This window comes from Homo sapiens, chromosome 1 (genome assembly GCF_000001405.40).
Source record: "Homo sapiens chromosome 1, GRCh38.p14 Primary Assembly".
Lineage (NCBI taxonomy): Eukaryota > Metazoa > Chordata > Mammalia > Primates > Hominidae > Homo > Homo sapiens.
This window is the reverse complement of record NC_000001.11, coordinates 148247559-148383929: the sequence shown is the minus strand read 5'-3', so window position 1 is coordinate 148383929 and position 136371 is coordinate 148247559. Positions and strand designations below refer to the sequence as shown.

Below are 136371 nucleotides of genomic sequence, written 5' to 3'. Positions count from 1 at the left end.
GGACTCAGAGAGATGCAGAAACCAAGACAGGGTTCCTCTTTCAAGGAAGGAGACTTTTGAGGAAGACCCCAGGGCTCTGAACCAAAATTCAGATTTTTGCCCATCTGCAGCTTAATTCCACCTTATCTGGTGCAGCTTCATCCTTCCCCTATGCTCAGGACAAAAAAACAGTTCTTCTATAGGCTTGTCATTCTCTGATCCTATACATCCTATTGGTCAGAAAATTGTTTTTTCTTTGGTTAACTTCAGACTTTGGTCTGCACAATCTTTTTCTTTCTTGATCTGAAAACCACCCAACAGTCCCACATGTAGCTTTTTTGGATAAACCTAGAAATGGACCCTTCTGGTCTTAAAGCTTGAAACTTAATATTTGTTTTATCTGAGTTCCTTCCTCAGGAAATGACTTTCAGGACTGTCAAAAAAGCTATCAAAGAACTGAAATTCATCCAGACAGTGAGATGCTGGGACCCCTCGTTCATCATGATTGCTTCCTTGCTGCTCCCTAGTTCCTGTTTTCTTACACATTGTTCATTTCTTTCCTGCCATCTAAACCTCTGGTTTTGGCTGGTCAGGGAGATAGATTTGAGACTTGAGTTCTCATCTCCCCCACTGCAGCACCCTATTAAAGTGCCTTCCTTGGCAATAATCATCTTGGTGATTGGCTTTCTGTGCGGCAACCAGCAGGAATCCCAGATCTCAGAATTTTGGCAAAGGAGTCTCCTGATAAAGGTGGGATGGATTCTACTGACCAACATCAAAACAATCAGACATTTGAAAGCTGTAATCTCAGGGTCGGGGGTTGGGTTGCCATTGAGACTTTTCCTTCGGCCTACCCATTAAAATCAGCCTAGCCAGGCCTGTCTTCAAGGTATAGGGGTACAGTGAGGTCCCCCGATGCTTCCTGATGCTTCTCTTGCTGGGTCAGCAGCCACCCTCCCCTTCCCTGTGACCTGCAGAAAAGCTTCAGGGGGCGTTTATTCAATTTGCTCAGATCCCACGAGGCACAGGTACATGGTGACGCTGTGGTTCTACTGCACCCACTGCCCTCCTTGGTCCTCTCACTGTCTCTGGCAGGCAATAACATTCTGGGTGAGCTTGGGTGCTGAAGACACCCAGGCAGGGAGGGTAGGGAAGGGCACCAGCCCCTTAGGTCCTGTGCAGTAGGGATCCAAAAAAGACCTTGAAGAAACAGAAAGGGAGTATTGGGAGTAGATCAAAGGGAAAGAAAGAAATCCTAGGAGATTTCCTGTCTGAAGGCACCATGAAGAGAAAGTCGGCCTCCTCTGGGCTGCGTCCTCCCGTCACAGGGGAACCGAGTTCTGGTCTCCATTGGAAACCAAGGCAGTTAACTTTGCCCTGACTCCTAGTGAGGAAGCCACACTTTGTCCTCCCCTGTTTAGCGCTTGATCCTGTAGCACTTGATTGTCTCCCCGGGCTTTCTATAGATTCCAGGGATGCAACTGAGAAGTTTGTTTTTAATGCACTTTTACTTGAAGTAAGAGTATTTTAGGCCAGGTATGGTGGCTCACGCCTGTAATCCCAACACTTTGGGAGGCTGAGGTGGGCACACTACTTGAGGTACAGAGTTTGAGACCAGCCTGGCCAACATGATGTAATTCCATCTCTACTAAAAATACAAAAATTAGCTGGGTGTGTTGGCACAGGCCTGCAGTCCCAGCTACTCATGAGGCTGAGGCAGGAGAATCCTGTGAACGTGGGAAGTGGAAGTTGCAGTGAGCTGATCTCAAAAAAAAAAAGTATTTTAGAATCTTTTGGCAAAGGAAATTATTTCTGACAAGTTTTGCACTTAAGACATTCAGGTGTGAGGAAAACATGAAAACCACTATGCTAGGGAAAGCAAATGCTGTTGAGAATGTCTCACAAACACAAACTGCACGTCAGCAGGTAGGTTTGACCCTCAGGTTGGGCACATTTTACTTTAAGTGTACTGTTGGTGGAACTTAAGATGAATCTAGGACATTCACGATTTATGTATGTGTGTGTGTGTGTGTATGTGTATATGTGTGTATATATATATATATATACATGAGACAGAGAACAGGGTCTTGCTATCTTGCCCACACTGGTCTCCAACTCTGAGCCTCAAGCGATCCTCCTGCCTCCCCCTCTCAAAGTACTGGGACTATAGGCGTGCACCACCTCTTCCAGCCGTTTTTTTTTTTTTTTTTTTTTGAGACAGAGTCTTGCTCTGTCGCCCAGGCTGGAGTGCAGTGGTGCAATCTCCACTCACTGCAAGCTCCGCCTCCCGGGTTCACACCATTCTCCTGCCTCAGCCTCCGGAGTAGCTGGGACTATAGGCGCCAGCCACCACGCCCGGCTAAGTTTTTTGTATTTTTAGTAGAGACTGGGTTTCACTGTGTTAGCAGGATGGTCTCAATCTCCTGGCCTCGTGATCCGCCCACCTTGGCCTCCCAAAGTGCTGGGATTACAGGCGTGATGCACTGCGCCCAGCAGTCCACCCCATTTTATGTTATTAATTTAAATACACATTCCAAAAATTATATAACAAGTACAAGAAGCCCACTTTATGCCAGTTTTGCAAAAACAAAGTGGCAACATCCTAAAGTGTTGAAAGAAATAAAGTTTTCCTAGAATTCTATGCCAAAATGAAAATTCTTTCAAGAATGTGACTAAAATGAGGACATTTAAATACATAGAAAAAAAATGAAAGAATTCTAGCTGGGCGCAGTGGCTCATGCCTGTAATCCCAGCACTGTGGGAGGCTGAGGCAGGCGGATCATGAGGTCAGCAGTTCGAGACCAGCCTGGCCAACCCAGCCTGGCCAACATGGTGCAACCCCGTCTCTACCAGAGATACAAAAATTGGCCGGGTGTGGTGGGGTGTGTCTGTAATTCCAGCTACTCAGGAGGCTGAGGCAGGAGAATCACTTGAAATCGGGAGGTAGAGGTTGCAGTGAGCCGAGATTGCACCATTGCACTCCAATCTGGGTGACAGGGTGAGACTCCATCTCAAAACAAAACAAAAAAAAAGAATTCAGCAACCCACACTACAAGAAATGCAAAAGGATTCCTCCAGGCCTAAGGATAAGGATACCATACAGAAATCTGGATCTACAAAAAGAAATGGAGACTAGTGGCAATTGGTATGTACATAGTTAAATATATATGTTCTTATTATTTAAATCTTTTAAAATAATTTGACCAATTAAACAAAAGAAATAATAATGGATTCTGGGGTTTATAACATGTCTAAAATCAAATTACATAACAACACTAACATAACAGCCAGAAGGGGAGGTAGAATGTCACTAGACGGCACTGATAAAGATGTATTCTGAAAACCCTAAAGCCATCACTGAAAAAGCAAGAGCAGGAAAAGAAGTCGGGGAGCGGTGGACAAGAAGAAAAAAAGAGTTACAGCTAATAAGCCAAAAAAGGAAAGAAAATGGAATGATATAAAAAATATGTAAACACTATGCTGGAGCAACTGCTCTCCAAGCCTCTACCCTGTAGAAACACACCAGTGGCCAATGAGAAGTGTACAAGAATGATGACTGCAGCATTATTTGTAATCTTAAAATAATAGAGCCAATATACTTTCAAAGATATATGAAAAGGGTTTTATTTATTTAACAAACACAAACAATTGCACAAACAAGGGAAGCAAGTCCTTTTGCCAAAAGGAACACAGAGGGTCATGATGATGCTACTCCTCCAGGGATTTCAGGGTTCCCAGATGCCTAGTTTTCTGTCTAGTGTCCCTGGAAGATGTTATTCTTGGGGAGTTATAGGTCCTCGCGTTTGAAGCTCTTCTATGTTGTCTCTGAATTTTCCCCTCAGTTCCTCCCCATTCTGCTTCAACAACAACAACAACAACAACAACAACAACAACAAAACAATTCTCACCTCCAGATCCAGCCTGTGCCTCTGCACCAGCCTTTCAGGAGGTCCGGATGTGTGTTCCACCGCTCCCCGGCTTCTTTCCTTGCTTTTGCTTTTCCCTTCCCCCGCTCCTGCCCTCCCTCCCCACGATCCCTACTACTGCCCAACTGAGCCCCCGCGGCTCCACCGCGCAGAAGGTGCACTGGAGGCCCTGCCCGTTGCCCTCCCTGGGGGATGCCTAGAAATCAACTTGAATAGACGCTTTGAAAAAAGAACTTCCCCATGGAAAAATCTCATGATTTCTATTCTTGGGGTTCTCAAGGGACTAAAAGCTAAAGGCGACGACGGCCCCGGGAGGTCGAGGCTGCAGTGAGCCGTGTTTGCACCACTGCACTCCAGCCTGGGCGACCAAGCGAGACCCTGTCTCAAAAACAAACAAAACAAACAAACAAACAACAAAAAGCAAATCAAAAGTTCCCCATGGTAAAATATTTCATGATTTCCATTTTCAGGGCTCTTCAAAGGCCTAAAAGCTAAAGGCGAGGATGGATTAATTCAACAAGTCCTAGTCGTGCGCGCTGGTGAGTGCCAGACCCTGCTCCCCGCGAGGGGACCCAGGAGCCACCCTCACCACGATCCCTGCCCTGGTGGAGCCCCCGTGCGGGACACAGGATCCGAAGATGGCAGCGGAAGTTCCTCAGCGGCCTCAAAAGTGACTGGGCAGAGTGGGCACAGGCTCCCTCACTGGGTGAAGGAGGCGCAAAGAACGGGAAGAGCCATCCCGGGAGCCCACCGGCCTTTCAGTTTCCCTTGGGCCCCCAGGCGGTTCAGGTCTGTGTCGGGGCCGGGGCGTTTCCGGCAGCTTTTGATGAAGGCGAGGGGCAAGGTCGTCCTGGTTCCAGAATCTCCCAACCTGCGGGTCTCCAATGAGACTAACACGATTCACCACTCTAATCTCTTCAGTTTTCCAAAGCCTTGCACAGTTGTACTGTCTGGTGGGCTCTGAGGTTGGGACGGTTGGGGGAGTGTTTGGTGAGTGCACCCTTCCTATAGTGCCCAGAAGAAGGTACAATACCTGTCTCTGTGGCACAATCGGTTAGCGCGTTCGGCTGTTAATCTAGAGGTTGGTGGTTAGAGCCCACTGAGGGATGCCTCCTCCAGATTTTTTTTTTTTTTTTTCTGAGACAGAGTCTTGCTCTGTCGCCAGGCTGGAGTGCAGTGGCGCGATCTCGGCTCACTGCAACATCCGCCTCCCTGGTTCAAGCGATTCCCCTGCCTCAGCCTCCCGAGTAGCTGAGAATACAGGCGAGCGCCACCCCGCCCGGCTAATGTTTTGTATTTTAGTAGAGACAGAGGTTTCACCTTATTGGCCAGGATGGTCTCGATCAGCTGACCTCGTGATCCACCCGCCTTGGCCTCCCAAAGTGCTGGGATTACAGGTGTAAGCAACCGCGCCCTGCCCGGCTGCCTGCTTCAGCTTTTAAAGCGTTCATGCATTATCAATCACTAGATAAACGGCGGAGATTATATCTTCCCAGAGTCCTAAGCCACTAGGGTTGTGTCTCTGTGGCACAATCAGTTGTCGCATCCAAAAGGCCTAGCTAACTTTTGTATTTTTTGTAGAGAAAGGGTTTCATTATGTTGCCCATGCTGGTCCCCAAACTCCTGAGCTCGGGCACCTCCGAGGTCTCCCAAAGTGCTAGGATTACAGGCATGAGCCACTGCACAGGGCCTTATACAATGCTTCTAATTTCAGCACATTTAGCAAACTTATCTTCTGCGGGAGAGGTACCAAATCACATTCCAGTTTATTTCTCAACTCTAATAATGTCCCTTTCTTCATTTACTTGCTGACACAACAAATTTTCTCCCCTCCCGTACTTTTTGTTTTGAGACTAGGTGTCACTCTATCACCCAAGATGGAGTGCAGTGGCATGATCTCATGTCACTGCAAACTCACCGCCCCTGCAACCATGGCACTAGTGATCCTCCAGAAGAGCTGGAACTACAGGTGTGCACCATCAAATCCAACTTTTTTTTTTTATTTTTAGAGATAGGGTCTTGATATGTTGCCCAGGTTGGCCCCAGGAACTCCAACTTCTGGGCTGAAGAGATTCATCTGCCTCGTCCTCCCAAAGTGCTGGGATTTCAGGTGTGAACCACTGCGCCCAGCCTAACAAACTTTCTATACATGTGCCCATGATATTCTTTTCTTCCCCCCCCCCTTTTTTTTTTTGAGACAAAGTCTTGCTCTGTCACCCAGGCTGGAGTGCAGTGGCGTGATCTCAGCTTACAAGCCTGCACCACCACGCCCGGCTAATTTTTGTAATTTTAGTAGAGACAAGGTTTCATCATGTTGGCCAGGCTGGTCTCAAACTCCTGACCAGCCTCCCAACATGCTGGTATTACAGTCATGAGCCACCACCCCCAGCCATGTGCCAATGATATTCTAATAAGGGGACAAATGCCTTTCTGGCTTAAGTAAGGGGGAGGTTAAACAGAAGGACATGGTGGACATTACACACAGATATTCAGTTGCATAGGATGGACAGCTAAACTTCTAAGACATTTTATTTTATTTTTTGAGATAGGGTCTTGTTCTGTTGCCCAGGTTGCAGTGCAATGGCACGATCATAGTTCACTGTAGCCTCAGCCTCCTGGGCTCAAGTGATCCTCCTGCCTCAGTCTCCCAAAGTGCTGGGATTACCAGCCTGAACCACTGCACCTGGCTGAGATATTTTAAAGTCCTCCAACGTCTGTAATTGTTTCTTTTTTATTTTATATATTTAATAAATATATACATATTATTAAGATAATAAATACATACAATTATATATTATGTATAATAAAATATGGTATATATTTTATTGTATATATTTATTAAGAAATATGTATTTTTTAGAGATGAGTTCTCACTATGTTGCCTAGGCTGGTATTGAACTCCTGAGCTCAAGTGATACTCTCATCTTGGCCTCCCAGAGTGCTGGGATTATATGTGTGAGCCACCATGCCTGGCCCTGTTTCTTTTTCAAATTTAATTTATTTATTTAGAGACATGGTTTTACTCCGTCATCCAGGCTGGAGTGCAGTGGTTTAATCATGGTTCACAGCAGCTTCAACCTCCCCAGGCTCAGGTGATCCTCCCACCTCAGACTCCTGAGTAGCTGGGACTACTAGCATACACCACCATGCCTGGCTAAATTTTGTATTTTTTGTACAGACAGAGTTTCATCATGTTGCCCAGGCTGCTCTCCAACTTGTGAGCTCAAGAGATCCACCCACCTCAGCCTCCCAAAGTGTTGATATTACAGGCATGAGCCACTGTGCCCAGCCTGTAATTGTTTCCTGTGATGACCAAGTCACATTGGTCCAGAGAAGACAGGTCACAGTGACCTCTTTGATAGCTTTCTGCCAAGTTGCTTATCCAAAGGGAGCAAAATCACAATGGTCCCAGTCATTTTTTTTCTCCTCCCCTTTCCTCTTCTCTTTATAAATCTTGATTTTACTTTTATTTGATGAAAACAATCTAATGCCAGTTTCCTTCTATATTAATGGAGAATGAGCATGCAGACAAGTGTCTCCGTATTATTAGCCTCGACGGATTTCTTTCAGAGGCTATGTCCATAAAAATTAATCCATCTGACACCCATCATTGGAGCCAACAGAATCCTGCACCTAACAGGCCCCTGGTGCAGACCTGGATCCTTAGAGATATTGGCTCTTGTTCCCTTGGTTCTTGTTTTCATGAGCAGAAGTTGAGCTGTTTTGCTTTTTATATACTAAGTATGGTCATTGAGCAAGTCCTTCCTTTCTCTATCTCCCTCTCTCTCTTTCTTCCATCACTGTTTTCTGCCATCAGTGGCATCAGTGTGGGTTTCTGGTTTTGATGTTATGAAGTGAATTTCTGGGGACAATCTCTGTTAGGTGGTGTTTGACAAGGATCCAGTCCCTGTTTGGTGATATATGAGAGCTGATCTGGTCTGTGAGTCTCTTTTGATGGTCTGTTCATTGTCCTGAGGATAATGGTATTTCCTGATATTTGAGACTGCAGCAATGAGAAGTTGCTCATATCTTGTCTTTCCAATGTTTGGTAACAATTTTTTGGGCTCAATAGCTGTCAATATTTGCAAGAGTGGCATCTCTATTATAAAGATGATCTTACTACTCAATGCCCCCCGTAACCCGCCACTGAACTTCATTCCATAGGAGCTCTTGGCTTTAACAGATTACTATACCTAAAAGAAATCTTAGTACAGAAATAAAACTAAGTCTGTAGCATGAAAGGAGCAGTTTTCTTTGATTCATACACTCAGTTTTCTACCAGCTAAAAAACTCTAACCAGCTGAAATATATGTCCTTTAAGGATTACGTTTAAATCACACTACAGAAAGGAGAAAAGAGATTTATATGATCACAAATAAGCAATGGAGTCAGCAACATAAGCACTTCTCTAAACTCTACAAATCAAAATTTTTTTTGCTTAAGACAGAGTCATGCTCTGTCACCAAGGCTGGAGTGCAGTGGCACGATCTTGGCTCACTGCAGCCTTGGCCTCCCGGGTTCAAGCGATTCTTGTGCATCAGCCTCCTGAGTAGCTGGGATTACAGGGATGCAACACCATGCCTGGCTAATTTTTGTATTTTTAGTAGAGATGGGGTTTCGCCACGTTGGCCAGGCTGGCCTTGAACTCCTGAACTCAAGTGATCTGCCCACCTTGGCCTCCCAAAGTGCTAGGATTACATGCGTAAGCCACTGCTCCTGGCCACAAATCAAATTTAATAATCTCCAGAAAATTAAGGAAGTTCAGCTCTTAATGAAAATGGATTAAAAAAAATGATTTACTCACTTTTATATGCTCCGGAAAGAGAATGCCCTGCCAGACTCAAAAGGGTATCCCAGAATCACTCAGATTTTCAGCAATGAGGGTTTTCCAAGGATCTAATGATGTTCATTTTTTCAGTTTGTTTCCCTTACTGATAAGCATTAATAGATACCACTGCATCTGTTTTCACCTTAAATGATGTTACTTAACGCAATTATTTGCTTTTGAATGCCCCCTAGATTGGTGGAAAGAAATTTTCTAATTTATAAATTTTTTTCTTATGAAACCAATTGTCATACTCTTCCAGTGGAGTGAATAGATAAATTAAGTCCCTAAAGCTTTAAAGAGATTACTGCCCCAATTATCTTAAAGACAGTAATAATTACATATATAAAATTAAAATATGGAAATTAAGCAGGGTGTGGTGGCTCACACCTGTAATCTTAGCATTTTAGGCAGCTGAGGAGAGAAGAAGGATTGAAGCCAGGAGTTTGATACCAGCCTGGGAAACATGGTGAGACCCCTGTCTCTACAAATTTTAAAAAATGAACTAATTTAAAAAAACTAGCCAGCACAGTGGCTCATGTCTGTAGTCTCAGCTGCTTGGGAGGCTGAGGCAGGAGGATCGCTTGAGCCCAGGAGATCCAGGCTGCAGTGAACTATGATTGTAACACCACACTCCAGCCTGGGTGACAGAGTAAGACCTCAACTCAAAATAAAATAAAATAAAGAATAATTTATGGGCTTTTTTTTTCCTGCAATGCCAGGCTGGTTGACTCACACCTGTAATCCCAGAAAATCAGGAGGCTGAGGTGGGAGGAATGCTTTAGGCAAGGAGTTGGAGACCAGCCTGGGCAACAGGGCAAGATGCCGTCTCTAAAAAATTAGAAGGCGGGCTGAGCTGGGAGGACTGCCTGAGCCCAGAGTTCTAGGCTGGTCAGCTGTGGTTACATCAGTGCACTCTCACCTGGATGACACAGCAAGGCACTATTACATTTTTTTTCTACTTAGCTTTAAATGTGATGTTTCATTAGGGAAAATTTTTCTTGTTGAATTTGTAACATGAAAAACGAATAGATTTAGCTATAGATTAAATTAATGGTCTTGGCTGGGCATGGTGGCTCACACCTGTAATCCTAGCACTTTGTGATGCTGAGGCGGGTGGATCATCTGAGGTCAGGAGTTCGAGACCAGCCTGGCCAACATGGTGAAACCCCATCTCTACTAAAATTCAAAAATTAGCCAGGCATGGTGCCTAGCGCCTGTAATCCCAGCTACTCGGGAGGCTGAGGCATGAGAATTGCTTGATCCCTGGAGGTGGAGGTTGCAGTGAGCAGAGATCATGCCACTTCACTTTAGCATGGGTGGCACAGTGAGAGTGTGTCTCCAAAAAAAAAAAAAAAAAAAGAAAGAAAGAAAAGAAAAGAATTTTTCATGTGAGGAAAATGAGTGCTTTCAATTTAGCATGCCTAAAGCTAGGCATTAAAATGAGAGAGCAACCACATCCTACTTCCTGCTTTCTAAATTTTTTTAAGTTAAAAAATATTTTTTTTATTGTATTGAGATGGAGTCTCACTCTGTTGCCCAGGTTGGAGTTCAGTGGCAGGATCTTGGCCCACTGCAACCTCCTCCAGCCAGGTTCAAGCAATTCTCCTGCCACAGCCTCCCGAGTTGCTGGGACTAACGTCGCGAACCACCACGCCTGCCTTTTTTTTTTTTAGTAGAGATGGGATTTCCTCATGTTGGCCAGGCTGGTCTCAAACTCCTAACCTCAGGTGATCCGCCAACCTCGGCCTCCCAAAGTGTTGGAATTACAGGCATGAGCCACCACCACCGGCCACTTCCCCACTTTTGAGCTATGTATGCATCCACTGAAACTGCTTGCTATTGCCACAGTTAGCTATAAAGTAACCTAAACATGCTGCTCTGGACACCATCTCTCACTCCCTGTAGCTGAACAATGTATAGCTAATCAATGTTATTTCTGTAAACCACTGGGAGTTCCTGACAAGCAACTTTTTACCAGCCAACTCCCTGACTCCCTTTTTGGTCTTTACAAACCTGCTTGTAACAAAGGCCAAATAGAACCGATATCCAATATTGTTTGGGTCTGAGCCTTCCGGGCAACTACATTCACATTGGCTCAAACAAACTCTTTAAATCATATTTTGTGCTTAAGCGCCTTCCTTCTATGTCAATGTTTTTGGCCCTGGGAGCAGGATTCAGACTGACTCATCTCTGACCATCTGACTGTCCTCTCAAAGTCCTCCAGGGTGGCTAAATAGTAGTAAGAATTTTATTGGTGATATAAGTTTGCAGTCCAGGAAGTGACAGTCTCCGGTGTGTGTCTTTGAAGAGGCACTTTCTCTTCAGAGACAGAGAGAGAGGGCAGGTTGGTTTTTGTGCCTCACAGGGTGTGTATCACACAATAGAGTCATACATATTCAGTAGGTTTGGGGAAACACCATTTCTGAGGAGTATTGAGCTCATGTGCAATGGGTAAACATATATGTAACATGCACCCCATCTTCACAGATGGGGAAGGGATTTTAGCATAAAATAAGGCAGAAATTGGCTCTTTATATCAAAAGGTGAACTACTGGACACGAAGTTGGTTTGTGTGCAGTCCCTGTAACATGGCTGAAACTGGCTTGATATCTGCAGTTGCTTATTAGGAAAGAATGGAAGGCCACTCCTCTGTCCCATCAGAGCTCTAGTGATCTGGCTTGTAAATCCAGTTGAGAAGGGCTGGGAAGATTTTGACAATTTGCTTGCTAGCTCCTATTGTTAAGGAGTTTAGCAAGAGTGTGGTTTTTCCTGTAGCCATAGGAATTCAGGAAGTTGCCATGCCAGATGAGCCCTGAACCCTGGACAAGTAGCTAACTTTTGTTTCCTTAACCTTACAGTCTGTCTTAGTCTATAAGGGGGCATGTATTTTCATCTCTCAGATCACACCACATTCCTCCTGGACTGGGTGCCTGGCCAGCTCTGAAGCCTTCGAGTACTGACTCTGAGAGAAACACTGGTTGATTGAAGTCTTGGAGTTTGCTTGAGTGTCCTTTTCAGCTCTCCCTTTCTAGAACAGAGGTTTTCTGTCTTTACCCTGTGGGTAAGAGATTTGTGTTTCAGGGGGAAATAACTGCCTTTTCCACCTCTGCATCAGGACAGAAGGTTTGGGTCACAGTCAGGCAAAGAGCTCCCCAGAGAGCTTCTGCCTTTTCTGCCTCTATTCCTCAGCAGGAAGTTCTGGGTCAAGGTATTGGCAGGTAGGCCCTGGTGGTTTTGTTTTATGTAGCATGTTGTTTTGAACATTTGGACTTAGGTTTTCATTTGTGACTAATTCCTGTTAGTTCTTAACTGGAAAGTGCATGGAGGTGTGTTCCCCTGCCCTGAAGAAAAGAAGTGATCTGCTCCCGCTGATCCATTCAGGTGCTCCAAGTGATCGGGGATGTTGCAGAGGTGTTGGGGTCATTAGTCACCATGTGAAGGTGGCCTTATAGGACACTTCCCATCAGAAGAACACTTTTATCAACCCCCTTTCCTGCTCTTCTGGGAGGATATATGTGGGACTCTGTGGCCACCTGGTGGTTAGAAACAGTGGAACCACTGAGACAGTGACACACAACTCCGGTGTTATCTGTAGGAGTGACTTCATAAGCACCACACTGTGACCCAAAACACATCGCAGGCCTTGGTCATCTGAAAAGCTCCTGAATTATGGGAAATCAAGCTTCAAAATTCAGCACACTGTGAAGAAACAACCACCTTTAGAAACACCAGCTGGGTTTATGTATAACACTTATGAAGCATCCTCTTGTAAATATCCAAGAAACTGGACCCACCTAACCATTTCCTGGTCATTTCCTAAGTCATAAGCAGAATGAAGAAAATTGGGATCTTTTGAAATGCTTAAAATAATTTATTAGTGTGCACAATTGGAAAATTTTTGTTTTTGTTTTTTTGTTTTTTGTTTTTTTGATGGAGTCTTGCTGTGTCACCCAGGCTGGAAGGCAGCGGCATGATCTCGGCTCACTGCAACCTCCGCCTCCCAGGTTCAAGCGATTCTCCTGCCTCAGCCTCCCAAACAGCTGGGACTAAAGGGACACGCCAGCATGCCCAGCTAATTTTTGTATTTTTAGTAGAGGCAGGGTTTCACCATGTTGGCCAAGATGGTCTCCATCTCATGACCTCGTGATCCACCCACCTCAGCCTCCCAAAGTGCTGGAATTACAGGCATGAGCCACCGCGCCTGGCCAAAAAATTTGGTTTTAGAACCAAATTAAATGGGAGACATACTTCCAATGATACCTAGAAATTTCTAAAAGAACTGAGAAAATTGCCTCCAGTGAGGAAGTAAGCTGAAGGAAGTCATCTGACACGTTTTCTGAATTGAGAAATATTGAGGAGGCTTTGTCTCTTTCGCCTCCAACTGCTGCTTCTCCTCCTGCCCCTGCACCTGCATAGTCTCCCTTACCTGAGCCCTCTGGTCCTGCCTTGCCTCTTCTTCCATCACCATCACCTGAGGAAAGTCCCCAGGGCTCTGGCCCCTTCCCTGAAACTTCTGTTCTGACAGCCCCTTTCAAGGTAAAACCCACAGGAAGAGGGGAGCCTACCATTCTGTATACTGCTTCACCAAAATGTGAATTAAGAATATTATAAAAAGACTTCCCTGGGCTGGGCGCAGTGGCTCTTGCGTGTAATCCCAGCACATTGGGAGGACTAGGCAGGCAGATCATGAGGTCAGGAGTTTGAGAGCAGCCTGGACAACATGGTGAAACCCCATCTATACTAAAAATACAAAAATTAGCCAGTCATGGTGGCACATGACTGCAATCCCAGCTACTCGGGAGGCTGAGGCAGGAGAATCTCTTGAACTTGGGAAGTGGAGGTTGCAGTGAGCCAAGACTATGCCATTGCACTCAGCCTGGGTGACACAGCAAGACTCTGTATCAAAAAAAAAAAAAAAAAAAAAAAAAAGACTTCCCTGATGAAAATTTACATGAATTTTCCCCTTCTTTCTTTCTTTCTTTTTTTTTTTCTCTGCTCAGTGCAACCTCCGCCTCCCGGGTTCAAGCAATTCTCTGCCTCAGCCTCCCAAGTGGCTGGGATTACAGGTGCCCACCACCATGCCTGGCTAATTTTTTTGTATTTTTAGTAGAGAGGGGGTTTCACCATCTTGGCCAGACTGGTCTTGAACTCCTGACCTTGTGATCCACCCGCCTTGGCCTCCCAAAGTGCTGGGATGACAGGCGTGAGCCACTGCACCCAGCTGAATTTTCCCTTTCTAATTCAAAAGCAACCTCCAAGATCCTATAGGGTTTAGGAGAAAATTTGACTTAATTGTCCAAACTTTTGAGCCTGGATATTCTGATCTTTATCAATTAATTCACATGTTGGTGTAAGAAGGCAGGGCCACTAAATGGTTGGAAAGGGTGAATTGGAATAATCCTTTAGAGGGTTTTTAAAAACAGACAGAAGCAGACAATGAAAGGGTCTGCATTTTTGCCAAATACCTCCATGTTGCCATTACCCAGGTTGTTCCCCAATATGTAGATTGGAGAATTCAGCAATGCACTTAAAAGGCCAAACAAATCTGTCATTGATATTTTAAATGGTTAAGATTTATTTATTGATTTATTGAGACAGGGTCTCACTCTGTCACCCAGGCTGGAATGCAGTGGCTCCATCATGGCCCACCACATCCTCAACCTCTCAGCTCTAGCAATACTCCCACCTCAGCCTCCCGAGTAGCTGGGACCACAGGTGCATGCCACAATGCCCAGCTAATTCTTTGATTTTTTTTTTTTTTTTTTTGTAGAGAGGACATCTTGCTGTGTTTTCCAGGCTGGACCTGAATGAACTCCTGGGCTCAATCAATCCTTCCACCTCAGCCTAACATTTACACTGGGAGCAGAGATGCATTTGGAGTAGGTGATGATTTTGGAATGCTTTAGAAGCAACATAGGTATCTGATTTCATCAGGTCAAGCCATCAAAAATGACCAATAAATCTCTGATCTCTTAGAAGCAATTTGAAAACCCTTATCTTTGGCCATCATCAAAATTCCTGGTCATTCAAAACTAGATATTCCGGAGAGCAAGGACAATCATTTTGCTGATGCTGCAGCTAAGAATGCAGTTCTGAAGGTGGCATCAGACACAGAACTTCTCGAAATGACCTTGCTGACTTATGACCCATTGAAGACTTCATTAGAAGTAAAAGTGGGCTGGACATGGTGGCTCATGCCTGTAATCCCAGCACTTTGGGCGGCCCAGGCTGGTGGATCACTTGAGGTGAGGAGTTTGAGACCAGCCTGGCCAACATGATGAAACCCTGTTTCTACTAAAAATACAAAAATTAGCTGGTGTGGTGACACATGCCTACAATTCCTGCTACTTGAGAGGCAGAGGCACGAGAATTGCTTGAACCTGGGAGGCAGAGTTTGCAGTGAGCCGAGATTGCTCCACTGCACTCCAGCCTGGGTAACACAGCTAGACTCTAGCAAAAAAAAAAAGAAGCGTAAGTGGGAGCTCCTAAGCAGGAGAGGGATCTCTGGAAGGATAAAGGGAACAAGTTTCTTCCAGAAACAGGCTTATGGTATGGGCCCAATGATACACTGATCCACCCCTTAGGCTTCAATTACCCTGAATACAGTACTTCATAAGCTGCCTCATTGGAAATCAGATAAAATGTTAGCATGGGGAAAGCAATGGTATTGAAAATCATTGCCTATGATTGCAGAAAAGGTTTATTCTTGTGGTACTGTTTGTCCCAAACATCACCCTGGAAAGCCCCTTCATGGGTCACAAGGACATTTTAACTTTAGGACCCTTCGAGACATGGCAGTTAGACTTTATCCAGCTGTCTCCATCTCAGGGTCACAGATACTTTCTGGTGTTAATTTGTACGTGCTCACTGGGGTGAGCATTTCCATGCCAATGAGCCACAGCCCAAGTAGTAGGTAGATTGTGATTAGAAAAGGTAATTCCTGGCTGGGCGTAGTGGCTCACCCCTGTAATCCCAGCACTTTGGGAGGCCAAGGTGGGCAGATCACGAGGTCAAGAGATCGAGACCATCCTGGCCAACATGGTGAAACCCCGTCTCTACTAAAAATACAAAAATTAGCCAGGCGTGGTGGTGCACACCTGTAGTCCCAGCTACTCAGGAGGCTGAGGCAGGAGAATTGCTTGAATCTGGGAGGCGGAAGTTGCAGTGAGCTGAGATCGTGCCACTGCACTCCAGCCTTCCAATAGAGCTAGTCTCCATCTCAAAAAAAAAAAGAAAAGAAAAGGTAATTCCTCATGGGGAGTGCCATCTGAATGCCATAGCAACTGAGGAACACACTTCATTGGTCAGGTAATTGGATCCATTTGTAATGTTTTGCCTATGTCCCAACATTTCCATTGTGCCTGTCACCCATAATCCTCTGGGCCGATGGAATGTACTAATGACACAATAAAAACTCAGTTGGCAAAGCTAACAGAAGTTTTTAACCTTTCTTGGCCAAGGATCTCCCACTGGTTCTGGAAAATGTCCACACTCCCTCTCTTTGAAATAATAACGGAAGACCCATGCAGTGGTTAGATGAAGGCGCTTATGAATCTGCACTTCTTAAAGGTGACTTTCTCCATTACTGCTAAGATCTCTCAAAACTTACTAAGAACTCCACATTAATAAAGGATTCCTTTCATAATGCACTCCTGGGAGATGAAAATACTAAAAATCACGGCCTATAACCTGGAGATGTTGTTTACTAGAAACAACACCAAATAAAATATTCCCCCCAAGACTGTTGGAAGGGACCACATCAGGTATTATTATTATTTTATACATTTTTTTGAGATGGGATCCCATTCTATTCCCCAAGCCAGAATGCAGTGGCACAATCATGACTCAATGTAGCCTTGAACTCCTGGGTTCAAGCCATCCTTCTGCTTCAACCTTCCAAATAGTTGGGACCACAGGCATGGGCCACTGCACCTGACTCACAACAGGTATTACTGACCAATCTGTGCCATTAAACTTACGTGCGTTGACACACGGATTCATGTTTCTCTTGTAAAAGGCAACCCTGCCAGAGTGAACATCTGTCAGGAGATTTTCACTTAAAGGTAACTCAATCTTCCTGACAGAGATGGCAAGTAGCTGACATCTGTGGTAGTCCGCTTTCACCCAAGATACTGGCCTGTATAATCAGTTACAATTCCAGTGCTCACTGCACCTGAAAGAGTTAGTCTCTTTTTTGTTGACTGGAATACACACACCATTAGGGCTCCTTTAAGTTGTAGGGGTTGTCTCTTGGTGGTTTTGGTAAAATCACCCTATATGCATATTCTCTTAAGATATGCCACACTAGTCCTATTGTGTGTATGTGTATATACATATACATACATACATAGCAAAATACTTATGATCAGATTTCTGTTTTACTGTCCCTAACTAATTTGATTACAGCAGGGAGGGATAATTCTCTGATCAGAATCTCACAAACCATTACCTCTGTGGGAAATTTGACAAGGTTCCAGGTTTGCCACTCAGAACCACAAACCACTTTTGACCGTAATGACCCATTGGTACATCCTGTGCTAAATTTCACCTGTATTCCTCCTGATTGCACTCACGATGCAACTCAGGGTCATATCAAGCAAAACCTGTTTATCTAATCTGTCTGAGTCACCCTAACCTTCCTGGCACACGTCTCAGTTTAACCATCATAATCGTATTGTCAAAATAACTGCCTGTAATCCCAGCACTTTGGGAGGCCAAGGCAGGAGGGTTACTTGAGCCCAGGAGTTTGAGACTAGCCTGGGCAAAATGGTGAAACACTGACTTTGTAAAATATATACAAATTAGCTGGGTGTGGTGGTGTCCACCTGTAGTCCAGCTACTCAGGAGCATGAGGTAAGAGGATGACTTGAGCTCAGGAGTTCGAGCCTGCAGTGAACCCTGATGATGTCACTGCACTCCAGCCTGGATAACAGAGTGAGACCCTGTCTCAAAAAATAAATAAGCTGGGTGTGGTGATGTGTGCCTGTAGTCCCAGCTGCTTGGGAGGCTGAGCCATTGAGCCTTGGAGGTCTAGAGGTCAAGGCTGCACTGAGCTGTGACCTTGCCACTGCACTCCAGCCTGGGAGACAGAGTCCTTGACTTAAAAAGTAATTATAATAAAAATAAAAAGTACAAAACCAACCAAACAACAAAATTGTCACTTCACTCTGAAATAACAGTGGTAAACACCATGATGCTACTGGAAAGTTAAAAGAAAAACACTCGGACAGTCGCGGTGGCTCAAGCCTGTAATCCCAGCACTTTGGGAGGCAGAGGCGGGCAGATCACAAGGTCAGGAGATCGCGACCACCCTGGCTAACACGGTGAAACCCCGTCTCTACTAAAAATACAAAAAATTAGCCGGGCATGGTGGCAGGCGCCTGTAGTCCCAGCTACTAGGGAATCTCAGTGTGGCGTCAACCTGGGAGGCGGAGCTTGCAGTGAGCCGAGATTGTGCCACTGCACTCCAGCATGGGCGACAGAGTGAGATTCCGTCTCAAAACACACACACACACACACACACACACACACTCTCCTGCTATCAGGATCCAGCCTGCCCTCTTGCTCTAAATTTCTGACCCACGATTTTAATGCCCAAAAGCTGATGTACTCAAATTATAGTGCACTTACCTGTTCTGCACCCGCGTTTATTTTTGTCTCTTGAAAAGATCACCATCCATGGCCCTATAAATGTCTTAGGAAATGGAATGATGAAGTGCAATGTCATTATTGTTATGTATTTCTCATCGTTTTACTTCTGAGAAAACTAATTTCATGGTATTCTGAAGACTAGAGATGATTCAACAAGTGACAGAAGCTGCAGACTTAACTGAGGCCTCTCTGTCTCTCTTTTTTTTTTTTTTTTTTTTTTGAGACCGAGTCTCACTCTGTCACCTGGGCTGGAGTGCAGTGGTGTGATCTTAGCTCAGTGCAGCCTTGAACTCCCAGGCTCAAGCAATCCTCCTACATCAGCCTCCTGAGTAGCTGGGACTAAGGTGTGTGCCACTACACCTGGCTATTTTTTGTGTTTTTTGTAGAGATGGGGTTTTGCCATGTTGCCTAGGCTGGTCTCGAACTCCTGGACTCAAGCAATCCACCCATCTTGGCCTCCTGAAGTGCTGGGATTACAGATGTGAGCCACCGTGCCTGGTTGTAATGCCCTTTCAATTGGACTTTTGGGCATTCTTAAAAATTCCTCAGTGAGGTGGCTTCTTTCCTCCCCTGTCCCCTGCCTGGGACAGGACTATCCAGGAATAAGCCTTTCTGGCAAAGAGGGACACCTTGAATGAGCTTTTGATCATCAATGCTTTCAAGAAGAAAGTTTTTTAAAAATGTTTTATCTGAGGAATGTGAGCCCTCTCAGATGATCAGGCCCAGAGAGAGGTTAAATCGAGACAGCAACCACTTTCTGCTCCTTCCTTTTGAGCTGCACTGAGCTATGTATTCATCTGTTGAAACTGCTTGCTATTGCCTCAAGTAGCTGTAAATTAACCTAATAATGCCACACCAATCCCTGTACCCCCATACCCTATAACTTAACAACATATAGCCAATCACCAATCAATGTTATTTCTGTAAACCAATGAGAACTCCTGACAGGCACCTTTCTGTCAGCCCACTGTCTGTCCCTGCTTTTGACCTTTAAATACCTGCTTGTGACAAAGATCAAAGGGAGCTCAGATCCAAGGTTCCTTGAGTGTGAGTCTTCCAGGCAGCTCTCTTCATGTTGGCTCAGGTAAACTCTAAATTATATTTTGTGCTTCAGCCTCTTTCTTTTAGGTCAACATGCTCAACAATAGCAGAAGAAATAAATAAGTTAGTGTATATTCCTACAAAGGAATACACATAGAAACAAATAACCATATGAATAACATGAAAAATTCATAGACATAAGACTGAGTGAAAGAAGTCAAACCTATGCCTCTGCTTCTGAAACCGCCTTTGCAAAAGTTACAACTGGGACAATTATCACAGTGAAAGAGATCTGACCTAACTGATTCCATCTTGTTTCTAACGTCCAAGCTGTCCTTGTTGATTGCTGGGCACAGGCCGAAATAACTTTGGGAGGAAATTAGTTTATGGTTTAGCTGTGAAACAAAGATGATAATATCATTTTCCCAAAGCAAACCCCCTTCCTGCCTGGGGACTAGACTGCCTTTGCAGGACTAACAAAGTAGCCCTGAGATTAGAAATTATGGTTTAGGAGTCATGTAGCCTCTGGCTGCAAGATTCTAAACCTCCCCAAATTGTTCCTGGAGATCACATCGTTATTGGAAAACCTAAGATCAGTGCTTGAGATATTTTGCCGACCCTGCACTCAGTGGATCAGCTGGCACCAGCTAGACTGATAACCTGGCTCATCTGGTCTTGTGGCCCCCACGCAGGAACTGACCCAGCAGAAGACCACAGCTTCAGCTCCCTGTGACTTCATCTCCGACCTGACCAATCACAACTCTCAACTCACTGGCCCCCAACCACCAAATAAAAAGTGCAGGTCTTTATTGCAATTCCCCTGTGTCGAAAAATTGGCTCTGTCTAGGCAGCAGGCAAGGTGAACATGTTGGGCAGTAACACTCCCCACAAAACCCACTACACACTGTATGACTCAGCTTATATGAAAGTGAAGGGCAGGAAAAACTTGCCTGATAGATTTGCAGAGAGGGGGGTGGAAACCATTAATAAGTCTGTGGAGTATTGTCAGAGTTTGGTGTTGTAGTCTACATATTAAAAGTAATCAGTTAAACACCTGAAATAAAATTTCCCCCAAATATTTTTGCCAAATTTGGATGACTTTGTTTCTGTCTTTGCAGCATATAAACTGTTAACATGAGGTAAGCGCCAAGGTCTAGAGAAGGCAGTGGAAGAGATGGCAAACTCCGGCACCATGTCTGCGTGTCCAGTGTGCTCTGCTGGAGCAGCACATTTTTGTACATTGCTGTATTTGAAAAAACCCTGCAAGAATCATGAAACTGGACGACCATCTTTATAACACTCCCAGTGATAAAACAAGTAAGAATGGCTGGTTTGTAGTCATCTGAGCAGCCTCTCTAGTTTCGTAGATATGGTTTCTCTCTGATATCGAACGACTTCCAATGTCAAGCGGAATGCTACATCACAAGGATAACCGTATGTGAAAAGAACCAGTTTTCTTTGTAATCCTGAACTTTCTAGTTTGCGCATTAAAAGACATTATTTGAAGAAGAGCGCACAGGCTCCAGCTGGCCGCCAAAGGGGTCCTTGGCATCACAGACTAAGAACCTACTTCTCTGGGAGAGACCAGGGGCGTGGATGGGAGGGAAAAGAGGGAGAGGCAGGCGTCACTTCCTCCGCCGGCTCCCGCAGCGGGTTCATCGGCTGAGGTGGCAGAGGGTGGGGCAGAAGAGCAGAGCCGGACCGGGAAAGGTGCTGTCGGTGACATCACGGATAGGGCGATTCCTGTGTAGATGAGGCATCTCAGGGGCTGCTGCTTCGCCACGGAGGATTTCTCCTGCTGTGGGAGCAAGTCCAGGACCGCCGGTTGGACGTGATAGTCCCAGCTGTGTGTCAGGGCTAGGAGGGCTGGGGGTGGGGGTGGGGGGCGGTGGGGGGTTGCGCGTGGGAAGTGACCGTGCGTGTAAGGGGTGAGGCGTATGGAGCTGTGGCAGGGCGGAGGCGTATGATCTCATACTTACCTGGCAGGGGAGATACGATGATCACGAAGGTGGTTTTCCCAGGGAGAGGCTTATCCATTGCACTCCGGATGTGCTGACCCCTGCCGTTTCCCCAAATGTGGGAAACTCGACTGCATAATTTGTGGTAGTGGGGGACTGCGTTCGCGCTGTCCTCTGAATTTTGTGCTGGAAAACGCAGATTGTATGTGAAGGGATACTTTTAGTAGTGCATAATATGGGTGGTGTCATGTTATTTTTACAGTTGGATGGCTGGGGAACAGAAGTGGCATGTCGTTGTCCTCGCTGGAGAAGGAACAAGCGTCAGCCGTTGTGAGCCTGTTTATCACAAGTTAACTAGCGCGAAGGCTGCATAGCTTTTCCCTTTGAACATAAGGCTGCTTATTGCAAAAATTGATCCATGGTCTCCAGTCTCTTGGGGTCTCACGCTCTGTGAAAATCTTCGTGTTTTCCCCTAGGCCCCTGTCACCTTTTACACAGCCTCTGTTTCAGGATTTCTGTGCTAGCGAGGAATCAGTTCTCACCTCATAGAGCCAGGTGGAAACTACGCAGACAGGCACTCTTCTTTGGGATGAAAGCAGGGCCTTTGGGGCTCTTAGTGTCCCCGTTCGGTTGTAGACATAACACGCTTGCTTTGTGTAGGAGAACGGCTCTGCCAGCGCCCAGGTGTCCTAACGCAATTCATCGAGGCCCGCAGGTCAGAACCGCAGTCTCACTTGTCTTGGCGGAAATGCGCTGCGATCCTCCCTGCACTACATGAACACGAGAATTCCACTACAGAAGAAAACCCCAGTCCTAGTGATGGCGGTTCTGGGCATTTTGCCAGCCTCTCCCAGGGTGTGTTTTCTGACCCCACCCACTTCTGATCTGTAATGTCCTGGTCAATAGAAACTACCTGGCCCAAACGGAAAAGGCAAGGAGGAACACAGCGGGAAAGCCTATGGCGTTCCCTGGTGGCTACCCCGGGGACTGCACTCATAGATCCGCGTGTTCCGAGAAGCCTCTGCCATCCCGACTAGGGTGCGGTGCAGAAACCCGCGGCTCCAAAGAAAACCGGCTAGAACGCACAGGAAGCCCAGCCAGTGTTCAGGACACTGCGAGTGGAAGCCATACGTCCTACGGACTGATCTAGTTTGATGAAGACGAGCCATTTACTTCTAACCCCAGCAGCGGACATTGCCTTGCTCAAATATAAAATATATGAACCAAGACGAAAGCAACTTTCATTGCGTTACTAATGAGCAAACGGGTTTTTAGAATGGTTAAGAAATGTCCCTTGTTTTGGGACCGTCATCACTAACGTATGCTTGGGATTCCTGATCGAGGAGTTTCTGAGCAAAGCAGCCCACCAATCCAGTGGCTGAGAACGGCTTGGATATTGGCTTCCAGGCGCATCAGAAATACCGAGGTTCTGACAAAGACGTGAGCTTCTGTCTGCCTTTGGGAAGGCCTTCTTCCAGTACTGGCGCTGCCGCTTGCCTTCTGTTTGACCTGGGGCCAGGTCCTTCAATTTGCTAGGCTTCAAGTTGGAAAGTGTTACAGGAAAATAATAAGACGAAGTACTTCTTAGAGTTATTGCACAGATTACAGAAGATAGTCTAATAGTACAGCTAGCATCCTGTATGGCTTACATTAAGGATTTGCTGATAGGAAACAACATCCCAGATAAAGTTTTTTCCCCCTTAATTATGAAATATAACAAAGGAAATTGTGTAGGCTTCTGCTTCAGGCCTCTGTAAAATTTGAATGAATTTTGCACTTATGAAGATTACGTCCTTTTACAAAATAAGTTAATACTAAAGAATGACAAACGGAATTTACAAAACAAATATTAACAAAAAGAACTTGTTCTTAGCAGCTTTGTTTACAATAGTCCCCAAACTGGAAACAGTTCATATGTATCAAGAGGTTAATGGACCTTTTGTGATATATTCATCCAATGGAATACCACCCTCAGTAAGATGGGACAAATTATGGAAACATGAGATAACATGGGTGAATCTCAAAAGAGTGCATTCTGTGTGGTGCCATCAAGGTGAATTTCTGGAACAGGTGAAACTAACCTGTATAGTGGCAGAAAATACATCATTAATTGCTGGGGTCAGGGAGTCGAGGGGACTGACTGCAAAGGGCACAAGAGGACCTTCTGGAGTAGTAGACATGTCATCAAACTTGAAATGGATGTATTGTACCATATTCAACCAATGCCTTAATCAATTTGATTGTAAAAAGTAGTAAGAAAACCACTGCAGGCCAGACGTGGTGGCTCACGCCTGTAATCCTTGCACTTTGGGAGGCTGAGGCAGGCGGATCACCTGAGGTCAGGAGTTTGAAACCAGCCTGGCCAACATGGAGAAACCCCATCTCTACTAAAAATACAAAAAAAATTAGCTGGGTGTGATGTAGACGCCTGTAATCCCAGCTACTCAGGAGGCTGAGGCAGGAGAATCTCTTGAACCTGGGAGTGGAGGTTGTAGCATGTGGAGATCGCGCCACTACACTCCAGCCTGGGTGACAGAGCAAGTGATGCTGCTCTAAAAAAAAAAAAAAAAGAAAAAGAAAAAGAAAACAAAAGAAAAAGAAAAAGGCCGGGCACAGTGCTTCATGCCTGTAATCCTAGCACTTTGGAAGGCTGAGGCAGGCAGATCACAAGGTCAAGAGATCGAGTCCATCCTGGCCAACATAGTGAAACCCCATCTCTACTAAAAATACAAAAATTAGCTGGGTATGGTGGCACACGCCTGTAATCCCAGCTACTTGGGAGGCTGAGGCAGGAGAATTGCTTGAACCTGGGAGGCGGAGGTTGCAGTGAGCTGAGATCGAGCCACTGCACTCCAGCCTGGGCAACAGAGAAAAACAAAACAAAACAAAACAAGAACTCCATCTCAAAAACAAACAAACAAACACTGCAAATCATAATGCATTCTACTTAATTTAACTTATGTTTAGCTTTAGAGGATTCCTTTAGAAAAGCGTCTCTCTAAATGTGATTGAGAGTTCAGGAATTCCTTCGTTTCTGTTTCTGTCTCTTTGTCTTCAGTTAAATTCATGCACCATTAAATGGAATATTTGTTTTTTGTTTTTTGTTTTTTGTTTTTTCGTTTTTGTTTTTTGTTTTTTCGTTTTTGCTTTTGTTTTTTTTTTTTTTTTTTTTTTTGAGACGGAGTCTCGCTCTGTTGCCCAGGCTGGAGTGCAGCGGCGCCATCTCGGCTTACTGCAAGCTCCGCCTCCCGGGTTCACGCCATTCTCTCGCCTCAGCCTTCTGAGTAGCTGGAACAACAGGCGCACGCCACCGCGCCCGGCTAATTTTTTGTATTTTTAGTAGAGATGAGGTTTCACTGTGTTACCCAGGATGGTCTCGATCTCCTGACCTCGTGATCCACCCGCCTTGGCTTCCCGAAGTGCTGGGATTACATGCGTGAGCCACCGCGCCGGACCCAAATGGAATATTTGTAAAATAAAAATAGAGTCTAAGCTCAATATTAGAAAAGCATATATATATATATACATATATATATGTATATATATATATGTATATGTATATATATAATATTTAGCTCCTATATATATGTATATATATAATAGATAGCTCCTATATATGTATCTATATAATAGCTCCTATATATATGTATATATATAATATATAGCTCATATATATATATATATATTTATTGTTCTGTTTTTTCTTTTGCAGGGGCGTTGGGGGGACAGTCTAGCTAAAATATACATTCTTCTCTCTGTAGATATACCAGAAGAACATGATTCAATCAGTGTTGCCCTAATGTTAACAAAAGTTATTTTGAACTTATGGTGATCAGAAATTTTACATATCTGTACTTTTTCTGTATTAGTGTTATGGTTTATGCTAAGCATGTATAATTTAAAAAAAATGAGAGTAACTTTAAAATGATTTGGAAGAAAAATATGTACATATGTGAACAGTACTTAATTCCAGGTGGTGGGAATATGGATGACTGGTTATCTTCTTCTTTCTGTATCTTTCATATTTTTAAATGGAAAAACTCAATGACCTGGAAGTGAAAGAACAGATTTGGAAGGGGTGTGGGGCAAGTGAGAGGAAAATGCAAGAGAAGGACAAACCTAGTTCTGGCAGGATTGTGTTTAAGTTGGAGGTTTCTAGGGAGCAGTTGTTGGGATAAGAAGGATATGGGGAGGCAGGAGAATCATGAAAATATTTAGGACAGTGTGTTGCCTGTCATATTATTCCTCCTCCTTTCCTGTTTCTTCAAAAGAAATATACAGACTTACACTTCTTTTCAAGCATATGTACTATTTGTGTTTCTCTTTTATTAATGTAACTGGTGAGTTTATCTTGCTGGTTGCCCAGAAAAGCCAATGGAGCTGAGAAAAGCAGGCTTCCTGCAATAGAGAAAGAATCTAATAAATGCAGAGACAGCTAAGTGACCAGGACAGAGGTTTATTATTACTCAAATCTGTCTCCCCCCAAATTCAGAGGACACTTTTTTTTTTTTTTTTTTTTAGGATAGTTTGGCAGGCAAGGGGCTAGGGAATGGGGAAAGCTGATTGGTTGGGTTGGGGATAAAAATCACAGGGAGTCAGAGCTTGTCTTCCTGCACTGAGTCAGTCCCTGAGTGGGGGCCACAGGACCAGATGAGCCAGTTTACCGGTCTGGGTGTGCCAGCTAGTCCATCATAAGGCAGGGTCTGAAAAATACCTTGAACACCAATCTTAGGTTTGACACTAATGATGTTATCTATAGGCACAATTGGGGAGCTTAGGAATCTTGTGGCTTCTGGCTTCATAGCTCCTGAGCCATAATTTCCAATCTCGTGCCTAATTTGTTAACTTTGCTAAGGAGGTCTGATCCCCAAGAAAGGAAGAGGTTTGTCTCGGGAAAGGGCTATCATCTTTGTTTCACACTTAGACTTGGAACTAAACTCCTCTCATATTTAGCCTGGCTTATGTCCAGGAATGGACAAGGGAAGCTTGGAGGTTGGAAGCAAGATGCAGTGCTCAGGGTCACTTAGCCAGGGAAGGAGGATGTGAAAGCAAGAATTTGAAGTGAAGGCAGCCTAGCTCCAGAAGACATTCTCAGAACCACTGTGTTTATATTGCTCCTAATGAAAGTGCCCTGGAAAAAATTATGACAGTGAGAAAAACTTGACATAGAAAAAGTATGACAGTGAAAGAAATCTGACCAGAGTGACCCTGGGCAGGTAACTTAACATCTCTGCATCTCAGTTGTCTCATATGGAAGATAAAGATGATGGTGTGACCTTGGCCTGTGGTAAAGACTAAATAAGTAATTATGCACACTCATTGTCTGTGCCTGACATGTGGCACTTGGCATGTCAGGCACAGTTGATGAGTGTTCATATGTTACTTATTTGCATGTTAGCTCTTGTATTATGCCTGCAACACTGCACAAAGAGCAGATGTGACCAGGTGCAAGGGCTCATGCCTATAATCCCAGCACTTTGGGAGGTCGAGTGGGCAGAGCACCTGAGGACAGCAGTTCGAGACTAGCCTGGCCCTCATGGAGAAACTCCATCTCTACTAAAAATACAAAAATTAGCCTGGCATGGCAGTGCACCTGTAATCCCAATTGCTTGGGAGGCTGAGGCAGAAGAATCACTTGAACCCAGGAGGCAGAGGTTGCAGTGAGCTGCGATTGTGCCACTGCAGTCTAGCCCGGGTGATAGAGTGAGACTCCATCTCCAAAAAAATAAATAAACCAAAAGAGCAGATATGATGACAATTTGTTGTATTGAAGTTACAGCAGTGATACTTTCCAGTGGCTGTGCACCCTCCCAGGGAAACTGCAGCAATCTTCTCACCAGCAGTAATCTCCTGGGCTGGGAGGTCCCAGGAAGGCCCCTCAATCTCCAGCAGGTTTGACCCTCAAGGAGATTCAGGGAATGAGCTAGAGAAGTATTTCTATCTGGGAGGAACTGGGGGTTTGTTAGCTCATCTGTTCAGTTCATCCAAAGGGGAATAATGATTCAATTTCTTGCTTCAAACCTGCCTCAATAAAATTTTTACAGTTTTACAGTGGAAGACATTTTGTACATGTAAGGGAGGAAATATGACTCTTCCTCACCCAGCCTAGGTTCACTGCTGAGAACCTTATAGCAAAAGACAGACTAACAAGAGAAGAGCATATCTAGTTATTTAATGTAAGTTTTACATGATAGAAGAAGAGCCTTCCTAAAGAAATGAAGACCTGAAGAAACAGCTAAACTTCAAGTTGTTTTTTTTTAACGGTATGTTTGATGACTAGTGGATAGTCATAGAGAAGTGAGATATGATGAAAGGAGTATGATCTAATGGTAATAAACTGGGGGAAATGTAGCCAGGCCTGTGTGCTCAGACTCTGTGTCGCTGTGTCTTCAGACACAGCAATGCATCTTTCCTCTGGGTACAGAGAGAGCACCTCTCACATGAGAGCCTTATGATCTGCTTTGGGGAAGAAGGGCAGGGGGAGGGTGACAGTGACCTTCCTGCTTTTGTTGTTTTCTCAAATTCCTTTAGCATAAAATATTCAATACCCCAAGGTGTTATATTTTGGAGTAGTGTGTCCTGAACCTCACCATATACATGCTACAAAACTCAGAATCTTTGAAGAGTGATACTTATGACTATAAAATATTTAAATTCAAAATACAAATGATGGCTGGGCATGGAGGCCAGCACGTAATCCCAGCAATTTGGGAGGCCCAGGCAGGCAGATCACTTGAGTCCAGGAGTTCGAGACCAGCCTGGCCAACATGGCAAAACCCCTGTCTCTACAAAATTAGCTAGGCACCGTGTTGTACACCTGTGGTCCCAGCTACTTGAGGAGGACGGGCTGAGGATCAATTTAAACAATATCATATGTAAAAACAATTTTTTTTCCTTTAAGTTTAGTCAAGTGAAGCAGTGGGAGTGGAGAAGGAACAAAGAAATCTGTAGCTAGTTGTGATAATTGGTTGTAAACAGGAAGGATTTTTGATGCACTGTACAGTTACCAGTTACATATGCTCTAAAGCTGGTGGTGAACAGCAACAACAGCAGTGTTCTGGTCCCCCCTACACTTTTTTCTAGGGATAACAATTTTGTTTTCTTCCTTCCTTCCTTCTTCCTTCCTTCCTTTTTTCCTTCTTTCTTTTCTTTTCTTTTTTTTTTTGCGACGGAGTCTTGTTCTGTCGCCAGGCTGGAGTGCAGTGGCGCCATCTCAGCTTCAGCTCACTGCAACCTCCGCCTCCCAGGTTCAAACGATTGCCTTGTCTCAGCCTCCCGAGTAGCTGGGATTACAGGCACGCGCCAAGACGCCCGGCTAATTTTTGTATTTTAGTAGAGACGGGGTTTCACCATGTTGGCCAAGATGATCATCTCCCGACCTCGTGATCCGACTGCCTCGGCCTCCCAAAATGCGGGATTACAGGTGTGAGGGATAACAATTTTCAATGCATGCAGTCAACCTCTACATATTGTTGCTCTTTGACTGCCCAGTTTTCCATCCTAGGCCCTGCAGTCCAGCCTGCAAGGGGAAATGGAATTTGTGTGTTTTCCTTCCTATCAGTCCACTCCAAGGAGCCAACAAGGCACCTCTCTCCCGTCTCCCACCCCACACCTCCGCACGCCCTCCAAACTGAGCCCCTCAAAGACTGCGGTGTTTTTCAGTCCTTCGTAACCGCTGAAAATTTTCATATTTGCAAAATATGAAAATCAGAGCGATGGTCCTGAGCGTCTGGCGGGACATCTTAGCTTGCTCTCAAGACCCACCATAAGCCGCATCCAAAGTGTTCCGCCAAGCAGAAGAAAAGATTTTTCATCTGTCGCGTCCTAAGGCATCTTCTCCTTGGGGCAAGGTACTGGCAGGAAGAGGGGGAGCCCCCACCGTCCCGCACTCATCCCTCCGAGCTGCTCAGGCTCCTCTTACCCGTGGTGCTGCGGGAGACCGGCCCGGCGACCGAAGGTCAGAACCCGCGCTCCCGGCCCGGGCGCTTGAAGAGGCCGCCGCGCGGATTTCTCTTTACGGTTGAAATTTTGGGACGAAAGAATGAGATTTCCTGGAGTCGGGTTCCAAAGCTTAGTGAAACAGCGACTTTTAGGTCCCGCAATAGAGACGTAGGAGCTAGAAATTAGGCATGGAAATCTGAATATGAAGAACAGAGTAAATTAACATTCGGAAGAGGATGGGCCATCCGAATAAAACAGTGTTACTTCTAAGTTAGGTCTCAAACCATCTACCCTAAACTGAGACATAATCACCAATGACTGAGCTAACCCCATCAAAATTTCTCACGTCACCGTTTACTTACCAAAAAGACAATGGATGCGATTACGAGATTTCCCGAGTGAAAGGAATCTCGGGGTCTAGCACTGAGGGGCCGCAGCCCTTTTAGTGTAGGAAACCTATCACCCCGAGGCCCAGGGTCGCCCTGAGAGGGGATGGGGACTTGTTCGGTTGCTGGGACGCTGGCTGCGGGGTCCGGGCCTCCGATTGCAGGGGGCCGGGAGGCTCGCCCAGGACTGGGACCAGGATTGGTGACTCCGATGGGATGTTTGGGCAATTTCCCTGTGGAGCAGGCCACTGCAAGAAGCCGGTTTCTGGGACCCAGACCACTGAGGAGGAAAAGGGAGAGGAGGAGGGACATCGTAGGGGACGCATTGCGAGGCCGGAGCAGGAGGGACACGGGAGAGGAGGAGGGACATTGCAGGGGACGCATTGCGAGGCCGGAGCAGGAGGGACTAGGGGATTTGCAGCAGCAGAGCTTCCTTCCCCGGGACCCAAACCTTCCTTTCTCTTCTTTAACCCAGGACTTGGTACGAAGGGCAAATGTAAACCACATCCCTTTCACTCTGTCTTTGAGGGTGGAGTTTGCTTCCCAAAGTGGCTTCTGGCTCCAGAGTAAAAGGCCAGCAGACACCAAGGTACCACCGAGATTTGAACTCGGATCGCTTGATTCAGAGTCCAGGGTGCTCACCATTAACCCATGGAACCAGCTGTTGAGAATACTCTCAGTTATGAGCATTTGACAAGTGAATTCTCAGCCTCCATAGTCACCAGAATTTCCTTTTCAGGTATTTTTTTCTCTTTGTCACACAGGACTTGAGTACCTTTAATCTACAATAGGAGGAGTCGCCCCAGACTTACCTCTCTCTGCCCTTCTCTTTAGGTTTCTATCTCAGAGAATGAGATTAAGCACCTTTCAGGATTAGGAACAGAGAAGAGCTATATTTAGGCCTCCACTAAAGCCAACAGTTCTGCCTGGGTTGCCAGAGTTTCCTGCTCTGAAATAAACATTCTGCCGAGACCCTCTACCCGCTGGGGTTTCTTTCTTTTTCTTTGCAAATTTCCTTTTCCCTTTATCCATGGGGCACTGATAACCATTTCTGGAACAAGATTTGGGATATGCTGGAATTTCTGCTCTTCTTATTCTGCCTTCTTCTCCTCCTCTTTCTCCTCCTCCTCTCCTTCTGTTTCCAGTCCCCTCTCTCTCCTGCTCCCTGTCTTCCTCACACTACCCCCACACCCATTTTCCCCAGCTCCCTCCAGCTTTCTATACTTCCTGCCTCCTCCTCCTTCTCTGCTCCTTTTTGGCTACCGTTCCTCTTCCTTCTCTAGGCTCCCACCCTACCCACCACCAGCCTCCCACACGCAGCCTACACTAACAGAAGAATGGCTACCACGAGCTGAGAGGAAGTTGAGGAATATGTTTCTAGTCAGGACACTTTGGGGGATCTTTGCTGGGGATTGTGAGTGCGGTGACACCAACCGAGATGATGAATATCAGCCAGTCCTTGAGGCCTGGGGAGGACCAGCAGATCCAAGGCCACCCCATACCTGGGGTGACCCAGAAGAGTCATGTTCACATTCCAAAAGGCTAAATCTGATTGCGAAAGTCCAAGGAAATTGAAAGCAGTAGGAGCCATCGTCTTTGCAAGTCCAGTTCCAAGTGGAAGGATCATGGTGCTTCCTTCCAGTCACCACAAGGTCAGCACACAGGCATTTGCATTGCCTAGGACTCAACTGGTACCCTGGATCCCTGGCTAGGGCCTGTCCAGAGAAAAGCTAGGCGTGGGGCCCATTTCCACCTAGGCAGAGGTTCCTGGGGAAGTTAGGTGCTCACCAAGAGATTGCCCCTTACCATCCTCCTGAGGGTGTGTGGAGCCTCAGCGCTGCTACCTCTTGGACTCCACCCTCCGGATGCCACCACCTCCCACTGTCCAAGCCTTCCAGTGAAGTCTCCAAGGCTCTGATTTTTGAATCATCCTGATTTGGTGCGTCAAGAGCTGCCTCCCACAAAGTGAGCAGATGTGGAGAGCTGCCAGATCTAAAAGGTAAAATCGCAAGGCATTGCCAGCTAGATAGGGACAGAGTTCCCTCTCTATTTGATGATTTGGATTCAAAGGGTAGATGTCATGGCCCCTAAACATCACAGCATGACCAGGGCATGCCACCCACGACCTGCAGTGCCCTTGCACCTGGTTAGGTGTAAATTATTTTACTGAAGCAGACAAGTGTTCTCTTCTGGACTTTTTCCTTCCTTAGTGGCTAGATCTCTCTCTCCCTCTCTCTCTCTCTCCCCCTGAGTCCCCCCATTCTCTACCCACCTTTATTTTCTCTATTTCCACCCTGTTGCCCCTCTTCCACCTGCTTTCTCCTGTTCAGCTTTCATGGTTCACCCCTTCCTTGCCCACTGGCATCCCCCAAATTAAAGCTGCTGCACTGTCCTGGGTGGGGAGGTGGGTATGGCTGTAGACAGTGCCCTCCAGACATGTCCAGGATGGGGAAACATAGTGCAGCTGCCAGCATAATGCTTTAAAAGAATGGCCACTTTCAAAAGCCTTTCACATCTCCTAATCTGGGATCTTTTGGGACTAAAACGTTATGGACCATAGTGGAATTCTTTTTCCTCCAGGACCTTGTGGTGGATGCCTTCTTTCACTGAGCTTTCATGTGTGGCTATTAAGTGCCAGTCCCTGCTCTTGGACAGGGACATCATTGTGAGCAAGTCTCAAGTCACTACTCATGGAGTGGGTCTGGAGCTCACCTCTGCAGGCATCAAGAGGTGTCAGAGAGAAAGGGGCATGGCCAGTTTGTGTCTTTCCCATGTGGCCACTCACTGAGTCCTGGGGAGTGGAAGTCAGTGCAAGGAAAGAAGCCCAGTGAGAAAGCAAATGGACAACATCAGACCTGGGGCTGAGGCCCCCACCTGCAGCGGGGCAGCCTCTGAAGCAGGCAAGGGGCAGCAGGGAAGGTCGTGGCCTGGTGTAATCTGGTGTTGGGTGCCCCAGCTCATTCATGTGGATGCCCAAACTTACCCAAAGGCAAGATTCAATATCTCTGTTCTTCAGAAGAAAATGTGTCTTCAGAGGAGAACGGAGAGGTTGGGGAACACTTTCTTACCCCCATGCTAACTGTACTTGATGTTACAGTATGGTATCTCTGTGCTATAATTAGTTAGCATGTGGTCATTAATGGAAACGATTGATGGTTTAAGCCCATTCCCAGATATTCTAGTCTTCATCTAAGTTCCCTCCCTCCCTCTTTCCCTCCTTTTCCTTCCTTCCTTCTCTTTCTTTTTAAATAGACCACTTTGCACTGAAATCTAAGTTCTTTTTCTGACATTTAATTCTCTCACAAAATTTGCCAAAATCTCTGAAGCTGCCTTTATCTTTCAGTCAGGGAGCTCATTCTGTAGCCTGCAGTTCCTCCCTGTCTCCTTCTCCTTTGATCTGTGGTTCCAAGTATTTAGCAAGTTCTGCCCTCCAAGGTGATTTCACCCTGTCCTTACTAGAACCTACACTGTCTGGAGTGCTGATGCCACTACGACCTAACTGATCTGCCATCTGGATTCCAGGGGCATCCCCAGGCACAGAGGGTGAAGGCACAGACATTGAAATCTTCAACTGCTCTGACTCCAGTTTGGTGCATCTCAATGCCAAGTATTAACCACATGATATCAGGATGCCACCAAAAATTGAATTTGGAGCTTTCACATTCTAACTTAGAAAAATTAATAGATATTACTTTATAGAACAGTTCTAGGCTTACAGATAAATTGAGCAGCTACTATAGAGAGTTTCCATGTGCCTCCCTGTCCTTCAATACACAATTTCCCCCATTAGTATCTTGCAGTATTGTGGTACATTTGTTACACTGGATGAACCAATATTGATAATTATCATCAACTGAAGTCTATAGTTCACATTAAGTGTTTTGTCTTTTATCTTATTTTTTTAAAACAATTCTTTGGGTTTTGAAAATTACAGTGTCATGACTCCCAAATACAGTATCATGTAATAGTTTCACTGCTGAAAACTCCCTGTGCCTCACTAGTTCATCCCTCCTTTCCCTCCTTCACCCTTGGCAACCACTGATCATTTTACTATCTCTATCTTTTTGACTTTCTCAGAATGTCCTACAGTTGGAATGATACAATATGTAGGTTTTCAGACTGGCTTCTTTCAGGTATTATGAATTGAATGTTTCTTTATGTCTTTTCATAGCTTGATAGCTCATTTCTTTTCATCACTGACTAATATTCCATTGTATGGATACACCACAATTTGTTTATCCATTCACTTGTTGAGAAGGGCGTCTTGGTTGCTTCCAGTTTTTGACAATAATAAATAAAACTGCTGTAAATACCTGTGTGCAGGTTTTTGGGTGAACATAAGTTTTCCTCTCATTTGGCTAAATAAGTCAAACTGCCATTGCAAGATTATAGGGTAAGATTATGTTTAGCTTTGTAAAAGAAAAAAAAAACTCCCAAACAATTTTCCAAAGTGATTGTACCATTTTGCATTTCCACCAACAATGAATGAGAGTTCCTGTAGCTCTGTTTGTTTGACAGCTTTTGGGATTGTCACTTTTTACAGATTTTAGCCACTCTAATAGGTGTGTTCTGTTATCTCATTGTTTTCATGTGCAATTTTCTAATGACAAATGACTTTGAGTGTCTCTTTCATATACTTATTTGTTATCTGTATATCTTTTCAGTGAGGTGTTCAGATCTTTTGCCTACTTTTAAATTGGGTTGTTCACTTTCTTATTATTGAGTTTGAAGAGTTCTTCATTTATTTTGGGCACCAGCCCTTCATCAGATCTGTATTTTGCAAATATTTTCTCTCAGTCTTGACTTGTTTTTTCATTCTCTTAACAGTGTCTTTCACAGAGCAGAAGGTTTTAATTGTAATGAAGTTCAACTTTTCAATTTTGTTTCTTCCATGGATTGCGCTTTTAATGCTGTTTCTAAGAAATCATCACCAAACCCAAGGTCACCTAGCTTTTCTCCTGTGTTATCTCCTAGGAGTCCTGTGGTTTTGAACCTTACAGGTAGTTATAAGATCCACTTGTGAAAGTTATAAGATCTGTATGTACATTTATTTATTTTTTCATGTGGTTGTCCAGGTGTTTTCGCACCATTTGTTGAAAAGGCCATCCTTGCTCTGTTAAATTGTCTTTGCACCTTTATCAAAGATCAGTTTATTATATTTATGTAGGTCTATTTCTGGGCTCTGTTTTCTTTTCCATTGATCTATGAGTCTGTTTTACATTTTTTCACCAACTCCATACTGTTTTGGTTACTGTAGCTGAAGTTGGCAGTGCCAATCCTCGGGGATTTTTTCTGATCTTCTCCATGAGAACTTTGTTGGGTTTCTAGTGGTCAGATTTAGGAAAGTGTGAGATTCCCCCCATGACTGGTTCTCAGAGCGTTTTTAATGCTCAAGCCAAGCCACCCTCAGCTTCTAGTAATCTGTCAATACTATTTAAGTTCTCCTCCCAGGTGCTGGCTCCAGCAGTTTCTGTTCCTGGTAAGCTGTGACTCCGTGCATTTGCCTGTCTTTCTAGTTTTCAGGGTGGCAGCGACCTCAATTCTCTGGCCGTATAAGAAGAGTTGTTGGTTTTCAGTTTGTTCAGCTTTATTCTTGTTGTGAGGACAAATGGTGACTTCCCACCTCTTTATATGTCAGAATTGAAACCGGAAATTTCATATAAAAAGTTACTTGTGGCCAGGCGCGGTGGCTCATGCCTGTAATCCCAGCACTTTGGGAGGCTGAGGTGGGTGGATCACAGGGTCAGGAGTTCGACACCAGCCTGACCAACATGGTGAAACCCCGTCTCTACTAAAAATACAAAAATTATCCAGGCATGGTAGCATGTCCCTGTAATCCCAGCTACTCAGGAGGCTGAGGCAGGAGAATCACTTGAACCCAGGAGGCGGAGGTTGCAGTGAGCCAAGATCACACCATTGCACTCCAGCCTGGGCAACAGAGTGACACTCTATCCCCCCCAAAAACAAACAAACAAACAAACAAAAAAGCTTACTTGTAATAAAGCTCACCAATTGCGCAGCCATCAGCAGTGTCACATTTTAGAATATTTTTGTCTTTTCCCAAATTCCCTCAAGCCTCTGCACAGTCATTTCCTAATCTCTGGTGCCCATGACTGGGCCACAACAAAATAAAAATTTGGAAAACCAACATCATTAAATTTCAACCTTTCTTAGATTAGGATTTTTAATAGTGAATCACTGTCTTACTTTTGTGACATTTAGAGGAAATATTGCATTTTAGGGACTTTTTTGAGGAACATAATAGTCCTGTTCATTGCTCTTCATTAGTTGTTTCATTTTTGCTGATAACTGATAGTTGTTACCAAACCTCATCTGGCAAGCCTAAATGAATGAGCTAAAAAAGAAAAAGAAATCTGCTATAAGAAATAGAGATAGATGATGAATTTGCACATAAGATTATGTGGAGTTAGTATTGTACCATCTTTATTCTTTCAGAAATTTGGTTGGTAACATTAGAGATACTCCTCACATGCTTGGAATGCCTCTCATTATCTTCTTCAGGTTGCAAGGGCTCCAGAATAGTGACATAAAGGTGAACGTGAGCGCAAGATTTTTGCTGTAGTTCTTTGCTCTTTAATTTTTTTCTCTTAGAGGGATTAGCTTCCATGTATCTGAAATAATAAATCAAGAGTAGAGATAGGCATCTGTACCAGTTTTCTATTGCTGCCTATTAACACATGCAACAAACTAGTGGATTGAAACCACAGAAGTCTGGAACAGAGGCTGGGTTCTCTGATAAGGGTTTTAGGAAGCTGAATCCAGGTGTGTCTGGCTATGTAATTATGTGGAGCTCAGGCTACTTCTCCAAGTTCACTTCAGGTGTAGGAGGAATTCATTTTTGGGGGGTTGAAAGACTGGGTTTTCTTTTTGTGTGCTGGCTGTCAGGCAGGAGACGCTCTAACTCCAGAGGCCACCTGCATTCCTTCTCACCTGGCCTTTTCCATTTTCCAACCAATAACAGCTCATGGAGTCCTTCTCAAGCTCCCTTTCTTTCTGACATCACCCTCTCCTGACAGCTAGAGAAACCACTGGCATGTGTGCAGTGATGTGATTAAATCCAGTTTACACAGGTAACCTCACCATCTTAAAGTCATATAACTGGCATATAACAACATAATCACAGGAATGATGTTTCATCACCTTAACAGGCTTTAGAGACAAGGGTGTGGCATGTTTGGGGGCCATTTCAGAAATTCCATCTACCACAGTCGGACACTCACATTCCCCCATTTGCAAAATACATTCACCCTCTACTCTAAGGTTTCCAAATTTCATGTCATTAAAGCATTAGCTCAAAGTGAAAAATGTTATGTAGACCACACCAGATCAAAAGTTTAAAATCTTATCTTAGTCAACTATACCAAGTGTGAATGAGGCTTCTGAGGGTGTCCATTAAGTCCAGATCCTTGACATAATTCCCTTCCCTCTATCAACCTGTGAAACTGAACAAACGGCTTATCTGCCCTCTGTGTGCAATGGTGGGACAGACATAGAAAAATGATTCTAGCGATTCTTGTTCACAAAGGGGAAACATGGAAGTAACAAAGAAGTCACTGATCCAAAACTTTTTTGAAATTGGGCTGAGCAAAGTCCAGCAGGAATTTCTTGGTTAGGATCCAAAACCTGGAACTAACCCTCTGTGACATGGGGCTTGCCTCTGGGCTCTGCCTTTCTTTCTATCTTTATAGAAATCATTTTATTTTCCTTCTTCTCCTACTCCTTTGGTTCTTCCTCTTTCTACTTATGGCAGCATCCTCCCCTTAATCCTTGGCACATTATCCCCAGCAGAATTGGTCAAATGTTGCCCATGTCACGGTCCTGACCATCTCCATGAGGGGCTGTCCTTGTGACCCCCTGCTCCCCTGGGACCCTCTTCACTGACCTGACCTCTCTGTCATGATTGCTTCCAGCTGACCTGGCTGGTTTAGGAGAAAACCTAGAATTGTGGAGACCCAGAACCAATCTCTGCCCTGTCTTATCTCCAGGAGAGGAAGAAAATAACAGGTATCATCATGGAGAAATGACCCACATGAGGGCTGAGACTCTCCAGCAGTTTCAGGAGAGGAAACTCCCTGAAGAATGGAGGAGCTGAGATCCCAGGCTGGGAAAGCAGGCTTGTGTTAAACATTACTTAATCTTTATGTGCTCCCTGCCCCAATCTACCAGCCAGTGAATGACAACTGACTGAGCATAAATACTAGGACTGTAGAACGGTTATAAAGCGTTTGTCCAAGGAAAAGCCCTTTTACTTTATTTGTTTTCACAGTGGAAATTGCTGTTTTTGATCCAAAGTTTTCTGAAACACAGCAGTGAGTTCCTGGAGGGTGAGTTAGCTGCTTTAGACCTGGAGGCTGAGGCCAAGGCTTGTGTGGTCGATCTGCTGCCACCATGTGGTGAGGGAGCCTGGGAGAGTCTTAGTCTTTCTTGGCTTCACTTTCCTCCTCAGTGAGTTAGGGGCTTATTGTTCCTCTCTGAGGTCCCTTCCTACTTTGTTTTCTCTGAGTCTCTGAGGAACTGAGATGGTTTTTAATGCCACCCAGGACCTGCAGCTGAGACCTGACTCTGTGTGTCTCCTGCAGGAGCCTGAGCTGAGTCCCTACACTGGAAGCCCAGAACTGAGGGAACAGATGAAAGAAAGAAAGTCAGCAGGTTTAGGGGATGAGAACAACCCACAAAGGACAAGCCATTGGTAAATGAAAACCAAAGAAGGGGGAAATAAGGACAAATTGGGACAGAAGCCTCAGGGGAAATGGGCAATGCCTATCATCATCCAAGCCCTCAAGGAGTAGCGTGAGCTGAGCAGTGGGGACTGAGAGAGAAATTTACTCCACAGGAGTCTCCTGCCCCTGGCCAGGGAGAGCCACAGGGTGGATCAGAGCTGGTTTATAGTGAGGGGGCAGCAGCAACTCCAAGGGGGGAAGATGCGACCATGAGCCCCGCCCCAGACCCAGGAGCCTTGACCTTGGGGCTGCCATAGCAGTGGATGCTCTTCAGGTCAGTGTGGGTTAGAGGGAATAACCATGCTGGGAGAAGGGTTGGAGACATCCATTCTTACATAAAAAGCTCTGCCCTAGGTCAGGTGCCAGAGTAAGCGTCCCTTGCTAGTATACAAAGCAGTGATACTTATAATATTCTTCTGTACTTACAGTTGAAGGAGGTTTCCAAATGATATCTCATAAATATTTATTGGGTGTTTAATTTTCTTTACATTGTGTTAAACACTTGGGATTCAGATATTAATGTCTCCCCAAAGGAACTCAAGCCCATGAGAGAAAGAACAGAAACATAGCATTTTAAGAAAATATGGAAGTTCCCCCATATTGGGGTGTTGTGGCAACCCAGAGAGTGGGAGTTTAGGTGAAGACATTGCTCCTAACGACAGGGGGAACCATAAGAGGACTTCTTCAGAACAGACTCATTTTCCTCTAATGTCCCACAGAGACGGATCCTGGGGCATGAATGGTGTAAGGCAAGGGCCAGTCTAAGGAAAGGGATTTGCTGCATCCTGGGAGAAATCTCAGCATCCCTGACAGGATATTTGGGACAGGAATGCAGGTGAGAGGAGGTTTGCAATCGCTTTTATTCAATAATTGATGAACACTCTCCTGAGAACTCCCTCAGTGCTAGACCCTGAGCTGGGAACCATGAACACAGAGATTAGTAAGATATGATCTCAGCTTTCACAGAACTCTCAGTCTAGTGACCAGCGATTCCTGAGAAGTATGGTGATGGTGGGTTCATTGGAACCAGTGGTTCATGCTGCATGGAGATTACCTCAGTGGATGGCCTGGTCTCTCTTCTGTTTTTTTTCAAACAGCTGAATGACCTGTCCTGGGCCAGTGAACCTGGACTTCAACCAGATGTCAGAATCTCAAGGTACAACCAACATTTTCGCTCCATGTTGGGTCAAAACAGTTAACACAGCCAAGATATTCAAGGTTTCAGTAGATACTGACTAAGTCCTGGCCAGCTGTGAAAAGAAAGAGGTGAGTTTAACAAGAATTCTAAAATTGTCCTTGACATAGTAATCACAGATGATCTATCTTCTGTCTACTTTTATATATATATATATATTTGTGATGGAGTTTCGCTCCTTTTGCCCAGGCTGGAGTGCAATGGCATGATCTCAGCTCACTGCAACCTCTGCCTCCGGGTTCAAGTGAATCTTCTGCCTCAACCTCCTGAGTGGCTGGGATTACAAGTGTAGGCCACCATGCCCGGCTAATTTTCTATATTTTCAGTAGAGATGGACTTTCACCATGTTAGCCAGGCTGGTTTCAAACTCTTGACCTCAGGTGATCCACCCACCTCAGCCTCCCAAAGTGCTGGGATTACAGGTATGAGCCACCGTGCCTGGCCTCTGTTTGGTAATTGAAATGCTTTGCAGACTTCAAGATTCACCTGTGTCCAAAATAAATTCTATATCAGTCATAGTACTAGCATTTAGAAATTGTGTATTTTATCCTCTAATTATAGATTAAATACCTAAGGTGGAAAGGAGTAAAGCAGCTTCCATGAATGTAGTGAGAATGTAGGGGGGTTAGGGACTAAAGTCCTGCCTTAGGATTCCCCAGCAGTTGCCAGTCACAATTTTTGTACTCTAAGAAACAACAACAACAACAATAACAACAAAATGACAACCTGTTTTGTTCCTCTGCTTACCCTATCCAATTCTCTACACCATAACATCTCTGCTTATCAGGCAACTTGGATTCTCAATTTGTTGAGCTCAACAAGTGCATTTCCTGAGCCCCTGTGAGTAAAGCATTATGCTAGTTATGGCGGGTGATACAGAGGAAGCACAGAAGAGTCCTTAGTGACAAGAGCTTAAGATTTCTGCTCCCAGCTCAGCCTGAGTTGCCTGGAGGTGAGAAAATCAGTAGCCGACACACAGGTGCATTCTGGTGAAAGGGTCGATGATAATGAATAGTGGTTCTGACAGGGCTGGGCTCTTAACCTCCCAAAGATGCTGGTCAAACAGGATCTGGAGGATCTCTGCACATAGTGTCTGACTACTGACTGTCATAAATGAATGTCGCCAAGTCTTGGCCTGGATCCCCTCCCTTTGTTTCATTTCACAGATTACATGTTGACAGCAGGAAAATCAACAGAAAGACCATGAGGCTAGACTCCAAAAGACTTAGTAATGCTGCTGGGTGGGCCATGAATTTCTAAAAACTCGTGAAGGGCCTTCTCAGAAGTGAAGTTTTAGGAAATATAAAATGCATAGCTGGGATACATTATAGTGTACTGATAGAACAAATATTGGATATAGCAGCATCTAATAACTTCTGGAGGAAAAAATATTTTTCACATTACTCCAATTATGGCCTCATACGTCAAAAAAAAAAAAACAACAGCAACAACAACAACAACTAAGAGAACCACTAACATCCATTGGTTTTGCAGAAACAGGATACCCTTAGTGTACCTAAAATTGGAAAAATGGCTCTGCCTTTAGGGCCATGGAATGAAACAGACTGTGTGGTAGTTGACACAGGAAGAACAGAGTGGAGTTTATAACAATGGCCACAAGACAGTGAAGAAAATGCTTTGGGGTTCTTAAGCAGCAGACGAGGTGACTCAGAGGAATGTTAGACAATCGCAGAAAAGCAACTTTAGCAACATTTTCAACTCAGTGGGCACTGCATACTTAGTCCATGCTCTGCATCCATTCTTTCACAGTCTGTCCCTTCATCAACTTGGGCCTACAATGACTTTTCTGGGAGAGGAGAGGGATCAACACAACAGCATGCACACACCTGAAATAAAGAATGGATTTCTAATTTTCAGATTTTAGTCTCTGACCTAACCAAAGAAGTGACTACCATAGATGTTAACTATTAATAACATAAATGATGCTACTAAATATGCAGATCTTATATAACAAGGTAAAACAGCTTAAAAAATAGATGGTAGAACTGTAGTCCAGGGACGCTAATAGAAGTGACCCATAACATTACATCATCTCCACTTCCAATAACAATCAGGTAAAAGAAGGAAGGAGACTGGCAACCCAATGCACAGAACTATATATAACAGGCATACTATTTATTGGTTGGTTATAAACCAGTGGGAATAAATCTTTGTATATACTGACTCTTGGTTTATGTCACTGAGGCACAGCATGGAACAATAGAAACCGGACTGTAAGATAAATTCATTTGAGTAACTGGACTTTTGTAAACCATTAGACAGACATTTGAGAAGCCAAATTTAAAGCTGTTTGTGAGCCATGTTAGCCTATCAAGGTTGAAATTCAGGAGAGATACATAATGACAAATAAATGCTTTTGGTTTTTTGTGACACAGTGATCTGATGCATTGGGAATGTGATCTTGTGAATCACTCAGGTGAGCAAGCCTGACATGAGTGGGCATAAAGGTCAGTAACTGAAGAGGTACCAAAATGTGCTACATGTGTCAATTGTGACCTAAAGAACTGAAGGCATTCACCCTCCCTTGAAGTAATGAAGCTGACACAGCAGGGGGCTGCAAATTCCACTGCAGATCAGGGTCTTGAAGCTGACATACTGAAGAGTGGACTCTCACTTGAGATACAGAGTAGGAACTACTGTTTCCTATGGCTACTGAATATCCCACAAACTAATCTCCTCAGCATGCCATTATTAATTATTTTAAAGCTCTTTAAGGTCTCATTTTATAATAGATCACATCAGAAGGAAGACTAATAAGGATCAGGTACAAACTCATACTTGCTGGACATATCATTGCATATCATCCCAAAGTTTCTGGCACTACATAATACTGGAGTAAATTCTTGAATATTAAATTTTAAACTAAGGGAGAACATTGGCTTCTAAATTTTACAACTATAGTATTGCAGCTAAACACAAGTGCAAATGGGCAGCCTTATAACTGCATGAGTAATCTTAATGAAAACTTATTGGCAAACATACAGAACATTTCACATGCATTTATCTACAAAGTACAACTCTTCCCAACCTCAGAACTTGATATGCGTTAGGACTTTCCTCTCCCTTGGGCTGGTGATAAAGGTCCAATTGAAATGAGAAAGATTCTTCATGCCTGGTAAATATGAAAGTTTCCAAAGATACTGCCACTGGCCGATCAAACCTGAATTCAAAAAGCATTTGTTTCTAGCAGGATATAAGATCAATATGCAAAAATAAATTGTATTTATGCAATTGCACGGCAGAATTTAAATGTAAAAGGAATATCATTTACAATAATGTCAAGTGTATAAAATCCATAAATGTGAATATGACTGAAAATTAGAGCATATTTCACAGAGAACATAGTGCAGGCCTAATAACTGGAAAGATATTGTTTGTTCATGTGTAAGAATATTGTTGAGATGTCCATTTCCCCTAATTTGATCTATAAATTCAATGCAATCTGACTCAAAATTTCAGCATGCATCGTTGGTAGAAAATGGCAGCTGATTCTAAAATTAACATGAACTAGCATAACAAAAATGCCTATATAACGAAGAGCAAAATTGGAGGGCTAGCTCCACCTGATTTAAAGAACAATCACAGAGTTGTAATGGCCACAACAGAGCTTTGGTATGTGATCAATTAAATGGATCAAAAGAAAATAGAGTCCAAATATAAACCAATACATATATTGAGAACAGATTTTTGACAATCTTAAAAAAGCAATGTATTTAAAAATACATAATATTTCAACAAATGATTGAGGATTTTCTTTTTAAGCAATTGATGTAACATATTTGTAACTATATAAAAATAAACAAGTAGAAAAAATTGAATTCATGTGTCATATCATATATAAAAATTAGTGGTTACAAGAGGCTGAGAAGGAGATAGGGGATAGGCTGAGAGAAGGAGATGGGCTGAGAAGGAGACAGGAGAGAAGGAAGAAAAGGTATTGGTTAATGCATATAAAATATAGTTAAATAGAAGGAATAAGTTCTAGTATTTGATAGTATATACAAAAATAACTTCTTGTATATTTTAAAATAACTAGAAGAGAGGAATTGGGATATTCCTAACATAAAGAAAAGATAAAGTTTTGAGGTGACAGATATACTACTTACACTGATTTGATCATTACAAATTGTATATGTTTATCAAAATACCATGTGTATCCCCAAAATGTGTACAACTATTATACATTAATTAAAATAATGAAAAGTACATCTTAGACAAATTAACAATGATTCCAATCCGATCAATTATTTTTTCTGACCACAATGGTATGAAACTAAAAATTAACTACATAAGGAAAACTGGAAAATTCAAAAATACATGGAAATTAAACAACATAACTCTTAACAACTGACTGATCAAAGAACAAATCAAAAGGGAAATTTGATTGAGGCAAACAAAAGTGAAAACAAACAACATAATCTTTTGGAAACAGCAAAAACAGCTCTAAGAGTCAAGTTTATAACCATAAATGCATACATTAAAAAAGAAGAAAGACTTCAAATAAACATTACACCTCAAGAAACCAGGAAAAAAACAACAAAATAAATCCAAAGTTCAGTGAAGAAAGGAAACAACATATCGATGCAGAAGTCAATCAACTGAAGAATAGAAATACTACAGAAAAATAAACAAAACTGAGTTGTTGGGTTTTTTTTTTCCTTTTCCTTTCTCTTTCTCCCTCTTTTTAGGAGAGACAACATCTTACTATTCTTCCCAGGCCTACTGGGAACTACTGGCCTCCAGTGGTGATGCAACGTAGGCCTCTCACACCCAAGTTGTATTTCTGGAAAAAGTAAAATTAACAAACACTTGGCTAAACTAAGAAAAAAATAGAGAAGACTCAAATAAATAACATCCGAAATGAAAGTGGAGGTATTACAACAGAAGCCTCACAAGTAAAAAGGATCATAAGAAACTATCATTAACAGCTCTATACCAACAAATTGGATAACCTAGAGTAAATGGATAAATTCTTAGAAACATACAAACGACTAGGATTGAATCAAGAAGAAACCGAAAGCCTGAACGACCAATAACAAATAAAAGGACTGAAGAACCTCCCAACAAAGAGAAGCCCGGGACCAAATGGCCTCACAGCCGAACTCTTCCAAACATTCAAAAAAGAATCGGGCGCGATGGCTCACTCTTGTAATCCCAGCACTTCGGGAGGCCAAGGAGGGCAGAGTACCTGAGGTCAGGAGTTCAACACCCTGGCCAACATGGTGAAACCCCGTCTCTACTAAAAAAATACAAAAATTAACCGGGGGTAGTGGTGCGTCAGTGTAATCCCAGCTACTTGGGAGGCTGAAGTGGGAGGATTGCATGAGCAAGGGAGGTTGAGGCTGCAGTGAGCTGAGACTGCATCACTGCAATCTAGCCTGGGCAACATAGCGAGACCATGTCTTAAAAAAAAAGAAAGAAAGAAAAGAAAAGGAAAAAAGAAAGAAAGAAAAAGAAAGAAAGAAAGAAAAAGAAAGAAAGAAGGAAAGAAAGAAAGAAAGAAAGAAAGAAAGAAAGAAAGAAAGAGAAAGAAAGAGAAAGGAAGAAAGAAAGAAAGAAAGAAAGGTATTGCTGATGAAACTGTAGCCTCTTTCACAGCTCATCAAAAAGCTATTCATTCACTGGCTAAGGTTGTACTAGATAATCGCGTCACTTTAGATGATGTATATTTTCAAAGACACTATTAGCCTTATTTAAAAATGGGTAGAACCTGGGCTAGGTGGCTCATGCCTGTAATGCCAGCATTTTGGGCAGCTGAGGTGGGTGGATCACCTGAGGTCAGGAGTTTGAGATCAGCCTGTCCAACAGGGTGAAACCCCGTCCCTACTAAAAATACAAAAATTAGCTGGGCACAGTGGCATCTTCCTGTAGTCCTAGCAACTTGAGAGGCTGTGGCAGGAGAATCGCTTGAACCCAGGAGGCAGAGGCTGCAGTGAGCCGAGATCGTGCCACTGCACTCCAGCCTGGGAGACAGAGAGAGACTCTGTCTCAAAAAAATAAAAACAAAACAAAAACAATGGGTAGATACAGCAGCACTTACAAGAGTTCATAAAAGGAATTGTACATTGTCAACTGATAGTGTGGAGAGAGCAGCCCCCTGCCCACCTGGTTGTGATCTATGCACAACGCTTGCCCACAACCACCTTCTCCACTTAGTACAACGCAGCCCAGAACACCAAGGGGAGAGCCCCAGCAACAGCAGCCTCCGCAGCCCGCTTTAGATGATAGATTTAGCTGAGCAGGGAGGTGGATGTGTGGTGTTTACAACCTCTTGTTGCATATACATAAATAAATACTTCCCATGAAGTAGAACCTCATCTAGAAAAAATTAGAAGTCATTTGGCTACAAGAAATCATGAAAGAAGAACTGGGATGTGATGTTTTCCCTGATGTTTTTCGTTGGCTCCCTAATGGAATAGGTTCCCTTACTGTTCTGGCATACAGATTCTCTTTGTGATTCTCATTCTTGTGTGAATTATATGTGTACTATTCAAATAATTAATGCTATATATTTCCTGCTTCTGAGAAAACTGATTTTATGGTATCTGAAGACTAGAAATGATTCAACGAGTGATAGCTGCAGACTTAACTGAGGTCTCTCTCTCCTCCTTTTTTTCTTTTCTTCTCTTTTTCTTTTTTTTCTACTCGGTGTCACCCTTTCAATTGGGCTTTTGGGTGCTCTTAAAAATTCCTCAGTGAGGCAGCTCCTTTCCTCCCCTGCCCTCACCGTGGGAAAGACTATCTGGGAATGAGCTTTCCTGGCAAAGAGGGACACGTTGGCTGAGCTTTTGATCATCAATGCTTTCAAGAAGAAAGATTTTTTAAAGAATTTTTATCTGAGGAATGTGAGCCACTTCACATGATCAGAGAGACATTAAATCAAGACAGCAACCACTTTCTGCTTCCTTCTTTTTGAGCTATGTATTCATCTGTTGAAACTGCTTGCTATCACCCCAGGTAGCTGTAAATTAATCTAATAATGCCACACCAAACACTGTATCCCACACCCTATAACAAGGGATAGCCAAGCTCTCATCAATGCTATTTCTGAAAGCCAATGAGAATTCCTGACGGGCACCTTTCTATCAGCCCATTGTGCATCCCCCCCTTTTGACTTTTAAAAACCTGCTTGTGACAAAGGCCAAAGGGAGCTCAGATCCAAGGTTCTTTGGGTGTGAGTCTTCCAGGCAGCTGTCTTCACATTGGCTCAAGTAAACTCTAGATTCTATTTTGTGATTCAGCCTCTTTCTTTTAGGTCAACATGTTCAGCAACAGTAGAATAAATAGATAAGTTGGCCGATATTCATACAAAGGATTGTGCACAGAAACAAATAACCACATGAGTAACATGAAAAATTCATAGATGTAAGACTGAGTGAAAGAAATCAAACCTATGCCTCTGCTCCTGAGACCGACTTTGAAAAAATTATAACTGGGACAATTATCACAGCAAAAGAGATCTGACCTAACTGCTTCCGTCTTGCTTCTAACATCCAAGCTGTCTTTGTTCTTTCCTGGGCACAGGCCAAAATAACTTTGAGAGGAACTTAGTTTATGGTTTAGCTGTGAAACAAAGATGATAACAGCTCTTTCCCAAAACAAACCCCCTTCCTGCCTGGGGACTAGGCTGCCTTTGCAGGACTAACAAATTAGCCACAAGATTATAAATCATGGTTTAGGATCATGCAGCCTCTAGCTTACAAGATTCTAAACCTCCCCAAGTTGTTCCTGGGGATCACATCACCATTGTAAAACCTAAGATCGGTTTGTGAGATATTTTGTAGCCCTGCACTCGATGCATCAGCTGGCACCACCCAGATGGATAAACCAGCTCATCTGATCCTGTGGCCCCCACCCAGGAACTGACCCAGCTCAAGAGCATGCTTTAGCTCCCTGTGAGTTCATCTCTGACCTGTCCAATCAGAACTCCCAACTCACTGTCCCCCACCCACCAAATTATCCCTAAAAACTCTGGTCCTAGAATGCTCAGGAAGACTGATTTGAGTAATAATAAAACTCTGGTCTCCCACACAGCCAGCTCTGGGTAAACAACTTTCTTTATTGCAATTCCCCTGTCTTGATAAATTGGTTCTGTCTAGGCAGCAGGCAACAGGAACCCACTGCGCAGTTATACTCCCCCAAAACCCACTACACACTTTATGATTTGATTTATATGAAAGCAAAGGACAGGAAAAACTTGCCTGATAGATTTGGAGTCTGTGGAGTATTGTCAGAGTTTGGGATTGTATTCTACAAATTAAAAGTAATCAGTTAAGCACCTCAAATAAAATTTCCCCCAATTTTTTTTCTCCAAATTTGGACCACTTGTTTCTCTCTTTGCAGAATATAAAGTGCTAACATGAGGTAAGTGCTACGGTCTACAGAAGGCCATGGAAGAGATGACAAACTCCAGCACCATGCCTGAGTGTCCAGTGTGCTCTGCTGGGGCAGCATATTTGTACATTGCTGTATTTGAAAAAATCCTACAAGATTCATGAAATTGGACCACCGTCTTTATAGCACTACTAATGGTAAAACAAGTAAGGATGGCTGGTTTGCAGTCATCTGAGCAGCATCTCTAGTTTCATAGATATGGTTTCTCTCTGATACTGAACGGCTTCCAATTTCAAGTAGAATGCTACATCAGAAGAATAACGATGGGAAGAGAACTAGTTTCTTGTGTAATCCTACATGTTTTAGTCTGCGCATTACAAACCATTATTTGAAGAAGGGTGGACAGCCTCCAGCTGTCTGCCAAAGAGGTCATCGGCAACACAGGCTAAGAACCGGCTTCTGGGCGGGCATGATGGCTCAGCCTGTAATCCCAGCACTTTGGGAGGCCGAGGCGGGCGGATCACCTGAGGTCAGGAGTTCGAGATCAGCCTGGCCAACATGGTGAAACCCCGTCTCTACTAAAAATACAAAAATTAGCAGGGCTTGGTGGTGTGCTCCTGTAATCCCAGCTACGCAGAAGCCTGAGGCAGGAGAATCGCTTCAACCCTGGAGGCGGAGGTTGCAGGAAGCAGAGATGATGCGACTGCACTCCAGCCTGGGCGACAGAGCGAGACTGCGGCTCAAAACAAAAAACTACAACAGAAACACCTGCTTCCTTGGAAAGATTGGGGCGGGGAAGGGAGGGAAAGGAAGGAAAGGCAGACGTCACTGTCCCCGCAGTCTCTGGCAGCATGTTGGTCGGCTGAGTGGCAGAAGGTGGGGCGGAAAAGCAGAGCCGGACGGGAAAGGCGCTGTCAGTGACATCACGGATAGGGCGACTTCTATGTAGATGAGGCAGCACAGGGGCTGCTGCTTCGCCACCGGCTGCTTCGCTACGAAGGAGTTCCCGTGCTGTGGGAGCAAGTCCAGGACCGCTGTTCAGACCTGAAAGTCCCAGCTGTGTGTCAAGGCTGGAAGGGCTCCGGGGTGCGCGGGGCAAGTGACCGTGTGTAAAAAGGGTGAGGCGTGTGGAGCAGTAGCAAGACGGAAACGTGTGAACTCCTAATTACCTGGCATCGGAGAGGACGTTATGAAGGTTGTTTTCCCAGGGCGTTGCTTTTCCATTGCACTGTGGACGTGCTGATCCTGCGATTAACCCAAATGGGAGAAATTTGGCTGCACAATAACAGTGGAGAACTGCGTTAGTGCTTTCCGCTGAAATCTTGCAGTGCAAAAAGTGAATTCTGCAGGAAGGGCTACTCTTAGTTTCTACTTAGCTTTCTACGGGTTTGTAGCTTTGCTGGCATGTTAAGTGTTGTCCTACAGTCGCAAGCATAAGAAAGAGAAAGTATTGTGTTACTGTCCTCTCCGCCCCTATCATGAGCTTGCTTAACACAAGCTAAGTGGCCCCAGTGCTCTTCTCTTCCCTTTCCACGTGGGGCTGCTTTTTCAAGATTGCTTCATGGTCTCCAGTGTCTTGGGTTCTCACCCTATGTGAAAACCTTCGTGTTTTTTCGTAGCCCCCGGAGTCACCTTTCACACAGCCTGTGCTTCTAACCGCAGCCCCCACAGAAGTTTGTAGGATTTCTGTGCTAGCGGGGAATGTGTTCTCACCTCCTAGAGCCAGGTAGAAATTCTAGGCAGACGGGTGCTGTTCTTTGGGATGAAAGCAGTGTCCCTGTTCGGTTGTAGACACAACACGCTTGCTTTCTGTAGGGGAACGGCTCTCCCCGCGCCCAGGTGCCCTTGCTTATGTTCACCGAGGCCTTCAGGTCAGAACCGCAGTCTGACTTGTCGGCAGAATGTGTCGGCGATCTACCCCAACTACCCAGCAATAAAATGGGACACATTACAGAAACATGAGATAGCATGGATTACCTCAAAAACATCATGCCGAGTGATGAAAAGAGGGCATCCTGTGTGGCGCCATCAAGGTGAATTTCTAGAACAGGTAAAACTAACCTGTATAGTGACAGAAAATACATCATTAATTGCTGGGGCCAGGGGGAGGGCGGGACTGACTGCAAAGGGCACAAGAGGACCTTTTAGAGTAATAGTCATCAAACTTGAAATGGATGCATTGTACCATAGGCAACTCACACCTTAACTTGGTTGTAAAAAGGAATAAGAAAACCACTCCAAATCTTAATGTCTTCTCCTTAATTTAATGTATGTTTGCCCTTAGAGGAGTCGTTTAGACAAATGTCTTTCTAACTGTGCTAGGGAGTTCAGGAATTCCTTCATTTCTGTTTCTGTCTCTTTGTCTGCAGTTAAGTTCATGCACTATTAAGTGGAATATTTGTAAAATAAAAATAGAGTCTAAGCTCAATTTTATAAAAGCATACATATATGTTTTTATATATTTTTATATTTTTAAATATAGAATTATATATACTATATAATTTTATATATTAAATATATATTTTATATATTTTTATAATTTTATAATTTTTTCAGGCATATATATCCTTCTTTATTTTTTTTCTTCTTTTTTCTTTTGTGGGGCCTGGGGGGAACAGTCTAGCTAAAATATACTTTCTTCTCTCTGTAGATATAACACAATACCATGACTCCAGTGTTGCCCGAATGTTATGAGAAGTTATTTTTGAACTTAAGGTGATCAAAAATTTTACATATGTTTACATTTTCTCTACTGTTAGTACGGTCTATGCTTAGCATGTATAAATTTTTTTTAAAAAAGACAATAGCTTAAAAATGATTCGGAAGAAAAATATGTAGATATGTTAACAGTAGTTAATTCCAGGAGGTGTGAATATGGATGACCAGTTATCTTCCTCTTTATGAATTTTTTATATTTTTAAATGGAAAATCCTCAATGACCTGGAAGTGAATGAACAGATTAGATTTGGAAGGGGTGTAGGGCAGGTGAGAGGAAAATGTTAAGGGAAGGACAAACCCAGTTCTGGCAGGACCATGTTTAAGTTGAAGGTTTCTGGGGAGAAGTTGTTGGGATAAGAAGGATATGAAGGAGGCAGGAGAATCATGAAAATATTTAGGACAGTGTATTGCCTGTCTTATCATTCCTCCTCCTTTTGTGTTTCTTCAAAAGAAATACAAAGACTTAACATTTCTTTTGAAGCATGCTTACAATTTGTGTTTCTCTTTTATTAGTGTAACTGCCTGGTAAGTTTATTCTGCCCATTGCCCAGATAAGCCAATGGAGCTGAGAACAGCAGGCTTTCCACAATAGAGAAAGAATTTAACAAATGCAGATGCAGCTGAGGGACCAGGACAGGGGTTTATTATTACTCAAATCTGCCTCCCCCAAAATTCAGAGACTAGGGTTTTTGTTTTGTTTTGGTTTTGGTTTTTGGTTTTTGGTTTTTTGTTTTTTAAGGATAGTTTGGCAGGCAGGGGGCTAGGGAATGTGCAAAGCTGATTGGTTGGAAATCACAGGGTGTAAGAGCTTGTTTACTTGCACTGAGTCAGTCCCTGGATGGGGCCACAGGACCAGATGAGCCAGTTTACCAGTCTGAGTGGTACCAGCTAGTCCATCACAAGGCAGGGTCTGAAAAATATCTTAAACACCAATATTAGGTTTGACACTAATAATACTATATATAGGCACAATTGGGGAGCTTAGGAATCATGTGACTTCTGGCTGCACGGCTCCTGAGCCATAAATTCCAATCTCGTGCCTAATTTGTTAGCTTTGCTAAGGAGGTCTGATCCCCAAGAAAGGAAGGGGTTTGTCTCAGGAGCGACAATCATCTTTGTTTCAGAGTTAGACTAAACTAAACTCCTCTCATAGTTAGCCTGGCCTATTCCCAGGAATGGACAAGGGCAGCTCAGAGATTAGAAGCAAGATGCAGTCAGTTAGGTCAGATTTCTTTCACAGTCATAGTTTTCCTATGTCAGGTTTTTCTCACTGTCATAATTTTTGCAAGGGTGATTTTGTTAGGAGCAGTATAAACACAGTGGTTCTGAGAATGTCTTCTGGAGCCAGGCTGCCTTCACTTCAAATTCCTGCTTTCAAATTCTTCTTTGCTGGCTGAGTGACCCTGGACAGGTCACTTAACATCTTTGTGCATCTCAGTTTTCTCATATGGAAGATGAAGGTGATGATGTGACCTCGGCCTGAGGTAAGGACTAAATGAGTAAACATATGCACACTCATCAACTGTGCCTGACATGTGGCACTTTGTGTTGCAGGCACAGTTGATGATGTGCATGTGTTTCTCATGTGCATGTTAGCTCTTGTATTTTGCCTGCAACACTGCACAAAGAGCAGATGTGATGAAAACCAGTTGTACTGAAGTTACAGCAGTGATACTTTCCAATGGCCATGCACCCTCCCAGGGAGACTGCAGCAATCCTCTCACCAGCAGTAACCTCCTGGGCTGGGAGATCCCAGGAAGGCCCCTTAATCTCCAGCAGGTTTGACCCTCTAGGAGCTTCAGGGAATGAGCTAGAGAAGTATTTCTATCTGGGGGGAACTGGGAGTTTATTAGCTCATCTGTTCAGCTCATCCAAAGGGGAATAATGATGCAATTTCTTGCTTCAAATCTGCCCCAGTAAAATTCTTATAGTTTTACAGTCAAAGACATTTGTACATGTCGGGGAGGAAATATGACTTTTCCTCACCCAGCCTAGGTTCACTGCTGAGACCCTCACAGCAAAAGACAGACTAATAAGAGAAGAGCAGATGTATTTATTTAATGTAAGTTTTACATGACAGGAATGCCTTCCAAAGGAAATGAAGGCCCATGGAAACAGCTAAACCTCAGTTTTTTGTTTGTTTGTTTGTTTTTTAAGAGTAGTTTTATTGAAGAATGGATAGTCATGGAGAAGTATGATAAGACAATAAAAGTATGATCTAACAGTAACAAACTGGGGAAAACGGGGCCAGGCCTCTGTGTTCAGGCTCTTCTCTGTGTCCCTGTGTCTTCAGACTCCAGGATGCACCTTTCCTCTGGGTACAGAGAGGGAACATCTCACATAAGGGTCTATAATCGACTTCAGGAAAGAAGGGCAGGGGGAGGGTGACAGTGACCTTCCTGCTTCTATTGTTTATTCAAATTCCCTTAACATAAAATATTCAATACCCCAAGATGTTATATTTTGGGGTAGCATGTCCTGAACCCCATCATGCACATGCAACAAAACCAAGAATATTTGAAGAATGATGACTATAAAACATTTAAATTCAAAATACAATTGATGGCCAAGTGGGGTGGTTCACAGCTGTAATCCCAGCAGGGAGGAGCAGGAAGGCCCAGGCAGGCGGATCACTTGAGTCCAGGCATTCGAGAGCTGCCTGGACAATATGGCAAAAGGCAATCCTTACTAAAAATACAAAAATGAGCCCAGCACACGGTGCACACCTGTTGTTCCAGCTACTTTCAGGGGGTGGGGAACGGGCGGGCTGAGGATCAACTGAAACAATATCATATTTACAAATAACTTTTTTTCCTATAAGGCTAGTCAAGTGAAGCAGTGGAAGTGGAGAAGGAACAAAAAAATCTGTAACTGGTTGTGATCAATTATTTGTAAAGAGGGATGAATTTTTATGCACTATACACTGTTTTCAAAGTCACATATGCTGCAAAGCTGGTGGTGAACGGCAGTGCCCTGGTCCCTTCCTACACTTATCCGTAGGGATAACAATTTTTAATGAATGCAGCCAACCTCTACATAAATACTGTTACTCTTTGACTGTCCAATTTTCCATCCCAGGCCCTGCAGTCCAGCCTGCAAGGGGAAACGGAGTTTGTGTTTCCTTACCTGCCAGTCCACTCCAAGGAGCCAAGAAGGCATCCTCTCCCACTCCCGCATCCTCCAAACTTAGCCCCTCAAAGACTGCAGCGTTTTTCAGTCCTTCTTAAACGCTCTCAGCCCCAAAATATGAAAATCAGAGGGATGGTCTTGAGCGCCTGGAGCGACATGTTAGTTTGCTCCCAAGACCCATCAGGAACCTTATCCCAGGTGCTCTGAAGAGCAGGAGAAAACATTGTTTAAATCTGGTAACGTCCTAAGGGGTCTTCTCCTTGGGGCAGGGTCCTGGCAGGACGAGGGGGAGCCCCACCGTCAGAGACTCGCCCCTCAGAGCTGCTCAGGTTCCTCTTCCCCGTGGCCCTGAGGGAGATCGGCCAGGGCGACAGAGGATCAGGACGGGGCCTCCCAGCACCCGAGCTAGAAGAGGCCGCCGCGCGGATTTCTCTTTCTGGCTGAGATCTTGGGACGAACGAATAGATTTCTCGGAGTCAGGTTCCGAAGCTTAGTGAAACGGCGACTTTTAGGACCGGCAATGGAGACGCAGGAGCTAGAAATTCGGCATAAAGATCTGAATATGAAGAACAGAGCAAATTAACATTCGGAATAGGATGGGCCATCTGAATAAAACAGTGCTACTCCCAAGTTAGGTCTCAAACCATCGATCGTAAACTGAGACACAATTTCCAATGACTGAGCTAACCCCATCAAATTTTCTCACGCCATTTACTTACCAAAATGACAATGGATGCCATTACGAGATTTCCCGAGTGAAAGGAATCTCGGGGTCTAGGATTGAAGGGCGGCAGCCTTTTTAGTGTAGGAGACCTCTCACCCCGAGGCCCAGGTCGCCCTTAGAGGGGGTGGGGACTTGCTGGGTCGCTGGGTCCCTGGCGGGGGTGTCCAGGCCTCCGATAGCACGGGGCCAGGAGGCTCGCCCAGGAAGGGGACCCTGCAGGCTCGGTGATCCCAACTGGATGATTTCGCAATTTCCCTATGATCCGGGCCACTGTGATAACCTGGTTTCTGGGACCCGGAACATCGAAGAGGGAGACGAAGAGGGGACGAACAGCGCGGGGGACATCGCGGGGTTCAGACAGCGGGAGTAGAAGGGACACGGAGGCCCGCAGCGCAGAGCTTCTGAAGAACGTCAGCGGAATCCCCATTCCATTTAGGGAGTAAAAGACGGCATTATCGTCCCAGTTACACAGAAAGGTTCCACAGAGACTCGAACTCAGATGGCTGGATTCAGAGTCCAGAGTGCTTACCATTACACCATGGAACCTCACAATGCAAGTTTTCTGCAGGTGTGTGGATTCCTAATAAGTATCAATAGTTCCCACCCACCCATGTCAAGGCATTTCTTTTGATCCCACAAGCAATACCTGAGGAAGGTGGACCTGCAGGAAGGACCCAGCCCTCTTGCTTTCTCTCTGCCCTCTCCTTTGATCGACTTCTATCATTTCATGTGCACCTCGGAAAATAAGGCAAAATCCACTGTGGATTTAGGGCCAGAGAAGAGCCCTTGAAGCCTCGGTCACAGAGGCTTCAGGACCGACACAGTCTGGGTCCTGTTTTGAGGTGAAATTCATTCCTTCCTTCCTTCCTTCCTTCCTTCCTTCCTTCCTTCCTTCCTTCCTTCCTTCCTTCTTTCCTTTCCCTCCCTCCCTTTCTTTTTCTTTGTTTCTTTCTTTGTCTCTCTTTCTGTCTTTCTTTCTTTCTTTTCTTCCTTAAATCTCTCTCTCTCTCTCTCTCTCTCTTCTCTCTCTCTCTCTCTCTTCTTTCTTCCTTCCTTCCTTCTCTTTCTTTCTTTTCATCTTTCTTTTCATTGAGATAGAGTCTCCTTCTGTTGCTCAGGCTGGAGTGCAGTGCAGTGGCAGTGGGCAATCTCCCCTCACTGCAACCTCCATCTGTCGGGTTCAAGTGATTGTAATCCCCAGTGGCTGGGATTACAAGTGTGGGCCACCATGTCCAGCTAATTTTTGTATGTTTACTAGAGATGAGGTTTCGCCATGTTGGCCAGGCTGGTTTTGAACTCTTGACCTCAAGTGATTTGCCTGCCTTGGCCTCCCGAAGTGCTCAGATTACAGGTGTGAGCCACCGCACCCAGCCCGGAGATGAAATATCTGCAAAATTTCTGTTATTTTCTTGATGCTTTCCCTCTTTTCCATTTGCCCAAGGAGGCCAGATGATTGTCAAAACAGGACATGGGACTTCCTGGGCACTTTGCCCCCTTCCTCCCTGTAGCATATAATAGAAGACAGCAATCAAGTGAGATTGGGAAGCAGGGAATCCTTTATTTTTTTATTCATATTCTTCTATGTTTCGTTGGTTGGTTGGTTTTAACAAAATTTTCTCACCAGAAATGGAGATTTGTTGGATTTAAAATAAAAGAAATCAGCCATGTTTACATTTCTATAAAACACTCAAACCAGGCCATACTCTCCTACTATGACTCAAAATCAGCCATATACTGTCGAGGTCAGGAGCAGGGCCCTGATATTGAAGCACAGTGTATTTTCTCAGAATTGGCCAAGTTGATACCATTACAATTTGTCAATATATCATGACCCATTAATTACAGTCTTTAAAAGTGTACATGTATTGCTACTGAAAGCCCGGGAGTTCGGTCTAGGCCCTGCTACTCAGCTCACAGAAAGCCAATCACTGAGACATTGAGTATTGCTGAGGAAGAAGGCTTTAATTGGGTGCTGCAGCTGAGGAGATGGAAGATCAGTTTCAAATCAATCTCCCTGATCAACTAAAGTGAGGGGTTTATGTAGCAGGGAAGAAATGTTAACTGTGGGTGGGAAAAGAGGAACTAGGGAAGGGTGAGGAAGCACTCATGATGAGTGAGGGGTCTGGCATCTCATTGTCTGGAGGCTGTCATCTGCTGAGTTTCAGGTCTGTGATGCTTTTTGAGAGGCCTGAGAGGCCTTTGCTGAGGAAGGAACTCAGATAAAACAAATGTCCTAAGTTTCAAGCTTTAAGACCAGAAGGGTCCATTTCTATGTCTATCCAAAAACACTGTCTGTGGGACTCTTGGGTTGATTTCAGTCCCCACTTTCTATTTGTCAGTTCCTCAATCATGGGGAATCTGATCATCCATCTTTCTGGCTGCATCATGTGGAGGAGGGGCATCCTGAGCAGCTCCACACCATGGGTGACTGCATGGCCACCCAGGAATCAAACATTCATCTAATACTGTAGTTTCTCCTGAAACACAATCTTCCTCTCTCCAGTCCCTCACTTCCACTAAAGACAAAACACAGCAGGACCAACCTACCTGCAAAAGAAGCTTCAGTCCCATATACTTGGCCTGATTACCCACACAAAGTGCAGCAAGAATCCTTGTTCATATAGGCTCTCCTAAATAGGCTTTGCTGGAATATTTCACAACACCATTTCAGGCAAAGCCCTGGGAAAATTACCAGTTCCTCCACTTGTGTCCCATTATAAAAGAAAACAGAATCTTATTGAACTCATGCAAACAAACACATTGTCATGAGTTAAGAATATTCAGTTTACAAATTCTGTAGAAATTCGTCAGAGAGAGAACAATATGCCTCAAATTCTATTTAGAAGACGATTCTACTCAATTGTTGCAGTCTATAAATAGCTCAAAAGGAAACAAGTTCTCCAGACTCTGAAGAATCAACAATGTTTGAAACAAACAAAGGCCATAAAAACTTATTTCAGTCCTCTATTAGTTCAATCCATGCAATCAACTCCTGCTCTGCGTCACATTGGGGTAGCAATCTCTATGAACACATCCGTCTTTCTATTAGTGCCCTGGAAATTTTCTCTTTACTTCAGTGGCACAATCTCCAAAGTTATCAGAAGAGTCCTGCATCCAAGAGTCCTTTTCATGGACTTCCCCAAAGAAGAAAGGCCTGGACTGTAACTGATTATAAGTCACTTTTTAAGAAGAATCAAAGCAAAACAACAATTGTGGATGACAAAAGCCTTAAGACAGCCATAGTTATAGATACAATTGACAAGGGAATTCTGTTGTTTCTGTGGCACACAACAATTTAACATAATAATCATAATTATTACTGACAGCATAGCAGAACTCTAGGAATCTCATACAATCCTGGAACACACATTAACAACACATCTGTGTCAATAGAACCCAAAGGAAGTGAAACACCACCTCAGATTTGACAATGCTCCTTGCATAATTCTACATAACAAATAAGTCTAAGAAGCCTAATATATCTCTCTTGGACTTCAAGAACCTAATATCCAAAAAGTTAATTTGAGGCCCAAAGGGTTGAATTTAGAAACTTTACTCTTAGAAAGTTTGCCAGATATCAAAGTTTTGAGACACTTGACATCACAAAATAGGATCACAGGTCACCTTAGTATAGTCAATCATTTAGCCAAAATGATAAAACAAAAATGTTCACCCTTTGCTAGAAAAGAGGCTGAGTTTTCTAAACAGTAAGAGCTAATGAAGACAACATGAGGCCATGTGTATGTGTCTCTCCCCTTCCTTCTTTTGCCCTGCAGTTTACTTTGAAAGTAAACAAAAATATTTTATCTATTATTAATACTACACAAACATTTTGATCAAAAGAGAAAACCAAATTTTACCTTTGTGTGGTGTATTAAAATGTTAAAGCTAATTTTAATAAAACCTTATACACAAGTTTAATTATAATCAGTTTGACCAGAGCTCGGATTTTAAGGCAGTAGCTTGCCGATGCTCCCAGCTGAATAAAGCCCTTCCTTCTACAACTCCGTGTCTGAGAGGTTTTGTTTGTGACTCATCCTGCTACCTTTCTTGGTTCCCTGACTGGGAAGCGAGGTGACTGACAGACTGCCAAGGCAGCCCCTTAGGCGGCTTAAGCCTGCGCTGTGCAGCGTCTCTGCGGGAGACTTCGGCCAGCCTGAGTGACATGATCCAAAGAGCGCTTCGGGGTAGGCAATTGCCCCGGTGGAACGCCTTGCCAGAGCAATGCATAGCAGGCCCCCGCGGAGGATTAACACAGTGGCTGAACACCGGGAAGGAACTGGCACTTGGAGTCCGGACATCTGAAACTTGGTAAGACTAGTCTTTGGAACTTGCCCACTCCATTTGAGTGGAACCACGGCGTGCCTTTATTAGCAGTTTGGTTTTGGTTTTGACTTGGTTTGAATTGCTTGACAGGACTAGTCTTGGGAACTTGCCCATTCCATCTGAGTAGAAGCGTGGCCTGATCACCCACAGCGTGCCTTTATTGGCACTTTGGATTTGGTTTTGACTTGGTTTAAATTGCTTGACAGGACTGGTCTTGGGAACTTGCCTACTCCATTTGAGTGGAAGCGTGGCCTGATCACCCACAATGTGCCTGTACCGGCACTTTGGTTTTTGTTTTTGACTTGACTTAGATTGCCTGATACTTCGGTTTTGGTTTTGACCTGGCTTGGATTTCTGGATACTCTGATTTTGGTTTTGATTTTGGTTTGGTGTAAACTGCAGAAGTGTGTGTGTGCCCTTTTTACCTGTTTTTTGTTTTGTGGTGTGTGGCGTGTGGTGTGAGCGTGGTGTTTTGTCTTGAAGAAACATGGGTCAGGCACAAATAAGCCCCCCCCACTAGGAACTATGTTAAAAAATTTCAAGAAAGGATTCAATGGAGACTATGGAGTCACTATGACTCCAGAAAAACTTAGAACTTTATGTGAAATAGACTGGCCAGCATTAGATGTAGGTTGGCCATCAGAAGGAAGCCTGGACAGGTCCCTTGTTTCAAAGGTATGGCATAAGGTAACCTCTAAGCCAAGGCACCCAGACCAGTTTCCGTACATGGACAGTTACAGCTGGTTTTAGACCCCCTTTCCCTGCCCGCAGTAGTTAAGAGAACAGCAGCATAAGCAGCTGGCAGAGGCAAGTAAAGACCATCAGAGAGAAAAAGAGGCCATCTATACCAATTCTAAGTTAATTTAGACTAAACAAGGTCTTATTAATAGCAAAGGACAATTGAAATCCCAAACTTACAAGGTTTTCTACAAAAGTGAAGTTTGCTAAAAGTTAACAGTGTAACATGTATTATGGTAACTTCTAATCTTGTGGCCTTAGACAGTCTATCCAAAGACATAAAGAAAGTTCACTTTAAAAAAGGAAAAAAAAGGAGGAAGCAGAATTTATACAAACAAAAAGTTATGTGGTAAATTCTTGTCCTGAAATAAATTAACTGGTTGTTTAAAGAAAAAAGTGTTTGTAATAAGTCAGAAAGTTGAGACATGTTGAAAAATTGTCTGTGGAAGTCGTGAAAGAAAAAAAGTTATAAAAAAATTTTATGCAAACAAAGTTGTATAATTTAAAAGTAATAAGGCCTCCTGAGTACTATTAAAGAAACAGTTTATGTGCAAGGTGTATAAGAAAACTAAAATATACCTTTGGTAAAAAGATTATAAGGAGGCATTAAAAAAAAAAGTCAGTTTGACCATGAGGTAAGAGTTCCAAAAACCTTTCATAACCTTTTATACTTTTGTATTAAGGAGTAGATAAATGCTCTAGAAGACCCTGATATTGCAATACACGAGCCCAGATGTTGGCCTTGCATCAGTGTGCTCCTGACTGTAATGTCTAATTTATAGAAAATCTCTGAATTTGAGAGGCCAGAGTGTGTGGATCACTTGAACTTAGGAGTTTGAGTCTAGCCTGGGCAATATGGTGAAACATTGTGTCTACCAAAAATACAAAAAAAAAAAAAAAAAAAAAAAAAAAAGAAAGAAAGAAGAAAGAAAAGAAAAGAAAGAAAGGGAAAGAAAAGAAAGTCTCTGAACTAAACTTATCCCTCAAACTCCAGCCTACAATTCTCACGTGCCCACCTCTTCTGTCTAGAGGAAGAGGGGGCATGAGGTGGAAAACGGGACATGTGGGATTGTTGGGCCTAAAGGGATTGAATGGTTTCAATTTCTGGTTCTGTGTCTTGTGAAAGCAGTTCATTTTGTTTGTCATCTTCCCCAGAGTCTGAAGACAAGGCATTAATTGGTGTCAATATTCAGGATTTAGAAGGAGAAGCTGCCTTTTTCAGACCCAGGAGACAAAGCCCTGTAAGCTAATAGCATAAGGATTAGTTAATAGGACATTTGTACTGCAGAAAGTTCTATTTCTCTCTAACGTGTCACCGATAAAAACACTATGATCTGCTGTCCAGTAGTTACTGCCTGCAGCACTTCAAACCATCGTATTAAAGTGGTTAGGATACTCCTTGCATGTAACTAATTGCCAGCATTCTAATGACAGAACTGTGACCGAAAGCATCAAAAATGTGACAGAACCTATGCCAAACTTTTCAAAGTAAGACAATTAAATTTTCTCTCCATCATTTAACAAAATACTAAATGCAAATATCAGTTTTGGAAATTCAGTATGAGGATAAATAATCTCCTTTTATTTAAATATTATACAACAAAACAAGAACAAAGTGAGAATAAACACACAGTCAGTTTTTTTTTGGCTATTTTATTTATTTATTTATTTTGAGACAGAATCTCCCTCTGTCACCCAGGTTGGGGTACAGTGGCAGGATCTCAGCTCACTGCAACCTCTGCCTTCAAGTTCCAGGTTCAAAGGATTCTCCTGCCTCAGCCTCCTGAGTAACTGGAATTACAGCTGTGTACCACCATGCCCAGCTGATTTTTGTGTTTTTAGTAAAGATGTTTTGCCATGTTGGCCAGGCCTTGAACTCCTGTCCTTCAGTGATCTGCCTGACTCAGCCTCCCAAAGTGCTGAAATTATAAGAATGAGCCACCACACCCATCTTTCTTTTCAGCTATTTTAAAAGAGCATAATCACATATTTCCAAGGTTGGTTTCTCGATGTGGTACTCATAACTGATTAGGTTGCTTTCACCATTAAAATCTTCAAACCAGTGCAACAATTTACATGTTTTGTTTTCAAGTACACACATGAAAGCCCAACAGTGATACAAGGCTTGGTATCAAAAATCACTAGAAATTCTCACAGCTTGTTTTTATTACCACTTCATCCAAGTGAATGTCACTTAATTTTAATAATGCTAAACACAACTGAAGGAGGTTGAGAGAAATCCAATCAACATAATATCCTTAAGGACAAGGCCAATCTTTCTGGATGTTGGAACTTTGTACCCACATCACAGTTTTTCCTCATTAAAGGAAAGGGTCTGCAACCAACTCAAATGATTGATTGCAAGTCTTCCCTTGTCCAGTATAGACAGCTTTTGTGTCTAACTCTACCTCAGCAGCTGGCCTATACCTGGGGCCAGCTATAGGCCAGGGTTGGAAGGGTTCCTTGCTCCAACATCAGTGGTAGATGCCTTTTGTTTCATGTGAGAGAAGCAACCAGATTTTGTGCCTGTACTCTAGTGGTGGCCAATCATGACCTATATGCCTCCACCACTGTGGCAAGCTCAAGAAACTCTCTTTCCCTGCCACATGTGTCTTTTCAGCACTTAGGATGTGAGAGGAAAGACCCAGCAAATGGGCAAAAACCATGCTATGTATCTGGAACTCTCAGACTAAGCTGTCACAATAGTTCACACTTGGCCTTTAAGAAACGATAAAAACTTCAGTGTTTGGTTTCCTGTTTCTGCATTAGCTTGCTAAGATAATGTGCACTGCTTTTGACCTGGCGCAGTCATTCACATGTCTGATCTCAGCACTTTGGGAGGCGGAGGTGGGTGGATCATGAGGTCAAGAGTTCGAGACCAGCCTGGCCAGTAAGGTGAAACCCTGTCTCTACTAAAAATACAAAAATTAGCTGGGCATGGTGGCTTGTGACTGTAGTCCCAGCAACTCAGGAGGCTGAGGCAGAAGAATCACTTGAACGTAGGAGGTAGAGGTTGCAGTGAGCTGAAAACGTGCCACTGCACTCCAGCCTGGTGACAGAGCTAGACTGCATCTCAAAAAAAAATTATATATATATGTATATATATATACATATATATACATATATACATATATATACATATATACATATATATACACATATATACATATATATAATAATGTGCACTTCTTTGAATATTTTACCCTTTTCTGCCCATTAAACCATTAGAGCTGGCATTTCCTTTTCTATCCCATCTGAGAGACTTAAGTGCATTGTAATTTGCAGCAATTAGTATTATATTGGAGATGACGTCTCATTCCCACCACCTCATTGTATGATTTCTGCGTTTTTGCTTTGTTTATAAAATCTCTTCCTGCCTTTCTTAACTAGACTGGTCTGTCTGGGTAAATTTTCTGTTTTTCTGTAGTGTTTTTGAAATCCATGTCCCTGATTAGTTAATATGTTTTCTTAGATCTCAGGTGCACAGGGAGAAGGTAATCATGTACCTTAGCTCAGGGCACATTATGGTGGCTGCTTTGAGCAAGGCCCTTACTGTCTTTCCTTCTTTTCTCTGTTTATCCCACTCCCATTTCCCTGTCCACTTCCAGAAACACGTTCTGAGGAGTTTAGTATATGCTCTTTTATCTCACACTTTCTCTGCATATTTCAATAAGGAGATGTCTTCAGAAAACATACATTGTTCTTTGGGGATGGAGGATGTTAAAACAACTTTAAAGTGTGAATTGGTTTCCAAAAACCCATTCCATCCTCTTTACTCCATTCTGTGTACTATCTTCTCAACTTTTCTATTCAAATAGAAAAGTTTGTGTATAAATGTGGGGAGGAAGAAAAGAGTCAAGCCAATGTAAAATGGGCAAAACACTTGAACAGTGTTTGTTTACCAAAGAGAATTTCTTAATGGCCAAATTGCATAAGAAAGGATTCTTGGCATTATTACTCATTCAGGAAACACAAATTTAAAATGCCATGATACTCCATAACACACTCATCAGAATGGGTAACATTTAAGAGACAGGGAAAGCCACTGGCTTATAAAAATGCAGAGCAACTGTAACTCTTGTTGCTGGCAAGAGAATGCAATAGTATTGGTGGGAGTGGTGGCTCACGCCTGAGATCCCAGCACTTTGGGAGGCCGAGCTAGGTGGATCACTTGAGGTCAGGAGTTTGAGATCAGCCTGGCCAATGTGGTGCAACCCCATCTCTACTAAAAATACAAAAATTAGCTGGGCGTGGTGACAGGCACCTGTAATCCCAGTTACTTGGGAGGTTGAGGTTGAAGTAGGAGAATTGCTTGAACCCGGGAGGCAGAGGTTGTAGTGAGCAGAGATTGTACAATTGCACTCCAGCCTGGGTGACAAAGTGAGACCGTCTCAAAAATAAAATAAAATAAAACAAAACAAAATAAAAGAGAATACAATAGTGCCACCATTCTAAAATACTGTCTGATAGTTTCTAATACAGTTAAAAATACACCCACTTCATGACCCAGCCATTCCATTGCTGGGTTCATGCTCAACAGAATTGAAGGCACAGGCCCATAAAGAGACCCATAATAGAATATTTGTAAACACCTTATTCACAATAGCCCAAACTAGAAATATCCCAATTGTCTATCAACTGTAGTATACTCACATGTTGGAATAACACTCATTAATAACAGCAAAGAGCTGAGATACATGTCATAAAATGGAAGCATCTCATAACAATTGTTGCATTTAAAAAAAGAAAAACACAGGCAAAATCAGTATAGTCCTTTACGTGATTTCTACAAGAAGTAAAAGTATACCACAGAGATAGAAATCAAATAGTGATTGCCTAAGTGGGGATGGGGTGAAGATTGACTGAAAAGGGGTTCTCACGACCTTTTGGTCTGTTGAAAATGTGCTGTAACTTGATCTAGGTGATGGTTTTTTTTGTCAAAATGTACTGGGCCACGCACTTAAGATTGGTGCACTTTGGTCTCTGCGGATTATACTTCAGTCATTTATTGGTAGCAAAAAATAAATAAATAAAAACAAAATTAAAAATTGGGGTTGGAGAATGTCATTAACTTTAGATTTTACTGTATTCGTTAGGTTTTACTTAAAATACCCAGTTGGAGTGTGAACTCTCATCTTCTCTTGTTCATTTCTGATTTGGCCTGAAAAGGCCCCACGGATTCTTGAAATATCTGAGTCAGAACAGCGGGTACAGCCATATCATGTCAACAGTAAAAGATTCCAATAAGGCTGACTGAGAGGGGGCATCTCATCTTTTGGGTGTTGTACTTGCTCAGAGAGGAGGCAAAAGTCTTTCAAGATAACCGGACCCCTAGGCATGCAGCGTAGGGGTTCCTTCTATTCTCAACACTACCGGGAGTTCCTAAGCCACAGGAAAGTTGTGACCTTTCTAGCCGCAGGTCAGAGGCTCAGCCTAGGCTGAGACTGGAGGCGAAAGGGAAAGAAGAGCACTACACCCTAGAATGGATGTGGCCATGACTCGGATTGGAGACAAGGCTGCTGGGGCCACAGCGCAGAGTACTAACCACAATACGATCACCGCAAGCCACAGGAGCTGAAGGGCGCCGGGCTCTTTGTTTAAACGTAATGCAGGGCTGCTTCCTTTTTGGAGACCTAAGGGTCCGCGTAGATTTCGTTCGTTCTTGGTGTCTCTCCGTTTTTCCCCCCTTTCTTCCCCATTCTGCTACAATAAAAAAAACACTTCTCATCTCTCCCTTGTGCAGTCCTTACCGCTGCACAAAGCTACTGGAAAGTTTCTTCTTCCTGGTCCACGCCTCTACCGACTTCCTTGCCCTCCTCCTCGCAATTCCCTGTTGGATTCACCCCTTGCCCGGCTCCGGCCTCCTGCGCAAGACAGGCACCCAAAAACAGTGCAGCTGAGTCCCCGCAGCTCCCTGCCTAAGAGTGGCAAGAGAGGCCACTGGAGGCCTCGCCGCTTGCGCGCCCCACAGGATGCCCGATAAAGCAATCGGAAAAAATGCTTTTTAAAAAGAACCTACTTCCCCTTCGTGACGAGCCCCGGCAACATGTCGAAATCCTGTATCTACAAAAAATACAAAAATTAGCCGGGCGTGGTGGCGCTCGCCTGTCGTCTCAGCTACTTGGGGGCTGAGGCAAGAAGATCACTTGGCCCCGGGAGGTCGAGGCTGCAGTGAGCCTTGTTTGCACCACTGCACTCCAGCCTGGGGGACCAAGTGAGACCCTGTCGCAAAACAAAACAAAACAAAACTTCCCCACAGAAAAATAGTTCATGATTTACATTCTCAGGACTCTTCAAAGGACTAAAAGTTAAAGGCGACAATGGATTCACTCGACGAGTCTTAGTCCTGCGCCCTGGTGAATGGCAGACCCTGCTCCCTGCGAGGGGATCACGAGGAACTCTCACCACCATCCCTGCCCTGGTGGAGCCCGCCTGCGGACACAGGATCCGAAGATGGCAGCGGAAGCTCTGCAGCGGCCCCTAAAGCGATTGGGCAGTGTGGGCACAGGCTCCCTCACGGGGTGAAGGCGGCGCAAAGAACTGGAAGAGCCATCCTGGGAGCCCACCGGGCATTCAGCTTCCCTTGGGCCCCCAGGCGGCTCGGGCCCGGGTCGCAGACTGGGGCGTTTCCGGGGGCTTCTGAAGCAGGCGAGGGGCAGGGCGGGCGAAGGCCATTCGGCTGTCCTTCTGGCTCCAGAATCTCCCAACCCGCGGGTGTGCAACGTGATCAGCGCGACTCACCGCTCTAATGTCTCCGGTTTTCCCTCCTGAGGGGCAGGCCCTCAGGACAAAAGGGATGGGGAGAGTTTGGTGAGTGTGCCCTGCACGTAGCGCCCGGTAGAATCAGTAGCAGCGGTCTCTGTTGCGCAATCAGCGCGTTTGGCTGTTAACAGAAAGGCTGGTGGTCCGAGCCCAACCAGGGACTCCTCGCTTTGTTGTTTTAACCCATTTCTGTTGATATACAATCAACTCCAGCCTAATCAGGAGACACACATGTCCTCTTCCCCACCTTCTTAGGTCTGAGGCTTGGCAAGGCCCATGGTGCCTTGTACCTGTCAAACTCAAGAATCCCAGAGACCTTAGACAGGAACTCACTTCTGGTGTGATAAAAATGTTCTTTGCTCCCATGGAAGACTTGGGGGAGTAAAGTGCCTCTAGTTTTTCATGTTTAATAATAGGAGACCTATTACAGTAGTATTCTGTCCCCGGATGTGCCTGGGTTTAAGTAATTCCTCTATCAATAATGTGACCAGTGGAATCAGTCATCCTCATGGTGATCCTCGCCATTGTTTGTGAAAACAGCATTTCTTCCTCTGTTTGTGCATGATTTAACCCTTTTCAAGATGTTTTTGAAATGAGGTGGGTTTCATGGCTTTAGGATTACAAATGATGCCGCAATCTCCACTATTCTTGTACACATATCTTTGGACACTTGTGCAGATATTTCTATAGTGTAGAGAGGAGGATGTGCCATTTTTACATTACAACATTTATTTAATGCTTCTAATTTGAGTACATTCTGCAAATTTATCTTCCGTGGGAGCGATACCAAATCATATTCCAATTTGTTTCCCAATTCTATCAATGTCCCTTCTGTCATTTACTTGCCGGCACAACAAACGTTTCTACACATTGATGTATGATATTCCACTGAGAAGAGAGGCATCCTCCTGGCTTAACTGAGGGGGTGTACAACCGAAGGAAATGGTGGACATTACGCACAGATATTCTGCGGCTTAGGATGAGCTGCTAAACTTCTAGGATGTTTTAAAGTCCTCCAATATCTGTAATTGTTTTCTGTGGTGACCAAGTCACGTGGGTCCGGAGAAGATGGGCCACAGTGACCTCTTTGTCAGCTTTCTGCCAAGTCGCTTATACAAGGGGAGCAAAATCACAAAGGTCCCAGATAATTTTTTCTTCTCCCCTTTCCTCTTTTCTTCATAAATCTTGGTTTTGCTTTTGTTTGACCAAACCAATGTAATGCCCATTCTCCCTCCTATACAGTGGTAAATTAACATGCAAATAGCTATCCCTTTATTATTCTTTGATAGATTTCTGCTGTGGCTATGTCCATAAAAATTAGCCCATTTGCGATACATCATTGGAGCCAACAGAACCCTGCACCCAACAGGCACCTTGTGCAGACCTGGACCCTTAGAGCTATTGGCTCATGTTCCTTCGGTTCTTCTACTGAATATCATGAGTAGAAACTGAGCTCTTTGGCTTTTACCCACTACTCTGGCTATAGTACATTTTTTCTCTCTCCTCTTTCTCATTTTTGTATCATGATTTTCTGCCATCAGTGGCATCAGTGTGGATTTCTGGTTTTGATGTTATTGAGTGAACTTCTGGGATTGTTTTATGGCTGTATAACAGTCAGTATTAAATCCTTCTGTTGATGAAGATTTGTGTTATTCCCAGTTTTTCCTTAGTAGAAAAATGAGGTTAATAAGAACATTTTTGGATGTATTGTTCATTTAATGGGGGTAATCAATAAAGGTAAGTGTGCTTCCTTTTCAGGTAGGCTTAACTCGATGAGAAACTACCAATTATTAGAACAGCTGTTGTGCTAAATTGCAGTCCAACTAACATCACACAGCAATATCATACACACTCTGTATGAGGAAGTGGGAGAGGCAACAACTTTCAAAATCAGTTTTTCTATGTTTCCTTTCATTTTCTAGTGAACCCTTAATGGCATCTTTGAAGGTGGCTATGGTCACACCAAGTGTCACCACCAGCCTATTCAAGTCCTGCCTCAGAGCCATGGAGTGATACACCAGGGCAGCCCAGCCAAGTCTCGGGCTCATAAATACCAGGCAGTAATAGATGCCTATGAAATGAGAAGGGTCAGATGATTCCTCCCTCTCCCATCATGTCTGTGCCTCTCTTTGCAGCTGCCGTGCCGCTAAAAACAATTGGTCACACTTATTTTGTCAAAGATAAAGTCAGACATTAGTCAAAGCTGTGAAAACAGATTTTCTTCAGTAACTATTGACCATAGAGGAAGGGGCTGAGCTCCATCGCATTTGTGCAGAGGTGATGGCATTCTAAACAGAGAGTGAGGCAGGGGAGAGGGCACAGCACAAGTGAAACATTACAAAAGATTAGTCATTGTAAGCTTCTGCCTCATCAAGACAGCTGTGTCTGCCAGCTGGCAATATTAGACATTAGGATTCTAACCTCCCACAGAGACCGGAAGACAGAGACTCAGTCCTTCCTGAGGACTATACCTCAAAGGAATGGCTTTCAGATCCTGGGAAAAGACACACTGGAGTCCCTAGGAGATACACACATATCTCAAAGGGATGGAGGAAGGATTCCCTTCTTAGTAAGTGCTATAAGAAGGAACCTACCATCATCAGCAGGTACTGGCTAGAACTAAAGTAAGTTCCCCTGGCAGCCTTGAGCTTTCTTAGGCAGGCATTGCCATGGGAGCCGAGGGTCATACACAGGATATGGTCTTATGCTATTAGAAGTCATGATAGAGTCTGATCAACTCTTAGCACAGAGGTTTAAACTGAGTCTTTGTGTGCTGAGTTTGGTTGTTCTCATTTTCCATTCCCCCATCCCATGGTCAAGATTTTACTGGACTCTGATAGATGGACAAGGCCACGGGCCATTTTCAGTGACATTCCAGCAGCCTAGGCATATCTATTGAGATCTAAATGAAAACAAAGAAAACCGTGAGATTGGGAGTGGGCCCCAAAATAGGTATGCATTACCGATATTCGGGAGATAAAAATATATCTAGGCCTTGTCAAAATGGAAAGTGACTTATGCAGCCAAGATGAAATTCAAACTTACATTTTCAAAGTATATAGCCTGTTGATATTTTGTATAAGAAAGCCATGGCAAAATGACAATCCACAAGTGGCAATGGTATGTATGGGTAGGGAGAGACTTCATAAGGTAAAAATTATCCTCACTTTAAATGAAACTCCTATGTGTTGCTACAGTAAGGGAACAGAAGCCAATGTTACGCTGGAGTATATTAATTGTCATGGGATAAACAGGCAGGACATGATGCTACATTTATTAGTAACTTCTATTGAGAGTTTTTGTGAAGGTTAATTTTTGTGGCAATTTGACTGGGCCAGAGGGTGCCCAGATATTTGGTTAGACATGATTTCTCACTGTGTCTCTGAGGGTGTTCCTGGAAGAGATTGACATTTCAATCAGTAAACTCAGTGAAGCAGATTGCCCTCCTGGGTGTGAGTGGACCTCATCCAACCCATGGACGGCTTGAATAGGATGAAGGGTTAAGAAAGAAGTTTTTCTTCTCCACTGTCTTTGAGCTAGGACATCAATCTTCTGCCTTAAGTCTTGGACTTGGTCTTGAACTATATTTGACTCTCCTCGGTCTAGAGCTTACTCAGAGTAGAACTTGGGCTTCTCTGCTTCTGTGTGTGTGTGTGTGTGTGTGTGTGTGTATGTGTGTGTGTGTATCCTGCTCATTTCTTTCTCTGGAGGACTAAGACTAATATAGTATTATATGCCAGTTGCCAGTTTTTGTCTTTATTCTTTTGAAAGGTGTAAAATAAATAAATAAAACAAAACCCTGGACGGTTCTCAAAGAAGAACAGTAAGGATTACTAGAAGTTTTAAACTTTTAGGAAAAGCCCTAAGAACAGCTTTTGTTAAAACAGTCTTCAAGAAAATAAAGGGTGTTGGGAAAAATATTGTTGCCTTAATGTTTTTAAGCAAAGGCATGATCAGTCAAGGAGAAATATACTTAGGATTTTTTTAAGTTAATTTTTACATTTTAATAATTCACATACAATCTTAAGAACTCAGAGAGAAAAAGAGAGGTCCCTTGTACACTTTACTCAGTTTCCTCCAATGGTAACATCTTGGTAATATTTCCAAAATGGTAATTTTTGCAAATACTGCAAATGTATTGCAAATGCCACAGTACCAGGAGATTGACATTGATACAAGCAAGGTACAGAACATTTCCATCAACACTGCAATTCCTCATGTTGCCCTTTTATAGCCGTGAACCTGTCTCTCCAGTGCTGCTCCTCCTTCCCTCCTTAATTCCTGGCCGCTATTAATCTATTCCCCATTCATATAATTTATTCATTTCAAGAATGTTACGTAAGTGGAATCCTACATGTCACCTTTGGGATTACCCTTTGTCCACTCAACATAATTCTGTGGAGATTCATCCAGGTTATTGTGGCTATCAATAATTTGTTGTTTTTTAAAAAAAATTATTGAGGACTATGCGATGCTATGGATATATAACACAATTTGTTTAACCATTCACCTCATGAAAGTCATCTATACATTTTTTCCTCAATTTTGGCTATTAAAAACAAGGCTGCTATAAACTTTAAGTACATGGATTTTGTGTGAACATAAGATTCTATTCCTCTGTGATAAATGCATGGAATACAATTCCTAGGTGGTATGGTAGTTGCACATATAGTTTTAAAAGTAAAAACTATACAGATATTCTCCAGAGTGGGCTGTAACCATTTAGATTTCCACCAGCAATGTATGAGTGATCCAGCTTTCTCTGAATCCTTGACAGCACTTGATGTGGTTACGCTTTTCTTTTGGCCATTCTGATAGGTATGCAGCAATTTCTCATTGTGATTTTAATTGGTATATCACTAGTTGCTACTAATGTTCTGATTTTAACATATGAATTTGGGGTGGCTGGGCACAATGCATCCCATAACAATGTGTATTCTGGTGTGGCTGAGTGTTCTAAAATTGTCAATGGAAGTCCCGCTGGTTGATCATGCTGTTGGGTTCTTCTATATTCTTGTTGATTTTCTGTCTGGTTATTGCATAAATTGTTGAGAAAGGGGGACGTTGAAGCATATAGCTATATTTGTGGATTTGTCTAGTTCACTGTTCAGTAATTTCAATTGTTGTTGCATAGACATTTATGACTTTTGTCAGGGGAGGAGTTGGTGGATTGGTTGTTTCCTCATTATATATTGTCCCTCTCTGTCTCTGATTAGTTTCTTTATTCTGAAATATACTATATCTGACATTAATATAACCAGTCTTGCTCTCCTTTGTCTAAGGTTTGCATGATACATCTTTTCCCATCCTTTGGATTTCAACTTGCCTGTATCATCATATTTGAAGGTAGTCTCTTTGTAGCCAGGATGTAGTTGTGTCGCGTCCATTAACCTACTCTGCCAATCTGTGTCTTGTAATTGGTATATTTAGATCATTGATATTTAATACGATGATTGATAGGGTAGGGCTTAAGCCTGCCATTATATTTTTCCTTTTGTGTTTGTTCTCTCTGGTGTCGTTTTCTGGATATGCTTTCTTTTCCTTACCTTCCTAAGGTGACTTGAACATTTTTCAGAATGGTGTTTTGCCTTACCCATAGTGTTTTTGAGTATATCTGTTTGCATAGCCCTCTTAGTTTTTCCAGACATTCATATGTCTGTGCATCTCTATCTTACCACACAGTATACTGGTGTCATTGTTGTACCAGTGTGAATGAATGATAGATGAGTTACCTCCCTTGTAGGTCTCTTTACCCTCCCAGTTTATAATTATTTCAAAGATTTTTTTTTACAGAGAGTTAGAACCACATCAAATGATGGTATGATTTTTTTCTGAAGCTGTCAATCGTAGTTTAGAAAACTCAAGAGAAGAAGGAAGGCCTATTTTGCTTGCTGTTTGTTTGTTTTTTTTTTAATTTTCTTTCTGATGTCCCAAGGTTCCTTCTTTAATCATTTCCTTTCTGTCTAGAGAACTCCCTTTAGCCTTTCTTTTAAGGTAGAACTGCTGGTCAGAGATTCCCTTAGCTTTTCTTAATCTGAAACTGTTTTGATCTTCCCCTTAATCCCTGAAAGATGTTTCTGCTGGAGAGAGGAGTCTGGGTTGACAATTGTTTTCTTTCATGGCTTGAAAAGCACCTGGCAACTTCATTGTACCTCCATGGTTTCTCATGAGAAATAGATCATCCCCAGAATTGTTTTACCTTTCTAGGTAAGGTGTCACCTTTCTGTGTTGCTTTCAAGATATTCTCTTTGTCTTTCATTTCCAACATTTTATTTTTTCATGTGGCTTGCCATAGACCTCTTTGGGTTTTATTCTATTTGGGGTTCTCACAGCTTCTTGAACCTGTAGGTTTCTGTCTCTTGCCAACTCTGGGAAGCTTTTAGCCATTTACTTCTTTATGTTTGCAGCCTTGTCCTCTTCCTCTTCCTCTTCCCCTTCCAGACATAAATAACAACATGAAAGTGAGACCTTCTGAGGTAGTTTCACAGAGGTTCTGCTTACCTTCTCACCCAGTCTGTTTTTTCCTTGTTAAGATTGTGCAATATCTATTTTTTCATCTGTAGTGGATGGATTTCTTTGCTCTGCACCATCCATTCTGCTGTTGAGCCTATGTGTTGGACTTTTTATTTTGGTTGTTGTATTTTCCACCTCTAATACTTCCATTTGGTTCTCCTTTAAGTCTTGTATTTATTTGCTAAGGCTTTCTATTTGTCCATTGTTTTGAATGTGCTCATAATTACTAAATCATTTTCATCAGGCTTGCTGGCTTTAAAATCTTTGTCAGACAATCCCAACACCTCTCTCATCTTATTGCCAGTGTGTATCGGCTGTCTATTTTCATTCGGCATAAGATTTTCCTGCTTCTTGCTATGATGAAGGATTTTCAACTGAAACTTGGACTTTTGGGTATTATGTTACCAGACTCTCGATTTTATTGAAACCTTCTGTTTTAACTACCTTTTTCTGAGTCTGCTTCTGCAGGGGAAGGGGAGTGGCACCATCTCGTTGAAGCCAGGTGTGTGTAGAAATCCAGGTTTCTCACCTGACCTACCTCTGTTGACAACCTGAGTGGAGGGCCCTCGAGGAAAGAGCGCGCGGATGAGGCCCCTTGGCTTGGAGCCTCTCGGCTTGGCAGCCCTGGAGGCTTGGCAGCCCTGGAGGGGTGGCGTCCACACTCTTGCGCACCCGGGACTCGGAAGCTCAAAACCCGCCGGCTGCTGCCGCTTCTGCGAGCCGGAGAGTGTTAGCCAGGCGAATCCCGCACATGGGCGCTTAGTTCTGGAACTGGATACCCCGCGGGAAGAATCCGGATCCTGTAGCCCGGTTATGGGTCTCCAGTGTCTTCATTTCGGGAGAAAGCGGGGAACCCTCAGACCGGGCCTATTGCGATCAGCAGTCTTCTTACCTGAGGGATCGCAGGTGCTTTCCGGGGCCTTTTGCTAGCACTTTCCTGGGGCCGCGGGAATGTCCAGATGCAGTCGAATTTCATCTGTCACAGGCAGCAATACGCAGTTGCCCAAGGCGGCGCCTAACATTTTCGTGGGTTTGTCCTCAAGGGGCGGTGCTCGGGTCGTTTAGCTAGAGTGGGGTCAGCAGGTTCGCCTCTCACACGAAAGGTGGCTTTCATAATGACCTTTTCTTTTTCTGTTTTTTTAAGGGAGGGGAGGGGAGCTGAGGGGTGGGATGGGGGAAACTAGCTGCATCTTTGATCACAAGAAGTACGGGAGGAGTTCCATTACTACCTGAAACCCCGCTGAGCACAAGGAACCAGGCCTGGTTTGCCCGCCATGAGTTGGATCCGTGAGTTGGATCGGGAGACAAGGGCGCCAGATGAGGTGGACTTCATGTTAGCTTTAGATCCAGAAATTTCCAGTCTTCTCATCTATCGCCAAAATCTTCTTTCTGAAGATTTCAAGATGACAGCTACAATGTCTCTGAAACCAAGGAGGTCTTTCCTGTGAAGCCCACTTGGCTTCCTCGCGCCCCGAGGACAGTGGCGGAACCGGTCGAATTGTGTGGCGGAACAAAAGAAAATGAACGTAAATCTGCACCTGGAGCTCGAGCCAAAGACCCATCCATTCAGTTTCATGCTCTACTAATTGAGCTAGTTGGGGGCAAAAGGGGACCCCTACACATGTCTTTATTGGTAGAGCCCCTTGCGCCAGTTCAGAGATCAGGAAGCAGAGGGATTCGGCTCACAATGAGAGCCAAGTCCGCACTTCGGTGGCAAGGAAACTGAGGCTCGGAAACAGAGCAAGTGCTTGGCTCTGCCTCACACCTTGCTACAGCTAGGCTAGAATGGAACACCTGCTCAGTTTCCTTGTGGCCTGTCCTCAATACAGCCCAAAGCAGCGGCCAGGCTGGCAGAGGCGAGAGGTGTTGAGTAGCTGCTCAGTGACTGCCTGGAGCCCTGCAGTCCTGCAGCCCGCTTGGGTCACAGACAGCCACTTTCAGTTGGCCGCTCCATCTCTTAGAAAGTTCATCTTTCTTTACCTTCTCTTTTTTCCTCTGAAAAGGAGATGGTTGTGTGGGTCAGCTTCCTTGGTGGTCTAGTGGCTAGGATTCGGTGCTTTCACCCGTGCGGCCCGGGTTCAATTCCCGATGAAGGAATACATTTTGTAACATCCCCAAATTGTGTGTGAAGATTTGATAGAGAAACACACAGGTGATGATTAAAATGCAGAAATATGTTCCCAGCAGCAATATTTGTAATAAAGAACAGCAATATTGTAATAATAAATGTTCACCAATTAGGAAATGTTATATGTTGTGATCACTCCATACCCTAAAAGGATATGCAATTATTTCAAAGATGGATGTAGATAATAATAGCCGTGATGAGGCCACCGATGATAATGGTTAATGCTCTTGGAGCATTTACTATGCCTCAGGGCATGGGTTCAATGTTTTACTGCCCTGTCTTATTTAAACTTGGAACAACCCATTTAGAAACGCATTCCTATTGGGCCCATTTTAGAATGCAGAAATGGAGGCACAGAAAACCTGTGACTTCAGAGTCACACCGCCAAGGAATAAGGCTATCTGCTCGCGTCTACGGCTTCATGGACAGAAGTGTCCAAGGTTCTCTTGTTCTTCTGCTAGGGATTGCCATCTTCTCAGAGATGGGCAGCCTGAAGAATCAGCGAAGGCAGGTGCAACGAGGATGGAGGTACAGAAAGGAGGTGTATATTGGGCTTGGGGTAGGTAGATTCTGGAGCTCCAGAACTGAGCTTTTGCCTAAAATGCACCTTTTGCGAACAGCATTTATTTTTCTAACAAACCCCTAAGCCTTCAGGCAGGATTTTCATCATCTAACTTGAAGCAGATGGGCATCAAAGACCCCATATATCTGGACGTGGAAGAATGAAGGTCAGAAAAGAATAGTTACAAGGTTAACTATGCTCCTGCATGGAACAGGATGAGTAGTCTTTAGTTTTTTGCCGATGACTGCCCTAATTGCTCCACAATGAGGCACGTTGTGCCTGGAAGTCTGACGACATCTGCCTCAGACATCTGTCTATTATTAAATGCCCCCATCCCCAGGCTGCGCATCTAGATGCCTGAGGGCGTAGTGACATGGAGGCCAGAAGTTGTGTGGTTGGGTACATTGTTACCAGGCAGTGTGAGTGGGGGCAAGATGCAGGAATGCCAGATCCAGGACATTCTCCCTGGCCCACACTGCCTCTTGTGCTTCCCCTATCAGAAGCGGCCCCACTGCACATGACCACAGTAGCCTCTTGGTCTGAAGTCACCCACTTCCCCTTCCTTCACTGTGCTTCATTTGTCATGCTCACTGCTCGTGTCCCCTGTCCCTGAACGGGGAAACGCTCGTGGGGAGGACACAAGCCGGTTGTGTTCCCACTGCCCAGTCTCTTCTTGAGGCCTCTAGATGTGGGCTCTGTAAGGCAGGATTGGCACACCATGCAGCTACTCACCTAGAGAAAGGATTCACACCTAGTGAGCACCCAATATATGCTCAGTGAATGAAGGCATTCCAATGTCGGTTTCTGAGAGACATCAAGAATTCTACTGGACTTCCCACTTTTAGTCCTTTGAATAATTGGGGTAATGGGAAGATAGAAAAAGCTTTTCAAACCTGGGTGTTCTTTGTAAGGTTTATTCCAAGTCTAGAGGGCACCTTCTGGAATGAGCTCCCCTCTCTGTAAGGGGAAACACCTTCAGTCTGTGGGACTCTGTAGGTAGAGAGGAAGCTGAACCCTGAACATTGAAGAGGAGGAGAAGAAAGTGGGTAATACTGGGGGCAGCCTGGAGTATGAGAGACAGACAGACAAGACACAGGCACACAGACACAGATGGAGAGGTTGGAAAGGCAGGGCTGGATCAAGGAGGAGTTGGGAAGCAAAAGGACCTATATGTCCAAGAGCCAGATTTAGGGTGTAAAAGTTGGAGTTCAGTTTTGCTGAAGAGAGTCAACAAAAGAACCAAGGCAAAGGGGGCCAATAACTCCAAGGATCCAGGTCTGCATAAGAAGCATGGTCAGGTGCAGGATCCTATGGCTCCAGAGATTTGTCTCCAGTGAGATGAGTCTCACAAAAAATCAAAACAAAACAAACACTGTCAAGGAAGGAATAACACAGAGGTAGTTTTTAGCATGCTAATTCACCCTTGTCTAGGAGGGAGAACAGTCCATAGATCGTTTGCATTCAACAAAAGCAGAATGCAATTCATAAAGAAATGAGAAGAGGAACAAATTTCTAGAAGAAGCCATTCTTTCCCCTCCTATTTGATAAGCCTCTTGACAGGAAGCAGCTCAGGGTCCCTCCAGCCAGTTTTCTCTGGACTTAGTTAGGTAGATCACCAGAGAAAACAATTACAATTATTGGAAGACTTTCTAAACATCTTGGAGGTTTAGCTGTGGAACACTTATCAGAGAGTATCTCTGGGCAGTGTCCACCATGTCTTTCTGCTGCGCCTCCTGCTTAGGTAAGTCAGGCAGGGCACCACCCCGTCACTGGTACATCAGACTGGTGTGTGGAAACTTTGCTGAGCTGCCAAGAGCACGAAGGAAAAGGCTGTCTCACTGAGTTGGAAAAATATGTTGGAAGATAAATTGGCACACCTCCTGTTGAAGTCAAACTAAGAACACGTAAACAGATGCCTTCAGCTCCCAGCAAAGTTTGAGTAACAGATGCCTGATTTACTCTCCTGCCTGAAATCTCCCCACTGCTCCTCTCCACAAACAAACAGGTGCCTGTAATGCCAGCAGTTTGGGAGGCCGGGGTGGGCTGATCCCTTGAGCTCAGGAGTTTCAGACCAGACTGGGCAACATGATGAAACCTCATCTCTACCAAAAAAATTTCAAATAATTAGCCAGGCATGGTGGTGTGTGCCTGTAGTCCCAGCTAGTCAGGAGGTTGCAGTGGGACGATCGTTTCACCCTGAGAGGCAGAGGTTGCAGTGAGCCAAGATTACATCACTGAAGTCCAGCTTGGGCTACAGGGTGAGACCCTGTCTCATGAAAGGAAGGAAGGAAGGAAGGAAGGAAGGGAGGAAGGAAGGAAGGAAGGAAGGGGCCAGGTGCACTGGCTCACAACTGTAATCCTAGGACTTTGGGAGTCTGAATCCGGCAGATCACAAAGTCAGGAGATGAAGATGATCCTGGCTAACATGGTGAAACCCCTGTCTCTACTCAAAATACAAAACATTGGCCGGGTATCGTGGCACATGCCTATAGTACCAACTACTTGGGAGGCTGAAGCAGGAGAATCACTTGAGCCAGGCAGGCAGAGGTTGCAGTGAGCCCAAATCATGCCAAAACCACACTATCAGAGATGGTAAAGTCGTTGGATGGGATTAACAGCAGATTAGATGTTGCAGAAGAAATGATCAGGGAACATGGAACCATGAATAATTGAAAATATGCAAAATGAAACTTACAGAAAAAAGAAATTTTTTTAAATGAAAAGATTATCACTGAACTGTAGGGCAGACTTAAGAGGTCTAATTTATGAGTAATGGGAGTCCCTGAGAAGGAGCAGGGAGGAAAGGAAACATTTATTTTCTTTCTTTGTTATTTTTCTTAGGAATGGGGTCTCAGTATGTTGAGACCCAGGCTGGTCTTGAATTTCAGGCCTCACTCAACACCTCCCGACTTGGCCTCCCAAAGGCGTGAGCCACTGTGCCCAGCCAATTTCTGAAGAAAAATAGCTGGAAAGTTCCCAATCATAACAAAAATTATAAATCCAGTGACCCAAGGAACTGAGGAAACAAAAGCACAAGAAACATGAAGAAAACCACTCCTAGATACCTCATAATAACATTGCTCAAATCTGGCCAGAAGAAAAAGACATTGTACATACACAGGAGCAAAGATGAGGATTGCATCAGCTTCCTTTCTGCTCTTGCCGGCCTCTACCAGGAGCAGCAATGCACACGAGCAGACAGAGAAGCAACATCTTTAAGGTACTGAGGGCAGGGGAAGTTAACCTAGAATACTATGCCAGAAAAAATAAATTCCCAAAACTGGAAGTGAAATAAGGACATTTAGGCCAGGCACGGTGGCTCAAGCCTGTAATCCCCAGCACTTAGGGAGGCCGAGGTGGGTGGATCACAAGGTCAGGAGATTGAGACTATCCTGGCTAACACGGTGAAACCCCGCCTCTACTAAAAATACAAAAAAATAGCCGGGCATGGTGGCGGGTGCCTGTAATCCCAGCTACTGGGGAGGCTGAGGCAGGAGAATGGTGTGAACCTGGGAGGTGGAGTTTGCAGTGAGCCGAGATCGCCCCACTGCACTCCAGCCTGGGCGACAGAGCGAGACTCCATCTCAAAAAAAAAAAAAAAAAAAAAAAAAATGACATTTAGAGATGTACAAAAGCTGACCGAATTCACTAGCAGCCAGCTGAGCCACACTACAAAAACCGTGAAAGGAGTCCTCCAGGCAGAAGGAACCCAATACCAGACAAAAATCCAGATCTTCATTTCCAGAGGAAATGAAGAACACCAGAAATGGGTAACTATAATAGGTATTTTCTTATTTTGTAAATTTCTTTTGTGAAAATTTGACCATTTAAACAAAAGCAACAATGGGTTGTGGGGTTTATAACATGCCCAAAGGTAAAGTGCATGTCAGCAATAGCATCAAGGCCAGAAGGCGAGGTATAACATCACTTGAAGGTTGACTGTGATAAGTTAAAAAGGTTGGCTATAAGCCCTAAGGCAATTACTAAAATAACAAATGAAAGAGTTATAGCTAATAAGCCAAAAGAGGAGAGAGAATGGAATGATATAAAAACAGCGTGGACACTATGATAGAGTAATTGCTCTTTCTATAGTAATTGCAGCTCTATCCTATAGAAATACTTATACACCAGTGGATGACAATGCCCGTACAAGAATGACTAGAGCATTATATGTAATTGTAAAATCACAGAACCAATTTAACCTCAAAAGCGTATGGAAAGGGCTAAATGAATGACAGTTAGAGAGACAGAGAAAGAGAGAGAGAGAGAGGGCGCCAGGCGCGGTGGCTCACTCCTGTAATCCCAGCACTTTGGGAGGCTGAGGCGGGCGGGTCACGAGGTCAGGAGACCGAGACCACCCTGGCCAACATGGTGAAACCCGGTCTCTACTAAAAATATAAAACTTAACTGGGCGTGGTGGCCCATGCCTATAATCCCAGCTACTCGGGGGGCTGAGGCAGGAGAATTGCTTGAACCAGAGGGTCGGAGGTTGCAGTGAGGCGAGATCGCGCCAGGGAACTCCAGCTATGCAACAGAGGGAGACCCGGTCTCAAAAAAAAAAAAAAAAAAAAAGGTGAGAGAGAGTTCCCAGAATCCTAGTGGACCTTGATTTACTTCCTCTTGTCCTACGCGAGACAAGGAGGAGTGGAGGGTAAAGTTGGTCTCGCTCTGCCTTTCCATGAAACCATGTGCTCGATAGAAGAAAGTTGCCAGCGGTTTAAGCATTTTTAAAATGCAAGAAATAGCTCTATAGAACAGGCTCGAACCACCCACCTCCAGGCTTGGAAGCAAGCATACCAACCGACTGAGACACACAGTCAACTCTCGTTCTGGTATCACCAGACCAAGGGACGATCCAACGTTCGGCGGAGCTACTGCCTTTTGTAGAACAATTGTGCAGGCTCCAAAGCCTCGGAAAACCTGAGAGGCGCATCTTGCTGGCTACGGTTGAAACCCGTGCATTGGGTGATTCCGAAGCTGGAAGGGCAGCGGAATGGCCTTCGCCCCGTCCTGACCCTCGCAGGCGTCAGACCCAGCATCCCAGGAAACGCCCGGGTCCGCGACTCCCTGGGCCTGAGCCGCGTGGGTCCCAGGGGAAGCAAGCAGAACGCCCCGTGGGCTCTAGTGATGGCTCTTCCCCTTCTTGGCTCCGCCTTCACCCGATTCTCTACTGCTGCTTGCGCTCCCCTCGCTCACCTCGGCCTCGGTCGGTGGGGCGGGAGAGAGGAGGGGTGAAAAGCAGAAATACGGAGAGGCCCCACAGAAGCAGAGGAGGTGCGGACCAGGACAGAGAGACCTCCCGAGAGAGGCTGGTGCAGGGAGGCCCAGGCTGGAGTGGAGGAGATGAGAATTGTTCTCATCACGTATGAAGATTGGGAGGAAGGGAGGGAAAAGCAGAGCGGGCATGAAAGAAAAGCGCGAGTCCCCTGTGGCTGTCTGGGAACGAATCCGCCTAATAATCGAAATCCATTGACGTCAAAAGGGCTAGAGCAAGCTCCGCCATCGCGGCTTAGCCTGTGGCTCGCCGTGATCGTATAGTGGTTAGTACTCTGCGTTGTGGCCGCAGCAACCTCGGTTCGAATCCGAGTCACGGCAATGTCGTTAGTCTAGGCTGTCAGCTCTTCCCTTTTGCTCCCGCAACCAGGCGCGTCAGGGGAAGGAAAAGAGACCTCACACCTTACTAACTTGGCGAGGAATCCAAGGGAAACCCTGGACGTGCTCCCTCCTGTTTCTGAGCCTCACGCAGCAAATAACCCAGTCGGCCCTGTTGGTGGCTTACACGAAGGCAATGGTGTGCTCAGAACCGTTCTTCCGGTCACTGGGGGCACGTCGGGGTAAGGAAAAGAGACCTCACAGCTCACTAACCTGGGGAGGAGTCCAAGGGAAACTCTGGACGTGCACCGTCCTGTCTCTGAGCCTCACAGAGCAAATAACCCAGTCAGCCCTGTTGGTGGTGGCTTACACGAAGGCAATGGTGTGCTCAGAACCTGTTTTCCAGTCACTGGGGCTGTTACACACGAAACGACAAGAAGCTTTTAATGACTTTAAACTCCAAACTCTTTGTTGTGGCCTACAATGGCTTGTCTCTGTGCCCGTCACCAAGTTTGTATGCCAACAGCAAAGTGTGAGGAAAGGCAATCTGGTGCCAGGGGTCTTTCCACCTCCACTCTGCCACGTAGGAATGGGCCTTGGGCCTGGAGCACTTCCTTCCTGAGAGATAAGGAGTCATCACAGCCTGTGCTGGACTCACCTCCTTGTGTGGGAGTATCTTTCCCCCGATCAGACTTGGTGTGTACCCCTTTGTTCCACTTAAGCATGTGCATCAACTGGCACCTGGCCAGCTGCTGTATCTGCCCCCCACTGAGGGGAGGAAGCGGGGGTCCTTTCTTCTGCTTCTCAAGAGGCTGTGTGTGCAGGCCAAATGGAGGGACCTGCTGGCCATGGGGGACCAACGCCCAAGACTGAAGCGGAGCCCACACCCCGCTCTGTCTCCTCTCTGTATGAATAATGTGTTGTTCTCCCGTCCAGTCTCTGACTGCCTTGTATTTCCTTGGCGACTCTGATACCAAGAGGCTAGGGCCAGAAGTGTTCAGACTCCTGCTGATAGGAAACCGATGCCACTTGCTGGACAAGATGAACGAAAATTCTTCTTGTATAGGTCTTTTTGTGGACACGTGCATTCATTTCCCTTGAGGAATACCAAGTACTGGAATTGTTGGATCATAGGGTAGGTGTAATATTAACTTTATTAGAAACGGCCAAATGGTTTCTTCCAGAATGCTTTCTCACCAGCAAGGAGAGTTCCACTGGCTGGACATCCTTGACAGCGCGTGGTGTTTACTGTTTTTTAAATACACCTGTTCTGGTGGATGTAAAACGGTACCACATCGTGGCTTCAATTTGTGTTTCCTTTAATGAGTAATGCTGTTGAGCATATTTTCTAATGCCTTTTCACCGTTTAGCAATCCTTCTTTGAGAAGACAGGCTTTGAAGCATTTTCCCTAATTCAATTGGCTTTGCTTTTTATTACTGATTTGTAAAAAGTACTCTCTATATTCAAAATTTGAGCCTTTTTTTTTTCAGGTAAACACAGTGCAATTATCTTCTCCCAGTCTGTGGCTCACCTTCTCACTTTCTCATGGTGATTCTTGATGAGCAGAAGTTGATAACTTTGGTGAAATTCTACTTTGCTTTATTTTTTCCTGTTATCTCTTAAGGCAGAAATGTATTCTGCTACATTCTCTTCCAATAACTTTAGGGTTTCGTTTTAATTTCTAAATCTATGGCATATCAAATTCATCTCCTGACCACAGCAAACTTAGCATCTGCTAATGTCCTGATCACCAGAAAACTTCTGTATACTGTAAATACACTGGCAAGAGTTACTTCTCTGCTGTTTCACAGCTATGGGCCCTGTGCCTCCCTCCATTTCTTCCCTACTCCTCTCTCCCTCTGTCTCCTTCTCTGTCCTTCTGTCTCTCCTCTGATGCAGCTGAGAATCCCAGAGACATCTGAAACAGAGAAGTGGACAGGTCCAGTCTAATCTATGTCCAAGAACCCAGGTTCTGTATTAGAAATCTATGTCGGCCCTTGCCTGACCTTGGTTAACTATCTTAAATGTTATGTGCCTCAACATTTTTCTGTGGAAGGTTGGGCCTCTTTGGGAACTCTGCCTTACACTGCTGTTGTCAGACGGGCCTGGATTTAGTGACTACTCAATCAATAACGTAATCACTAGAATTATAAAAATCATTATCATTGTCCTCTGCCTTATTTGTGAACAATCACTCTCCAGATTGTTTTCACTTTACCTTTGCTTGTAGAACTTCACGCAGATGGAATCACGTTGCATCTACTCTGTTCTACATGCTTCTTTCTCTCTGCATAATGTCTCTGGCTCTATCCATTGCTGAGTGTAGCAGAAGTTCATTCCTCTTTCATTGCTGAGTAGTATTCCATTGCAAAGAGACAGCACAGTTTGTTTGCCATTCTCGCCCCACCTCCACCCCGATAATGAGCGTCTGGGTATTGGCTATTCTGAATAAACCGGTATTGGGTATTCTGAATAAGCCGGCTTTGAACTTTCTTCCCACAAGAGATTTTGAGGGCACCTGTTTTCGTGTCTCTTGGGGAAAACCTAGTTGCCTAATTGCTGGTACCAAAGAGTGAGATATGTGCAAGATCATAAAAACTCACAAAACTTGGCCCAAAGTAGTTGTGTCATTTTACATTTCCAGCAATGACGTGTGAGAGTTGTGGTTGTTCTTCATCTTCTCCAAGATTGGGTGTTTCCTCTCCTTATAAATTTAGCCATGCTACTGGGAGTTATAGTGGTGTCTCAATGTGGTTTTGATTTCCATTTTCCTGAGAGCTAAACATATTGTATATGCTTTGTTGACCATGTGTGTACCTTTTATTCTTATGTATCTGTTCAAGTCTTTTACCCATCTAGCATACTTGGGTTGATTGGTTTGTTGTTGTTGTTGTTGTTGTTGTTGTTGTTGTCCTTGTTGTTTTAATTACCAGGTAAGAAGATCTCAGCATACTTTATAGTTACAGGGTTTGGGGGTCAGATAAGTTTCGTGACTATTTTCTCCCTGTCTGAGGCTGTCTCATTTCTTCACTTTCTTTGTTGCCTCTTTTGATGAGAAGATATGGCTAATATTTGATGAAGTCTAATGTATCAAGCCTTTCCTTTATACATTTTTTTCTGTGCCCTATTTAATAAATCTCTGTCTACCAACAAGTCACAAAGTATCCTCGAAATGCTTTATATCTTTGGCTTTTATATTTTGGTCTATAATGTGTCTCAAGTTACTTTCAAGTGTAGTGTGAGGGAGAAATAACCTTGTTCGTCTACCCCTTCTCCTTTATGAAAGGCAATTAATTGAAACTATTTCCTTTGCCCCATTAAACTGCTTTTATTGAAAACCTATGGCCAGTCATGGTGGCTCATGACTGTAATCCCAGCACTATGAGAGACTGAGGCCTGTGGATCACTTGAGCCCAGGAGTTGGAGACCAGTCTGGGCAACATGGAGAAACCTCATGTCTACTAATATGTGCCTGTAGTATGAGCTACCTGGGAGGCTGAGGCACGGGGATCGCTTCAGCCTGGGAAGCAGAGATTGCAGTGAGCCGAGATCGCGCCACTGCACTCTAGCCTGGATGACAGAGTAAGTCCCTGTCTCAGAAAACAAAAAGAAATTAACAAACAAACAAAAAACCTATGAACCTTATAGCTGTGGGTCAGTTTCAGGTCTCCAAAGTCAGTCTGTTGATGTATTTGTGTCTCCCAATGCCACTTGCACACTGCCTTGATTATAACAGCTTAGAGTGAGTCTGAAACTCAGGTTGTGCAAGTCCTCTGGTTTTCTTCTTTTTCACACAGCATAATAAGCTTTGAAATAGGTCATAACTCATGTAACCATCACATAGATCAAGATATGCTGTCACTTCATACCTCTCATTTCAGTGTGGGATACAAGTACTTGCACATCTATGCTGATTGCCCCCTTGGGGCCAAGGATCATTGTTACGGGAAGTCAGGGACCCCAAGTGGAGGGACCGGCTGCAGCCAAGGCAGAGGAACATAAATTGTAAAGATTTCACCTTAATATGGACATTTACCAGTTCTCAAATAATACTTTTATAATTTCTTTTGCCTCTCTTTACTTTAATCTCTTAATCCTGTTATCTTCATAAACTGAGGATATACCTCACCTCAGGACCACTGTGATAATTGTGTTAACTGTACAAATTGATTGTAAAACACGTGTTTGAACAACATGAAATCAGTGCACCTTGAAAAAGAACAGAATAATAGCGATTTTTGTGAAACAAGGGAAGACAACCATAATTTCTGACTGCCTGTGGGGTCGGGCAAAAAGAGTCATATTTTTCTTCTTGCAGAGGGCCTATAAACGAACATGCAAGTAGTCAACATATCACTAAATTCTTTTCCTAGCAAGGAATATTAATATTAATACTCTGGGAAGAGAATGCATCTCTGGGGGGAAGTCTATGAACGGCCACTCTGGGAATGTCTGTCTTGTGCAGTTGAGATAAGGACTGAGATAAGCCCTGGTCTCCTGCAGAACCCTCAAGCTTACTAGGGTTGGGAAAACTCAGCCCTGGTAAATTTGTGGTCAGACCAGTTCTCTGCTCTCAACCCTGTTTTCTGTTGTTTAAGATGTTAATCAAGACAATACATGCACCACTGAACATTGACCCTTATCAGTGGTTCTGCCTTTGCCGTTTGCCTTGTGATCTTTGTTGGACCCTTATCAGTGGTTCTGGTTTTGCCCTTTGCCCTGTTCCCTCAGAAGCATGTGATCTTTGTTAGACCCTTATCAGTGGTTCTGCTTTTTGCTATTTGAAGCATGTGATCTTTGTACCTACTCTCTGTTCTTACACACCCTCTCCTTTTGAAACCCTTAATGAAAACTTGCTGGTCGGAGACTCAGGTGGGCATCACAGTCCTACTAATATGTGATGTCACCCCTGGCACCCCACCTGTAAAATTCCTCCCTTTGTACTGTCTGTCTTTATTTCTCAGCTGGCTGACACTTATGGAAAATAGAAAGAACCTACGTTGAAATATTGGGGGCGGGTTCTCCCAATAGATCCTCTCTTCTACCCTCTGGAGAGAATAAATCTTCAGTTGTCTGCAGGGAGGAGGAACACACAAAAAGTCCACAACACTCAGCACAGAGTCCAGATTTTGGTAGTGGGGTTGATGGGGAGGAAGCTCACATTTCAGGCCTTTCAAAATCTTAGGAAAAGTTTTCTTTATTTCTAACTGTGAAATGTACAAAGCTTTGGGTCATTTATAATTTCTTCTTCTTCTTGAAAGATCACAGGAGACCTAATATTTGTGTCCCCCCAAAATGCCTTGGTTGAAACCCTAACCTTCCCCTGTCCACCCCTGGAAAGTGTTAAAATTAGGAGGAGGGGCCTTTGGGAGGTAATTAGATCCAGAGGGTGGAGTCCTCCTGAGTGGGATTAGTGCCCCTATAAAAGGGACACTAGAGAGCTCTCTCAGCCTCTTTCAGCCCCCTGCAGATACAGTAGGAAGATGGCAGTCTATGACCAGGAAGAGGTTCCTCACCATAACCCTACCATGCTGGCACCTTGACCTTAGACTTCCAAACTCCAGAACTGTGAGAAATGTCTGTTGTGGATCAGCTACCCAGTTTATGGTACATTAGCTCCAACTAAGACAGAGATGGAGTCCCATGGAGGGTGTCTAATTTTTGATGCTGGTCATTGCATTCTTCATGTGGGATGTTGCAAATTAGAAACTGAGGGAGAGCTGACCTTTCCTGCATATGTAAGAAGAGAGTGGAGGGGCAAAGATACAGAATGGGAAAGAACAAGCTGGAACCAGAAAACTTATTTCAGGGTCTGGCACTTGAATGTCTTATTTTAGAGAAAGAGAAGACACTGGTAGAAGACCTTCAGTGGAAACCTTCAGCAGATATTTAAAAGCCATTCAATTACATCTTCACTTGTTTGTATGTAGTTCCTCTTTTCCCATCTTTGTAAGTGTGGCACAGGTGAACTGGATGTGTTTATTCAATGTGTTTTTGGAATGCATGTGTAAATAAAAATGACTGTGTCATACTTCCCATATTCATCCCGGAACCTCCTAGAGTTCCCTTAGGTTCTGCCAATTGTACATTGAAAGTACAACAGGCCCGTCGTGGGGATTAATTTTCATTGAACATTTCTAGGAGGAGGGAGGAGGAGGTGGGGGGAATGTGACAGTCTCAACAACAGTTGCTATACTACTCTTACCAAAGTGGTTTTCCTATGTACTTCTCAACAGATCGGCCCTTTCTTCAAATAAGAGCAGTTGGAACAACAAAAGCTGTTCAGTTGTACCCTTGGAATCCACGGAAATCCTGGGTAGGGAAGCTCCAGTACCACCAACTGGAAAGACTGGGAATGCCTAGTAGCTGGTACTGGCCATTGTCGTAGGCTTTGTCCACTTTGACAAACTGAAGACGGGGACTCGACTCACCTTCGCCAGCCACAGGAGGACCTCCAGACGAGGTTAGGTCGACTTCATGGTAACTTTAGATCTTGAAACCTCACAGGATTTTTCTTCTCTTCCCCTTGATCTCTCTTCCGCTTACTCAACAGGACCGGACTCGCCGCCTTTCTTTCCCGTCAGAAAGGGATCCCTTGCGGACAAGACCGAAGTGAGTAGCTGGTTTCCCCTACGTGTCCTTCCGGGGCTGGGTGTCTCGGGAGCTCAGGCTGACAGGAGACCTAACTACCGGCGACTGAGACCAGCAGGAGCCTGGAGGGGCGCGCACCAGGGTGGAGGTTTGGTGCCGGGGGTTGAGAACAACAGTCAAACCCTCTTCTTCCCTGTACCGCGCACCTGCCCCCTGGGATGCCGAACGAAGTGGCCCCTAAGGCTTCTCTGCAGGTCCAACCGAAACAGGCCTGAAGTTCCAGGATGGGCGAGAGGATCCTCTTTGAGCGAAACCAGCCTTCTGCCTGGCTGGCCCTGGTCAACACACTCGGAAGAGGCCGATTTGGAGGACAGAACGGAAGAAAAGACCTAAAGGTAGAATCTCATGATGTCGAGATGTTAAAACCCTCAAATTTTTCCAAATATGCAGGGGGGGAAAGAGGATAATAATATTCCCAATATCGCAAGAGTTATACACCCCCGCGTGAAATGGTCCTTAATAATATTCCAAGGCGGAGGGGATGATGTTACTACATATATCGCAGAAAGTGTACACCCCCCAGGGATATTATTCCCATGATCCTGGAGGGAAGAGGATATTACTTTAAATATCACAGAAGGTGTACACGCCCCCAGTGATATTGTTTCTAATTTCAACGTGGGAGAGGAGGATATGACACCCAACATCGCAGGGAGTAGAAACACTCCTGTGATACTGTTCTCAATATTCAGGGAGAAAGAGGTTGATATTACTCCCAATACAGATGAGTGTACACAGGTCTGTGAAATAGTTCATAATTTCCAGAGGGGGAGTTGATATATACTCACAATATCGTAAACAGGCTATGAGTCCACCGTGGATCGTAATAGCTAGGGGTGGAGAGATCGTTGCTATTACTCCCCTTATTGCGGGGGGTGCCTCACCCCCCTGAGATGTGGATCGTGATAGCCGGGGCAGGTGGAGGGGGTTCCTATTACTCCCCATATCGCAGGGGTTGCCTCACACACCTGCGATGTGGATTGTGACAGCCAGGGGGGGAGAGGGGGTTGCTATGACTCCCCATATCGCGGGGGGTGCCTCACCCCCCTGCGATGTGGATTGTAATAGCCAGGAGAGGATCCAGAAGTCAGAATCCATTTTCTATCCAAACCATATAGAATAGTGATGGCTTTGGTTTCTGAGAATAGATCCAGGCATGGAATCACACAGACTTTCATTCAGAGCTGGGTTTTGCCATGTGCAAGTACCTCACCTCTTAGAGGAGATGAGATAAAATATGTGGAACACTTTTCACAAGTCTGGCACACAGACAGCACTCGCATATTTTTAGTGCTCTTATTGTTGAATCCTTTGGGAGAAAAGATAATAGATTAGAGTGTGGATTTTTTTCCCTCAGGTTTTGTTTTGAGCTCAGGCTGCTTTATTCAGTGATGACCTGTATTTACTTCATAAGCAGACACTTCATTGGAGATTTTAGCTATATTTTCCCCATGGGCCCACTTTATGCTGAAACAGTAGCACAGATGGTGAGACAGTTTAATGCCATTGCCTTACCTCCTGATAACAGCATCGTTGACATGTCAGCACTCCATGTCAAAATATTATGACAAGCATAATAAGTAAAATAAATTAAAAACACTTATTGATTTTAAGTGTTATTTCCGTCTACTATCAATGACATACGATGTCAAATGTGATATAATTGAAGTATATTTTAAGCAAGATAATTAACAAATTGGATTTTGGAGTTGATTCTTTACATGCTTTATGCAATTTCATGAAAAATCCCCGTATGTAGACACAAATCAACAGAAGCTCCTGGCCATGAATATTGTAATATACAATTCCAATGATACCCTTCCTACCAAGGCATCATGCCCATACACATGAGATGAGAGAAGAGAGAAAAATATGCTGTTGACTTTGCTCACACCATTCTGGTAGAAATCAACAGCCAACCCAGCATTCATACAAAACTTAGAATTGGAGTAGTGGTAACTTGCTCTTCATTTTATCTCAACCCCATCAAGATCTACCTTCTCTGTACTGAAGGTTTCCTAGGCAAGGGTAGAGATTGGGCTGGGGCAGAGGTACACCCAACCAACCACCACCTTCTGGACCCCATCGGGGGTGACATCACGTTTTCATGAGGGAAGGCTTTAATAATAACAAAATCCGAGTGCTACAGAAGATGAAAAGCCCCATGCTCTTCTGCACTGGAGAGTGAAGCTTTTAGTACAACAATGTGGTTAAAAAGCAGGAGGAGAAAAGGAAGCAGAGGCATCAATTACAATTAGAGATTTCCTGACAAGGCCTATGCTAAACGAGTTATAGAGGCAATTACCCTAAAAATTTTGAAGCAGCCATTTGCTCAGTAACTTACACCGACCTGACACCCAACCAGAGATTGCCATAAGCAGGGAATTTATGGTGTTAGAATGCTGCTTTAGCGTAAATTACCTCAGGGAACAGATTTAAACCAGTTGCATTTTAAAAATTATGCAGCAACAACAACAACAAAATGAGTTTATGCAAACTCAATACCAATTGCAGAATGGGGCCCTCTAAGTCTTTATCTTCAAAGATGCTGCATTCCTTCTCGCCTGTTTGTTTTCTCTCTCTGGATGAAGATTCACAGCATTAATACATAATAACTGTATCTCACTCCATTACGGGTAGTTCAAGGCCGCTCCGCATAAACTATATGCACGGCTTTGTGTCTTCATCTTTAAAACCACCAAATACCTTGGTCACAGACATATGTTAGGTTTAATGCATCCCCTGCCATAAATGTGTTGCTTAAGACTAATGAACAAACGAAAGTTTGTTTAAACCTCTTTGTGAAAATCAAACTAGCTTTCAACAGCTATTCCTGTATTTATTGTCAGATGTGAATCATCACTGAGGTGCTTTGCCCTGAACTATAACCAGTTAATGCTCATAGTTTCATGGTACTAATTCACTTGCTATGGTTTTCGTTTTTTGTTGCATTGTTTTTCCCCCTCTCTTCTTCCTTTCTGTCAGTACCATCTCCAGAAAGGCACTGTATGAAAAGTCCCATGTTGTTTCTGGCAGAACTGACACATTTGTGCCTAGCATAGTGATGCTGTTGTCTGCAGAAGGGTCACAGCCTTCAGGGACTCTCCTGCCAGTGCTGTATTTTGCCTGCACCCCTCTGGCTTGGCTTCTGCACTGAGACCCTCCTAACAAGTGAGCACAAGCAAGACACTCTCCCTGCCTCTACCCCCACCCCTCCTCACAAAGTAGCTGTTTTTTCAAACTCAGCAGCACTGAAAAGCTCCCACCAGATTTACCCATTATACTAAATATCAGGTTTTAGAAGCTGGGAACTGTTATTCTAGTGTTGCTGGGTGTCATTAAGGTTGCACGTCTATGCTTGTTTAATTTTTCTCCTGCCATGAAGCAAATTAAGTGCTCGGAGGTTTTTTCTGTCTCACTGGGGTCCACCCAGAAGAGAAAAGAGAGTAAGTGTTCCAGGGTTGTGTAACTGGATTTTTTTTGCTGTTTTCATTATGAGGAAGGAATTAAAAATCCCTCCTAGTCAGTACTTAAAATATCAAAGTCATTGTTTAATGCCTTTGAGTCACTGTACAACTAATTCAATTGCACAGTATAGCACCGTTTCATGGTGTGTGAAACACAGATAGTACATAGAAGTGATTGCAAAGTTGAATAAACACCAAATTAGTTTTAAAAGTCTGCGACTTCCCAGTGGAGTCTTTCAAACTGAACGGCACTATTGTCTGACAAAGTCGATGGCCACCAAAAGGTTGCATTACCTTCTGCTTGTGCTAATGGAAGAGAGTGTCCCCTGACACTGTGGCACCTGGAGGAGAAGGCCATCCTCTGGGAGGCTTGTGTGCTGACAACTCCACATAACCAGCCTGCTTGTCACTCAGGGAGACATGACCACACAACACAGCCTGGAGTGGACAAGGAAGAGAGATGGTGTAGGTGAAAGAAAGGCCATGGCCAAACGAGAGACCCCAGGACAATTTTTAAAGCAGTTTGATATAGATGAAATATTGTAATTTGAGAATTAAAAAGACAAAGTTAGGCCCCATGCTTTGTTGCTTCCTGGCTGTGAGACTATTTTCAACTCATTTAACATTTCTGAGCCTCAGTCTCCTTATCTGTGCCCATTTGGTCAATAACAATTTTTCACTAACTATTATGTATTTTCTAGGCACTGTTCTAAGTGCTGCAGTGCTGGGGCCACAATATCAAACAAAACAAGTGAGTCAGTGTCTTCAGTGAAGTTTACTGTATATTATAAACAGTCATAGAATTCAAAGACAATCATATAACCAACTCTTTTGGATGGCTTAGGATGTGCCAGGTACTGTGCTAAGGACAAGAGATATAACCAGATACAAACCAGTCCCCATCCTCAATCATTACTTATTCACTCAACAAATATTTTTGAGTACTTACCCTGCACCAGGCACTAGGGATATAACAGATAAAAATTAAGTCTCTCGCTTCATGAAGCTTTCATTCTGATAGAGGGAGACAGGCAATAAGCAAATAAATGGTTTATTCCACCACCCCTTCAAGTCTTCACTCAAATGTTCCTTTTTCAATGAGACTATATAACCAACGTATTTAAAATTTCAACCACCATCCTGCATTCACTGCTTTTCATCTTGCTAAGGTAGTTAATATGTGTTAATTTGACTGAACCACAAGGTGCCCAGATACTTGGTCAAACATTATGCTGGGTGTGTCTGTGAGCATGGTTTTGGATGAGATTAACATTTGAATCAGTACACTGAATAAAGCTTATTTCTTTCCCCAGTAGATGATCCTCATCCAATCACTTAAAGGCCTGAATAGAACCAAAAGTCTGACCTGCCCATGAGTAAGAGAGAGCTCCTTCTGCCTGATTGCTTCAGCTGAGATATCAGCCTTTTCCTGCCTTTGGAATTGAACTGCAACACTGGCTCTTCCTGGGCCTCAAGCCTGCCAGCTTTTGAACTGTAATCACACCATCATCTCTCCTGGTTCTCAGGCCTTTGGACTCAAATCAGAAACACACCATGGGCTCTCCTGTGTCTCAAGCTTGCCAACTGTGATCTTGAGACTTCTCAGCCTCCATAATCACATGAGTCAATTGTTGGTTCTGTTTCTCTGGAGAACCCTAATCCATCACTTTACATATTTCTTCCATTACACATATTGTTTCCCAGCATATTAAATAATTTACTGATTATATTTTTGGTTTATTATTTATTTCTCCTCCTGGAATGTAAGTTTCACAGAGATCTTGTTCATTGCTAGATCTCAAGCCTGGCATCTAGTAGGCATTCAGTAAATAGCTGTTGAAAGATGAAAAAATAAATGTAATCTGCCAAGTGGAGGTAGGTACTGTGAAGAAGAATAAAACCAAATAAAGGAACTTGAGGGGAACAAAGGCACTTCTTTTTATAGAAGGTAGTCAGGCCCTGGTGGGACAGTGGATATTACTACTGGGATATATTTTTTATCTTCCAAACTAGGATATCTTCCTTAATCCTGAGATCCTTGTAGATTCACATGGAGTTATAGGAAATAATACAGGGGAGTCTCATGTAGCCTCTACCCAGTTTCCTTGAATAGTACCATCTTGCAATATCATAATCAAGATATACCTATTGATACAATGTAGAAATCTTATTTGGATTTTCCTAACTTAACTTGTACTTGTTTGTGTGTGTGTTTAGTTTCATGCAATTTTTCACATGTTTAGGTTCGGGTATCTACCACCACAGTGGAGATACTAAACAGTTCCTTCACTACGAGGATCTCCCATGTTGCCTTTTATAACCACATCCACCTCTGCACCCTTTACCCTTACCCTTTTCCAATCTTGGGCAACCACTATTCTGTCCTCCATTTCTATACTTTTTGTAAACTAGGACACTTTTGAAAGCAAAGGGGATACTATTAATAATTACGGCAGGACAACTGGTTAATGAGCACTGTCCCTGATGAAACACATGTGGGCATCTCTTTATTATAGAACAATCACGATATGGTTTGACTCTGTTTCCCCACCCAAATCTCATCTTGAATTGTAATCCCCACATGTCAGGGGAGGGGTCTACTGGGAGGTGATTGAATCTTGGGGGCAGACTCCCTCCTTGCTGTTCTCATGATAGTGAGTGTATATTTTTTTCTATACAAGGCACACCAATGAGTACTTTTTAATTAACCACAAGATATGGTTGTTTGGAAGTGTGTGGCACTTCCCCCTTCACTCTCTCTCTTTCTGTCCTGCTGCCATATAAGAAATGTCTTGCTTCCCCTTCTGCCATGATTGTAAGTTCCTGAGGACTCCCAGCCATGCAGAACTGTGAGTCAATTAAACCTCTTTTCTTCATAGATTACCCAGTCTCAGGTAGTTCCTTATAGCAGTGTGAAAATGGATTGATACAAATCATAACAACTATATCTAACAGTCATGGAATGGGTTCAGCATGCCAGGCACTCCACTGATCTTTGTCCACATTATTACTTTTAAAACCCAAAAAAAGCATGAGGCCAATACTGTTATTGTTCACATTTTACAGAGCAAGAAACAGAGGCAGCGAGGCATTAAAACACCTGTCTAGGGTCACAGGGTGTACAGCTTTCAGAGCCAGGAATCATAACCAGGTCTGTCTTGTTCTAAAGCTTGCCTTTTGTAACTCCTGCACATTAAACAAATAATCACAACTAATTTCTTAAATAATTACAAGAGAGCCAAGTGTTTTGAAGTATAAATACAAAGGGCTACCGAAGCATAAAATGGGAATTGGAAAAATACCTACCTCACCCAGAATTATTGTAAGAATTAAAAAGCACTCATTGGTGCACTTTGTATATCAAAAAGAACCTTTAAAAGTGTTCAGCATTGTCAAACTTTGTACCAGGAGAGATAGTCTTATCTGGACATTCATCACCTTGAATTTCCAAAATGTTAAGCGCCATCTCCTGAACAGTGCAATAGCTTTCTGTATACACTTTGGAATACTGACAGAGAATAATGAATTTTAAATTTTTAAAAATCTACAGTTTCTGACTGCAACTCAAAGAAAGTATTCACTCTGACATCATAAACTGTATAGCAGAGTTCGCCCTACAAAAGAAATTGTCTATGATTTCCCCCAGATGTGAGGATCCATCACTGAGGGAAGGAGTACGTTCCTTATGCTCTGGGCAAATCTCCGAGAGTTCCCTCTGACGCTGGAATTTTTTCCTCAGATCCAAGATCCAGTTAGTGGCCAATTCGTGATTTCCTGTCCGCCAAGTGCGTGGGCATTGATCTACAGGCGAGTTTCCCCACCTCCAGGGAATGGCTACTTCGGGGTCGGTGGGGGCGGGTGTCCTCCGGTGGATTGTAAGGTGTTTAGCAGCATCCCTCACCTCTGCTGACTAGATAGATGCCAGGGGTTAACATTCTCCCTCCGGGCTTCCCCTAGTCGTGGTCTTGTGTACCAGCAGGGATGGGGGAGGCATGTGAGGGTGAAGTTGCCGCCTGATGAGAACCATTGGTGCACATAGTCCTGTCCTCTGAGCTGGTGCACAGGACTCTGCAGATGAAGGCTCAGGGGTCGATCCAGCTCGAGACCCCCTATCTCCCCCTCACAGTCGAACCTTAAAATTTGAGTGTTTTAACATCTCGACATCATGAGATTCTACCTTTAGGTCTTTTCTTCCGTTCTGTCCGCCAAATCGGCCTCTTCCCAGGGTGTTGACCAGGGCCAGCCAGGCAGAAGGCTGGTTTCGCTCAAAGAGGATCCTCTCGCCCATCCTGGAGCTTCAGGCCTGTTTCGGTTGGGCCTGCAGAGGAGCTTTAGGGACCACTTCGTTCGGCATCCCGGGGGGCAGGTGCGTGGTGCCAGGGGAAGAAGAGGGTTTGACTGTTGTTCTCAACCCCCGGCACCAAACCTCCACCCTGGTGCGCGCCCCTCCAGGCTCCTGCTGGTCTCACTCGCCGGTAGTTAGGTCTCCCGTCAGCCTGAGCCCCCGAGACACCCAGGCCCGGAAGGACAAGTAGGGGAAACCAGCTACTCACTTAGGTCCTGTCCGCAAGGGATCCCTTTCTGACGGGAAAGAAAGGCAGCGAGTCCTGTCCTGTTGAGCAAGCGGAAGAGAGATCAAAGGGAAGAGAAGAAAAATCCCGTGAGGTTTCAGGATCTAAAGTTATCGGGAAGTCGACCTAACCTCGTCTGGAGGTCCTCCTGTGGCTGGCGAAGGTGAGTCGAGTCCCCATCTTCAGTTTGTCAGAGTGGACAAAGCCTACGACAATGGCCAGTACCAGCTATTAGGCATTCCCAGTCTTTCCAGTTGGTGGTACTGGAGCTTCCCTACCCAGGATTTCAGTGGATTCCAAGGGTACAACTGAACAGCTTTGTTATTCCAACTGCTCTTATTTGAAGAAAGGGCCGATCTGTTGAGAAGCACATAGGAAAACCACTTCGGTAAGAGTATAGTAACTGCTGCTGAGACTGTCACATTCCCCCTCCTCCTCCTCCCTCTTCCTAGAAATGTCCAATGAAAATTAATCCCCACGATCCGCCTGTTGTACTTTCAATGTACAGTTGATGGAACCTAAGGGAACTCTAGGAGGTTCCGGGATGAATATCTGAAATATGACACAGTCATTTTTATTTACACATGCATTCCAAAAACACATTGGACAAACACATCCAGTTCACCTGTGCCACACTTACAAAGATGAGAGAAGAGGGACTACATACAAACAAGTGAAAGATGTAATCGAATGGCTTTTAAATATCTGCCATTTCCACTGAAGGTCTTCTTCTCTGGATACACCTACCAGTGTCTTCTCTTTCTCCAAAATCAGACATTCAAGTGCCAGACCCTGAAATCAGTTTTCTGGTTCCAACTTGTTCTTCCCCATTCTGTATCTCTGCCCCTCCACTCTCTTCTTTCATATGCAGGAAAGGTCAGCTCTCCCTCAGTTTCTAATTTGCAACATCCCAGTTGAAGAACGCAATGACCAGCATCAAAAATTAGACACCCTCCATGGGACTCCATCTCTGTCTTAGTTGGAGCTTCTATAATAATGTAACATAAACTAGGTGGCTCATCCACAACAGACATTTCTCACAGTTCTGGAGTTTGGAAGTCTAAGGTCAAGGTGCCAGCATGGTAGGGTTATGGTGAGGAACCTCTTCCTGGTTATAGACTGCCATTTTCCCACTGTATCTGCAGGTGGCTGAAAGAGGCTGAGAGAGCTCTCTAGTGTCCCTTTTATAGGGGCACTAATCCCACTCAGGAGGACTCCACCCTCTGGATCTAATTACCTCCCAAAGGCCCCTCCTCCTGATTTTAACACTTTCCAGGAGTCGACAGAGGAAGGTTAGGGTTTCAACCAAGGCATTTTGGGGAGACACAAATATTAGGTCTCCTGTGATCTTTCGAGAAGAAGAAGAAATTATAAATGATCCAAAGCTTTGTACATTTCACAGTTAGAAATAAAGAAAAATTTTCCTAAGATTTCAAAAGGCCTGAAATGTGAGCTTCCTCCCCACCAACCCCACCACCAAAATCTGGACTCTGTGCTGAGTGTTGTGGACTTTTTGTGTGTTCATCCTCCCTGCAGACAACTGGAGATTTATTCTCTCCAGAGGGTAGAAGAGAGGATCTATTGGGAGAACCCGCCCCCAATATTTCAACGTAGGTTCTTTCTATTTTCCGTAAGTGTCGGCCGGCTGAAAAATAAAGACAGACAGTACAAAGGGAGGAATTTTACAGGTGGGGTGCCAGGGGTGACATCACATATTAGTAGGACTGTGATGCCCACCTGAGTCTCCGACCAGCAAGTTTTCATTAAGGGTTTCAAAAGGAGAGGTTGTGTAAGAACAGAGAGTAGGTACAAAGATCACATGCTTCAAATAGCAAAAAGCAGAACCACTGATAAGGGTCTAACAAAGATCACATGCTTCTGAGGGAACAGGGAAAAGGGCAAAAGCAGAACCACTGATAAGGGTCCAACAAAGATCACAAGGCAAACGGCAAAGGCAGAACCACTGATAAGGGTCTGTGTTCAGTGGTGCATGTATTGTCTTGATTAACATCTTAAACAACAGAAAACAGGGTTGAGAGCAGAGAACTGGTCTGACCACAAATTTACCAGGGCTGAGTTTTCCCAACCCTAGTAAGCCTGAGGGTTCTGCAGGAGACCAGGGCTTATCTCAGTCCTTATCTCAACTGCACAAGACAGACATTCCCAGAGTGGCCGTTCATAGACTTCCCCCCAGAGATGCATTCTCTTCCCAGAGTATTAATATTAATATTCCTTGCTAGGAAAAGAATTTAGTGATATGTTGACTACTTGCATGTTCGTTTATAGGCCCTCTGCAAGAAGAAAAATATGACTCTTTTTGCCCGACCCCACAGGCAGTCAGAAATTATGGTTGTCTTCCCTTGTTTCACAAAAATCGCTATTATTCTGTTCTTTTTCAAGGTGCACTGATTTCATGTTGTTCAAACACGTGTTTTACAATCAATTTGTACAGTTAACACAATTATCACAGTGGTCCTGAGGTGAGGTATATCCTCAGTTTATGAAGATAACAGGATTAAGAGATTAAAGTAAAGAGAGGCAAAAGAAATTATAAAAGTATTATTTGAGAACTGGTAAATGTCCATATTAAGGTGAAATCTTTACAATTTATGTTCCTCTGCCTTGGCTGCAGCCGGTCCCTCCACTTGGGGTCCCTGACTTCCCGTAACAATGATCCTTGGCCCCAAGGGGGCAATCAGCATAGATGTGCAAGTACTTGTATCCCACACTGAAATGAGAGGTATGAAGTGACAGCATATCTTGATCTATGTGATGGTTACATGAGTTATGACCTATTTCAAAGCTTATTATGCTGTGTGAAAAAGAAGAAAACCAGAGGACTTGCACAACCTGAGTTTCAGACTCACTCTAAGCTGTTATAATCAAGGCAGTGTGCAAGTGGCATTGGGAGACACAAATACATCAACAGACTGACTTTGGAGACCTGAAACTGACCCACAGCTATAAGGTTCATAGGTTTTTTGTTTGTTTGTTAATTTCTTTTTGTTTTCTGAGACAGGGTCTTACTCTGTCATCCAGGCTAGAGTGCAGTGGCGCGATCTCGGCTCACTGCAATCTCTGCTTCCCAGGCTGAAGCGATCCCCGTGCCTCAGCCTCCCAGGTAGCTCATACTACAGGCACATATTAGTAGACATGAGGTTTCTCCATGTTGCCCAGACTGGTCTCCAACTCCTGGGCTCAAGTGATCCACAGGCCTCAGTCTCTCATAGTGCTGGGATTACAGTCATGAGCCACCATGACTGGCCATAGGTTTTCAATAAAAGCAGTTTAATGGGGCAAAGGAAATAGTTTCAATTAATTGCCTTTCATAAAGGAGAAGGGGTAGACGAACAAGGTTATTTCTCCCTCACACTACACTTGAAAGTAACTTGAGACACATTATAGACCAAAATATAAAAGCCAAAGATATAAAGCATTTCGAGGATACTTTGTGACTTGTTGGTAGACAGAGATTTATTAAATAGGGCACAGAAAAAAATGTATAAAGGAAAGGCTTGATACATTAGACTTCATCAAATATTAGCCATATCTTCTCATCAAAAGAGGCAACAAAGAAAGTGAAGAAATGAGACAGCCTCAGACAGGGAGAAAATAGTCACGAAACTTATCTGACCCCCAAACCCTGTAACTATAAAGTATGCTGAGATCTTCTTACCTGGTAATTAAAACAACAAGGACAACAACAACAACAACAACAACAACAACAACAACAAAACCAATCAACCCAAGTATGCTAGATGGGTAAAAGACTTGAACAGATACATAAGAATAAAAGGTACACACATGGTCAACAAAGCATATACAATATGTTCAGCTATCAGGAAAATGGAAATCAAAACCACATTGAGACACCACTATAACTCCCAGTAGCATGGCTAAATTTATAAGGAGAGGAAACACCCAATCTTGGAGAAGATGAAGAACAACCACAACTCTCACACGTCATTGCTGGAAATGTAAAATGACACAACTACTTTGGGCCAAGTTTTGTGAGTTTTTATGATCTTGCACATATCTCACTCTTTGGTACCAGCAATTAGGCAACTAGGTTTTCCCCAAGAGACACGAAAACAGGTGCCCTCAAAATCTCTTGTGGGAAGAAAGTTCAAAGCCGGCTTATTCAGAATACCCAATACCGGTTTATTCAGAATAGCCAATACCCAGACGCTCATTATCGGGGTGGAGGTGGGGCGAGAATGGCAAACAAACTGTGCTGTCTCTTTGCAATGGAATACTACTCAGCAATGAAAGAGGAATGAACTTCTGCTACACTCAGCAATGGATAGAGCCAGAGACATTACGCAGAGAGAAAGAAGCATGTAGAACAGAGTAGATGCAACGTGATTCCATCTGCGTGAAGTTCTACAAGCAAAGGTAAAGTGAAAACAATCTGGAGAGTGATTGTTCACAAATAAGGCAGAGGACAATGATAATGATTTTTATAATTCTAGTGATTACGTTATTGATTGAGTAGTCACTAAATCCAGGCACGTCTGACAACAGCAGTGTAAGGCAGAGTTCCCAAAGAGGCCCAACCTTCCACAGAAAAATGTTGAGGCACATAAAATTTAAGATAGTTAACCAAGGTCAGGCAAGGGCTGACATAGATTTCTAATACAGAACCTGGGTTCTTGGACATAGATTAGACTGGACCTGTCCACTTCTCTGTTTCAGATGTCTCTGGGATTCTCAGCTGCATCAGAGGAGAGACAGAAGGACAGAGAAGGAGACAGAGGGAGAGAGGAGTAGGGAAGAAATGGAGGGAGGCACAGGGCCCATAGCTGTGAAACAGCAGAGAAGTAACTCTTGCCAGTCTATTTACAGTATACAGAAGTTTTCTGGTGATCAGGACATTAGCAGATGCTAAGTTTGCTGTGGTCAGGAGATGAATTTGATATGCCATAGATTTAGAAATTAAAACGAAACCCTAAAGTTATTGGAAGAGAATGTAGCAGAATACATTTCTGCCTTAAGAGATAACAGGAAAAAATAAAGCAAAGTAGAATTTCACCAAAGTTATCAACTTCTGCTCATCAAGAATCACCATGAGAAAGTGAGAAGGTGAGCCACAGACTGGGAGAAGATAATTGCACTGTGTTTACCTGAAAAAAAAAGGCTCAAATTTTGAATATAGAGAGTACTTTTTACAAATCAGTAATAAAAAGCAAAGCCAATTGAATTAGGGAAAATGCTTCAAAGCCTGTCTTCTCAAAGAAGGATTGCTAAACGGTGAAAAGGCATTAGAAAATATGCTCAACAGCATTACTCATTAAAGGAAACACAAATTGAAGCCACGATGTGGTACCGTTTTACATCCACCAGAACAGGTGTATTTAAAAAACAGTAAACACCACGCGCTGTCAAGGATGTCCAGCCAGTGGAACTCTCCTTGCTGGTGAGAAAGCATTCTGGAAGAAACCATTTGGCCGTTTCTAATAAAGTTAATATTACACCTACCCTATGATCCAACAATTCCAGTACTTGGTATTCCTCAAGGGAAATGAATGCACGTGTCCACAAAAAGACCTATACAAGAAGAATTTTCGTTCATCTTGTCCAGCAAGTGGCATCGGTTTCCTATCAGCAGGAGTCTGAACACTTCTGGCCCTAGCCTCTTGGTATCAGAGTCGCCAAGGAAATACAAGGCAGTCAGAGACTGGACGGGAGAACAACACATTATTCATACAGAGAGGAGACAGAGCGGGGTGTGGGCTCCGCTTCAGTCTTGGGCGTTGGTCCCCCATGGCCAGCAGGTCCCTCCATTTGGCCTGCACACACAGCCTCTTGAGAAGCAGAAGAAAGGACCCCCGCTTCCTCCCCTCAGTGGGGGGCAGATACAGCAGCTGGCCAGGTGCCAGTTGATGCACATGCTTAAGTGGAACAAAGGGGTACACACCAAGTCTGATCGGGGGAAAGATACTCCCACACAAGGAGGTGAGTCCAGCACAGGCTGTGATGACTCCTTATCTCTCAGGAAGGAAGTGCTCCAGGCCCAAGGCCCATTCCTACGTGGCAGAGTGGAGGTGGAAAGACCCCCGGCACCAGATTGCCTTTCCTCACACTTTGCTGTTGGCATACAAACTTGGTGACGGGCACAGAGACAAGCCATTGTAGGCCACAACAAAGAGTTTGGAGTTTAAAGTCATTAAAAGCTTCTTGTCGTTTCGTGTGTAACAGCCCCAGTGACTGGAAAACAGGTTCTGAGCACACCATTGCCTTCGTGTAAGCCACCACCAACAGGGCTGACTGGGTTATTTGCTCTGTGAGGCTCAGAGACAGGACGGTGCACGTCCAGAGTTTCCCTTGGACTCCTCCCCAGGTTAGTGAGCTGTGAGGTCTCTTTTCCTTACCCCGACGTGCCCCCAGTGACCGGAAGAACGGTTCTGAGCACACCATTGCCTTCGTGTAAGCCACCAACAGGGCCGACTGGGTTATTTGCTGCGTGAGGCTCAGAAACAGGAGGGAGCACGTCCAGGGTTTCCCTTGGATTCCTCGCCAAGTTAGTAAGGTGTGAGGTCTCTTTTCCTTCCCCTGACGCGCCTGGTTGCGGGAGCAAAAGGGAAGAGCTGACAGCCTAGACTAACGACATTGCCGTGACTCGGATTCGAACCGAGGTTGCTGCGGCCACAACGCAGAGTACTAACCACTATACGATCACGGCGAGCCACAGGCTAAACCGCGATGGCGGAGCTTGCTCTAGCCCTTTTGACGTCAATGGATTTCGATTATTAGGCGGATTCGTTCCCAGACAGCCACAGGGGACTCGCGCTTTTCTTTCATGCCCGCTCTGCTTTTCCCTCCCTTCCTCCCAATCTTCATACGTGATGAGAACAATTCTCATCTCCTCCACTCCAGCCTGGGCCTCCCTGCACCAGCCTCTCTCGGGAGGTCTCTCTGTCCTGGTCCGCACCTCCTCTGCTTCTGTGGGGCCTCTCCGTATTTCTGCTTTTCACCCCTCCTCTCTCCCGCCCCACCGACCGAGGCCGAGGTGAGCGAGGGGAGCGCAAGCAGCAGTAGAGAATCGGGTGAAGGCGGAGCCAAGAAGGGGAAGAGCCATCACTAGAGCCCACGGGGCGTTCTGCTTGCTTCCCCTGGGACCCACGCGGCTCAGGCCCAGGGAGTCGCGGACCCGGGCGTTTCCTGGGATGCTGGGTCTGACGCCTGCGAGGGTCAGGACGGGGCGAAGGCCATTCCGCTGCCCTTCCAGCTTCGGAATCACCCAATGCACGGGTTTCAACCGTAGCCAGCAAGATGCGCCTCTCAGGTTTTCCGAGGCTTTAGAGCCTGCACAGTTGTTCTAAAAAAGGCGGTGGCTCCTCCTAACGTTGGATGGGCTCTTGCTCTGCATGGTGATACCAGAGTGAGAGTCGTCTGTCTGTGTGTCTCAGTTGGGTGGTGTGCTTGTTTCCAAGCCCGAAGGTGGGTGGTTCGAGCCTGTTCTATGGAGCATTTCTTGCATTTTAAAAATGCTTAAACCGCTGGCAACTTTCTTCTATCCAGCACATGGTATCATGGAAAGGCAGAGGGAGACTAACTTTACCCTCCTCTCCTCCGTCTGTCGCGCAGGACGTGAGGACGTAAATCAAGGTCCGCTAGGATTCTGGGAACCCTCTCTCTCTCTTTTTTTTTTTTTTTTTTTTGAGATGGAGTCTCGCTCTGTGGCCAGGCTGGAGTGCAGTGGCAAGATATCTCGCCTCACTGCAACCTCCGACTCTCTGGTTCAAGCAATTCTCCTGCCTCAGCCCCCTGAGTAGCTGGGATTATAGGCACGCGCCACCACACCCAGCTAATTTTTGTATTTTTAGTAGAGACGGGGTTTCACCATGTTGGCCAGGGTGGTCTCAATCTCCTGACCTTGTGACCCGCCCGCCTCAGCCTCCCAAAGTGCTGGATTACAGGAGTGAGCCACCGCGCCGCTCTCTCTCTCTCTCTCTCTCTCTCTCTCTCTCTCTCTCTCTCTCTCTCTCTCTCTCTCTCTCTCTCTCTCTCCCTCTCCCTCTCTCTCTCTCTCTCTCTCTTTAACTGTCATTCATTTAGCCCTTTCCATATGCTTTTGAGGTTAAATTGGTTCTGTGATTTTTTTATAATTACATATAATGCTCTAGTCATTCTTGTACGGGCATTTTCAGCCACTGGTCTAAATATTTCTTTAGGCTAGAGGTGCAATTACTATAGGAAGAACAATTACTCTATCATACTGTTCATAAAGTTTTTATATCATTCTATTCTCTCTCTTCTGTTGGCTTATTAGCTATAACTCTTTCTTTTGTTATTTTAGTAATTCCCTTAGGGCTTATAGCAAACCTTTTTAACTTATCACAGTCAACTTTCAAGTGATATTATATCTCACCTTCTGGCCTTGACGCTATAGCTGACATGCACTTTGCTTTTACGCATGTTATAAACACCACAACCCATTGTTATTGCTTTTGTTTAAATGGTCAAATTTTTACAAAAGAAATTTACAAAATAAAAAAATACCTAGTATAGTTACCCATTTCTGGTGTTCTTCATTTCCTCGTGGAGATCTGGATTTTCATCTGGTATTGGATTCCTTCTGCTTGGAGGACTCATTTGATGTTTCTTGTAGTGTGGGTTGACTGGTAGTGAATTCGGTCAGCTTTTGTACATCTCTAAATGTCCTTATTTCACTTCCACTTTTGGGAATTTATTTTTTCTGGCATAGTATTCTACATTAACTTCTCCTGCCCTCAGTACCTTAAAGATGTTGCTTCTCTGTCTGCTCGTGTGCATTGCTGCTCCTGGTAGAGGCCGGCAAGAGCAGAAAGGAAGCTGATGCAATCCTCATTTTTGCTCCTGTGTATGTACAATGTCTTTTTCTTCTGGCCAGATTTGAGCAATGTTATTATGATGTATCTAGGAGTGGTTTTATTCATGTTTCTTGCGCTTTGGTTTCCTCAGCTCCTTGGGTCACTGGATTTATAATTTTTGTTATGATTGGGAACTTTCCAGCTATTTTTCTTCAGAAATTGGCTGGGCACAGTGGCTCACACCTTTGGGAGGCCAAGTCGGGAGGTGTTGAGTGAGGCCTGAAATTCAAGACCAGCCTGGGCAACATACTGAGACCCCATTCCTAAGAAAAATAACAAAGAAAGAAAATAAATGTTTCCTTTCCTCCCTGCTCCTTCTCAGGGACTCCCATTACTCAAAAATTAGACCTCTTAAGTCTGCCCTACAGTTCACTGATAATCTTTTCATTAAAAAAAATCTCTTTTGTCTGTGAGTTTCATTTTGCATATTTTCAATTATTCATGATTCCATGTTCCCTGATCATTTCTTCTGCAACATCTAATCTGCTGTTAATCCCATCCAGCGAATTTATCATCTCTGATATTGTGGTTTTGGTATGATATCGGCTCACTGCAACCTCCGCCTCCCAGGTTCCAGTGATTCTCCTGCTTCAGCCTCCCAAGCAGTTGGGACTACAGGCATGTGCCATGCCGCCCAGCTCATTTTTTGTATTTTGAGTAGAGATGGGGGTTTCACTGTGTTAGCCAGGATCATCTTCATCTCCTGACTTTGTGATCCACTGGACTCAGACTCCCAAAGTGCTGGGATTACAGTGGTAAATCACCGCACCTGGACCCACCATCCCTCCCTCCCTTCCTTCCTTCCTTGAGACAGGGTCTCACCCTGTAGCCCAAGCTGGACTTCAGTGGTGTAATCTTAGCTCACTGCAACCTCTGCCTCCCAGGCTCAAGCAATCCTCCCACTGCAACCTCCTGAGTAGCTGGGACTACAGGCACACCTATAGTCCTGGCTAATTCTTTGAATTTTTTTGGTAGAGATGAGTTTTCCTCATCTTGCCCAGTCTAGTCTGAAACTCCTGAGCTCAAGGGATCAGCCCACCTCGGCCTCCCAAACTGCTGGGATTACAGGCATCTGTTTGTTTACAGTATTGTATTCTCTTGCCAGCAACAAGAGTTACAGTTGCTCTGCATTTTTATAAGCCAGTGGCTTTCCCTGTCTCTTAAATGTTACCCATTCTGATGGGTGTGTTATGGAGTATCATGGCATTTTAAATTTGTGTTTCCTGAATGAGTAATAATGCCAAGAATCCTTTCTTATGCAATTTGGCCATTAAGAAATTCTCTTTGGTAAACAAACACCGTTCAAGTATTTTGCCCATTTTACATTGGCTTGACTCTTTTCTTCCTCCCCAAATTTATACACAAACTTTTCTATTTGAATAGAAAAGTTGAGAAGATAGTACACAGAATGGAGTAAAGAGGATGGAATGGGTTTTTGGAAACCAATTCAAACTTTAAAGTTGTTTTAATATCCTCCATCCTCAAAGAACAATGTATGTCTTCCAAAGACATCCCCTTATTGAAATATGCAGAGAAAGTGTGAGATAAAAGAGCATATACTAAACTCCTCAGAACGTGTTTCTGGAAGTGGACAGGGAAATGGGAGTGGGATAAACAGAGAAAAGAAGGAAAGACAGTAAGTGCCTTGCTCAGAGCTGCCACCATAATGTGCCCTGAGCTAAGGTACATGATTACCTTCTCCCTGTGCACCTGAGATCTAAGAAAATATATTAACTAATCAGGGACATGGAATTTCAAAAACACTACAGAAAAACAGAAAATTTACCCAGACAGACCAGTCTAGTTAAGAAAGGCAGGAAGAGATTTTATAAACAAAGCCAAAACACAGAAATCATACAATGAGGTGGTGGGAATGAGACTAACTGTGCCTGTCATCTCCAATGTAACACTAACTGCTGTGAATTATAATGGATTTAAGTCTCTCAGATTGGATAGAAAAGGAAATGCCAGCTCTAATGGTTTAATGGGCAGAAAAGGGTTAAATATTCAAAGCAGTGCACATTATATTATATATATATATATATATATATATATACGTATATATTGTATAGGAGGGAGATATACATATATATACATTTTTTTTTTTTGAGACGCAGTCTAGCTCTGTTACCAGGCTGGAGTGCAGTGGCATGATTTCAGCTCACTGCAACCTCCACCTCCTTGGTTCAAGTGATTCTTCTGCCTCAGCCTCTCGAGTACCTGGGACTACAGTCACGCGCCACTGTGCTCAGCTAATTTTTGTATTTTTAGTAGAGATGGGGGTTTCACCATATTGGCCAGGCTGATCTCGAACTCTTGACCTCATGATCCACACGCCTCAGCCTCCCAAATTGCTGAGATTACAGGTGTGAACGACGGTGCCAGGTCAAAAGCAGTACACATTATCTTTAGCAAGCTAACGCAGAAACAGGAAACCAAACACCGTGTGTTTTCACTTATAAATGGGAGCTGAATATGAGAATGCATGGATACATGGGGTTGGGGAGCAAGGACAACACACACTGGAGCCTATTGGAGGGTGGGGGTTGGGAGGAGGGAGAGCATCAGGAAGAGTAGCTAATGGATGCTGGGCTTAGTACCTGGGTGATGGGAAGATCGGTGCAGCAAACCACCATGGCACACGTTTACCTATAAGACAAACCTGCACATCCTGCACATGTACCCTGAACTTAAAAGAAAAGTTGGAAATAAAAAATGTAAAAAGGAAAGAAAACAAACAACAACAACAAAAAGAGCAGTGCAAATCTGTACCATGCTCATTATAAACAAAAGAATGAGAGTGAAAACATGAATATCCAACAAAAGCAAACAACAAAAGAACACTTTCTGTTAGCTAGAGGAGTAATATCCTAGCATCTACCTAGAATCAAATGGAACTGTTTTTCCCTGAACTGGCCTCCTTGGGTGGCCAACCAGGGTGAGGTGAAGGGAAGAAATCTGGGAGTGAAATGTCCATTTCTTCGCTCTTGCTTAGGTCTCTGTAAGGCATAAGAAGTTAAAAGCAAGATCCAATCCCAGGCCTTTTCCAGGAATTCAAAAGAGGTGTAGGAGGAGAGAAGTTCAATTATCACCCTGGTCTCCTGGAGTATCCCAGGCATAGTCCCAAGAGTTCAGCTTTCCAAACCAGGGTCCCTGTTCTCTGACAGCCTTTTTTGGAGAAAGTACTGATGTTCCTGTCAAGGTTGGGAGGAAAGGGTTTGAGAGGCACCAAGCAATGGGGAGGCAAAGAGAAGACATCAACAAGCGAGGCAAGAACTTTCCACAGGCTCACACTGGATACAGGACCAGAGACAAGAAACTGGGTGAATTTCTGATTTTTCCTACAGAGGTTTGTTATCAAGTTGCACAGAGCCTACTCAGAATAAGGCTTTTTCAAGTCAGCTCTTTTAATGTGAAGCCATAACTTTGTGGTGTTGCCTGATGCAAATCACCACTGCGAGCCTTTGCTCTGGGTGTCTTTTTTGTTAGTCACATCAAAGAGAACACAGCGAAAATCTTGACTCCTTTCCCCAAGTCTGTGTCTTAACTGTTTCCAAGGCTGCAGAGCTCAGGGTCAGGAGGCACTGGCAGTTCAGTGGTAGAAATTACACCTCCCACCCGGGAGACCTGGATTCCATTTCTGGCAAATGCAGGGTCCTGTCTTTGTGCCCTGTGGTTTTTACATTTACTTACTGTAATTGTGACCCTCAAAGAGGTCACAGCCACACTAATAAAGAAAAAAAAATGGAAGCTACTGTATAGTCCTCGGGTTCTTTCCCTAGCTGAATTTATCTTTCTTTTATTTATTTATTTTTGTTAGTTTGTTTGTTTGAGACAGAGTCTCGGTCTGTCACCCAGGCTGGAGTGCAATATGTGCAATCCTGGCTCACTGCAACTTCCACCTTCTGGGCTCAAGCGATTCTCCTGCCTCAGCCTCCCAAGTAGCTCTAATTACAGGTTTGTGCCACCATTTCCTGCTAATTTTCCTATTTTCAGTAGAGACGGGGTTTCACCATGTTGGCTAGGCTGATCTTGAACTCCTGACCTCACATAATCCACCAGCCTCTTACAGGGTGTACCCGGCCCTGGAGCGGAATTTATCTAAGCAGGGACTTTATAGAGACAGTCTATGAAGCAGCCAGTGGGTCTGGTTGGTCTCTGCGTTTCTGCATATTTGGCCCTAAAACTGGTGCTACTTTTATTGTCTCTGCTGTCAGATCCCTGCAATACAAAGAGTCACCTGATCACGGATTCTCTGCCTGGACCTTGGATAGACCATTGGACCACATCTTGTGATGGAGTGCGGTTCAAGAAATGACATTCCCGAAAGGAGAGAAGCTGTAGGGTTGGGCGGACACACGCAGTGGTGGGGGACTGGGGCCCAAGGGGAGGCGTGTGGGGAGGAACCCCTCCTGTCCAGGAAGGCCCAGTCTTTGGTGGTCTCGGCAAAATGAAGGATGGGCCCCAAGTGGAGAGCAGCACGTCCACAGAACTCATTTCTATCACCCCAGTTTGTTTTACACTCCACCAGGAAAATCTTCTGTCCACGGGACTCTTTTTTTTTTTTTTTTTGAGACGGAGTCTAGCTCTATCGCCAGGGTGGAGTGGAGTGTGCGATCTCAGCTCATTGTAACCTCTGCCTCCAGGGTTCAAGGCATTCTCCTGTTTCAGCCTCCTGAGTAGCTGTGATTACAGGCAGGCGCTGCCACGCCCAGCTAATTTTTGTATTTTTAGTAGAAACGGGGTTTCACCATGTTAGCCAGGTTGGTCTCGATCTGTTGACCTCATGATCCACCTGCCTTGTCCTGCCAAAGTCCTGGGATTACAGGCATGAGCCACCGTGCCCGGCCTCACAGGATTTTTTTTTTAATGGGTATGTAGTATTCCATGTTGTGTATGTACCACATTTTCTTTATTTAATCCACCATTGATGGGCACCTAGTTTGATTCCATGTCTTCGCTATTGTGAATAGGCTGGTGGTGATCATAGGAGTGCATGTGTCTTTTTGTCATAATGATTTCTATTCCTTTGGGTATATACCCAGAAATGAGATTACCAATTGAATAGCAGCTCTGTTGTAGGTTCTTTGAGAAATCTCCAAACTGCTTTCCACAGTGACTGAACTAATTTACATTCACTCCAAGGGTTTATAAGCTTTCTCTCCACAGGCTTATCAGCATCTGTTGGTTTTTGACTTTTTAATAGTGGCCATTCTGAGTGGTGTGAGATGGTATCTTATTGTAGCTTTGATTTGCATTTCTCTGATTATTAGTGATGATGAGCATTTATTTCTGTGTTTGCTGGCTGCCTATATGTCTTCTTTTATGAAGTGTCTGTTCATGTCTCTTTGCCCACTTTTTAATGTTTTTTTTTCTTTTTGATTTTTTTAAGTGCCTTATAGATTTTGGACATTAGACCTTTGTTGGATTGACAATTTGTGAATATCTTCTCCCATTCTATAGGTGGTCTGTTGACTCTGTTGATGGTCTTTTGCTGTGCAGAAGCTCTTTCACTGAATTAGGTTTTACTTGTGAATTTTTGTTTTTGCTACAATTGCTTTTGTGGACTTGGCCATAAATTCTTTGCCAAGGCTGATGTTGAGAATGATATTTCCTAGGTTTTCTTCTATGATTTTTCTGCTTTGAGGTCTCAGTATGTATTGTGCCATTGCAAATGACAACCAACCAGAGACTAATCATTACAAGCCAAGAAAGGGAATTTACCTTATTGGTGGCCAGAAAAACGTCCAACAAAAGAAAATTAGTAAAAGAGATTCCTGGGTGTCTTTTTCTATAAAGCATGGGGGATTGTTTTCTGTAGAGTTCAGCAAACATTTTCTGTAAAGAGCCAGAGATAGTAAGTATTGCAGGCTTGTGAGCCAAGAGGCAAAATCAAGGCTATTATGTAGGTGTACATATAACCAGGAAGAAAACAAATTTCTATACCATTTTAACAGATGAGATTCTAAGCTAACAATAGTAAATGAGTAGAACTTCTCAGATGGTAAATGCTCTTTGCATTGAGAGCCTAGGTCTGCTCAGCTTTCCTAGGCTGCCTGGTACAGCCCTCCCTTTCCACCCCTCAGGCTGTTTCCTCCCTGTTTTCCTCAGAAGCATGCCATACCTAAGACCTACTACCCTGAGAAGCAGTGAAGTGCTCCTGGGGCCCACCAAGGCCACACAAGTCAAGGAGTGGATGGCCTTGCTCCAGCTACTGCTCAGATCACCTTTGCAAGATGACATTGTGTTGGGAGATGGTCATCAGAGCCAGGGCCATGGAAGATGCTGTCAGGAGGTGAAATGACTGGTGCCCAGGGGGAGAAGTGGCCAAGCACCTCTGCATTCAGCCTCACAGAAATCTCAAGGGGATGCAGAAATGGAGACGGGGCAAATGGAAAACTCTTTCAAGCAAAGTTTTAGGGCCCTGAACTGATCTCTGCTTTTCCTCCTACAACCTGCCACACCTGCTATTTTCTCACCTCTGTGGATGGAAACTGCATCCTTCCATATGCTCAGTCAAAAAATCTTTAAGTTTTCTTTGACTTCTGATCTTTCCTTCACATCCTATAGCTGTTTAGTCAAGAAATCACATTATGCTGAGCAATCAGGTGTGGTCCTTAATCCACACCATCCTTTCCCCCTAGTTTATAAACCTTGTAAAGTCATTCTCCTGATAAAGACAATAGGATTTCCATGAAATTGTACAATTTCAATCCTTCCTGGATGCATGACTCACTTAAAAGCACTGCTTTGTTTGCTACCATTTTCCCCTATTTTTATTTCGTACCTGTTTGACCTGCACTCTTTCCCATATGGCAGGCACTTCAGCTCAAGTATGCTTTCCTAATCATAGAATTAGCAATAATAGCAGCCTTCCTAACAACTTCTTCCTGGCCCCACCACCAGGCAAACGTCATAGGATTTAATAGGTAAAGAATCGTAGGATCGTCCCTATTGCTTGGTGTTATAAAATGAATTATTTTCCCCTGAATTCATATGTTGAAAGTTTAACCCCCAACTTGACTGCATTTAGAGACAGAGTCTTTAAGGAGGAAATTAAGGTTAATGAGGCCATACAAGCAGGGCCCTAATCTGGTAGGAATGGTGTCCATATAAGAAGAGGAAGGGCATCAAAGAATCTCTCTCTTTCTCCACACAGGCACGAGGAAAGGCTATGGGAGCACAAAGCAAGAAAGTGGCCTTCTGCAAGCCAGGAAGAGAGGCCTCCCCAGAAACCAACTCTGTGAGCTCATCGATCTTTGACTTTTGGCCTCCAGAACATTGAGAAAATAAAAGTCTGTTGTTAAACCACCCAACCTTTAGTATCTTTCTATGGCAGCCTCAGCTGACTAATACCCTTGGTAGGTGGGCGGCATTCACTTTATTGGGCTACACAATGTGAAATTAAAGTAACTTTAGCAATAGGCACCATCTAATTTCATTGTATATATATTGTGTCTTTTGCACTAATATTGCCTTTTTTAATTGTATGTATATTGATGCCTGGGCCTAGCATTACAAGACCAGTAGAAATAGGAAGAAAGAAAAGAAGGTGGGAAAGATATCAAGTTCCATAATTGCATCCTCTACCCACATCCAGTTCTTAGAATCTTTTCCACTGGAGGCTGCACCTGTGTACCCTCAAATTCAATCTGAGCACACAATCATTTAGACAACCAAGGAAACTTTTCCAATTTTCAGCATCTCACACTTGGGGAAACAAGTATTTCAATCACTAATTTCAATATTCATTGAGATAACTGTTCTGAGGTTGATGAAAAATATGGTGTATCCATGTACTGTTGCCTTCTCCTGGGTCAAGAATGATGTCTTTACTCTGCTGGCTCACATTTGACCAGAAATTGGAGTCCCAGCAAGCTGTTCAGGAAGACTATTTTAAGATAGTCCCAATATCAAACTTGTTCTAAGACTAGTATGCTGATTGAGGAGAAAGAGCCTCATGACAAAAATTCAGCTAGAGCTGTGGGTGACAGTTGCATGTTTCAGTACTGGTCTGGGCCCAGGTTTCCCGTGAGCACCTAATGAATTGGCTCATTGGCAGGGATCGTCAAGGTGCTCACTATGTCTACCTCACAGCCTCAAAATAAGTGATCAGCTAACAGAATTTGTGTAGTATCCTGAAGGGAAGTTAATCCAGAAATAAAGGAGAATATAAGGATTTTTTTAAACAGACATGTGATTCAACAGTTGTTTAAGATGTAGAAAGCTGTAAGAGACAGTTGTTCCCACTCTAATGACGAGAAAAAGCTGTATGGTCTGCGAAATCATGTGTTTTGATCTCACCAGAGAGCTGAAGTTGCAAGGCCCCTGGGTCAACTGAAGTCCAAAGCATGAGAAACCCCCCTATAAAAGGACAAACACATGAAGCAGTTCATCTCTGACAGATAATGGAAGGAAAAGATGACAGCCATAAATGTTGGTTGGAGATAATCTCTGAAGTTTTTATTGTTTCTTAAAGGCCAAGTGTGAACTATTGTGACAGCTTAGAATCTCTGAGAGTCCCAGACACATAGCATGTTTTTTGCCCATTTGCTGGGTCTTTCCTCTCACATCCTAAGTGCTGACAAGACATGTGTGGCAGGGAAAGAGAATTTCTTGAGCTTGCCACAGTGGTGTAGGCATATAGGTCATGATCGGCCACCACCAGAGTACAGGCCCAATACCTGGTCACTTCTCTCACATGAAACAAAAGGCATCTACTGCTGATGCTGCAACAAGGAACCCTTCCAACCCTTGGCCCCAGGTGTAGGCCAGCTGCTGAGGTAGAGTTAGACATAAAAGCTGTTTATACTGGACAAGGGGAGGAGACTTGCTCTTGCCCAAGACTTCCCATCATTGAAAGGCAGAGTTCCACTACCCCAAGGGGATGTCACAGGAACACTAGGACTCAGGCATCCGTGGCCTGAGGTTTGGTACACACTCAATCCAATCAGTAAGTGAGTTGGTTTCAGTCAATCATTTGAGTTGGTTGCAGACCCTTTCCTTTAATGAGGAAAAACTGTGATGTGGGTACAAAGCTTCCACGGTCAGAAAAGTTGGCCTTGTCCTTAAGGATATTATATTGATTGGATCCCTCTCAAACTCCTTAAGTTGTGTTTACCATTATTAAAATTAAGTGACATTCACCAGGATTAAGTGGTAATAAAAACAAGAGGTGAGAATTTATAGTGATTTTTGATCCCAAGCCTTGTATCACTGTTGGGCTTTCATGTGTGTACTTGAAAACAAAACATGTGCAATTGTTGCACTGGTTTGAAGATTTTAATGGTGAAAGCAGCCTAATCAGTAATCAGTACCATATCAAGAAACCAATCTTGGAAAGATGTGATTATGCTCTTTTAAAAGAGCTGAAAAGAAGGCCGGGTGTGTTGGCTCATTCCTATAATTTCAGCACTTGGGGAGGCCGAGTCGGGCAGATCACTGAAGGCCAGGAGTTCAAGGCCAGAAGCCTGGCCAACGTGGCGAAACGCTGTCTTTACTAAAAATACAAAAATCAGCTGGGCATGGTGGTGTATACCTGTAATTCCAGTTACTCAGGAGGCTGAGGCAGGAGAATCCCTTGAACCCAGGACTTGAAGGCAGAGGTTGCAGTGAGCCGAGATCCTGCCACTGTACCCCAACCTGGGTGACAGAGGGAGATTCTGTCTCAAAATAAATAAGTAAAATAGCTGAAAAAAATGAAATGACTGTGTGTTTACTCTCACTTTGCTCTTGTTTTGTTGTATAGTATTTAAATAAAAGGAGATTATTTATCCTCATACTGAATTTCCAAAACTGATATTTGCATTTAGCATTTTATTAAATGATGGAGAGAAAATTTAATTGTCTTACTTGGAAAAGTTTGGCATAGGTTCTGTCACATTTTTGATGCTTTCAATCACAGTTCATTCATTAGAATGCTGGCAACTAGTTACCTGCAAGGAGTATCCTAACCACTTTAATACAATGGTTTGAAGTGCTTCAGGCAGTAACTACTGGACAGCCGATCATAGTGTTTTTATTGGTGACATGTTAGAGAGAAATAGAACTTTCTGCAGTACAAATGTCCTATCAACTAATCCTTGTGCTATTAGCTTATAGGGCTTTGACTCCTGGATCTGAAAAAGATACCTCCTTTTGCTAAATCTTGAATATTGACACCAATTAATGCCTCATCTTCAGATCCTGGGGAAGATGAAAATCAAAATGAACTGCTTTCATGAACCAGAAATTGAAACCATTCAATCCCTCTAGGCCCAACAATCCCACATGTCCCGTTTTCCACCTCATGCCCCCTCTTCTTCTAGACAGAAGAGGTGGGCACGTGAGAATTGTAAGGCTGGAATTTGAGGGATAAGTTTAGTTGAGAGACTTTCTTTTCTTTCCCTTTCTTTCTTTTCTTTTCTTTTTTTTTTTTTTTTTTTTCGTAGACACAATGTTTCACCATATTGCCCAGGCTAGACTCAAACTCCTAAGTTCAAGTGATCCACGCACTCTGGCCCTCTGGCCTCTCAAATTCAGAGATTTTCTATAAATTAGACATTACACTCAGAAACACACTGATGCAAGGCCAGCATCTGGGCCCGTGTATTGCAATATCAGGGTTTTCTACAGCATTTATCTACTCTTTAATACAAAAGTATAAAAGGTTATGAAAGGTTTTTGGAACTCTTACCTCATGTTCAAACTGATTATAATTAAATTTGTGTATAAGGTTTTACTAAAATTAGCTTTAACATTTTAATACACCACACAAAGGTAAAATTTGGTTTTCTCTTTTGATCAAAATGTTTGTGCAGTATTAATAATACATAAAATATTTTTGTTTACTTTCAAAGTAAACTGCAAGGCAAAACAATGAAAGGGAGAGACGGATAGAGTTGGCCTCATGTCTTCATTAGTTCTTACTGTTTAGAAAACTCAGCCTCCTTTGTATCAAAGGGTGAACATTTTTGTTTTATCATTTTGGCTGAATGACTGACTATTCTAAGGTGATCTGTGATCCTATTTTGTGATGTCAAGTGTCTCAAAACTTTGATATCTGGCAAAATTTCTAAGAGTAAAATTTCTAAATTCAGCCTTTTGGGCCTCAAATTAACTTTTTGGATATTAGGTTCTTGAAGTCCAAGAGAGATATATTAGGCTTCTTAGGCTTATTTGTTATGTAGAATTATGCAAGAAGCATTGTCATATCTGAGGTGGTGTTTCACTTCCTTTGGGTTCTATTGACACAGATGTGTTGTTAATGTGTGTTCCAGGATTGTATGAGATTCCTAGAGTTCTGCTATGCTGTCAGTAATAATTATGATTATTATGTTAAATTGTTGTGTGCCACAGAAGCAACAGAATTCCCTTGTCAATTGTATCTATAACCATGGTTGTCTTAAGGCTTTTGTCATCCACAATTGTTGTTTTGCTTTGATTCTTCTTAAAAAGTGACTTATAATCAGTTACATTCCAGGCGTTGCTTCTTTGGGGAAGTCCATGAAAAGGACTCTTGGATGCAGGTTTCTGATAACTTTGGAGATTGTGCCATTGAACTTAAGAGAAAATTTCCAGGGCACTAATAGAAAGACTGATGTGTTCATAGAGATTGCTAGCTGAATATGACAGAGCACGAGTTGATTGCATGGATCAAACTAATGGAGGACTGAAATAAGTTTTTATGGCCTTTGTTTGTTTCAAACATTGTTGATTCTTCAGAGTCTGGAGAACTTGTTTCCTTTTGAGCTATTTATAGCCTGCAACAATTGAGTAGAATAGTCTTCTAAACAGAATTTGAGGCATATTTTTCTCTGTCTGCCGAATTTCCACAGAATTTGTAAACTGAATATTCTTAACTCATGACAATGTGTTTGTTTGCATAAGTTCAATAAGATTCTGTTTTCTTTTATAACAGGACACAGGTGGAGGAATTGGTAATTTTCCCAGGGCTTTGCCTGAAATGGCGTTGTGAAATATTCCAGCAAAGCCTATTTAGGAGAGCCTGTATGAACAAGGATTCTTGCTGCACTTTGTGTGGGTAATCAGGCCAAGTATATTGGACTGAAGCTTCTTTAGGTTGGTCCTGCTGTGTTTTGTCTTTAGTGGAAATGGGGAACTGGACAGAGGAAGATTGTGTTTCAGGAGAAACTACAGTATTAGATGAATGTTTGATTCCTGGGTGGCCATGCAGTCACCCATGGTGTGAAGCTGCTCAGGATGCCCCTCCTCCACATGATGCAGCCAGAAAGATGGATGATCAGATTCCCCATGATTGAGGAACTGACAAATAGAAAGTGGGGACTGAAATCAACCCAAGAGTCCCACAGACAGTGTTTTTGGATAGACATAGAAATGGACCCTTCTGGTCTTAAAGCTTGAAACTTAGGACATTTGTTTTATCTGAGTTCCTTCCTCAGCAAAGGCCTCTCAGGCCTCTCAAAAAGCGTCATAGACCTGAAACTCAGCAGATGACAGCCTCCAGACAATGAGATGCCAGACCCCTCACTCATCATGAGTGCTTCCTCACCCTTCCCTAGTTCCTCTTTTCCCACCCACAGTTACAGTTCTTCCCTGCTACATAAACCCCTCACTTTAGTTGATCAGGGAGATTGATTTAAGACTGATCTCCCATCTCCTCAGCTGCAACACCCAATTAAAGCCTTCTTCCTCAGCAATACTCAATGTCTTAATGATTGGCTTTCTGTGAGCTGAGCAGCAGGGCCTAGACCGAATTCCTGGGCTTTCAGTAACAATACGTGTTTACTTTTAAAGACTGAAATTAATGGGTCATGATATATTGAGAAACTGGAATGGCATCAACTTGGCCAATTCTGAGAAAACACACTGTGCTTAAATGTCAGGGGCCTGCCTCCTGACCTGGACAGTATATGGCTGATTTTGAGTCAAAATAGGAGAGTATGGCCTGGTTTGAGTGTTTTACAGAAATGTAAAACATGGCTGATTGCTTTTATTTTAAATCCAACAAATCTCCATTTCTGGTGAGAAAATTTTGTTAAAACCAACCAACCAAACAAACATAGAAGTATATGAATAAAAAAATAAAGGATTCCCTGCTTCCCAATCTCACTTGATTGCTGTCTTCTGTTATATACTACAGGGAGGAAGGGGGCAAGGTGCCCAGGAAGTCCCACGTCCTGTTTTGACAATCATCTGGCCTCCTTGGGCAAATGGAAAAGAGGGAAAGCATAAAGAAAATAACAGAAATTTTGCAGATATTTCATCTCCGGGCTGGGTGCGGTGGCTCACGCCTGTAATCCCAGCACTTCCGGAGGCCAAGGCGGGCGAATCACTTGAGGTCAAGAGTTTGAGACCAGCCTGGCCAACATGGCAAAACCTCATCTCTACCAAATATACAAAAATTAGCCGGACATGGTGGCCCATGCTTGTAATCCCAGCCACTGGGGATTACAATCACTTGAACCCGACAGATGGAGGTTGCAGTGAGGGGAGATCACCCACTGCCACTGCATTGCACTCCAGTCTGAGCAACAGAAGGAGACTCTGTCTCAATGAAAAGAGAGGAAGGGAAGGGAAGGGAGGGGAGGGGAGGGGAGGGAAGGGAAGGGAAGTTAATCTCGGCACAGGAAACTCTGCCACCGAAGCTTGAATGAAAGAAAGAAAGAGAGAGAGAGAAAGGAAAGAAGGAATGAAGGAAGGAAGGAAGGAAGGAAGGAAGGGAGGGAGGGAGGGAGGGAGGGAGGGAGGGAGGGAGGAAGGGAGGGAGGGAGGGGAAGGGAAGGAAGGAATTTCACCTCGGCACAGGAAACTCTATGACCGAGGCTTCAAGGGCTCTTCTCTGGCCCTAAACCCACAGTGGATTTTGCCTCTTTTTCCGGGGTGCAAATGAAATGACAGAAGTCGATCAACGGAGAGGGCAGAGAGAAAGCAAGAAGGATGGCTCCTTCCTGCAGGTCCACCTACCTTAAGTGTTGCTTGTGGAATCTAAAGAAATGCCTTAACATGGGTGGGTGGGAACTAATTCAGACACCTTTAACAACTTTATGTTGCATGGTTCCATGGTGTAATGGTAAGCACTCTGGACTCTGAATCCAGCGATCCGAGTTCGAGTCTCGGTGGAACCTTTGTGTTTCATTGGCATGGTAAGGCCGTGTTTTACTTCCTAAATGGAATGGAGATTCCGCTGATGTTCAGAAGCTCTGCGCTGCAGGTCTCGGTGTCCCTTCTGCTCCCGCTGTCTCAGCCTCGCGATGTCACCCTCTTCGTCTCCCTCTTCGGTGTTCGGGGTCCCAGAAACCGAGTTATCACAGTGGCCCGGACCACGGGGAAATTGCTGAATCATCCTGTTGGGATCACCGAGCCTGCAGGGTCCCCTTCCTGGGCGAGCCTCCTAGCCCCGTGCAATCGGAGGCCCGGACCCCCCCCGCCAGGGACCCAGCGACCCAGGAAGTCCCCACCCCTTCTCAGGGCGACCTGGGCCTCGGACATTCGGGCAACACTTGACTCATGGTCTTGTGGTATATCTACAGAGAGAAGAATGTATATTTTAGCTAGACTGTCCCCCCACAGGCCCTACAAAAGGAAAAAGAAGGAAAAATAATAAAGAAGGATATATATACCTGAAAAAATTATAAAATAATAAAAATATATATTGTATATATTTAAAATATATAAAAATTATATATTAAATATAATTATACATTTTAAAAATATATTAAAAATATATAAAAGCATATATAAAAGCATCCATTTCAAGTTTGATGACGTGTTTATTACTTTAAAAGGTCCTCCTGTGCCCTTGCAGTCAGTCCCGCCCTCCCCCTACCCCAGCAATCAATGATGTATTTTCTATCACTATACAGGTTAGTTTTACCTGTTCTAGAAATTCACCTTGATGGCGCCACACAGGATGCACTCTTTTCATCACTCGGCATAATGTTTTTGAGATGATCCATTTTATCTCATGTTTCCGTAATGTGTCCCATTTTATTGCTGGGTAGTTCGGGTAGTTGGGGTAGATCGCAGCACATTCTGCCGACAGGTGAGACTGCGATTCCGACCTACGGGCCTTGGTTAATATAAGCAAGGGCACCTGGGCGCGGGGAGAGCCGTTCCCCTACAGAAAGCAAGCGTGTTGTGTCTACAACGGAACGGGGACACTGCTCTCATCCCAAAGAACAGCACCCGTCTGCGTAGAGTTTCTACCTGGCTCTAGGAGGTGAGAACACATTCCCTGCTAGCACAGAAATCCTACAAACTACTGCGGGGGCTGCGGTTAGAAGCAGAGGCTGTGTGAAGGGTGACTCTGGAGGCTACGAAAAAACACGAAGGTTTTCACAGAGAACCCAAGAGACTGGAGACCATGAAGCAAAGTCTGCAAAAAGCAGCCCCACATAGAAAGGTTGGGGAAGAGCCCTGCGGCCACTTAGTTTGTGTTAAATAAGCTCACGACAGCGGCGGAGAGGACCGTAACGCGATACTTTCTGTTTCTCACGCTTGAGACAGTAAGGACGACACTTAACATGCCGTCAAAGCTACAAACCCATAGAAACTAAGAGTAGCCCTTCGCGTAGAGCTCACGTTTTGCACTGCAGTATCTCAGCGGAATTCACTAACGCAGCCCCCCCCACTACCACAAATTATGCAGTGGAATTTCCTACATTTAGGAAAATCGCAAGAATCAGTACACACAATAGAAAAAACCTCACTCTGGAAAAACGATCTTCACAATACTATCTTCCCTCCCAGGTAACTACGGATTTGCACACCTCCGCCCCGCCACAGCTCCATACGCCTCAACCTTTACACGCACGGTCACTTGCCCCGCGCGTCCCCGAGCCCTCCTAGCCCTGACACACAGCTGGGACTCTGAGGTCCGACCAGCTGTCCTGGACTCGCTCCCACAGCACGGAACTCCTTCGTGGCGAAGCAGCAGGTGGAGAAGCAGCGGCCCCTGCGCTGCCTCATCTACATAGAAGTCGCCCTATCCGTGATGTCACCGACAGCGCCTTTCCCGTCTCCGTCAACTTTCCCGCCCCATCTTCCGCCACTCAGCCGACTAACATGCTACCAGAGCCTGTCCACCCTTCTTCAAATAATGGTTTGTAATGCGCAGACTAAAACATGTTGGATTACACAAGAAACCGGTTCTCTTCCCATCGTTATTCTTCTGATGTAGCATTCTACTTGAAATTGGAAGCCGTTCAGTATCAGAGAGAAACCATATCTATGAAACTAGAGATGCTGCTCAGATGACTGCAAACCAGCCATCCTTACTTGTTTTACCACTAGTAGTGTTATAAGGACAGTGGTCCAATTTCATGAATCTTGTAGGGTTTTTTCAAATACAGCAATGTACAAATATGCTGTCCCAGCAGAGCACGCTGGACACGCAGGCATGGTGCTGGAGTTTGTCATCTCTTCCACCTTCTCTAGACCTTAGCACTTAACCTCATGTTAGCACTTTATATTCTGCAAAGAGAGAAACAAGGTGGTCCAAATTTGGAGAAAAAAAAATTGGGGGGAAATTTTGAGGTGCTCAACTGATTACTTTTAATCTGTAGAATACAACCCCAAACTCTGACAATACTCCACAGACTCCAAATCTATCAGGCGAGTTTTTCCTGTCCTTTGCTTTCATATAAATCAAATCATAAAGTGTGTAGTGGGTTTTGTGGGAATATAACTGCCCAATGGGTTCACGTTGCCTGCTGCCTAGACAGAACCAATTTATCAAGACAGGGGAATTGCAATAAAGAAAGTTATTTACCCAGAGCCAGCTGTGTGGGAGATCAGAGTTTTATTATTACTCAAATCAGTCTTCCTGAGCATTCTAGGACCAGAGTTTTTAAGGATAATTTGGTGGTTGGGGGCCAGTGAGTTGGGAGTTCTGATTGGTCAGGTCAGAGATGAACTTACAGGGAGTTAAAGCATGCTCTTGAGCTGGGTCAGTTCCTGGGTGGGGGCCACAAGATCAGATGAGCTGGTTTATCCATCTGGGTGGTGCTAGCTGATGCATCGAGTGCAGGACTACAAAATACCTCACGCACTGATCTTAGGTTTTACAATGCTGATGTGATCCCCAGGAACAATTTGGGGAGGTTTAGAATCTTATAAGCTGGAGGCTGCATGACTTCTAAACCATCATTTCTAATCTTGTGACTAATTTGTTAGTCCTGCAAAGGCAGTCTAGTCCCCAGGCAGGAAGGGGGTTTGTTTTGGGAAAGAGCTGTTATCATCTTTGTTTCACAGCTAAACCATAAACTAAGTTCCTCTCAAAGTTATTTTGGCCTGTGCCCAGGAATGAACAAGGACAGCTTGGACGCTGGAAAAAAGATGGAAGCAGTTAGGTCAAACCTCTTTTGCTGTGATAATTGTCCCAGTTATAATTTTTGCAAAGTCGGTCTCAGGAGCAGAGGCATAGGTTTGACTTCTTTCACTCAGTCTTACATCTATGAATTTTTCATGTTATTCATGTGGTTATTTGTTTCTGTGCGTATTCCTTTGTATGAATATAGGCCAACTTATTTATTTATTCTACTGTTGCTGAACATGTTGACCTAAAAGAAAGACCCTGAAGCACAAAATATAATTTAGAGTTTACTTGAGCCAAAGTGAAGGCAGCTGCCGGGAAGACTCACACCCCAAGAACCTTGGATCTGAGCTCCCTTTGGCCTTTGTCACAAACAGGTTTTTAAAGGTCAAAAAGGGGGACACACAATGAGCTGATGGAAAGGTGGCTGTCAGGAATTCTCATTGGTTTTCAGAAATAGTGTTGATGAGAGCTTGGCTATCCGTTGTAATAGGGTGTGGGATACAGTGTTTGGTGTGGCATTATTAGATTAATTTACAGCTAACTGGGGTGATAGCAAACAGTTTCAACAGTTGAATACATAGCTCAAAAGGAAGGAAGCAGAAAGTGGTTGCTGTCTTGATTTAATGTGTCTCTGATCATGTGAAGTGGCTCACATTCCTCAGATAAGAATTCTTTAAAAAATCTTTCTTCTTGAAAGCACTGATGATCAAAAGCTCAGCCAAGGTGTCCCTCTTTGCCAGGAAGGCTCATTCCCAGATAGTCTTTCCCACGCTGAGGGCAGGGGAGGAAAGGAGCTGCCTCACTGAGGAATTTTTAAGAGCACCCAAAAGCCCAATTGAAAGGGTGACACCGAGTAGAAAAAAAAGAAAAAGAGAAGAAAAGAAAAAAAAGAGGAGAGAGAGACCTTAGTTAAGTCTGCAGCTATCACTTGTTGAATCATTTCTAGTCTTCAGATACCATAAAATCAGTTTTCTCAGAAGTAAAGCAGTAAATATATAGCATTAATTATTTGAATAGTACACATATAATTCACACAAGAATGAGAATCACAAAGAGAATCTGTATGCCAGAACAGTAAGGGAACCTATTCCATTAGGGAGCCAACGAAAAACATCAGGGAAAACATCACATCCCAGTTCTTCTTTCATGATTTCTTGTAGCCAAATGACTTCTAATTTTTTCTAGATGAGGTTCTACTTCATGGGAAGTATTTATTTATGTATATGCAACCAGAGGTTGTAAACACCACACATCCACCTCCCTGCTCAGCTAAATCTATCATCTAAAGCGGGCTGCGGAGGCTGCTGCTGCTGGGGCTCTCCCCTTGGTGTTCTGGGCTGCATTGTACTAAGTGGAGAAGGTGGTTGTGGGCAAGCGTTGTGCAGAGATCACAACCAGGTGGGCAGGGGGCTGCTCTCTCCACACTATCAGTTGACAATGTACAATTCCTTCTATGAACTCTTGTAAGTGCTGCTGTATGTACCCATTGTTTTTGTTTTGTTTTGTTTTGTTTTTGTATTTTGAGACAGACTCTCTGTCTCCCAGGCTGGAGTACAGTGCCACGATCTTGGTTCACTGCAACCTCTGCCTCCTGGGTTCAAGCAATTCTCCTGCCACAGCTTCTCAAGTTGCTAGGACTACAGGCACATGACACTGCACCCAGCTAATTTTGTATTTTTAGTAGAGATGGGGTTTCACCATGTTGGCCAGACTTGTCTCAAACTCCTGACCTCAGGTGATCCACCCACCTCGACTGCCCAAAGTGCTGGGATTACAGATGTGAGCCACTGAGCCTAGGTTCTACCCATTTTTAAATAAGGCTAATAGTGTCTTTGAAAATATTTGTCATCTAAAGTGATGCAATTATCTAGTACAACCTTAGCCAGTGAATGAATAGCTTTTTTTTGAGCTGTGAAAGAGGCTACAGTTTTATCAGCAATATTTCTTTCTTTCTTTTGTCTTTCTTTCTTTCTTTCTTTTTTTTTTTTTTAAGACATGGTCTTGCTATGTTGCCCAGGCTAGATTTCAGTGGTGCAGTCTCAGCTCAATGCAGCCTCAACCTCCTTCTCTCAAGCAATCCTCCCACCTCAGCCTCCCAAGTAGCTGGGACTACAGACATGCACCACTATGCCTGGCTAATTTTGGTTTGTGTTTGTTTGTTTTGTTTGTTTGTTTAGAGACAGGGTCTCACTATCTTGCTCAGGATGGTCCCAAATTCCTACGCTCAAACAATCCTCCCACCTGAGCCCCTCAAAGTGCTGGGATTACAAGCATAGGCCCCCAAGCCTGGACTCTTTATTTTTCTTTCAAAGAGGAAGAGTGGCTCTGTCGCCCAGGCTGGAGTGCACTGTCACTGTCATAGCTCACTACAGCCTGGAACTCCTGGGTTTAAGTGATCCTTCCACCTCAGCCTCTGAATCACTGGGATTATAGGCCAGAGCCACCATGCCCAGTTTTTATCAGCAATGTTACCTAAGGCTAAAGAAGGATTTCTAACCATGGAAAGCAACATCCCATCAAAGCAAAAGCATGCTCCCCTGAAAATGTTTGGAGTTATTTCTTAATGGCCAGGCAGATAATTAGCAAATTTTCCCCCAACAGGATCTCCATCTATTACTAAAATAGAGTGGTGGGCATGCCTAGTGAAAAGCTTGAGGACACTCATCCAATTTTTTGTTTGTTTGGTTGGTTGTTGTTTTTTTTTTTTTTAAGATGGAGTCTCACTCTGTCTCCTAGGCTGAAGCCCAGTGGCATGATCTTGGCTCACTGCAACATCTGCCTCCTGGGTTCAAGTGATTCTCCTACCTCAGCCTCTTGAGTAGCTGGGAGTACATGTGAACACCACCATATGCAGATAATTTTTGTATTTTCAGTAGAGACGGGGTTTCACAAAGTTGGCCAGGCTGATCTCGAACCCCTGACCAGAGGTGATCCACCCGCCTCGGCCTCCCCACTCATCCAATGTTGGATTTCTTCAGAGCTATATATGTATAGCGGTGACCAAATATCCTAAAAGACATTGCACTTCATCATTCCATGCCTTCAGACATTTAAGGGCCATGGATGGTGATCTCCTCCAGAGACAAAATAAATGCTGGTGCACAACAGGTAAGTGTAGTATAATTTGGGTACATCAGCTTTCGGCATTTAAACTATGGGTCAGACATGTTAGAGCAAGAGGGCAGGTTGGATCCTGATTGCAGGAGGGAGTGTTTTTCTCTTAACTTTCCAATAGCATCATGGTGTTTACCACTGCTATTTCAGAGTGAGGCAACATTTTTTGTTTGGTTGGTTTTGTTTCGGATTTTTGTTCCTTTTCAGCCACGGTCTCACTGTTGCCCACACTGGAGTGCTGTGACAAGATCACAGGCCAGTACAGTCTTGACCTCTTGACCTTCAGGGCTCAATGAATCATCCTACCTCAGCTTCCCAAGTGCTGGAGTTACAGGGACACACCACCACCATGCCCAGCTTATTTATTTACTTTCTGAGACAGGGTCTCACTCTTTTGCCCAGTCCGGAGTGCAGTGGTGTCATCAGAATTCACTGCAGGCTCGAACTCCTGGGCTCCAGTCATCCTCTCACCTCATACTCCTGAGTAGCTGGGACTAAAAGTGGGCACCACCATGCCCAGCTAATTTTTGTATATTTTGTAGAGACAGGGTTTCACCACTTTGCCCAGGCTAGTCTCAAACTCCTGGGCTCAAGTGATCCTCCTGCCTTGGCCTCCTAAAGTGCTGGGATTACAGGCAGTTATTTTGACGTACAATTGTGATGGGTTAAACTGAAACATGGGGCAAGAAGGTTAGGATGAGTCAGACAGATTCGATAAACAGGTTTTGCTTGATGTGACCCTGATTTGCATTGTCAGTGCAATCAGGAGGAATTTACAACTTAAAGGAGCCCTAACAGTGTATGTATTCCAGTCAATAGAAAAAGAGACCAACTCTTTCAGTTGCAGTAAGCACTGGAATTGTGAATAACTGCTTATACAGGCCGGTATGTTGGGCGAAATTGTACCATAACAGATGTCAGCTACTCGCCATCTTGGTTAGGAAGATTGCAGGTCACCTTTAAGTGAAAACCTCCACTGACAGATGTCCACTGTGGTAGGGTTGCCTTTTAGATATGAGAAACATGAATCTGTGTGTCAATGCCCTTATGTTTACTGCCACAGAGATTGGGAAATAATACCTGATGTGAGCCAGGTGCAGTGGCCCGCACCTCTGGTCCCAGCTAGTTGGGAGACTGAGGGAGGAAGATGGCTTGATCCCAGGAGGTAAAGGCTACAGTGAGTTATAATCACACCACTGCATTCTGGCCTGGGCAACAGAGTGAGACCCCATCTCAAAAAATAATAATAATAATATTAATAATACCTACGTGGTGCTCTCCAGTGGACTTGGAGGGAATATTTTATTTGATGTTGTTTCCAGTATTTGATGTTGTCTCCAGTTTATAGGCATAATTTTTTATATTTTCATCCCTCAGCAGCTCATTATGAAAGGAATATTTTATTAATTTGGAGCTCTTGGTAAGAAGTTTTGTGAGAACTTAGCAATAATGGAGAATGTTACCTTTAAGAAGTGCAGGTTCATAAGCCCCTTCATCTAACCACTGCATGGGTCTTCCTGTTATTATTTCAAAGGGAGGGAGTGGAAGTTTTCCAGAAACAGTGGGGGATCTTTGGCCAGGGAAGGTTAAAAACTTCTGTTATCTTTGTCAATTGAGTTTTTATTGTATCATTATTGAGTTGCACTAGTCCAGAGGATTAGGGGTGACAGGCACAATGGGAATGTTGGGACATAGGCTAAACATTACAAATGGATCCAGCTACCTGCCTGATAAAGTGTGTTCCTCGGTTGCTATGTAGATCAGATGGCATTCCCCATGAGGAATGATTTTTTTCTAATCACAGTCTACCTGCTACTTGGGCTGTGGCTCATCAGTATGGAAATGCTTCACCCCAGTGAGAGCACATATAAATTAGCACCAGAAAGTATCTGTGACCCTGAGATGGAGACAGCTGGATAAAGTCTAACTGCCATGTCTCAAAGGGTCCTAAAGTTAAAATGTCCCTGTGACCCATGAAGGGGTTTTCCAGGATTATGTTTGGGACAGAACAGATAGTACTACAAGAATAAACCTCTTGTGCAATCATAGGCGATGGTTTTCAATAGCACTGCTTTCCCCATGCTATCATTTAGTCTGAATTCCAATGAGTCAGCTTATGAACTACTTTAAAAAGGGTAATTGAAGCCTAAGGGGTAGATCAGTGTATCATTGGGCCCATACCATACGCCTGTTTCTGAAGAAAAACTTGTTCCCTTTATCTTGCCAGAGATCTATCTTCTGCTTGGGAGATCCCACGTGTGCTTCTTCTAATAACGTTTTCAATGGGTCATAAGTCAGCAAGGTCATTTAGAGAAGTTCTGTGTCTCTTGTCACCTTCAGAGCTGCATTCTTAGCTGCAGCATCAGCAAAATGGTTGTCCTTGCTCTCCAGAGTACCTAATTTTGAATGACAAGGAATTTTGATGATGGCCAAAGATTTGGGTTTTCAAATTGCTCCTAAGAGTTCAGAGACTTATTGGTCATTTTTGATGGGTTGACCTGGTGAAATAAGAAACCTAGGTTGCTTCTAAAGCATTCCAAAATCACCACCTTCTCCAAATGCATCTCCGTGGTCAGTGTAAATATTAGGCTGACGCGGGAGGATTGACTGAGCCCAGGAGTTCAAGACCAGCCTGGAAACCAAAGTGAGACCTCCTCTCTATAAAAAGTTGAAGAATTAGCCAGGTGTGGTGGCATGCACCTGTGGCCTCATCTACTCGGAGGCTGAGGTGGGGGGATTGCTAGAGCCCAGAAGTTTGAGGCTGTGGTGGGCCATGATGGAGCCACTGCACTCCAGCGTGGGTGACAGAGTGAGAACCTGTTTCAATAAATAAATAAATAAATTATTTTCAACCATTTAAAATATCAATGACAGATTTATTTGGCCTTTTAAGTGCATTGCTAAATTCTCCTCCAATCTACTTCTAAATCTAAAGCAGAGCCTGCTTTAGAAAGAGAAGAGGAAAATGTATTTCAATTTAGAAAAGGGAAGTCTTTTACAATATTCTTAATTCACATTATGGTGAAGCAGTATACACAATAGCAGGCTCCCCTCTTCCTGTGGGTTTTACCTTGAAAGGGGCTGCCAGAACAGAACTTTCAGGGAAGGGGCCAGAGCCCTGGGGACTTTCCTCAGGTGATGGTGATGGAAGAAGAGGCAAGGCAGGACAGGAGGGCTCAGGTAAGGGAGACTATGCAGGTGCAGGGGCAGGAGGAAAAGGAGCAGTTGGAGGCGAAAGAGACAAAGCCTCCTCAATATTTCTCAATTCAGAAAAAGCATCAGATATCCCCAGTTTAAATCCTCAATGGAGGCAATTTTCTCAGTAGTTCTTTTAGAAATTTCTAGGTATCATTGGAAGTAAGTCTCCCATTCAATTTGCCTGATTCTAAAACCAAATTTTTCCAATTGTGTGCCCTAATAAATTATTTTAGTCATTTCAAAAGATCCCCATTTTCTCCATTCTACTTATGAGTTTTTCTGGTTAGGTGGGTCAGGTTTCTTGGATATTTACAAGAGGATGCTTCATAACTGTTATACAGAAACTCAGCTGGTGGTTCTAAACGCGGTTGTTTCTTCAAAGTATGCTCAGATTTTGAAGCTTGATTTCCCATAATTCAGGAGCTTTGCAAAGATGACCAAAATCTGGGATGTGTTTTGGGTCACAGTGTCCTGCTTATGTAGTCACTCCTACAGATATCACCGGAGTTGTGTATCACTGTCTCAGTGGCTCCCACTGTTTCTAACCACCAGGTGGCCACAGAGTGCATCTGCTCTGGGGGACCCATCGCTCATATACCCTCCCATAAGAGCAGGAAAGGGGATTCATAAAGACGTTCTTCTGATGGGGAATGCTCTACGAGGCCGCCTTCACATGGTGAGTAGTGACCGTGACACCTCTGCAGCGTCCCTGGTCACTTGTAGCCCCTGAAAGGGTCATCGGGAGCAGATCACTTCTTTTCTTCAGGGCTGGAGAAAGTACCTCCGTGCATTTTCCAGGTAAGAACTAACAGGGGCCGGGCACATTGGCTTACGCCTGTAATCTCAGCCCTTTGGGAGGCCGAGGTGGGCAGATCACCTGAGGTCAGGAGTTTGAGACCAGCCTGAACAACATGGAGAAACCCTGTATCTACTAAAAACACAAAATTAGTTGGGCGTGGTGGCACGTTTGTAAAACCAGCTACTTGGGAGGCTGAGGCAGGAGAATCACTTGAACCTAGGAGGCGGAGGTTGCGGTGAGCCGAGATCCCGCCATTGCACTCCACCCTGGGCAACAAGAGCAAAACTCCATCTCAAGGAAAAAAAAAAAAACTAACAAGAATTAGTCACAAGTGAAAACCTAAGTTCAAACTTTCATAAAAGCATGCTACAGAAAACAAAACCACCGGTGCCTACCTGCCAATATCTTGACCCAGACCTTCCTGATGAGGGACAGAGGCAGAAAAGGCAGAAGCTTTCCACACAGTCCTTTGCCTGACTGTGACCCAAACTTTCTGTCCTGAGGCAGAGGTGGAAAGGGCAGTTTTTTCCCCCTGAAACTCAAGTCTCTTAACTGGAGGGTAAAGACAGAAAACCTCCATTGTAGAAAGGGAAGGCTGGAAAGGACAACTCAAGCAAACTCCAGGCCTTCAACCAAAGAGTGGGAAGGTCCAGATTTCAGGAGGATTCACCACTTACTGCCCATCTGTTTCTCTGAGTCAGAACGTGAGGATTTCAAAGCTGGCCAGGCACCTAGTCCAGGAGGAATGTGGTCTGAGAGACAAAAATAGATGTCACCTTGTAGACTAAGACAGACTCTAAGGTTAAGAAAACAAGAGTTACCTACGGGTCAAGGATTCAGGGCTGGACTGGCATAGCAACTTCCTAAATTTCTGTGGCTAGAAGAAAAACCACACTCTTGCTAAACTCCTTAACAATAGGAGCTAGCAGGCAAATTGTCAAAATCTTCCCAGCAATTCTCAACTGGATTTACAACCCAGATCACCAGACCTCTGATGGGACAGAGGAGTGCCCTTCCATTCTTTCCTGATAAGCAACTGCAGACCTCAAGCCAGTTTCAGCCATGTTACAGGGACTGCACACAAACCGACTTCATGTCCTATAGTTCACCTTTTGACATAAAGAGCCAATTTCCATCTAATTTTAATGCTAAAATCTCTTCCCAATGTGAAGATGGGGTGCACGTTACATATATGTTTACCCGTTGCACATGAGCTCAACACCCCTCAGAAATGGCGTTTCTCCAAACCTGCTGAATATGTATAACTCCATTGTGTGATACACACCGTGTGAGGCACAAAAACCAACCTGCCCTCTCTCTCTCTCTCTCTGAAGAGAAAGCACCTCTTCAAAGACACACACCGGAGACTGTCTCTTCCTGGACTGCAAACTGATCTCACCAATCAAATTCTTACTACTATGTAGCCACCCTGGAGGCCTTTGAGAGGACAGTCAGATGGTCAGAGATGAGTCGCTCTGCATTCTGCTCCCTGGGCCAAAAACGTCGACCTAGAAGGAAGGGGCTTAAGCACAAACATGATTTAAAAAGTTTGTTTGAGCCAATGTGAGGACACTTGCCTGGAAGACTCAGATCCAAGCAATCTTGGATGTGGGCTCCATTTGCCCTTTGTTACAAGCAGGTTTCTAAAGACCAAAAAGGGAGACGGGGAGTTGGCTGGTACAAAATTGCCTGTCAGGAACTCCCTGAAGTTTACAGAAATAACATTGATTAATGATTAGCTATACATTGTTCAGCTACAGGGAGTGAGAGATGGTGTCCAGTGCAGCATGTTTAGGTTGCTTTATAGCCACTTGTGATGATAGCAAGCTGTTTTAATAGATGAATACACGGCTTCAAAACAGGGACATAAGACGTTGTTGCTGTCTCATTTTAATGCCTAACTCTGGGCTTGTTAATTTGAAAGCACTCACTTTCCTCACATAAAATTTCTTTTCTTTCCTCAGACATTTGAATTCTTTATAGTTTAGGAATATTTTGAATAAATATGTATTTGTTTTACATGTCTTTGGTAAACCATATTCACGTTTCTCTAGAAATAGAAATTCCAATAGAAATATAATGCCAGGCATATACGTACTTTTAAATGTATTAGTAGACATGTTTTAAAAAGTAAAAAGAAAGAGGTGAAATTATTTTTTATAATATATATTCAACTAAATATATTTAAGGTATTATCATTACCCCATGTGACACTAGCAAGATTTCAAGTGTTCAATAGCTACCCGTGGTTTGTGGCTATCATATTGGAAAGCACAAGTCTATGGGGTAGAAAAGTTGAATTTCTGGGTCATAGCATATATGTATGTGTGTTTTACCACTAGAATATACAGGCAAACAATTTTCCAAAGTTTTTGAACTTATTTATACTCTTGCCAGAAATGAATAGAAGATTATAACGCTTCCGTTGTGCCAAAATCTGGGAATGTCTTTTTTTTTAAGTCAAGTTTACTGAGGTATAATTAAAACTCACCAGCGTTACATGTTGTACGTGGTTCTCAGTGATATACTCTCTTTGCAAAGCTGGCTTTTGGTGGTAGCTTTGATTTAAAAGCTAATGCCACGTAAAAAAATTCAATACGTAGGGCCAGGCGAGGTGGCTCATGCCTGTAATTCTAGCACTTTGGAAGGATGAGGTGGACGGATCACTTGAGGTCAGGGGTTTGAGATCAGCCTGGCCAAAATGGTGAAACCCCATTTCTACTAAAAATACAAAAATTAGCCAGGTGTGGTGGGGGGAACCTATAGTCTCAGCTACTTGGGAGACTGAGGCAGGAGGATCATCTGAGCTCTGGAGGCTGAAGTTTCAGTGAGCTATCATTGCACCACTGCAGTCCAGCCTTGGTGACAGAGTGAGACTCTGTCTCAAAAACAGAAAAAAAATGTATATATATATATATGTGTGTGTGTGTGTGTGTGTGTGTGTGTATATGTATATATATACACACACACATATATATATACACACATATATATGTTGTGAACTCAACAAGCAACACTATTCTCCAAGTAAAGTAATATAGAGAGAGAATCTTAAGGCAATCAAAATTATTTATTATTATTTATTAACTAATTTTAAGGCAATTGAAATTTATTATTTTTTATTAACTCTATTATTATTATCAAAATTATTTATTAACTCCATTATTAACTCCATATAATCATTAATATCGGTCATGGATTTTAAAATTAACTATATATCTTGAAATTATACATTGAGCTGACATTTAATAGAGGATGATGGCATCATGTATTAGATGACATCTAAATATATTTACGAAGAAATTGTAAGTGGAATAATTCAGTCTCCTAGTTTCTAGAATTATCTCCTTTTAAAGATATTACCTACTGAATTAGTAAGTAACTGAGTCCAAATCTCACCCTACTTGCTGCATGACAGCCAAGAAGTCAGGAGACACAAGGTGTTGGGGCAGGGAAGGTGACTTTATTTCAGAGGGCTAGTAAACCAAGAAGATGGTGAACTAATGTCCTAAAGAAACATCTCAAGTTAATAAAAATTTCTGGCTTCTTGTATGTTAGGGAAAGGGGTAAGAAGCAGGGGATTGAGGTCAAGAGGTGGCTGACACTCCCAGACATCTGGGCAGCAGTGAGGGCCCAAGGGGGCTTTGAAACTTCTTTCTCTTTGGTAAGGTCACCTGAATAGAACACGGTTACTTGTGTGCATACATCCCTTAGCTCCTCAGGGGTTAGTTTTGGGAAGGGACTATTACATCCTTGCATTATTGTTATTATTATTATTATTACTATTGAGCCTGAGTTTCGTTTTTGTTGCCCAGGCTAGAGTGCAATGATGCGATTTCGGCTCACTACAACCTCTGCCTCCCAGGTTCAAGCGACTCTCCTGCCTCAGCCTCCCAAGTAGCTGGGATTACAGGCATGTGCCACCAGACCCAGCTAATTTTGTATTTTTAGTAGAGATGGGGTTTCGCTATGTTGGTCAGGCTGGTTTGGAATCCCTGACCTCAGGTGATCCACCCACCTTGGCATCGCAGAGTGCTGGGATTACAGGCATGAGCCACTGCGCCTGGCCTAATTAGCTAATTTTTAAACATTTGTAGAGACAGGAGTCTCACTATGTTGCTCAGGCTGGTATGGAACCCCTGGCCTCAATCGATCTTCCCTCCTCAGCTGCCTAAAGTGCTAGATTACAGCTGTGAGCTGCCACACCCTGCTTAATTTTCTTATTTTAATTTTATATATGTGATTATTACTGTACTTCAGATAATCAGGCAGTAATTTCTTTAAAGTTTTAGAGACTTAATTTATCTATTCACTCCACTGAAAGAGTATGCCAATTGGTTTCATAAGAAAATATATTTATACATTAGAAAAATTCCTTCCACCAAACCAGGGGGCATTCAAAAGCAAATAATTGGGTTATGTAACATCATTTAAGGTGAAAACAGAGGCAATTGTGTCTATTAACAATGCTTATGAGTGAGGGAAACAAACTGAAAAATTAACATCATTAGATCCTTGGAAAACCCTCACTGCTGAAAATCTGAGTAATTCTTTGATCCCCTTTTGAGTCTGGCAGGACATTCTCCTTCCAGGCATATAAAAGTGAATGAATAATTTCTTTTCATCCATTTTCATTAAGGGCTGAACTTCCTTACTGTTCTAGAGATTGTTAAATTTGATTTGTGTAGTTGTGAGAAGTGCTCAAATTGCTGATTCCATTGCTTACTTGTGATCATATCACTCTTTTTTTCTCCTTTCTGTAGTGTGATTTAAACTTCATCCTTAAAGAGCATATATTTGAATTTTTCAGCTAGTTAGAAACCTGAATATATGAATCAAAGAAAACTGTTCCTTACATGCTGCAGATTCAGTTTTCTTCCTGTGCTAAGATCTCCTTTAGGTCTATTAATTTGTTACGGCCAAGAGCTCCTACGGAATGAAATTTGGTTGGGGGTGAGGGGCATTGAGTAGTAAGATCATCTTTATAATAGAGATGCCACTCTTGCAGATATTGACAGCTACTGGGCCCATAAAATTTTTACCAAACATTGGAAAGATGAGATATGAGCAACTTCCCATTTGCTGCAGTCTCAAATATCAGGAAATACAATTATCCTCAGGACAATGAATAAACAATCAAAAAAGACTCACAGACTAGATTAGCTGTCAGGTATCACCAAACGGATGGATTCTTGCCAAACACCACACAACAGAGAGTGTCCTGAGAAATTCACTCCATAACATTTACCAGAAATCTACACTGATGCCACTGATGGCAGAAAACAATGATGCAAACATGAGAGAGAGAGAGAGAGAGAAGGGAAGGACTTGTCCAATGACCATACTTAGTATTTTAAAGCAAAATTGCTCAGTTTCTGCTCATGAAAACAGAAGAACTGCGGGAACAAGAGCCAATAGCTCTAAAGATCCAGGTCTGCACCAGGGGCCTGTTAGGTGCCGGATTCTGTTGGCTCCAATGATGGGTCTCAGATGGACTAATTTTTATAGACATAGCCTCTGAAAGAAATCTATCAAGGAATCATATAGAGACACTTATTTGCATGCTCATTCTCCATTAATATAGAAGGGAGAACTGGCATTAGATTGTTTTCAGCAAATAAAAGTAAAATCAAGATTTACAAGGAAAAGAGGAAAGGGGAGGAGAAAAAAATATCTGGGACCATTGTGATTTTGCTTTCTTTGGATAAGCGACTTGGCAGAAAGCTATCAAAGAAGTCACTGTGATCTGTCTTCTCTGGACCCATGTGACTTGGTCACCACAGGAAACAATGACAAGCCAGGCACAGTGACTCACGACTGTAATACCAGCACTTTAGGAGGCTAAGGCAGGTGCATTGCTTGAGCTCAGCTGGAGAGCAGCCTGGTCAATGTGATGAAACTCCATCTCTACAAAAAAATACAAAAATTAGCCAGGCATGATAGTGTATGCTGCTAGTCCCAGCTACTCAGGAGGCTGAGGTGGGAGGATCACCTGAGCCCAGGGAGGTTGAGGCTGCAGTGAGCCGTCATCATGCCACTACACTCCAGCCTGGGTGACAGAGTGAGGCCCTGTCCCAAAATAAATAAATTTTAAAAAGAAACAGGGCTGACCATGGTGGCTCATGCCGGTAATCTCAGCACAAAACTTTGGGAGGCTGAGGTAGGAGGATCACTTGAGCTCAGGAGTTGGAGACCAGCCTGGGCAAGATAGTGAAATCACATCTCTACAGAATTATTATCATTTTTTAATAGCCACCTATGATGGTGCATACCCATAGTTGCAGCTACTTGGAAGGCTGAGGCAGGAGGATCACTTGAGCCCAGGATTTTGAGGCTACAGTGAACTATGATCATGCCACTGCACTGCAGCCTGGACAACAGAGGAAGACCTTGTCGCGAAAAATAAAATAAAATAAAATAAACATAAAATGCCTTAGAAGTTTAGCTGTCCATCCTATGCAACAGAATATCTGTGTGTAATGTCCACCATGTCCTTCTGTTGTATTGTCCCCTTAGTTAAGCCGGGAGGGAACCTGTCCCCTTATTAGAATATCATGGGCACATGGCAAACACGGTGGCTCATGCCTGAAATCCCAGCACTTTGGGAGGCCGAGGCAGATGGATCTCCTGAGCCCAGGGGTTGGAGACCAACCTCGGCGACATAGCAAGACCCTATCTCTTAAAAAAAAAAATGGTGAATGCGGTGGTGCATGCCTATAGATCCAGCTACTCTGGAGGCTGAGGTGGGAGGATCACTAGAGCCCAGGGGGTGGAGGTTGTAGTGAGCTGAGATCAAGCCACTGTACTCCATCCTGGATGACAGAGTGAGACCTAGTCTAAAATAAAGTGGGGGTGGGGGGGTGGGTAGGGTGGCAGACAGTTTGTTGTGCCAGCAAGTAAATGAAGAAAGGGGCAGTATGAGAGTTGAGAAATAAATTGGAATATGATTTGGTATCGCTCGTGCAGAGGATAAATGTGCTAAATGTGCTGAAGTTAGAGGCATTATGTAAGGTCCATTGCAGTGGCTCATGCCTGTAAATCTTGGCACTTTGGGAGGCCTCGGAGCTGCTTGAGCCCAGGAGTTTGGAGACCAGCCTGCGCAACATGTTGAAACCCCTTCTCTACAGAACATACAAAATTTAGCAGGGCACCATGGCCCGCGCCTCTAATCCCAGCTACTGGGAAGGCTGAGAGATGGGAGGATCACTTGAGCCTGGGAAGACGAGGCTGCCATGAGACATGGTTGG

At 43.8% G+C, this 136371-nt stretch overlaps 6 long non-coding RNA genes, 7 other non-coding genes and 5 pseudogenes across 18 annotated transcripts, besides 18 other annotated features; 11 read left to right on the top strand and 7 right to left on the bottom strand.

Moving 5' to 3' along the window:
• TRN-GTT23-1 (tRNA-Asn (anticodon GTT) 23-1) lies at nt 4841-5114 on the top strand (annotated as a pseudogene).
• LOC124904396 (uncharacterized) lies at nt 14510-23987 on the top strand. Its single transcript, XR_007066537.1, has 3 exons — nt 14510-14612; nt 20544-21271; nt 21646-23987. It is a non-coding gene; the product is annotated as an uncharacterized LOC124904396 (transcript).
• RNVU1-1 (RNA, variant U1 small nuclear 1) lies at nt 21397-21560 on the top strand. The gene has a single exon (NR_104082.1). It is a non-coding gene; the product is annotated as an RNA, variant U1 small nuclear 1 (small nuclear RNA).
• Nucleotides 28785-29594: an enhancer, noted in NCBI's record as "H3K4me1 hESC enhancer chr1:147826464-147827273 (GRCh37/hg19 assembly coordinates)". NCBI's record gives its function as "activates a minimal SCP1, AML or CMV promoter by ChIP-STARR-seq in primed H9 embryonic stem cells {active_cell/tissue: H9 hESC(primed)}" and the evidence as "EXISTENCE:reporter gene assay evidence [ECO:0000049][PMID:30033119]".
• Nucleotides 29595-30405: an enhancer, noted in NCBI's record as "H3K4me1 hESC enhancer chr1:147825653-147826463 (GRCh37/hg19 assembly coordinates)". NCBI's record gives its function as "activates a minimal SCP1, AML or CMV promoter by ChIP-STARR-seq in primed H9 embryonic stem cells {active_cell/tissue: H9 hESC(primed)}" and the evidence as "EXISTENCE:reporter gene assay evidence [ECO:0000049][PMID:30033119]".
• Nucleotides 30174-30273: a silencer, noted in NCBI's record as "silent region_1285". NCBI's record gives its function as "represses an Ori minimal core promoter by ATAC-STARR-seq in GM12878 lymphoblastoid cells {active_cell/tissue: GM12878}" and the evidence as "EXISTENCE:reporter gene assay evidence [ECO:0000049][PMID:35858748]".
• TRQ-CTG9-1 (tRNA-Gln (anticodon CTG) 9-1) lies at nt 30298-30369 on the bottom strand (annotated as a pseudogene).
• LOC124904402 (uncharacterized) lies at nt 38935-48516 on the top strand. Its single transcript, XR_007066574.1, has 3 exons — nt 38935-39286; nt 39549-39717; nt 48011-48516. It is a non-coding gene; the product is annotated as an uncharacterized LOC124904402 (long non-coding RNA).
• Nucleotides 39296-50065, bottom strand: LOC124904404 (uncharacterized). Its single transcript, XR_007066576.1, has 3 exons — nt 49979-50065; nt 49171-49276; nt 39296-39701 (listed from the first exon to the last, which is right to left on the bottom strand). It is a non-coding gene; the product is annotated as an uncharacterized LOC124904404 (long non-coding RNA).
• Nucleotides 48176-48683: an enhancer, noted in NCBI's record as "NANOG-H3K27ac-H3K4me1 hESC enhancer chr1:147807371-147807878 (GRCh37/hg19 assembly coordinates)". NCBI's record gives its function as "activates a minimal SCP1, AML or CMV promoter by ChIP-STARR-seq in naive and primed H9 embryonic stem cells {active_cell/tissue: H9 hESC(naive and primed)}" and the evidence as "EXISTENCE:reporter gene assay evidence [ECO:0000049][PMID:30033119]".
• Nucleotides 48519-48628: an enhancer, noted in NCBI's record as "active region_1643". NCBI's record gives its function as "activates an Ori minimal core promoter by ATAC-STARR-seq in GM12878 lymphoblastoid cells {active_cell/tissue: GM12878}" and the evidence as "EXISTENCE:reporter gene assay evidence [ECO:0000049][PMID:35858748]".
• Nucleotides 48684-49193: an enhancer, noted in NCBI's record as "NANOG-H3K27ac-H3K4me1 hESC enhancer chr1:147806861-147807370 (GRCh37/hg19 assembly coordinates)". NCBI's record gives its function as "activates a minimal SCP1, AML or CMV promoter by ChIP-STARR-seq in naive H9 embryonic stem cells {active_cell/tissue: H9 hESC(naive)}" and the evidence as "EXISTENCE:reporter gene assay evidence [ECO:0000049][PMID:30033119]".
• Nucleotides 48684-49208: a biological region, named in NCBI's record as "NANOG-H3K27ac-H3K4me1 hESC enhancer GRCh37_chr1:147806861-147807370".
• Nucleotides 48909-49208: an enhancer, noted in NCBI's record as "active region_1642". NCBI's record gives its function as "activates an Ori minimal core promoter by ATAC-STARR-seq in GM12878 lymphoblastoid cells {active_cell/tissue: GM12878}" and the evidence as "EXISTENCE:reporter gene assay evidence [ECO:0000049][PMID:35858748]".
• Nucleotides 49163-49318, top strand: RNVU1-21 (RNA, variant U1 small nuclear 21; annotated as a pseudogene).
• Nucleotides 49376-49451, top strand: MIR5087 (microRNA 5087). Its single transcript, NR_049810.1, has one exon. It is a non-coding gene; the product is annotated as a microRNA 5087 (primary transcript).
• Nucleotides 49559-49638: an enhancer, noted in NCBI's record as "active region_1641". NCBI's record gives its function as "activates an Ori minimal core promoter by ATAC-STARR-seq in GM12878 lymphoblastoid cells {active_cell/tissue: GM12878}" and the evidence as "EXISTENCE:reporter gene assay evidence [ECO:0000049][PMID:35858748]".
• A 2692-nt stretch (nt 50066-52757) lies between the features above and the next one.
• Nucleotides 52758-55108, bottom strand: LOC124904403 (uncharacterized). Its single transcript, XR_007066575.1, has 2 exons — nt 54568-55108; nt 52758-54404 (listed from the first exon to the last, which is right to left on the bottom strand). It is a non-coding gene; the product is annotated as an uncharacterized LOC124904403 (long non-coding RNA).
• TRQ-CTG7-1 (tRNA-Gln (anticodon CTG) 7-1) lies at nt 55047-55118 on the bottom strand. The gene has a single exon. It is a non-coding gene; the product is annotated as a tRNA-Gln (tRNA).
• Nucleotides 64871-64920: an enhancer, noted in NCBI's record as "active region_1640". NCBI's record gives its function as "activates an Ori minimal core promoter by ATAC-STARR-seq in GM12878 lymphoblastoid cells {active_cell/tissue: GM12878}" and the evidence as "EXISTENCE:reporter gene assay evidence [ECO:0000049][PMID:35858748]".
• Nucleotides 66514-93041, top strand: LOC105371225 (uncharacterized). Of its 4 annotated transcripts, XR_007066561.1 has the most exons (5): nt 66514-82328; nt 87431-87657; nt 87748-87806; nt 88017-88180; nt 92626-93041. It is a non-coding gene; the product is annotated as an uncharacterized LOC105371225 (long non-coding RNA). The 4 variants fall into 4 exon arrangements; XR_007066560.1 differs by having other exon boundaries at nt 66517-82328; nt 87748-88180; nt 92629-93041; XR_922065.4 differs by having other exon boundaries at nt 66517-82328; nt 87748-88180.
• TRE-TTC6-1 (tRNA-Glu (anticodon TTC) 6-1) lies at nt 74937-75008 on the top strand (annotated as a pseudogene).
• Nucleotides 80226-80395: an enhancer, noted in NCBI's record as "active region_1639". NCBI's record gives its function as "activates an Ori minimal core promoter by ATAC-STARR-seq in GM12878 lymphoblastoid cells {active_cell/tissue: GM12878}" and the evidence as "EXISTENCE:reporter gene assay evidence [ECO:0000049][PMID:35858748]".
• Nucleotides 81106-81962: an enhancer, noted in NCBI's record as "H3K27ac hESC enhancer chr1:147753452-147754308 (GRCh37/hg19 assembly coordinates)". NCBI's record gives its function as "activates a minimal SCP1, AML or CMV promoter by ChIP-STARR-seq in naive H9 embryonic stem cells {active_cell/tissue: H9 hESC(naive)}" and the evidence as "EXISTENCE:reporter gene assay evidence [ECO:0000049][PMID:30033119]".
• Nucleotides 81125-81196, top strand: TRH-GTG1-4 (tRNA-His (anticodon GTG) 1-4). Its single transcript has one exon. It is a non-coding gene; the product is annotated as a tRNA-His (tRNA).
• LINC02806 (long intergenic non-protein coding RNA 2806) lies at nt 92069-104662 on the bottom strand. Of its 2 annotated transcripts, NR_187238.1 has the most exons (3): nt 104399-104662; nt 96015-96240; nt 92069-95924 (listed from the first exon to the last, which is right to left on the bottom strand). It is a non-coding gene; the product is annotated as a long intergenic non-protein coding RNA 2806 (long non-coding RNA). The 2 variants fall into 2 exon arrangements; NR_187239.1 differs by having other exon boundaries at nt 92069-96240.
• On the bottom strand, nt 102494-102565 carry TRH-GTG1-3 (tRNA-His (anticodon GTG) 1-3). The gene has a single exon. It is a non-coding gene; the product is annotated as a tRNA-His (tRNA).
• LINC01731 (long intergenic non-protein coding RNA 1731) lies at nt 102707-112051 on the top strand. Of its 2 annotated transcripts, NR_183739.1 has the most exons (5): nt 102707-102892; nt 108556-108692; nt 108953-109075; nt 110847-111030; nt 111895-112051. It is a non-coding gene; the product is annotated as a long intergenic non-protein coding RNA 1731 (long non-coding RNA). The 2 variants fall into 2 exon arrangements; NR_183738.1 differs by lacking the exon at nt 108953-109075.
• Nucleotides 118457-119116: an enhancer, noted in NCBI's record as "H3K27ac hESC enhancer chr1:147737088-147737747 (GRCh37/hg19 assembly coordinates)". NCBI's record gives its function as "activates a minimal SCP1, AML or CMV promoter by ChIP-STARR-seq in naive H9 embryonic stem cells {active_cell/tissue: H9 hESC(naive)}" and the evidence as "EXISTENCE:reporter gene assay evidence [ECO:0000049][PMID:30033119]".
• Nucleotides 118457-119216: a biological region, named in NCBI's record as "Sharpr-MPRA regulatory region 3868".
• Nucleotides 118727-118806: a silencer, noted in NCBI's record as "silent region_1284". NCBI's record gives its function as "represses an Ori minimal core promoter by ATAC-STARR-seq in GM12878 lymphoblastoid cells {active_cell/tissue: GM12878}" and the evidence as "EXISTENCE:reporter gene assay evidence [ECO:0000049][PMID:35858748]".
• Nucleotides 118751-118822, top strand: TRQ-CTG4-1 (tRNA-Gln (anticodon CTG) 4-1). Its single transcript has one exon. It is a non-coding gene; the product is annotated as a tRNA-Gln (tRNA).
• Nucleotides 118921-119216: an enhancer, noted in NCBI's record as "tiled region #3868; HepG2 Activating DNase matched - State 23:Low, and K562 Activating non-DNase unmatched - State 1:Tss". NCBI's record gives its function as "activates a minimal TATA promoter and a strong SV40 promoter by Sharpr-MPRA in HepG2 cells, with weak activation in K562 cells {active_cell/tissue: HepG2 | K562}" and the evidence as "EXISTENCE:reporter gene assay evidence [ECO:0000049][PMID:27701403]".
• Nucleotides 118974-119159: a silencer, noted in NCBI's record as "fragment chr1:147737046-147737230 (GRCh37/hg19 assembly coordinates)". NCBI's record gives its function as "represses an EF-1alpha promoter that drives an FKBP-Casp9 reporter gene in an ReSE screen in K562 erythroleukemia cells {active_cell/tissue: K562}" and the evidence as "EXISTENCE:reporter gene assay evidence [ECO:0000049][PMID:32094911]".
• Nucleotides 119779-120438: an enhancer, noted in NCBI's record as "NANOG-H3K27ac-H3K4me1 hESC enhancer chr1:147735767-147736426 (GRCh37/hg19 assembly coordinates)". NCBI's record gives its function as "activates a minimal SCP1, AML or CMV promoter by ChIP-STARR-seq in naive H9 embryonic stem cells {active_cell/tissue: H9 hESC(naive)}" and the evidence as "EXISTENCE:reporter gene assay evidence [ECO:0000049][PMID:30033119]".
• Nucleotides 120298-120454, bottom strand: RNVU1-22 (RNA, variant U1 small nuclear 22; annotated as a pseudogene).